The sequence below is a fragment of the Carya illinoinensis genome, chromosome 13 (assembly GCF_018687715.1).
Source record: "Carya illinoinensis cultivar Pawnee chromosome 13, C.illinoinensisPawnee_v1, whole genome shotgun sequence".
Lineage (NCBI taxonomy): Eukaryota > Viridiplantae > Streptophyta > Magnoliopsida > Fagales > Juglandaceae > Carya > Carya illinoinensis.
This window is the reverse complement of record NC_056764.1, coordinates 22,146,205-22,261,060: the sequence shown is the minus strand read 5'-3', so window position 1 is coordinate 22,261,060 and position 114,856 is coordinate 22,146,205. Positions and strand designations below refer to the sequence as shown.

General features: G+C 35.3%; 5 protein-coding genes across 8 annotated transcripts; 3 read left to right on the top strand and 2 right to left on the bottom strand.

The window, feature by feature from the left end:
- Nucleotides 1–14,252: 14,252 nt before the first annotated feature.
- On the top strand, nucleotides 14,253–19,777 carry LOC122291954 (succinate dehydrogenase subunit 6, mitochondrial). The gene is made up of 3 exons (XM_043100023.1): nucleotides 14,253–14,607; nucleotides 17,266–17,368; nucleotides 19,405–19,777. Exons 1-3 carry the CDS (start codon nucleotides 14,413–14,415, stop codon nucleotides 19,557–19,559), a joined length of 453 nt encoding a protein of 150 aa, XP_042955957.1. The 5' UTR covers nucleotides 14,253–14,412; the 3' UTR covers nucleotides 19,560–19,777.
- A 3,449-nt stretch (nucleotides 19,778–23,226) lies between these two features.
- On the top strand, nucleotides 23,227–48,983 carry LOC122291437 (E3 ubiquitin-protein ligase RHF2A). Of its 4 annotated transcripts, none has more exons than XM_043099152.1 (9): nucleotides 23,227–23,448; nucleotides 23,957–24,091; nucleotides 24,185–24,231; nucleotides 32,239–32,301; nucleotides 32,388–32,496; nucleotides 32,580–32,959; nucleotides 33,097–33,201; nucleotides 33,300–33,662; nucleotides 41,175–48,762. In XM_043099152.1, exons 1-8 carry the CDS (start codon nucleotides 23,443–23,445, stop codon nucleotides 33,610–33,612), a joined length of 1,158 nt encoding a protein of 385 aa, XP_042955086.1. In that variant the 5' UTR covers nucleotides 23,227–23,442; the 3' UTR covers nucleotides 33,613–33,662; nucleotides 41,175–48,762. The 4 variants fall into 4 exon arrangements, with proteins under 4 accessions (XP_042955086.1, XP_042955087.1, XP_042955085.1 ...); XM_043099153.1 differs by having other exon boundaries at nucleotides 41,129–48,762; XM_043099151.1 differs by having other exon boundaries at nucleotides 23,228–23,448; nucleotides 48,678–48,983.
- A 6,064-nt stretch (nucleotides 48,984–55,047) lies between these two features.
- LOC122292917 lies at nucleotides 55,048–55,930 on the bottom strand. The gene is made up of 2 exons (XM_043101479.1): nucleotides 55,818–55,930; nucleotides 55,048–55,697 (listed from the first exon to the last, which is right to left on the bottom strand). The coding sequence occupies exon 2, from the start codon at nucleotides 55,663–55,665 to the stop codon at nucleotides 55,192–55,194; it is 474 nt and encodes a 157-aa protein (XP_042957413.1). The 5' UTR covers nucleotides 55,666–55,697; nucleotides 55,818–55,930; the 3' UTR covers nucleotides 55,048–55,191.
- A 21,061-nt stretch (nucleotides 55,931–76,991) lies between these two features.
- LOC122292043 (outer envelope protein 61) lies at nucleotides 76,992–87,566 on the bottom strand. The gene is made up of 11 exons (XM_043100219.1): nucleotides 87,223–87,566; nucleotides 86,370–86,600; nucleotides 80,867–80,923; nucleotides 80,632–80,760; nucleotides 80,197–80,274; nucleotides 80,001–80,068; nucleotides 79,714–79,763; nucleotides 79,380–79,575; nucleotides 78,671–79,247; nucleotides 78,093–78,236; nucleotides 76,992–77,551 (listed from the first exon to the last, which is right to left on the bottom strand). The coding sequence occupies exons 1-11, from the start codon at nucleotides 87,316–87,318 to the stop codon at nucleotides 77,405–77,407; spliced, it is 1,773 nt and encodes a 590-aa protein (XP_042956153.1). The 5' UTR covers nucleotides 87,319–87,566; the 3' UTR covers nucleotides 76,992–77,404.
- A 17,815-nt stretch (nucleotides 87,567–105,381) lies between these two features.
- Nucleotides 105,382–106,974, top strand: LOC122291044 (protein FAR-RED ELONGATED HYPOCOTYL 3-like). The gene is made up of 3 exons (XM_043098694.1): nucleotides 105,382–106,587; nucleotides 106,712–106,801; nucleotides 106,888–106,974. The coding sequence occupies exons 1-3, from the start codon at nucleotides 105,382–105,384 to the stop codon at nucleotides 106,972–106,974; spliced, it is 1,383 nt and encodes a 460-aa protein (XP_042954628.1).
- The last annotated feature ends 7,882 nt before the right edge of the window (nucleotides 106,975–114,856 follow it).

The following is a 114,856-nucleotide window of genomic DNA, read 5'->3' as shown; positions in this document are numbered from 1 at the left end:
TAAACATTTCTTGATAAATTGGAATTACATCCTCATATTTTGGAAATATACTTCAATTGGTTAAGAGAAGTAAAAAGAAAAATATATATTTAAATTTGAGAAATAATGGATTTAAATTGAAGTAATAAGTAATAGAATTTGTAAAATATAATGCATTCTTATGTAAATAAAAATTTAAAAAATATTATATTTTCTTTTTATTTTTATGGAATGGCATTTGCTTATAAATACTGCCCCTTATATAGTAATAATTTCTAAAGGACAATATTAGGGTGCACACCAAATGTGCATCCTAAATATGCACACTAATGCAAGTAGTTTTTTTTTAAGCATTTTTTAAACATTCTTAACCATTAAGAAAAAATAAAAATAAATAAAAAGTCACTAATAGTCATTTCTTTAATCATTAAAAAAAATTAAAAAATTAAAAAGAAATTAAAATATATGAATGGGTACATTTAGAAGTCGTTTGGATTGAGAAACACTTTCAACCAATCTCATCTCATCATTATAATTTTTTCAAATTTTCACACAAAATATAATAAACAATTCAACTTTTTTAAATCTTAAAACAACGATAATATTAAAAAATAATATTCTAATAATATTTTATTCAACTTTCATCTAAAACCATATCATCTCATCTCATTATCCAAATAACCTCTTAGAAGTCATACTAGTATTTTTCATTTCTAAATTCTACTTCTTTGCTGAAAGTGCCTTTTTTAGTTTAGGATTTTAATGTTTTTATAATTTCTTTTTTTTTTTCATTATTTTTTTTTTTGGGTTTTAAGTTAATAAGTTTCATTTTTTTTGTTTTAATACATTTAAAGTTTTTTAAGGTTTTTTCTCTTAGCTAATTTTTTTGTTTGAATTTCAAATGTTTCTCAACGTTTCCGTGCTATCTTAAAATTTAATGTATCGGTGCACATTTGACCTATCAATTAATATGTATCAAACAATCATTGATTTTGATGAAAAATTAATAACTATTAGGTGATGGAAGACTCTTTTTTTTTTTTTTTTGAAATATAAATTCATTCATCGTAACGAAGTTACAAATGTGACTTATAAAACAGGAAATTCTAGACTATAAGCCAACCTACGCATCTGTACTAGAGCATCACCGCACACAAAATGACATACATTGTCTTAACTTCTAAACCTCTCCAAAGAGAGAGAGTACTCTGTATAAAACAGAATGACCAGACCCATTCGTCCTCTTAGGGAGTTGGAATAAGGGACATTACTGCTTTAGACATAAGTCCAAAAGCTTATTCCTAAACTATTACTAATAAACTACATAAAAATTACACAAACCAACGAACAAACAACATAAAACCAAGCATCGGCATGAGCCCGGCTGTAACAGCCCGCTAGAAATTCAATTGTGGAATTTCTATTGACTTTAGGAACCTCGTGAAGATTCTATAAGTTTTCATGAATCCATTAATCATATATGTTTTAGTCTAACCACATAGTTAGTGTTATTATTTACTATGGTATCCGAAGTGTGTTTTTGATTATTGGAGATAGTTAGAAGTGTCAAAATGTATTATGGTTTGTGCCATTAGACTCGGAGGGTTATTTAAGGTCTTATGGTGCAATAACATTTTTTTCATATTTTCGGACAAAACGTCTGTTCAAAACTGTAGATATTATTGGATAAAAATATCTTAAGCTAATTTTGTGGATATTATTGGATAAAAATATTTTAAACTAATTTCGTAGATATTATTGGGTAAAAATATCTTGAATTGATTTTTGTATATATTATTAGGTAAAAAAGTCCTACACTCCACTCTCACTTCGGGTAAGAGAGTCCTACACTTAACTCTCACTTCGGGTAAGAGAGTCCTACACTTAACTCTCACTCCAGCCTCATCTCTTCCATATCTCATCCATAAGTATCTCCAGCCACCCATTCGCACGAAATTATATTCATTTACACTTTCCATTGAAAGAATACCAAACACTCTCTCTTGGACAGCTTTTAGGAGTTCTTTTGCACGCCCATTTCAAAGTTTTTGTAAGTGTTTTAACATAAAGTCTCTTTCATATAAGTTGTTTTTTTTTAAGTCTAGTTTACGTGGATATCTTATTTGTCCCATTTAGAGATCATTTGGTCAGTCAAATATTATGTAAACTATAGAAAGGTCATTCTAGAAGATAAACTGGAGAATATATTATAGTTTGGAGTTTTTGACCAAGCTAATGGATAGATATTGGTCCGAAATTTTTATGGAGTATTGTTAACATGTATATATGACTATTGGTTGAGGATTTTTGCATGATTAAAGGTTTTGATGAAAGATTTTCTTAGATTTAGTAACTTAGAAACTGGAAGAGGAAAAACAGTTTCTGTTTTGAGAAAGTTTAACTCTTTGGTGGTCTAAACCTATTCCAATGACTTTGATAATTTTATTGGAGGATCATAAGCATCTTATATACATGTTATATTATTATTTTGAAGATATTTGATGTTAGTTTAAAAGATATGAAATTTTATGCAAAAAGATATTCAGATAAGCCAAAGTGTGAATGTTCTTTGCTAAATTTATGTTTTGGTTAATTTTTAACCATGTGATCTTGAATTAGAAGCTTATATATATATTTTAAGATATCTTTTTAAACTATGTGATGGTTTGGTTTGAAGATCACATCTTTATAAGTCATAGATCAAAAGGTTAATCAAAACAAGTTGGAAACAAAAATCAATAGAAATAGCATATGGAAATTTCGGCCCTATGGAGTTTTAATAGTTATGATTAGTTTTAAATTTTTCTAAATTGATATTTGAATTGAGGATAAAATTTACATGATGCATGTAAATTTTGGTGACTTTTGGAGTTAGTATGCAAAATCCTTGAGTTATGGGAAAAACGGTCATTTTCTTACATGCAGAGAGTAAAATGGAAATTTTACTCTTTAAGTTAGTATTTTCTATATTTCAATTTATTAGTGATTTAGTACTAACTTTTAGAATCACTAATTACAGTTCCTCGTGATCGCGCTTAAAGTTTTATAAGAAACGCGAAGATCTAGGTAAGTTAGCTTTTAACTTACTAGCAGTCTACTGTGTATGTGTGCTAAGTAAAGGAACTACAGTGTATGTATGTGTGTTATCATATATGTCATGCCATGCCAAGTTATCACGTAATTGTCTATTATACAGAATTTATTCTGTCATCAATTTTTATCTGTTACATAGTATATTCTGTCATGTATTACTGTACCTTACAAGTACGTCATGCTAAGTATACCATCTATTACATATATGTCAAGTCATGTAATATTTACTGTTGCAAGTATGTCATGTTAAATATGTTGTCTATTATATTTTATGCCATGTTACGAAATGTTTCTATCTCAAGTTGGTCATGTATTTCAAGTTATGTTCAAGTCACGTTATGTTACGTCAAGGCTTCAGTCATTTTGTATTCCAGTCACGTTTCATCTTGATTACTTATATATGGGGTCACAGTAATTGTGACGCATACATTACGTGAGACACAACAATTGTGATACGTAGAATACATGGGGCCACAACAACTGTGGAGTATGTATTTAAGCAGTTAAAGAATAAGTTTCCGTAGAATACATAGGGCCACAACAACTGTGGAGTATGTATTTACACGTAGAATACATGGGGCCACAACAACTGTGGAGTATGTATTTACACGTAGAATACATGGGGCCACAACAACTGTGGAATATGTATTTTTCATGTTAAGTCAAGTTTCCGTAGAATACATGGGGCCACAACAACTGTGGAGTATGTATTTACACGTAGAATACATGGGGCCACAACAACTGTGGAGTATGTATTTTTCATGTTAAGTCAAGTTTGTGTAGAATACATGGGGCCACAACAACTGTGGAGTATGTATTTACACGTAGAATACATGAGACCACAATAACTGTGGAGTATGTATTTTTTATGTTAAGTCAAGTTTCAGATCAAGTTCATGTCAAGTCAAATTCAGTTCATGTTTCAATTTAAGTTATGTCAATTATGCTATGTTGTACGCCAAGTTATGCTTTAATTATTTATGAATTTGATTATGCATTTATGTTTTTACTGTCATCCATGCATCATTAGCTTGTGTGGAAGTTTTTTGTTAACTTACTAAAATTTGTAATCAAATCTCACTTTGGTAGTCCCAACTACCATTCCCCTCGAATGGTAGATCTTGTTACAGGAACTGAAGGAGAATCAGGAGCTGATCAACTAGACACAGTTGACTAAGGGACGGTGCGACGTCAATGTTAATATAGTAGTTAACGTAAATTACTACTTGTACAATGGAGTTGCATCTCTAGTACTTTTTGGATCATAACCATTTTAGACTAGTGTTGTGATCTGTTCAATGGGTCTTTATGTATGAAGTATGTTTTAAGTATTTGGGATATTTTTAATTTGGTGCATAGTATTGCTAAAGAAAAAAGAATTATCCGCTGCGAATATTGCATAATGTTAGATGCATGTTAGGAACATTGCATCTTATATGTCATGAACGGGGGCAGGTAACCTTGTGTTACATGTCTCGACGTTTCAAATGTCCGTCGAATCCCAAACTGGAATTTGGGGGCGTCACACCGGCGGCACACCCACCCCAGCGTCGGCATCAGGAGTCCAAGAATAGTATGAGTACCCAGCTTGCATACGGACCACACTACCTCCACTGCAAAGGTCAGCCGTACGTCCACTGGTTATGACCTCGACCGCCATACTCCACTAGCACCAGCCCAAGGTTGTGTCCGAACAAAAGACCTCATCACCCCACTCGGTTTGAACAAGGAAACATAACAAAACCATAAAAAAGAAAAAAAAAAGTGAAAACCATTGGAAAAACACTGAAAAACAAGCGGACAAAACACAAAAAAGTGGTGCTTGCAAAGCAAAACCATTCTTAGGGGGGAGTCGACGGCCAGTTGAGGATCTCTCGGAGTCTGAGGTCCCAGAAAAGTCAAGTTTTGAGTCGGCATGTGGCTCCCCAGTGGCGTGTGACTGTCACGCTCTGGTGCAGTCCGAGACTCCATCCCCCGCGTGAGGACTACACTCTCCTCCATTTGGCGCTGCGTTCGGTGGTCTTGAAGATCGGCGATTGGCCAATGTCTTGGTGGGGCGTGTGTTGGCGATCAGTGGCTCGCCCCATCGGCACTCCCCTTTATTGGCATGAAAAACACAAAAACTAACGAAAAAAATAAAAACAAGAAATAGAGATTAAAGAGAAAAGGAGGGGGAAGGGAGGAGGCGGGGGAAGCCAAAGCTCCCACCCCCGTTGATCACTCTGAAAATTAGGGTTAGTCTTGAGAGAGAGAATAGAGAGTTTACAAGGAGAGGAGTGTGATGGAAGACTCATTGAAGGATGAATTGGAGTCTTTAATGCAGTATTTGAGCGTACTTTACATACCTACTCACAAGTACAAGAAGAAAATTGCTAAATGTAACCACCCCAGGTAATCGTTGTGCAACTGGCTCCACGTCACTAATTGAAACAACTGTGTTCCTTTAAATAGCAAATGGGATATAATGTTTCATTAAAACACACCGTTTTGATTTTCTCGTTCTTCTCCTTCTACATCTTTCTCATCCAATCTACTTCACTACATTTATCTTCGTGTTGAGATGAGATAATGGTTAGGTGTAACAAACTCGCTTATTTCTCTCTCTTATGATCATGAAACTCGTTATGCATGCCAAACCTTGATGGCGTGTTTTCAAAATATATTAAGTGATTTTTAAATTAAGCCAAGTGTTTTAAAGCATTCCAATATTTTTAATGTTTTAAAAATATTTATATGAGATATTTCTAGTGTCATTGGACTAAACTTGATTTTAAATAACAAAATTATAATATTTTTGAAGAGCTCTAAAAATATTATAATTGTGAAAATTTATTTAATTTAAATGATTTTAGTCGTTTATAAATATTATGAGATTTAAATTATGTTGAAAACTCTAAATTAATTAAATGGTTTTGTTCTCTTAAAAATAATTAGCAACACTTCATCATTTAATAAATGATGAAGATTATATTTTATAAACTAAAATTTAGTTTAAAATATTCTATCTTAATTCCTCTTATTGTTTTAAGTTAAATAAATGTTTACACATTTTCAAATCAGTGTTTAAAACTTACCGTTAAATCGTTTTGAAAATCCTAAAATGAAAGGTCTAGATTAAATATCCAAGCACTTAGCATTTTTCCCTCATTTCCTCTCTTTCCTTCTCTCTCCTCTCCCTCTCTCCCTGCCCAATGGAAGTACCCCCCTCCCATAGCCGAATCTCCTTCAGCTCAGACTGGTGTGGCTATGCGCCGCCCAGCCTCACCTTCAACACCGGTGTCAACCCCCTCACATCGGCGAACATCTTCTCCCACCGGTGAGCCCCACGCATCCCTCTCTCTCCTCCTACAATAGCCCAACCGAAATGGGTTTCACCCATTTCTCTTTCCCCTTTCGCCACCATACACGGCCAACTAGGCCACCGATCACCACCATTGGCTCCAGCACCTCACCGGCTCCACTCTCATGGCTTCCCAAGCCACGGCAATCCCTCCTTCCTCCCCCATCGCGCACACATAGCCCGTAGGCAACACACGGGTTCACCCCTTCAACCACGACGTCGCCTTCGTACACAGCCACCCACGACCTCTTGCTACTATCGATAGCTTTCCCTGGTCACCCTCTGCCTTCCTCAACTGTCCATGCCCCCGATCTGACCTCCTCACACCGCCACTACGAGGCCACCATGAGCCTCTCCATGGCCACCCCTACCAGATCCACTAACTAGCACTCCCAAACAGCCCCTAACCATCGTGGACAGCCACTGTACGTGGCCAACCTCCACTGCACGTGGTGTTAGCCACCACCCATGAATCCCTCGTCATGTTGGCACCCTCGCTTAGCCCGAATCTAGTAGCCAAAACCCTAGGTCCAATCCCTGAGGTAGCTCATTCTAAGGTAATGATCATGACAGCTACCACCCAAACTAGTGGCTTCCAACGCCATTGGTCGTGCCAAACAGCAAGCAATGCACGAGTTAACTCGACGATAGTATAACTTTCTCTCCCTCGTTATTTATGTTAGATTTTAGTTGGGTAATTGTGAAGTTCGCTGTTTGGTGAAATGTTGGGCGCAGATGTGTAGTGTGCCGTGAAGTGTTGGGCGTAGTTGTGAACTGTGCTACGAAATATGGGTGTGAAGTGGTGTGGCATAATATGAAGGGAGTACTAGTCTGCAACGATCAATGAAAGTGATAAGAAAGAATGCATCCATATTAAGAAAGAATGTATATATGCTAAGAGACTTTAAGAAATGAAAGTAGCGAGGCGTGGGGAATGGTTTTATAAGGAACGGTTTTATGAAAGAAAACCGTTTTTAAAGAAAAATTCCACCTCATAACGTTTTAAACGAATGAATGTCTATGTATGATATGTATGGAATGATAAATGCATGATTGAAAACCTATGTTGTTATCTTTTAACTGTATAAATGAATGATAAATGCATGACTAAAAATCTATGTTGTTATATTTTAACTATATAAAGTAATGTTTACAAGTCTTCGACTCATTTTAGTTTTTATGTGTGCTCTCCCAAGGACAAGATGAATGGCACATGTCAGGACAAACACGACTCAAGGGGAAGAGCACGGAAGCCTAGACACAATATTTTGTGCAAAAGACTTTCAATTATAAAATTTAATATTTACCGCTATAACTCTATTTAAATTAAGAATCATATTTTATTTTATTCAACATGGAGGCTTTTATTATCCTGGCATGGAAGGAAAAAGTTTGAACTAAACGTTAATTTCCGTTGACTTTCTTAGAATCATTTTCTAAAGGTCCCCACAATGATGGGCGTTACAATAGGCCCTCGGGCTCGATAAAGCACATATTTGCGAAGATTGTGCTCATTTGCGTGGAGCTATTTCTTCTTGTATAATAAAGGAGAAAGAGATGCATGTAAGAGAAAACGGTTTCTTCCTTCAAATCTTTACCCATTCTTCCCCCACCAACTTATAAGAGAGAGATGTAGAGGTTGGAAATTTTGTAATCATATCCTTAATAATGGATTTAACCTCTGAACATCATCTCTAGCTAGATAAATTCTCCAACCACGATTAATCTTTTTGCCGTATTTTGTAGTGTCTTCTCAAACCCACTTCCAGAAGGTACCATTAATCTATGAAGAATGATGGAGTAATTGTGATAAGATTTGAAGGGGTCAATGAAAGCCCGTTAGTTAGTGGGATTTGTATTAGGAATGCGCCAAAGGTGTCAGGTAATATTTCTTTTGCTCATCACGCCCCATGGAGACACCCACACGAAGACGACGATGAAGAGCTCTTCCAAGCTCGAAGACGACAGAGACAGAGGCAATCTCTTCTTTCTTCGAGACCCAAAATCGCTGAGTTTTTCTTCCCTCGACCCAAACGCAATCTAGCTTTCTGTGAATTTTCACTCCTTCCCATTTTCATTTTTTTTCCTCTTTTAATATATCAGCACCAAGTCAACCAGCCGATTCCCCCACGGTTTCACGCATCGGTTGCCTATAGGAGTATTGAATATAAGAAATCATTCAATATTTAATTTAAAAAATATTTAACTTAGGTGCAGTTTAAATAATAAGTTGAGATAAAAATTAAAAATTGAATAAAATATTATTTTTTAATAAAATTATTATTTTGAGATTTAAAAAAGTTGAATTATTTATTATATTTTATATGAAAATTTCTAAAAATTGTAATAATAAGATAAGATGAATTGAAATAGTTTCGCAATCTAAACGGAGTCTTTAGGTTCTATTTGATTCCAAGACTAAGCTGAGATCAACTAAGTTCAGTTTAATTTTATACTGAATCTAATATCTAAACACCCAACTCTCAAATTACTAAATTCATCTAAACTCAAAACCTCCTTATATGTATGACTCATAACTTTTTTCAACTCAACATATCTTTATACATGGGACCCACAACCTTTTTCAATTTTTCATAAATAATATTAAACTCATCAAACGGCCTCGTTTGTTTATCCAAACCTAAACTATCATATTTCATCTCATCATTACAACTTTTTTAAATCTTTATACAAAATATAATAAACAATTCAACTTTTTTAAATTCTAAAACAAAACTAATATTAAGAAGTTATATTATAACAATATTTTATTCAATTTTCAACAAAACATTTTATATCATCTTATCTTAACTGTGTAACCAAATTAGGTTTAAACTCATTTTAGATTGGCTCCATATAACTTATTTCACCTACTTAACTCATTACTATTTATAAAGAATCTAACTCAACTCAATATCTAAATACAACCTTAATAAGCAAGGGATAAACTTGAAAGAAAAAAGTATATTGGAGAAAAGGAAAATATTTCACTTATATTTCATTACATGTTCCGTACATGTATATATAGTACAAAAGCAAAGAAGCTATACAAGGAAAGTGTTAAGCTTTACAAGATAAGAAATAAACAGCATTAATCACTAATCAAAATGACTGTTACAAGATATATGCATGGCTTCAATTGAGGCTACAATCTAGTTGATCAAATATGTTTGATCACAATCTGATATGAGATCAGGTGACATGATCTTCTTCTTCCTTAATAGCCCCCCTCAAGCTAATGGGTGAATCCTGAATCATAAGCTTGTCTCGTAACACTGAAAAACTAGTTGTAGTAAGACCCTTTGTAAGGATATCAGCAACTTGCTCTATGGTGGAGATGTGCTTTGCTACAATATCCTTGTTTGAATCTTGTCTTAGATGAAATGATAATCAATTTTTATATGTTTAGTCTGAGCATGAAAAATAGAATTTGAAGCTAGAGCTAGTGCACCCAAATTGTCACACATAGCACTGATGTGGTAAGAAGTGGAACATGAAGATCCCTGAGAAGCATTCGAATCCAAAACAATTATGATGCAGCCAAAGCCATTGATCTGTACTCTGCCTTAGTGCTAGATCTAGAAACCACTATCTATTTCTTTGCACTCCAAGAAATCAGTGATGAGCCTAAATACACAGCAAACCCAGTGGTTGACCTTCTATCATCAATAGATCATACCCAATCTGAATTACAGTATGCATTGAGTTGGAGTGAACCTTGTGTGAACTGAAGTCCATAGGCTGGTGTAGCCTTCAAATATCTCAATACTCGTTTGAGTGATGTGAAATGCTCAGTTGTGGGGGAGTGCATGAACTGACAAAGTTGATTGACTGAGAATGCTACGTCAGGTCGTGTGATGGTACAATATTGTAATGCTCCCACCAGTTGCCTATACTCAGTACCATCTTTGAGTGGTTCACCACTATATCTTGACAATTTAGAACCTGAAGCTAATGGATTAGAGTAAGGTTTTTCTCCAATCATCTTAGCTCGATGTAGCAAATCAGATATATATTTGGATTGATTTAGATGAAGGCCTTTTGAATCTCTTTGAACTTGAATGCCCAAGAAGTAGTGTAGTGTGCCCAAATTTTTCATGGCAAAGTCTCGACTGAGTTGTGCAATGATTTTCTGAATAAGTGAATCACTAGAACCTGTAATTATCAAATCATCAACATAAACCATTACAGAAACATTTATTGAATCTGTGTGAAAAGTGAAAAGGGAGTAATCCAAAGCTGAGAAGGGCTTGGGATAGTCTTGTGAACCAAACTATAGGAACTTGTTTAAGCCCATAGATAGCTTTCTTTAGTCGACATACATGAGTGGGACATGATTTATCAATAAATCTAGCAGGCTATTCCATGAACACCTCCTCATTCAAGTAACTATGCAAAAATGCATTTGAGACATCCAATTGATGAAGTGGCCTGTTGTAAGAAACTGCTAAAGCAAGCATAGTTCTTATTGTTTTTGGTTTGACCATTGGACTAAAGGTCTCAATAAAATCAATGCCACTTCGTTGCTCAAATCCTTTTGCTACCAATTTGACCTTGTATCTATCTATGGTACCATTTGCTTTAATTTTCAGCTTGTAAATCCACTTGCAATGTATAGCATTTTTATGTGTAGGTCTTGGACACAATTCCCATGTTTGATTAGCCTATAAGGCTTCAAATTCTGATGCCATGGCAACTCTCCACTCAGTGGATTTAGAAGCTTGAGCAAAAGTAATGGGTTCAATAGGTAAAGTAGAGGTATTAAGTGATACATATAGTGCTTGGTACTATAAAAGAGTTGATAATCTGGGAATTGTTTTGGGCAAGAGGTACCATCTCGAGATCTGGTCGTCATGGGATGAGAAACAATTGATCTAATATGATTTTCCTGACTAGAGGCATGATTTTGTGGGGCAACAACAGTAAAAGGTATATGGATGTAATGTTGGTGCTTGAAGGGGCAGTAGGTGGTGTTGGATATGAAGGAGATGATATTTCTGGTGCTGGTAATATAACAGAAGAAGAATGATTAGTAGGAATTGAGGACTTTACCTAATCACGAGTTGGGAAAGTGCATTATCAAAAATAACATGATGAGAGATATACACCCTGCTGCTTTGTGGATCCAAACACCTATATCCTCTATGATTTTGACTATACCCAAGAAGATACATTTCTTGCTACGAAAGCTGAGTTTGTGAGAGTTGTAAGGCTTAAGTAAAGGATAGTAGCAACAACCAAACACTTTAAGTTGTTTATAATTTGGTGTTTTAATGAAAAGAGTAGTGTAGGGTGATTCAAGATTAAGGAGAGGGGTAGGCAACCTTTGTATGAGGAAAACAACTGTCAAGAATGCATCAACCCAATATTTTTGTGCGAGACTTAAATGTGACAAGAGGGCTAGACCAATTTCAATTATGTGTCTGTGTTTCCTTTCAACCATCCCATCTTGTTAAGGTGTATGAGGGCAAGATAGTCTATGAAGTATTCCATTTGTGTCTAAGAAGTTCTTGAACTGATGTGAGGTGAATTCACCACCTCCATCAGTTTGAAAGGCTTTGATTTTAGTGTTGAATTGATTTTCAACAAAGCACTTGAACTTGACAAAACATGAGAAAACTTCAGATTTTCGAGACACTGGAAACAACCAAGTATACTTGGAGAAGTCATCTATAAAAATAACATAGTAATTACAACCCCCAACAGATTGTATAGGAGATGACCAGACATCAGAGTGAATAACTTCTAAAGGACTGAAACTAACTCTTGAAGACTGACAAAAAGGCAACTACTTTATTTTTGTAAGCTGACAAGATTCACAAACAAATGAAGAGATATTTTGTTGGGAAACTGGAAGCTAAAAATGTTTGAGAACATGTTTAGTGATTGATTTGGCTGAGTGTCCAAGTCTGTGATGCCACAGTGACTTTGATGTTTTAACTCCCATCAAGCATGTAAATCTTGTATTATTGTTTTATGAATGCCCTTCTACAGGTGGATAGGGTACAACCCATCCTCACTGTGCCCATGATGAAGTAGCCTCTTGGTCTTGCAATCCTTTATAGAAAAATCAAATACAATGAGTTCAAAGAAATAATCATTATCATCACATAATTGTTGTATGCTTAAAAGACTAACAGAAGCTTTGAGACAATGGAAAACATTGGTTAATGAAAAAAAGGAAGTTGGAGTTGAGAGTATACTCGAACCAGAATTTTGAATGGATAGAGTGGTACCATTTCCAATTGCAACTGTTTGTCGACCTTGATATGGCTGTTGAGTCGAGAGATTATCCAAGTTGGTTGTAATATGAGTGTTTGCCCCACTTTCAACATACCATGCTTGATCTTCTAGATCTGAGTTGCTGTTGGCAACCATTGCAGCTAATTGCTTAGGAGGATGACGACCCTGGTAAGCATGGTCCATTCTATGAAAGCAATCCAAAGCTTGGTGATTTGTTTTTCCACATATTTGACATGGAACTTGTTTGGATGTGAATGAGGAATTGGTAGGCTTAAAGTTCACATGTGTATTGGAATGTTTTATGTGCTTGTATTGCTGATATTTGTGAGATGGGCCAGAGCTTTTTGATTTGGAATGGGGAGATTGATTGTTATGTTGTTGAGTGTAAAGAGCAAAACTCACAGCTTCAGCAGTAGGTGTCTGTGCAGCCAGTAGCAGTTCATGATTTAGCTACTCAGCTTGAAAATCTTCAAAGTTCATAGGGGTATTTCGAGTTGCAAAATTAAAAGCAGTCACAAAAGAGGTATCAGAGGGATTGAGGCCACTAGTGATGTATGAGATGAGATCCTCATCATCAATTGGTTTCCTCACTGCTGCTAACTGATCTGCCAATGCTTTGGCCAAGAAAAGAAACTCTTAACAAGATTTGGACACTTGACGAAGATTTTGCAATTGTCTTTTAAGATGAGCAACTCAAAAACGAGATTGAGAAGAGAAACTAGTTGCTAAAAACTGCCATACTTGCCTGGAAGTGTTCATGTCATAAACTGTTGACAGAACAGTTTCAGTAAGTGTAGCATTGATCCAGCTTAGGATATATTGATCCTTCTTATTCCAGATAGTATAATCTGGATTTAGAGTTTGGGAATCAGTTAGGAGTTGTGGAGGGCATAGCTTTGTGCCATCAACAATACCCATATAATCATGGCTCATTAAAACTGGAAGAAATTGTGACAGCCATAACAAGTAATTTGAGATGTCCAGTTTGACAGATACTAATTGAGTAATATTGGAAAGGGAAAACGGGGTTGTAGAATTAAAATTGGCCATAACAATAGGTGTGAACCTATGTGGCTCTAGATACCATGAAAGAAAAGAGTATATTGGAGATAAAAGGAAAATATTTCACTTATATTTCATTGCATGTTTTGTACATGTATATATAGTATAAAAGCAGAGAAGATATACAAGAAAAGTGTTAAGCTTTACAATGTAAGAAATAAACAACAATAATCACTAATCAAAATGACTCTTACAAGATATATGCCTGACTTCAATTGAGGCTACAATTTGGTTGCTCAAATCTGTTTGATAACTATTTGATATGAGATCAGGTGACATGATCTTCTTTCTTAACAGACTGTTCATTTTTTAATTAAAATATTGAAAAAATATTGTCAGCGGTAGCATGTGATTGGCAATCGGACATGGCGCTGCTGAGGTTATTGAGATAAAAGAGTTTTATTATTTATCATCTTTATTTATTATATATTTTTTTATATGATATGATAAGTAGAATAATTAATTAATTTAAAAAGAATAAATTTTAAAAAAATTAAATAAATAAAATAAATGTGAGTGTGTGTGGGATGAGAATTGAACTGTGATAAATTCCAGCCCTTCTCACCCATTAGTGCCAGAAAAGAGGAGTGAAATCCACGAGAGAGAGAGAGAGAGAGGGACAGAGTTGGATTAGATTGGATCGGTTAGGAAGATAAAGAGCAAAATTACAAGTTGGAGTGTTTGATTGAAGAATAATGGGGGAATCTTCAGAAGACTTGCAGCAATCGTTCTTGAAGAGGCACTGGGAGGGCTACAAGGAGTTCTGGGCAGAGAGGTTTTCCTTCTTGGACAACTATTCCAGGTTCATCAAGCGTGATAAGCCCCTCCCCTCGTGGTCCTCCCTCGATGTCCAAGAGTTCATTGCTTCTGACCCTGTTCACGGCCCCACTGTAGCGCTCTCTCTCTCTCTCTCTCTCTCTCTCTCTCTCTCTCTCTCTCTCTCGTTTTTGGAATTCTTCGGTTTCGGCTTGTCTTTGATTTGATGTTTTTTCTTCACTTTGTGGATCCGCTTTGTCTGGTACTCGTTATTCATCTCTTTCTTGTTGGAGATTGTTTTTGGCTTTTGCTCTAGGATGCCCGTCTGGGTATGGCTTATTCTGCTCCGCGTTTGATTTAGTTTTCACACCGTTAATTTGTTTTATTTTAGTTTCTCTCGATCTTTTTTTTTTCTTTTTTTTTTCCCGATGATCTCTGGTAAGAGTTTGGTTTTTGAGTAGGGAATATTCTTGTGGTTAGATCGTTTTTGGCCTTTCCTTTTTATTTTATGCCTTACTGTTTGTTTTCACCATTGATGGTTATACCTAGGTTTTTTATTTTATTTATGGTGATCTTGAAAAGTTCTTTTATTTTTTATTTATTTTTTGCGGTAGATGTTTATTTTGGTATTCTCTCTATCCTTACTCGTTTGTCAGCGATTTTTGTAATTTAACTGATTGCAGAAGAAGAAAAGTTCATACGAGTATAACTTATTTTCTGGCTTTCGTTCCATTCCACGTTTCTAAGTTGGCAATGGCCTTTGATGATGAATGACTAGTTCTGGTGTTGCTCATGGCATCTTAATGTTTTTTGACCCTTGCTATCTTGACTAGTTTGTAATTGGTTTTAAGTCGGGTTTGAGTATTAATAGTTGAGGGAGAAGTATGAAGAATTGTAGTTGGTAAAAAGGGGGGAGAGAGAGATGGGCACTAACCGACATTTCTTCCAATGTTGATACCGGCAGCAGCATGTTACTACTAAAATGAGTGCAATTTTTTCCGGGTGAGTCTATATCAATGTACAATCACTCATGCTCATGTAAGTTGATTTTCTTGGTACCTTTGAAACATTTTATTTGCTTATTTATTTATTTTTTGATATATGTGGGTGTTCGGCCCAGCTTGCACGCATCTCGACTAATCTCATGGGGCCCTAAAGTTAATGGCCAGGTAAACCTCCAGTGGCCCTAAGGGGACTCAAACTAGTGACCATTGAAAAGCAAACCCAAAGTCTGACCAACTGAGCTACCCCCAGGGTTTTATTTGCTTATTTAAACACAGACCTTTTAATTTTCCCGTTTCCTCTGCCATTCTCTTCCTCCTGTCTTCAGTTATTTCAGAGTCTCTTCAAAATCATCAGCAATGACAATAAGCGAGAGGACCCATTGATGGCTTACCGGGCATATAATTAGAAGCTAAAGCTACATATCAGAAAGAACTAAAAGTAAAACCTGGAATAGTAATTATCCCTAGCTTCAGTTTCCTGTATGTCTGTAATTGCTATCTATACTGACTTTTTTTTGTAAATAAAGTTCATCCTCCATCAGGAGTCGTAAAGGGGATAATGTTCTGAGTTTTCTGGTATTGTTCAAGACAGTGCTCGAGCTTTTATAATTTAAATTGTATCAAAGTGGAGAACTGGTGAACTTATTTCACTCTGTGATGCCACTGTACTGCACTGATTGCCTTCATTTTGCATTGGTTGAACGAAGAGAGTGAGGAAAGAGCAGGCAAAATTAGGATGCCTGCTCCTGTTTATTGTCTTTATAATTGGAGATATGATTTGTTCCTTCATGTAATCTGCCAGCCATTGTTTCCATGGCTAACATTTAGGACCTTCTCCCACCTCGTAACGTATTTCTATGACATTGATTTAAATTTTCAGTTTTTTGTTTGCTCTTATGATACTCAAATTACCAAGGAACCTTAGAATTCTTAATTGGGGAGGAGTAAGGGCTTGTTTGGATGCTTAAAAGTGTAATTTTTTAATATTATTTTTGTTTTGAAGTTTGTAGAAGTTGTACTGATTTTTGTGTCTTGTTTTGAAGTTTGTAAAGTTGTAGTATTTTTATGTTTTGTTTTGAAGTTAGAAAAAGTTGTATTGAGTTTTGTTTTTTCTTTATCGGTAGATTTTTGTGTTTGAGTGATGCTTGGGAATGAAGTTATGAGAAATTGAATGGTGTTTTGTTTTGAAGTTGAAAATTTTAAATTAAATAGTGTTTTGTGTTTGAATGATGTTTGGGAATGAAGTTATAAGAAATTTTAAGAATGTTTGAAATTATCATGTTTTCCAAACATGCCCTAAAGGTGCGTGCATATGGAAGACATATCTTATCTCTTCTTACAGATAAATAAGATCAATGACTCTCCAAAATTGTTATTGATTTTCCCCCATCTCAACAACAACATGAAATTACTTATATTGATGGCTTTTTGGAAGCCAACCACAATGAACTGCATAGCAGATGGAAAAAAAATTAAAATGATAACATAGCGCATGTGGACCCTTTTGGCATTTTGATCTTTCCTTTACATGACGAGTCATGAAGTTTCATGTTCCCCCCATCTTTGTTAATATTCACCGAGCTTGTGTCCATTTTTCCTGAACTTTGGTAATTTTTTAAAGTTTTATTGACTGTATAATACTTTTGTTGAGTCATTGGTTGTTAAATATTGGATCTTTAGAGGGAAGATATTTTCTAATAGGATCTTTGTTCGGTTCTGATGGTTTCATGGTGTTTGTACCGCAACATAGTTTGCTTCAAAAGGTTTGATTTACATCTTTTCCTTCAGCTGCAAACTGCTAGGGAAGCCGTGAACTTTGGCCTCACCGGAAGTGTTATTGGAGCTGTATCTACTGCAGGTGTTACCTGGAAATATTCGAGGAGCTTACATGGCAAGTCTGCCGCCTCTTTATAATATTGTTGAACCTATTTGTTCCAAAGTATTGCCTAAGGATGAGTTTGTTTCTTGCTGTGCCTTATTTCAGATCTATTTACTGAAATAAGTCATTGATTTTAGTTGTTTAAAGCTTTGTTTCTCTGGAAAAAGATTAATAATTACTTTGCAAAAAATACAAAAGCTTTTGTAGTTGATCTTTAACATGGCAATATTTATACTTCAAAAGCTATTTTTTGTTTTAAAGATGAACTACATAAGCTTTTGCATTTTTTGCAGGGTAAGAATTGACTTTTACATGGTCATGTTTCACCGAAACCTAGCTTTGTTGAGGAATCATAAGATTACACAAAAGATTGCTCTTTTTGCATGTACTGTTACAAAATTTAGCACATGAGGCGTTCCTTTTTACTCCTAGACTCAGGTCCACTTTTATGTGCAATGTTCATCTCATTTTTTTAAACTCTTCTGGATTCTTGGCCTGCCTAGGCAGAATCATAAGGAGGGGGTTGTTCAAGCAATCTACTGCTTTTGCAAAGGTCCTATTGAGCAGGAGATTAGAGATTCGGTGATGTTGATCTTGAGCACCTTCAGCACTTGTGATGTTTGCTACTATGCTTTTAGGCCATTTTACGGTTGACTTGTCCAAATTAGAAATGGCCTCTATTGGTGACCTGGCAAACATTAGGGTCTTGGCTTGCATTCTTGGATGTAGGGTGGCATCTTTGCTCATGAGGGTGCCATTTCAGGTTTACTTCTGAGGGTGCCAATCAAAGCAAAGTGAATATGGCAGGATGGAACCTGTTCAATTTGTCTAAGAAAAGCCAAATTACATTGATCAAGAGCACCCACTCTAACTTGCCTATATATTTTATTTCCCTTTTCCCCATTCGGCTTGGCCAAGCAGATTGAGAAGCTTCAGAGGGATTTCTCGTGGGGTGGTGTAGATGGATCTTTTGTCTTAATTGGGCATTATTGGACAAGTGGTTGTGACATCACATAATGGAGAGGGGCTTATATGGTGGATATTAAATATGGGAATACATGGAGCAGATGTTCTCCAATGCAGTAAATGGATCTCATGGTATAAGGGTTTGGAAGAACATTCATCTAGGATGGGCAGAATTTTTCAAGTTAAATATGATTTGGGAAATGGATCCAGAATTCATATATAGCATGATGCATGCTGCAGAATCCATTTCCGTCTTTTTTATATGGATGATAGCTCTATGGAAGATTTTGACTCTGGATAATGTAATGTCTTGTGGTGATGGACTGGTGTTCTGTGTGCAGCAAGAATATGGAAACATCCGGCCATTTGTTGCTTCATTGTGATGTGGCTACGGCCTTTTGGGGTCACTTTTTCACTTCCTTTGGATTGAGCGGGTGATGTCATAATGGAGTTAATGGCGGTGTGGAGAGGTACACCAGGAGGCAATTTGTGCCTAGATGCAAGGAGAATGGCTCCATTGTGATTAGTTTTGACTATTTGGAATGAACACAATGCCAGCTATTGTCAAGACTACCTGTGAAAATTTTTGGAGCTAAGAATTTTTTATGCAAATCATTTTAAAGGTGGCCATCCATTCACAGCAATACTAGTTCTTATTTCTTTGTAGATTTTCTGCGTTCATGTTCCCATCCCCCTTCCTGATTAGGTGTTCTACTATATATATCCCCCTATATACTTGGGTAGCATCCTTTGTGCTCTTTAATTAATGATGCTATTTATTAAAGAAAAAACTTGGTTTACAGGTCACTCTCCTCCTTTTTCCTTCTCTTACATTTTTACCTGTACCACAGTACGAGGTCAAAATGGTTTTTTGCCTACTTATTGTATTGATCATGAATCATTGGTTTACAAGCATGTAACAGTAGGTTCTTGATAGAAGAGTACGGAAAGAATGGAATAAATGATTCGTTTAAAATTTTATTTTATGGGTTAGAAATGAGAAGGTCTTTTTTTTTTTTTTTTTTTTTTTTTTTTTAAATCTATCTATGTTTAAAGCTTCTTACCTCATTTCTTTTTGACAGGTGCTGGGCTATCCTTTCTAGCCGGAGGTGTGTTTGGTTGGACATTTGGACACGAAATTGCAAACCACTGGCTGCAACTTTACAGGTTGGACACCATGGCTGCACAGGTTAAGTTTATGGAGTGGTGGGAAAAGAAGTGTGAGGGACGGTCTTAACTGAATTTTGCAAAGGAAGATGCGCAGCTTTGTTCCCTTTTCTACAATAAGAATCCTTTGGTACAAACGTAACTGTCGATTGAAGTACCTTCGCTTTTTCATAGAAGTGAGGTATTTCATCTTTTATCTTTCATAAAACAACAGTCCCAAGAAAGTGACTTTGTTGCAGCAGTATTTCTCTTTCAACATGTTGAAGTTGATGCTGCTTTTCTGCTACAGCCCTTTTGTTTTAATAGCTCTTTATCTATGTTTATATTTCTTTTCTTTTCTTTTAAAAAAAAAAATTATTACTATTTTTATATGCATTCCATTAGTAAAATTGCACAGGTGTTAAAACTCAAGGAGCTAAGCTAATTGCTAAAATTAGAAAATCGAGGAACTTTTAATCGTCTGAAAATCCAGTGACTTTTTGAAATTAACTATAAATTTTTAGTCCATTAATGTCGACAAAGTTGCGTGTTTTATTTTATATCATTATAACATTTCATCTTTGATCTATGTATAATAATGAAAGTGGTGACCTCGTTTTAACGTAACGGTAAAAAATTAGCGTATATTGAAATTTTTATAATATATAATAAATTCACTATTTACTTATCTTATCTTATTTTGTTTTAATAACTTTAAATTCCTTATATTATTTTGAATATTTACTAAGATTGGTAAGTCGCATTTATTATCTTTTATCCCTTACGGTGCGTTTCGTGTGTTTACATTCTTTAATTGCCTTCCATCACGTGAGTATCGGGGACGCTCCATTGCTTGGCTTTCCCTCGCTAGCTAATCTTTTCTCGCCGGCTGCCATACGTGTACCCAACAGTGAGCAAAGCTGATCCTTGATGCAGGGATGTGCTTGAATGATAAAGGGTTGAGTGGGGCAGAAAGGTGGTGAACCCGTTAGCTAGGTTATGGCCATAGGGGTAGTAGTAGTTGCGGTTTGCGTGGTGCACAAACATGGGCTCACATGAAGAAAAATGGAGGAGATGAGGGAGCATCCTGTGAACATGGGAGATGAAGATGGCTAATGGTGGTAAGCGGGAGACAATGGGAGTTGTTGGCTAGGCTAAGCGACGGTGTTGCTCGGTGATGTGAAGAAAAAAAGGGCCAGCTCAAGGGGTAGCCAACCAAGGGCAAAGGCCATCGCTTTACGCGCAACACCAACCCCCCATGTAGGCGGGGATAATAAGAAAAATATTATGATCCCCAAATAAGAAATTATAAATAAAAAAAAAGAAGGTTAGCATAAAGTTAGATTCTCTTTTAAATTGTTATATTGTTTATAGATATTATTATTAAACATAACAAGATTAATAATCGAAATTATTCTATTCTCAAGTCAGTGTGTAGAGTGTATTATTCACGTCACTTAAATTTGATTTGTAATATTCAAATTTTAACATTTATCTTTCAAATCAAATAATGTCATGTAGCATTTTACTTGATGTGCTCTACATATTAGCTTGAAAATATAATTTTTCTTGTTAGTTGTTTTGCATATAAAAAATTTTCAATAATATTGCCTTATTTTATATTTAACTATTATTATCATTTTTAAATTAAAGACCTTTGTACTGGCTTGCCTTGGGCCACAAAATATATTAAGCCGCCACTGCTTGCACGGAGGAGCTGAGCATGGCATTGTCGGCCGGTCTGAATGTGGGACTCACTGTTGCTCTGTTTTGGAGGTGATTGTTGCTTTGGACATAGGGTGCTAGTTGAGTTTCCGTGTATGGGCCACAGTGGTGGCTTGAACGTCCATGAGAGGTGGCTGTCATGTGCTTGTTGAGCAGATATGGCCCTTAGTTGGTTCCTGTTTACTGCAGCGTGCATGGTGGATGAAAGGGGGTGCGAGGCAGCAACCTGGTTGGCGTCATCATTCCTTCAACTGGGTGTGGCGGTATCGAGTTTCATGGTGGTGCAACTGGCTTTATTTGGGCTTGTGATTTCTCTCTCGTGGAGTGGATGGTGGCCTTTGTTGGTTCCCTTGCATAAATGGCTTCCAACAGTGCGTGAGAAGTTTGCTGCTACTTGGACTATAAGAGGTGGGCCGAGGATGTGGTGGTTGATGAAGGGGAGAGGCTGGGCAGCATTATGGTTGTGGCTGACTTGCTGAAGAGGTAGCAAGGAGCTGATGTAGTGATGACAGTCGTGCGCATATGGGGCTGCTGTGCGTGAACGTACATACAATGACGATGGATTTCATGTGTGGCAACCTTAAATATTTCACAGGAATGGTGTGCCTTAATGGGCTGAGCTTCTTGGGCCATTTAATGGGCTTTGAGCAACTTAACTTGGCAGTAAAGATGGGCTGGTCCATTTTATATGCTAAACCCAGGGGTCCTAGGATTTGCGCTTAGGTCTTTATTTGGGCTCTAACAAATGAGTTGGTCCATTTAATGGCTTAAATTATATTATAGGGCTTGCCTATAATTTTATGGGTTGATTAACAACTTTAATGAGCCGTTCTTAATTTCAAAATGAGTCTAATTCATCAAATAAAGATTTTTGAGCTTTTTAATAAACTCTCATGCTTATTACTCAATAAATATGGGCTCATTTGCTCTATAACTAATAAATGGGCTTTATCTCAATTATTGAGTCCAATGAAAATCTTTAATCCATCAGAACAAATTTTGGGTCATTGACTTATTCAAAATCTCTAGGTGAATCTCAATGGGCTTCACAACAATGCTAGCCCATTACTACCATTCACTAGACCTTAACAGGCCTTAAAATAAATTTTTAGGCCTATGGTTCTAATTAAAATTCATAACCAAACTTAATAAATAACAGCTTTCGAGCTTATTCAATATGGTTCATTTAATTTAATTTTTGGGCCGAGTTGCTATATTAATTTTGCCCATTCAGGTAACAACTTTTGATATTCTTAAATTTAATTAAATAATATATCCTCTTAATTCATGTATTACCATATTATATTTCTTATCCTCTCATAAAAGAGTCATGAAAATCATAATTTATAATAAACAAAAAAATTGAGATAAATAATATTAAACTTTAAAAAAAACAAGTTTCATATATTAATAATTTTTTAATTCTTTTACTATTTCTCTTTAATTTTACAATATATATTAGTTTTTCTTTTAAGTAAAATGATGTAATATATATACTGATCCAATATATATAAAAAGAATATTTTTATTCTTTATGGTATTTAATAGCTTTTTTTGTTAATAATTGTAATTATTCATAATCATTATTTAGACTAATAGTTTTTTCTACCGTTTTAATGGCATAATTAGTAAGAAATGATAATTTAGAAGAGAAATTAGATTGCATGTATATTTGATTCTTAGGAACATTAAGAATAATCCAGTCTTGTAAATTTCTTTCTATATTTATTATATTACAGTCTTCTTAGTTAATATTATCAAGTTCAGATTCTATAGTTATATTAGCAGTAGATTCTTCTTACTTAACTAAAGAATTTATTGAAATAGATTTTTAAAACAAAGATTTCTTATATTTAAAGAGAAATAAATAGATTAAAATTTTAAAAAAATACCACCGAGACAGAATAATTATAGAATACATGAATATCGTACAATGTTTAAGTTTTTTAAAAATTTAATATCTATGTTATCTCTAAAGAAAATATTAATAATATAATGTACCGGGGCGGGAGACCGACTGGATGGTCAAAGGTGAAAGATATTCCCTAAGAACGCCACGTGGTCGAACTGTAGTGAGCGGAAGACCAAGCTATGGTTCGCTTCCCTTCCCTGACTGGTTGCCTCACCAAAGTCTAGTCTTCGCAGCCTCACTCCCTTTCTCTATGTAATCTTTGGTTCTTCAAATTTGAGCTCGATCCTGTCTCTTTTTTCACGACGATCTGTTACTCGCAATCTGTCGCAACTGTTTTATGGAGGTAATTTCGCTGGGGTTTGATGGTTGTGTTTATTTTTAATTCAAAACTTTATCCTTGGATTGCTCAGAGAATCGTGGGACGTGAAGGAAATTCTAGAAATTTTATAAGTTTGTTTTTGAGGTTCCGATTTCTCATATTCCTGCATACAAGTTTCTTAGCAATAGAGTTTCTGGTCAAACTTTCGGTTCTCCGTGGGGTTTTGTTTCCAACATTTTTTCCTCTTTTAGTTATGCCCGTTCATTGTCTGGTTATCTTGCTATCTTAAGGGCTTAGTTTTGATTTGGCTGTTGTGAATATGATCCGATTTCGTGGATGGTTTATAGTTTTGCATGCCTTTAGTGTGTTTATCATCTGTATTTACACAAATCAACGCATTACAATAGGTCTTATTTTCTTTTACAATGATGGGTCTCAACCCAGAAAAGATATAGTAGTTTGATTGTTTGTTACTAGTTGTGACAATGTATGGATGATCATATTAAGTAATTTTAGGGATGTGATTTTTTAGGTTCAGGAGGAGACCAACACGTCTGAGGCCCATTTGACATCCGCTGCAGCTTTTGTGGAGGGTGGAATCCAGGAAGCCTGTGATGATGCTTGCAGCATTTGCCTTGAATCCTTCTGTGATAGTGATCCTTCAACGGTATTATATTCATATTGCATTTCTGTACCTATCTTCTCTTGAGTTAGTATTCATATGTTGATTTAATACACGTTATCTTTATTCTTTACACAGGTGACCAGTTGCAAGCACGAGTTTCATTTGCAATGTATTCTTGAATGGTACTGCCTATGACTGCAATTCAAAAGCATCAAATAATCTGCTTTTCGTACTATTGTAATCATTAGTAATAATCAAGGGTTGGATGGTCTGGGGCTGAGATGGGAGTGTTTACATAGAAGATAATAATTGGGCTTCGAAACTACATAAATAAGTGTGAAGCGATGGGCATGAAGATAAGATTTGGGATCCCTTGTTACGCCTTTGTAAGGTGTTTGGTGCTGGTCTCTCCTCTAGCTCCTTAGTCATGGCTTTGAAATTTTTTTTTTTGAAGTGATAGGTCTACAAAGACAATTATGAGAAGAAAACTTACAAAAAGATTTGGTTTGATGTGGTTCATCATATTTGCTTTACAATAAAGAGTTTTACAATGTCACGTACTACATCAAGATGCGTTAGTTTTTTTTTATTTTTTATTTTTTAAGTAATAAGAATTTTATTATCACTAATAGGCTTAGCCCAAGTACACAGGAAGTATACAAAGGAAACACCTACTATACTCTAGACAACAGGAAAACTAAAACAGAAACAGATTCATTACATTCTCATCATTCCTTACAAAGATTTTTTTTGTTTTTCTTATAAGTCATTCCTTAAAAAGATCTTAGCCCACAAACTCAAAGTATAAAAGAAAAAGTTTCAAAGATCTTCAAAAGAGCGCTCCTTGTCTTCAAAACATCAAGATACGTTAGTTTGCAAAAGGTTTTTTGCAATTCATTTTGTAGACTAAGCATTTCTCTATATTTTTTAGAAGAATTATGCTGCATATGAGCTTAGTTACCAGAGCATCAATTTATTTTCTATTTCCACTATTGTGATTGCTGGTAATGACCAAGGGTTTGGATGGTCTTGAGTTGAGATGGGAATGTTGACTCATGACTCCATAATGATAGTTGTACTGTGCCACTCTAATATAAATCAAGTGATTGCAATGAAGTCTACATGATGCATTTTTAAGGTTCTAGGTGCCATCATTGCCTCTTGTTCCTTAGATAGAGCTTTGAAAGGAATTTTTAAGTTTATTTATGATGTTTGAAGAATTAATCAGCCCACTTACCTTTCTTGTTACCTTTCTTGTTTGCTAAGTTCTACTATTTCTTTGTGCTCTTTGAGTATTGCTAAATTAATTCAACAAAATAACAATTATATTACAAGCATAGTATCTCACAGGCCCCTAATCTGTAACGATCCAAGGGAAGCACTAGTCATATATGCACTTATACCATCCCCAAGTGGTGAAGGCCTTGGTCTTGGGGTATTACTCCTTTTAAAGTTTAAGATTCAACACCTCATGGGTGCAAATAATTATTTGGGGCCATACCTCCTAGTGAAAAGTTAGCGTTTTAACCAGTTTCGAGTAAGAAAACTTCTGAGGGTGCGGTGTATGGGACCGGGGTTTACTCTGCATAGGTGGGTCTAAAGGGCCCTGCCTTGGAGAGGTTCCCCAACATAATATATATATATATATATATATAAGCACTAGTTCAAGTTTAAAAGTGGAGCTTATTAGAATCATTATAAAGCCTTATTGCACTTTGTAAGAACTTACTTGGGACTTGGAGACTTATATTCCTCTATCATCATTTGCTCACCCAATGTGAGACTAAATCATTTTAGGGCGTGACAATCATGCATACTCAATACCCTTATGTTCTTATCAAGGCTCTTGTCACTCTGGCAGTGTCCCAATGCCATAAGAAGTAACTAAAGGAGCTCTAATGTGCCTACCTAGTTAGGGCATTAGAGTTGTATTTCTGGCTTTGCCATTCTTTGATCAATATAATTTTTATCGGGGGGGAAAAAAAAGTAGCTCTAATACCAACTGTAATGACCAAAGGGAAGTGCTTGCCATATTTTTTCGTGTGCTCAAGAAAGCCTGGTTACAATTCGGTCTCCTAGGAATCATTATATAGCTCTATGACACCTGGTAAAGAACCAGTGTGGGACTTGGAAGTCATAACCCCATCATCATGCTCTCACTCAATATGGGACTAAATTATTCTGGTGCACATGCGCTTTGCTAATTATTTCACTACTTCTATCATCAAGACTCTTGAGACTTGATTTTACCTTCCATCCAGATTTAGAAACCTTATTAAGAGAGCTAAATCTTGTTCTTTCATTCCCAAATCAGTTTCTCTATTATCAAAGGACATCCTTATTTTCAGCAATGCCTTCTACAATTGGTGACCTAAAAATTTCTTTTGAAATGGCTGTGCAGATACCCTTTTAGGTTTTTCACATCTTTAAAATGTCGGTTAACTATAGTATTTTGTGCTTCAACTCATCAAGATCAGTCACTAGAATTCAATCCAAACCAAATTCACTTTTAGGTGCAAAACCACTCCACAACACTATCTACCTCAGTGTTTGTTGGCTATGCATCCACTTGTTGCCATATGTTATCATAGCTATGTCATTTATGTTACCCTAAAACCAACAAGAAAATGGACTCAATACAGATCATAATCAGTAATAGAGACTTTCCCTTGTCTGAATCCTTGCAAAAAGAACCTTCAAACTTTTGACTCTTCATCCCGACCTTTGTAAATCTAATATTTGTATGTGATTACTCTGAGAAACAACTGATGAAACTTATTAAATAAATCCAAAAGAAAAGAAAAGAAAGCCTAGGGTATTACCTCCTCTTTTATTTTTTTAATAGTTAATAAGAGTTTTATTACCATAAATAGGCATAGCCCAAGCACACAGGAAGTATACAAGAGGAAATACCTACATACATTGGCTAAGAAGAAAGAAAAAACTAGAAAAACTCCACACTTCATCACTATTCAATACAAAAGCCTTAGCCCAAAGACAGTGTTTTGAGGAAAAAATCCCTAATTTCTTCCATCGAACGTTCTGTCTTCAAAACATCTCCCGTTCCTTTTTAGCCATAGACACCACATCAAACACAAAGGAATCATTCTCCAAATGGTTGTGATAGGAAGACACCGCTCAGCATATTTCCAGCAAGCTAGTAAATTCACCACATGCTTTGGCATCATCCAAGAAATACCCATCCTTCCCAAAATAACATTAGACAAACTTTTAGCCACCTCGCGATGGAGAATCAAGTGATTAATTGATTTGCCATCTTTCTTACACAGAACACCAATCAACAATACAAAGACCTCGTTTTCTTAGATTTTCTACGGTCAAAATTTTGTCATGAGACACAAGCCAACAGAACAAAGCTACCTTATTTGGCACTTTAACTTTCCAAATACTTTTCCAGGGGTAATCACTTACACCTTGGCTGATTAAAGCATTATGATAGGAGTGAACTGAAAAACTGAAATTTTCTCTCAGGAATCCACAACAAACTGTCTACACTGCCTCGGACAAACTTCAACCCATATAATCTGCTGAGAAAATCTGAAATTACAGTGACTTCCCAATCATTTGCATTTCTCACGAAGTCAACAGTCCATTGAATACTTTTGTTCAAAAAAGAGAAAGAATCAGCCGCAGTTGCATCTTGCTGCCTTGCAATCTGAAAAAGGAAATTCATTCATTCTTGACAGTTAACTCTTCACACCGATAATCATGCCAAAAGCGAATTCTTGATCCATCCCCCACCTTAAATTTGACATGTTTAACAAAATCCCCCCATCCCATACGAATAAACTTCCATAATCCCATCCCATAAGCACCTTTTACTTCATTTGAACACCAACTACCCCACATACCCCCATATTTAACACCTATCACATTTTTCCATAAAGCATCTCTTTTTAAATGGTATCTCCATAACCATTTCCCACAAAGAGCTTTTGTTAAGCAGCCTCAAGTTATGCACACCCAAACTGCCATTTGAAATCGGTTGACATACCTTATCCCAACTCATCAAGTGAAATTTATTTTCCTCCCCTTTACCTCCCAACAAGAAATTCCTATAGATCTTTTCAATTTTCAAAGAAACCCCAGCTGGTTAAGGGAAGAGAGAAAGGAAATATGTTGGAAGATTGCACAACGTACTCTTGTTTAAAGTGATTCTACCCCCTTTAGACAAATTTTCCAGCTGGCTAATCTCCTCTCAATCTTTTCAATCACTCCTTCCCAAATCGAAACAGGTTTATGTGGGGCACCTAGTGGAAGACCAAGATATGACATTGGCAGCAATGATATTTTACACCCCAAACTAGTAGCCAGATCAGAAATATATGGTACTGAGCCCACTGGAACTGTTTCAGACTTGATTAAGTTAATTCTCAACCCCGACACGGCTTCAAAACAAAACAAAAGAGCTCTTAAAAACTGAAGTTGTTCTTGATTGGATTCACTGAAAATTAATGTGTTGTCAGCGAAAAGAAGATGAGAAACAATCACACTATTCCGAGAGTCACGGCCCACTTTAAAACCTGACAAAAAGCTACCTCCCACTGCTGCTTCAATCATTCTACTTAAAGCATCTATGATAAGAATAAAGAGAAATGGAGCTCCTTGCCTCAAACCACAAGAACTATTAAAGAAACCAACTGGGTTACCATTCACCAAAATGGAGAATCTTGGTGTAGAAATACAATGCTTTATCCACATGTGCCACCTCTCACCGAAACCATAACGGCCAATTAGATACAATAAAAACTCCCAACAAACATGATCAAAGCCTTTTCCATATCCAATTTAACCAAAACTCCAGCTTCTCCCATTTTAATTCTGTGATCCAAACATTCATTTGCCGTTAAAACAGAATCTAGAATTTGTCTTCCTCTCACAAAAGCATTTTTTGACTTCAACATAATTCTTCCCATGATAACACTCATCCGATTGGCCTGCACCTTAGAAATAATCTTGTAGACCCCATTAACTAAACTAATTGGCCTAAAATCCTGCATAGTTACTGCCCCCACCTTTGTAGGAATCAAGGCTATAAAAGTGGGATTGATACCTTTCTCAAACTTCATAAAAGCATGAAATTCCAGAAATACCTTCATAATGTCTTCCTTCACTATGTTCCAACATGGAAAAAAGCCATAGAAAACCCGTCCGGGCCCGGAGCCTTGTCTCTAGCCATTCCTTTGACAACATATAGTACTTAATCTTCTTCAAAAACTCTCTCCATCCAAGCTGCACTTCCAGGATCGATTGCATCAAAAGATAATCCGTCTAACTTAGGTATCCACAAATATTCTTCCTTGAACAACTTCTCATAAAAATTGACAGCATACCTTGATGGTCTTGATCCAAAAGCATGTATTCACCATCTTGAATAACTTCAATAGCATTGTTCCTTCTATGCGAATTCGCCATTTGATGAAAAAATTTTGTACACTTATCACCTTCCTTCAACCAACGAACCCTAGATTTCTACCTCCATGAAATTTCCTCCATTAAAGATATCTTTTCCAATTCAGCGACCATCCCTTATTTCTTCTCCAACTCTTCGCCTGAAATAACCCCCGACAACTCCTTTTCCTCCAAACATTGCAGCTGTTGTAACAAAAGCTTCCTATTCTTTTCAATGATCCCAAACTTCTCAACATTCCATTTTTTCAGATCTTGTTTTAGAGCCCTTAGTTTACCAGCCAAAAGAAAACTCAAAGTGCCTTCAAACAAATATGAAGACCACCACTGCCTCACCCTTTCCACAAAACTCTCATCCTCCAGCCACATGTTTTCAAATTTAAAGTACCTGCTGCCTCCACTAAGACCCCCACAATAAGTGGTCAGAGCACACTTATCAAAAAAAAAATAGTGGTCAGAGCATAATCTTGGTAGCCTTTTCTGATGCAAATCTGGAAAATAACTCTCCCATGAAGCCATAACCAGAAATCTATCCAACCTCGACCAAAACCTTCCGTTGGACCACATAAAATTTCCTCCTGCCATTGGTAAATCAATTAATTCTACCTCAAAAATCAGATCAGAGAAATCATTCATCGCATTAGTGAAATGAGAATCCCCCACTCTTTCACTAGGGAACCTCGTAACATTGAAATCCCCTCCAAAACACCAAGGAAGATCCCAACAACAGCAAACACCTGCCATTTCATCCCATAATGCTCTCCTATAAATTTCCAAATTAGGGCCATATACACCAGCAAAAGCCCATTCCACTCCATCATGCACATTCCTAAAATGACACGCCACCAAATAATCTCCCACAAAAGGATCTCTCAACTCCACAACCCTCCTATCCCACATAACAATGATTCCACCCGACGCCCCATCCGCTACTAAATCCATCCACCCCACACAATGACAGCTCCACAAACTACTACAATAGATTGATTAACTGATTTTACCCTGGTTTCCTGAAAACAAATCACACCACCCCTCCATTTACAGATCAAATTCTTCACGCGGAGACATTTTTTGAAATCGTTAAGAACCTGTACATTCCAAGAGATTATCTTTGGTTTCATTAATAACTGTTGAATCCTCTTAAAAACCTAGGTAGTTGAATCCTCTAAAGACTTATAACAAGTCCAGCAACTCCTGCTTGTGGGTGGCTAGTCCAGATTATGACGGCCATAAAGGCGTTTTCTTGAGGCTGGAACTTGGGGAAAAGACTGAATTTTATGGTGGGGAATTCTCCTTATAGATATCAAATGCTTCTTGAATTAGGTCCCTTCAAGGTGGGCAGCTTTGGCTTTTTAAGTCCCTTTGTTCTTCTCCTATTTCTGTCAAAATTTGATTTTTGGGAACCCTCCTTTTTCCTACTTCAATTAGGAAAATGAATAAGATAACTTTTTGTTGTAAGTTTTCTAATCTGAGTACTTTAATTGTAAGTGTTTGACTTGTTATAGTAGGTTTCCTAATCCGAGTACTTCACTTGTCTGAACACTTACCTTTTTTTTTTTTTTGAGAAAAGTAAGAAGATATATTCAAAAGAATAGGCAAAATGCCACGTTCAGTACTCTGAACACTTACCTAACTTGGACTACTCTCCTACTCCACACAGTTTTCTTATCTGGACCTACAAATCATTCCATTTTGTTCTACATGCTAAACCTATCAATTGATCATACATGGATATTGTTCTCAAGTCTTAGCGGGCATTACAAAGGGTATAAGTAAATGGTGGGGTCTTTAAAGTTCCACAGACCTAAAGCTGAAAGGGGCCAATTTGCCCTCTTGTGGCATGTTTTTTGGTGGTGGGGATAGGATGTTAATGCATTTATGATTTCTCAGATGGTATGGCTGTTTTAGTAGCTTCTTACTTGGAAGGATGCAGGAAAAATATTAATGGGACTCCTCCTCTTTAGGGTGCTAAATCTTTGAGAGTTAGGTTAATTGTGTATTTTTTAGAGTTTTTCTGGGGCTAGTGCCTGACAACTTGGGAGCATGTGCTTATTTCGAGTTTGCAATGGATTGAGATATTGGAGGTCAAGTATTTATTTCGTTCTGCAAATCATAGTGATGCTTTTCATTAGAAACATATTTGGTCTGTCCCCAAAGTCTCTTTTCTTTGTTTGGATGGCTGCCTGAGAAAGATATCTGAGGTTGTTCCTAGCAAATTGGTTTGATGTGTGGAAGGGAGGGGAAACTGTGACGATCTAGTTTTGGAATGCCACCATTTGATGTCCATCTCAAGCTGATGAACTTGCATTGTTGTCAAGCATGGTCTGGTATAAATCAGTTACGTGCTTGAGATTTTTATCATCTCTTGAAATTTGTTGCATTGCAAACTGATTTGACTCCAGTAATTATAGGGATATCTAAGTTTCTCTTTCAGTCATGTTGACTGCTACCATTTGTAAGAGACATAAACTTCTCATTGCAGGCCTAGTTGCTTAGTGAATCATATTTGGTCGGGTTTATCTATTTTTGCATTGTTGACATGGTCAGGATTTTTCCATGTCCATAGATATCTTGATTTTTGTACAAGCTCTTTTAGTTTCAACTGTCCCTGGAACCCTAACTTCCCTTTAGAAGATCTTGCTAGTTGACAGAGTCTCTGATCAAAATTATCATGTTAAGGCTTTCATGGTATATTGAAGCCTATTTGAAAGTTTAAGCCAAAATGCACTTGAGTTTCAAATTTTATTGCAATCTTGTAGGTGCCAGAGAAGCTCACAGTGTCCCATGTGTTGGCAACCTATCAGCCTGAAGGATCCCACCAGGTTTTCCCTGCTCATTCATTTATTCATTTTATTTTTTATGTGGGAAAGTTTTTATTTATTTGTTTGTTTGTTTATTTTTATTTCAGCCAGGAATTGCTCGAAGCAGTAGAACGAGAGAGGAGTTTTAGGTTCAATCCATCTAGAAATGCAACTATATTTCATCATCCAACTCTGGGGGATTTTGAGTTACAACATGTTCGTACTCTACTTATGCTGCTTTCCTTGTCTTGTCAATGCTAAATGGTTCATATAAAAATCATTGCTTTTGTGGTTTATAGCAGTTACCGGTGGGCACAAGTGATGCTGAACTTGAAGAGCGTATAATCCAGCACTTAGCTGCTGCTGCTGCAATGGGACGAGCACGCCACATTGCAAGAAGGGAAGGCCAAAGGAATAGGTCATCAGCTCAGGGTCGTCCTCAGTTCTTGGTATTCTCAACTCATCCTAATGCACCCCCTGCTGCTCCTGCTCCACCTCAGAGGGAGGAAGGTGAAAATGTTCCTGAATCCACTGTGGCTGCTCTTTCTTCACCTAATATGACTGTGGGAGAACAACCTTTGCAACTGACTTCACCTGTACCTTCTCCCCAAGCTGACCTGATTTCTGCCTCAGCATCAGGTTCAAGTAGTCTTGCTGCAAACCAACATGGGTCAGATAGGTACTTTTTTAATGCTACATCAATGCCATTCTTTAACCTCCTTCTCCGATACATTCCTCAATTAAAATATCTAATAAGTGCATACTCCTTTGACATTGAATTTTTTCCTGAGCACTTTATCAATTTCCATCCACTAGGACCCCCATTCAACCAATTCCAAGTAGTCAAGACAGAGCTGGACCTTCAGACCTCCAATCATTTTCAGAATCAATAAAGTCTCGACTAAATGCAGTGTCAATCAGGTACTAACGTATGTAAACATTCCATTTGTGCTAGGTCAATAAACTTGCTGAGTTTTTCTAAGGGCTGGTGTATATGTGCATTTCATTATTCATTTCAGATACAAAGAATCCATTTCGAAGAGCACGAAAGGGTGGAGGGAGAAATTATTCTCACGTAATACTTCTATGGCAGATCTTGGTTCTGAAGTTAAAAGAGAGGTAAATGCAGGGATTGCAACCGTATCACGCATGATGGAGCGTCTGGAAACTAGAGACAATAGTAAAACAAGTGTTGCTTCGGTGTCAAATAGTTCAGATAATAGTTCAGTTGCAGAATTAGACAACGAGTCTACATTAGAGACTCGTGGTGACAATTCTTTGAGGGATACAAATAAGCAAGTTTCAGATGCTGCTGGTTCCAGTTCAACATAAGCATTAGTAGTTCTGCAACTGTATCTACGTAAAGAATTCCTTTTATAAAGGTAAGCTGTGAAGTTCAACTTTTCTGCACTGAACTGCATTTATGCTTATAGTTTTTATCCAAATTTTATTAAACCACTTAGTTATTTTATATGCATGTGTTCATTGCATATTTTTCATCCTGCCCCATGGTTGATACTTTATCAGTTTTCCTTGCTTATTGCCTTTTTCTTTATGCTTGATTGTTTTTTAGTGGCATTGTGTGATACTGCTTGGAGTACAAATACTTTGTAGTACTATATTTTCAGCTATTTCTCTTTCAATATATTGCTAGATAATTATGGGATTTGATTGAGAAAATATACTAGAAAACATTTTTTAGAAGCTTGGAGTATGAGCATGATGCCAGGATCGCTTTCTAGATCACCATTTTTCAAATACCTATTGGTCAATGTACTCAAAGCTGAAAGCTCATCAAGGCATTAGGACCGTAAGAGACTTTGTGCCAAAAGGACACTTGGACTGATTTATATGAAATCAGTAGCATCTTAGGGTGAGTTTGACCAAAACAAAAATTCCAAACACAAAAAATTTAAAATTATTTTGAAAAAGGAACAACTTCCACACCCTGTATACTGAATATAAAGAAGTCACCAAAGGGGAGACATGTGATGCCATAAGCTGGCAAATCTGCTCCTGATGTAGCGAGTGGCAAATCCATTGATATTGAGCCAAGAGGGCATGTATTTGCCTCCACACAATGGGGGAAGATCTTCCACTTTGCACACAATGCAAGGGAGATTTGCTCCAACATTGTGCAGTGGCAGGAGATACAACACACCTCTGGTGGCTGAGTAGTGGTGGATGGGCTATCTTACCTTTTTGCCATTGAGGGAGTCGTTGTCATGGATGGCAGCCCTCCTCCTTGTGAGCGGTGGGTGAAGGTACCCTCCACCACAATGGTTGTAGGGATCCATCACCTTTTTTTAATTTTCAGTTTTTAATTTATTTCTAGGAAACCTCTAAGGGTTGGCTCAAGTGGTAAAGGCCTTAGTCTGGTTAGTATGCTCCCTCCAGGTCTAAGGTTCAAATCCTCTTGGGTGTAAACAATTTTTAGGCGAACTGGGGGAACTTCCCCTTGAATTTCCCAAGGTGCACTTGTAGGAAAACTCTTTGTTGAGAGCCTGTGCACTCTTGGGATTAGTCCAGACTTTGTTCTTGGACACCCGGAGCCAATAAAAAAAATCTTTCTAGGATTTCCTTGCTTAATAATATAGCATAACAACGGTATGTACCCCAATATGCAAAGGTAGGTTGGGAATTCAAAATTTGTTGGTTTTCAACGAGGCTTTATTGGGTAAAAGGTTAAAGAGATATCACAAAGAGAGATGAGCTTTGTGGAGGGTGATCATAGATTTAAAATATGGTGGATTGTGGGGAGGATGGTGCTCGAATGAGGTGAGCGGACGACATGGAATGGGGCTTAGGAAAAACATAAGAGACTGGACCAATCTTCATCGAACAACACAGTTTGTAGTTGGGGATGGCTCTAGAATTAAATTTTGGAATGACTTATGGTGTAGAGATCAAATCCTCAACAAAGCCTACCCAATACCATACAGCATTGCACAAAGAAGGGCAGCTACAATTATAATGTCTACCTAATTTAAAGAATTTTTCAATCTTGTGTACAATTATAGAGTGACTAGAGGAGCAGATAAGATGATGTGGTCACCATGCAAGAAGGGGAAATTTACTGTACAGTTGTACTATAAGTCTCTTATGACACACTACAAGAACATTCTCATGGAATAACACATGGAAGACTAAGGCTGCGTTTGGATGTTGATTTGAGTTGAGATGAAAGTTGAATAAAATATTGTGAGAATATTATTTTTTAATATTAACCCAGCCCACATAGTTACAATTCCATAAATTATGAATCACCGAATGGCTAACCGCTTTCAGTTTAGTTTCTTGAAAACAATAAATATCAGCCTTCCACTGCCTTAACATATTTTTCACCCGAAGACGCTTTCTAAAGTCGTTCAACCCCCGAACATTCCAAGAAATAATTTTAGGTTTCATAAAGAATATTAACAGCCCTCTCCTTACCTTTATCTCTAAAGGTACTCCCACCCTTGGAATTGTAATTAACCGTGCATTCCAACCTCTTGAGCTCCCTTTCCTTCTTAATTGCAGACCTTGCCAGGACAGGATGCCCAGCTTCAATAGCCGTGAGAAGAGCTCTGAATTGCTCTTCATAACCCTCGCAAGAAATACCAAGAAAACTACTAAGGTCTTCTGCCTTTCTTACAACCCAATCGGAAGGATTACTAGACCAATCAATACCAGGACCAAAAGAGCATAAAGGAGCTATTTCAAGGTCTTCATCGGAGTCTGATAATTTACCAACTTCACCTAAAGTAGAAACATCCCCACCTAATACCAATTGCAGTTCGGAATTAGAAAGTATGGAGCAAGGAATCCGTGTATATACAGACCCTATTTCTCCCTCGGTAACGGCATCAGTAGCTTCAACAGCATCCCCATCTGTTGAAACAAAAGTGGACTTGACAATCCCCACCTCCAGAGTAGATCTCGACTCCCCTGAGAAAATGCCAGCCTCTTCCTCTTCATTCGAATCTGCCTGTACCTCTAGCTGTTCCTCAGAGACAGCCTCCCAACTCGCTAGCGCCAAACAGGGATGGTCACCCGAACCTATCGGCAAGTTCTGTGAAGACAGAAGTGTAGCCGAGGCGTTATTTTCCACTTCGGGACCCTGCTGCTCGAATCGAGATTCAGGAACCCTACTAACTGTAGGGGTTTGGGACGCCGGAAAGTCTCCCGAGGGTTCGCCTGGAACCGCCGGCGACGTCTGTGTCAGAGAAGAGGCCGGAGCAGCCATCGGGTCACCTGGTGCCGGACTGAGGTTTGGAGAGGCCGAAATATCGGCCTGTCTGAGAGTCGGCTTGACAGGAGTAGCCCATACCAGAGGTACGGGGCTTGTAGATGGGCTCGCAGCCCGTGGATTTGGGGCCCGTTGGCCTGAGCTGGGTGTATGGTCGAGTGGGTTGGGCTCCCGTGGGCTTGAAGGCTGTTGGGGTAAGGGTTGGGGTCCCGTGGGTTTAGCATATAAGTTGGAAGTAAATGGACCCGGGTCCGGGCCCAGCCCACCCTCTGGCCCTTCCAAAACAACCGGATTTCTGCTCCCATTTAGAGATCCGCATCTTCCCACTTTGGGAAATGATTTTTCAGAGACATGCAGAGAGTTTGACGCCGAAAGAGTAGGTGCCGAAGTCTCCTTACCCAGTCCCATCACCATGTTCAGTCCCAAATCAACCTTTTGCACCAGTAAAGAAACTTCCTTCAGCACGCCAGAAAGCTGTGCTTTGACAGCCCAAAGTACACCCTCCACTTCCCCTACTGTTTTGCCCCTGACAAGAGACGTCCCCGTGTCCCCTGGGAAAGGACCAGCTGCTTTCCCCTTCCCTTCCATGGCTGATTTGAAAGCTGCCTCAGAACCAACCACCATGGCATAGGATTTCGAGGCCTGGACAGACTTTCCATCCCTCCGTGACACTGGTTGCGCCACCGTGTGTTCCATTGTTTTTTTTAAATTGTAGGCAAAACCTTCCCAGCCGTTGCCCTTTAAATCTTCTGGAATGATCACTGAGCCTCTTCTCCTTCCATTATTATACTCCTCCAACAGAAGGTAATGTCCTCTAGAATTTCTGAGAAGCTGTATAGTGAACATCCCGTTACCCACGTTCTGTTTTTTGAAGAAATCTCCACGCCATCTGGTTCTGATGGCTTCTCCCACCACATTCACCACCCAAGAGGCAGTCGAGCCATTTAAAAGAATGAAAAGAGACATCCTTCTACTTTTCTCTGTGATACGGAAGTTATAAGCCCCCTCTTTCGCAAAGATGAAAGTTTTCGATTCTACTGAAAAACGTCTAAGCTCTTCCATCAAGAAACGTCTAAGCTCTTCCCCTTCAAAAAGTTTGGTATCCCAGATGGACATAAATGTGACAATGATGGTACAAGTAAGCATGGATTCACAGAAATGAAAGATGTTACCACCCTTGCATGCATATCTGTATTGTTCACTTAACTGCTATGTAGACACGGGCTCTGATAACAAGAGGAAGGGATCTTTGAGGATCCATCAGTTCTCGTAACAACCTTCGAAGGAGAAATGGAAGATCCTGCATTCTCTGAAAAAGGCCATTGGTATGCCCTCCAAAAAGACGATTGTATGTTTGAACCTTTCCAAGAATCTCAGCGACCTCAGGTTTCGTTGAAGGAGGAAGGTTTCGTTGATAGAGTTAGAAGATGGTGGGCCTCCTATCACTTTATAGGTACACCCAGCTTTATCTTGGCAGGAAAATTAAAGGAACTCAAAAGAGATTTGAAGAAATGGAATGCTGAGTCTTTTGGCAATGTCAAGAACAACAGATTATGCCTGCTGGAACAGTTGTCTAATTTGGAGAAAAAGGAGTTGAGGGGTACAATTTCTAGTGATGAAAAGGAATTGAAGATAAGGGTGTCGGCGGATATTAACAAATTAATGCTTATGGAAGAAATCTCTTGGAGGCAAAAATCCAGGATTTTATGGCTCAAGGAAGGAGACAAATGCACGAAATTCTTTCATAGAATGGCTAATTCACATCGCAGAAATAATGCCATAGAAGTCCTCCAGGTTGACGATAATGTGATTTGTGATAAGGAAGAGATAAAAGAGCATATTGCGAATTTTTATGAGAAACTTTTTCGGGAAGATTACTCTTGGAGGCCCAAGTTAGAGGGGCTGGTTTTTGATTCCATAGATAATCAAACTGCTACTTGGCTGGAGAGGCCCTTTGAGGAAGACGAAGTGCTAGATGTGGTTAGGGGCATGTCAAAGGATAAAGCTCCGGGTCCTGATGGTTTCTCCATGGCTTTTTTCCAAGCTTGTTGGGATATTTTGAAGGATGATGTTATGAAAGTCTTTGAAGAATTTTACTCCTTCAGCAAATTCGAAAAGAGCTTTAATACTACTTTTTTAGCCCTTATCCCTAAGAAGGCAGGTGCTGTTGAAATAAGGGATTTTCGACCAATCAGCTTGGTCAACGGGGTTTATAAGATCCTCTCTAAGGTGTTAGCCAATCGCCTCAGCATGGTTATGGATAAAATTATCACAAAGCCTCAAAATGCGTTCGTGAAGGGAAGACAAATTCTTGATTCGGTTCTTATTGCTCATGAGTGTTTGGAAAACAGAATAAGGACAGGTCAATCTGGAATCTTAGTCAAATTAGACATGGAAAAAGCTTTTGACCATGTAAATTGGGATTTTCTTCTTTATTTGCTTAAAAAATTTGGTTTTGGGGAGAAATGGTGTTCTTGGATAACTCATTGTATTTCGACGACCAAGTTTTCTATTTTGGTGAATGGCTGTCCGGCTGGTTTTTTCAGTAGTTCTCGCGGCTTAAGGCAAGGAGATCCCTTGTCTCCTTTTCTCTTTGTCTTAGTCATTGACGCTTTGAGTCGTATGATTGAGTCGGCAATTGATGGAGGTCATATGGCGGGTTTTAAGGTGGGTGATGCTGCTAGGGGCTGCATTACTGTTTCTCATCTTCTCTTCGCAGATGACACTTTACTTTTCTGTGAAGCTAACCAGGATCATCTTCGGGCCTTGAGAGCTTTATTGCTATGTTTTGAAGCTGTTTCTGGACTTAGAGTAAACCTAAATAAATCTGAAATCGTTCCAGTGGGTTCAGTCAGCAATATATATGATTTGGCTAATATTATGGGCTGCAAAGTTACTTCTCTACCTATGAAATACCTTGGTTTACCTTTGGGGGCTCCCCATAATTCTGTCTCCATTTGGGATGGGGTGATAGAAAAGATTGAAAGGAGATTAGCTGGCTGGAAAAAGATCTATTTATCCAAAGGGGGCAGAGTTACATTAATTAAAAGCACCTTGTCTAATTTACCTACTTATTTCCTCTCTCTTTTTCCTATTCCAATGAGAGTGGTAAATCTTATTGAGAGGATCTTTAGAAATTTCTTATGGGATGGAAAAGGGGGGGAAAGAAAACTTCACTTGGTGAATTGGAAGACGGTTACTACTCCGGTGTCTTGTGGAGGTTTGGGTGTGCGGAATCTGAAAATTTTTAATAAAGCTCTTCTTGGGAAGTGGCTTTGGAGGTATAACAATGAGGATACTGCTTTGTGGAAACAGATTGTTGATGCTAAATATGGAAGGATTTGGGGGAATTGGTGTACTAATGAAATAAAAGGGGTTTTTGGGGTGGGTCTATGGAAGTCTATTCGTATGGGATGGGGGGACTTTGTCAGAAACACTAAACTCAAAGTGGGGACGGGATCCAACATCTCTTTTTGGCATGATGTATGGTGTGGTAATCTAGCTCTTAAATTAGCATTCCCTCGCCTATTCAGGATTGCTACATGTAAAGGGGCTGCTGTGGCGGATTCTTACTTGTTCACTAATAACATGCTAAACTGGAATGTGGATTTTTCTAGAGCCTTACAGGACTGGGAAGTGAGTGAAGCTGCCGATTTCTATGCTATCCTTTATGCTTCTAAAATTGATCAGACCAGGGATGATATGCTGCAGTGGACTCATGATTCTAAAAGCAGTTTTTCTGTGAAATCCTATTACAAGATCTTAACTAGCCTTGGCAATATAACTTTTCCCTGGAAATGTATTTGGAAAGCTAAAGTGCCCAGTAAAGTTGCGTTTTTTGGCTGGTTGGTGTCGCTTGAGAAAGTTTTAACTACCGACAATTTGAGGAAAAGGGGCTTTTATGTGTTGGACTGGTGCACCATGTGTAAAAATGATGGTGAATCTGTCAACCACTTGTTTCTTCATTGTGAAATGGCTACGGCTTTGTGGAATGAGTTATTCGTCAAACTAGGCATCGTTTGGGTCATGCCCTTTCAAGTGGTGGATTTTTTGGTTTGCTGGCAAGGAGCAGCTGGAAGTAGGCGAAGTGTAGAGGAGTGGAGAATGATCCCGCTGTGCTTATTCTGGTGTCTATGGCTTGAGAGAAATGGGAGGTGTTTTGAAGATCGAGAACGCACAAGGATGGAACTTAGGGACTTTTTCTTCAACACTTTAAACTTTTGGGCGAATAATCTTTTAAGGGATATCAACTTCTGTAATGTTTTTCTTTAGTTCTGTTTCTGCTTTAGATTGTACTTAGGTTTATTCTCTTGTATACTACCCGTGTACTTGGGCAATGCCTATTTACTATGAATAAAATCCATATTACCTATCAAAAAAAAAAAAAAAAAAAATATTATTATTATTTTGGGATTTGAAAAGTTGAATTGTTTATTATATTTTGTGTTAGAATTTGGAAAAGTTGTAATGATTAGATGAGATGAGTTGAGAATCCAGCCCCCTCCCCCCCCCCCCCGGGGGTGCCAAAAAAAAAATAGTTTCTTTTTTTGTATGGACACCTTAGATGATCTATGGAAATGCTGACTTTTTGTATTGGATTGGTGTTGCATGTGTAAGAAACGTGGCGAGTCTGTGGATCACATATTATTGCATTGTGATGTAGCTAGGAGCTTATGGAACGAGATTTTTGCAAGAGTGGGACTCTTTTGGGTAATGCCAAGAAGGGTTGTTGACTTTTTGGCCAGCTGGCAAGGCATCCAGGGTAACTCTCAAATTGCAGCTATGTGGAAGATGATACTGACCTGCCTATGGTGGTGCATATGGATGGAGAGGAACGGTTGGAGTTTTGAGGATTGTGAACGGACAATGGATGAGCTTAGAATTTTTTTTTTTCACACTTTATTCCATTGGTCAATTGTAATAGACTTTAATGGCATGAACGTACAGGATTTTCTTGTAGCTTTAGACAATCAGGCCTAGGTGTGGCTCTTGTATATGTCCCATGTACTTGGCTTCACTTATTTTTAGTAAAATTCTTATTTACCGATAAAAAAAAAATATAGCATAAACTACTTCCAAGCCATACAATAATTACAGAAATTCAACAATCCCACAACACACTTTTCAGGATGCTACTGGTGAAGTGAAAGCAAAAGATGCTTTTGTTTTTTATCAAGTAATGAAACTTTTATTAAAAGCACATGGGGAGCAGTCCAAGTACACCTAGAATATACATTAGGACACCTAACTAGCAACAAGAAGAAATAGAGGAAAATCATTGAAATCTAGAAAGCTAGTGAATTGAGAGCTATTGGGAGCAGCCATGGAAACATAGGAGTTGAGTGTTGTGGCTTTTAACCCTGTAATTTCCTTTCTAAATTTTCAAAAGTTTTTGCATTGGATTCTTCTTGTGAAATACACCACATTAAGTACAGGGAAACCATCCTCCAAACTTTTACATTTCTATGACTTTCGGAAGGATTCTACAAACATGCCAACAAATCCACCAGCTTGGACATAACCCACTCAATTCCAAAAGTGCTCAATATAGCAACCCATAAGTTCCTAGCCTGCTCACAATGTAGTAGAAGATCCTGCTTATCCCATTTAATTTGCTCAAACAACACCATTCGATTACCATATGTCTCTGTTCCAAGCTATCCATCTTTAAGATTACTCCTCAAGATTTCATGAAGATGGATGGCTTAGAACAGAGACTGAGTAGTAATGGAATGTGGAGGATAAAATGGGTATCTCTATGTTTCTAGCTTGTTCTTTTCAAAATGTGGAGGATATTTTAGGTGGGCTTTTGCTGGAATTTATGGCCCAATTGTGGGCAGTGGTAGAAACATTCTATGGGAGGAGTTAGTCGAGTTACACAGCTGGTGGGACCTACCTTTTTGTATAGGAGGGGACTTTAATGTTATAAGATTAATATTCCCAAGTGAAAGATCGGGAAATAGCAAGTTGTGGCCAGCAATGTTGAGTTTCTCAGACTGTATTTTTGACTTGAGGTTCGTGGACATTCCTCTCATGGGTGCTGCATTTACATGGTCCAATAACCAAATGTAGTCTAGATTTGACATATTCTTAGTTTTCTCAGAGTGAGAAACTCATTACCTGGAATAATGTCAGAAAAGACTACCTCGCCTATGTTTCGACCATTTTCCCATCTTGTTGGACTGTGATTCAAGGAGGATGGAGATACTTTAAGTTCAAGAATATGTCGCTAACAACTGAAGGCTTTCTGGAATGGGTCAGGCAATGGTAATCCTCCTATCAGATCCAAGGCACCCTTGGTTTTTTTTCTTGTAGGTAAATTGAAAGCTTTAAAGAAAGATCTAAATTTTTGGAATGTGGAGTCTTTTGGAGATATAGGCAATAACAAGAAGTCACTATTGGAGGAGCTTCAAGAGGTCGAGAGGGCACGGAAGGTACGAGCCCTTTCTTTGGAGGAACTCTCTCAAGAGTACATAACTAGTTTCAAAACTAGAGAAGGCTACCCTATTGGAGGAGATATCTTAGCGGCAAAAATCTCGAGCTTTGTGGTTGAAAGAAGGTGATCAAACTACGAAGTTTTTTCATAGGATGGCCAATTTCCATATGAGAATTAATGCCATTGAGATGATGAATATTGAAGGAGCTATTTGGATAGAGATACTGTGATTCAAGAACATGTTGCCTGTTATTTTGAACAGTTGCTTACCAAGCCAGAGGGGTGGAGGCCGAAGATTGATGGGCTAGCATTTGAGTCCATTGAGTAGTAGAATGCCTCTTGGTTGGAGAGGCCGTTTGAGGAGACTGAGGTTCATGAAGTGGTTGGGAAGATGGTCAAAGAAAAAGCACTTGGTCTAGACAGATTTTCTATGGGTTTCTTCCAATCTTGGTGGGAAGTGGTGAAGGAGGACTTAAAGAAGGTATTTCATGAATTTTTTCCAGTTGGAAAATTTGAGAAAAGTCTAAATGCCACTTTTATTGCACTTATTCTCAAGAAGACTGGGCATCAATGGTTAAGGAGTATCGGCACATTAGCCTTGTGAATGGGGTGTATAAAATCATTCCCAAGGTGCTTGCAAATTGTCTAGGAGAAGTTTTGGGGTGGATCATTACAAAAGCCCAAAAACACATTCGTACGGGGTAGACAAATATTGGACTCAGTACTCATCGCCAATGAATGCCTAAATAGTAGATTAAAATTTGGCAATCTGGGTCTTTATGCAAGTTAGATATGGAGAAGGCCTACAATCATGTTAGTTGGGATTTCTTGTTGTACTTGTGCTTGGGAGATGTGGTTTTGGGAAGAGGTCGTGCTCATGGATTAGGTGGTGTATATCGACAATGAGGTTCTCAGTTTTGGTGAACAGTAGTGTAGTTGGTTTTTTTAACAACTCCCGAGGGCTAAGGCAAGGAGATCCTTTGTCCTCACTCCTCTTTATCATGGTCATGGAGGTGTTGAGCAAAATGATTATAGCTATGGCAAACAATGGTTTCTTGGCTTGATTTTTGCTTGGTGATATAAACCAAGGTACTCTTAACATTTCTCACTTGTTTGCAGATGACACTTTAATTTTCTGCGAGGCAGATCAAAATTAGATTCAGGCACTAAGGGTACTTCTAATTTGCTTTGAGGCTGTATGAGGGTTGAAAGTGAATTTATCTAAGTCAAAGTTGGTCCCAATTGGCAACATTTGTGACATTCGGCTGTTGGCTAACACTCTTGGACGTAAAGTCTCCTATCTCCCTATGAAATACCTTGGTTTGGGGGCTGCCTCCAGGGCTAACCCATTTGGGATGCAGTCATTGAGAAGATTGAACATAGATTGACAAGTTGGAAGTGATTGTACTTGTCGAAAGGTGGTAGAATTACCCTAATCAAAAGCCCTCTATCAAATCTACCAATTTATTTTTTATCCTTGTTCCCAATTCCAGCAAGTGTGGCAACATGAATTGAGAAATCGCATCGCGATTTTCTGTGGAGCGGACTTGGGGATGAATTCAAATTTCATCTAGTCAAGTGGGACAAGATATGCTCTCCAATCTCTTCAGGTGGTTTGGGAATTAGAAATCTTAGGGAAATGGTTTTGGCGTTATAATATGGAACAAGAAGCTTTATGAAACTCGGTGATTGATTTCAAGTATCGAGGCTTGTGGGGGATGTTGCTCTAGGGACATATTTGGGGTTTATGGTGTGGGAATATAGAAGCACATTAGATGAGGGTGGGGCATGTTTGCTCGTCATACTAGAATTGTGATGGGAAACGGTTCAAGAACTAAATTCTGACGTGACATATGGTGAGGAGATAGCGCCCTCAAGGACTCTTTCCCTACAGTGTTTAGGCTTGCACGTGAGAAAGAAGCTTCAGTGGCGGACCTTTTGGAGATGGCTGGTGACTTAGTCCAATGTTATGTGAGCTTCACTAGGGGCGGCCCAAGATTGGGAAGTTAGCAGCTTTGCAGATTTTTGCTGACTCTTATACTCCATGAGACCGAGTACTCAAGGAGCTGATACTTTGTGGTGGGTACTTGCCAAAAAAGGTATATTTCAGTTTGTTCTTTCTATAAGGCCCTCATACAATCACAGAATAATCACTTTCCACGGATAAGGATTTAGAGAAATAAGGCACCTACTAGGGCGGCTTTTTTTGCTTGGACAGCATCTTTGGGAAAGATTTTGACAATGAATAATTTACGAAAACTCAAGGTTAAAGTAGTGGACTGGTGCTGTATGTGCAAACAAAGTGGTGAGACTGTGGACCATCTTCTACTACATTGTGAGGTCACTAGAGCATTATGGGACAATGTATTCAAACAGGTAGAGCTAGCCTGGATTATGCCTGCAACAGTGGTCGAACTCCTGGCATGTTGGATGAACCCGGGTGGTATTCCACAAATCTTAGTTGTATGGAAGATGATTCCTATATGTATTCTTTGGTGCATTTGGTAGGAACGGAATGACCAGACGATCGAAGACAGTGAGTGTTCATTGGAGGAGATTAGATTACTTTTTGTTAGAACTCTATTTTTTTGGGCCAAAGTTGTAGATTTCAATGGCCTCATTTTTCATGATTTTCTTGTTTCTATTATTTCTTCTTCCTAAATAGGTGCTGCATCTTGTATACCTTCTTGTGTACTTGAGCTATGCCTATTCGTTTACTTAATATAATCGTTTACTAAAAATAAAAATAAAAAAGATCGCTCCTCAAGGTTGTCATCCAAACAAAAAAAGTAACCCCTGAAGCACTTTGTCTATCCAAATACATTTTAAAGGAAGTGAAGAGGTAACTAGAGTGATGAACACATTGAAAAAGGATTTAACATCGAAGATGTGTCTTTTGGACGGGACCCGACACATTTTATCACCACCAACTCTTCTTTAGCAAAAAGAACATAACCTATGGAAGAATGAAGGGAACAACTCCATCTTCCCCTCATTCGTAAAAGTAAGCGTTAAATCCTAAATACCTGTTTAAATATTTTTAGAAGTTTGTACTTAGGTTGAAGATTTTTTAGAAGCTTTTTTAATTTTTAAATTCAATAAAATTCTTATTTACTGATCAAAAAAATATTTTTTAAATTGATACAAATTTAAATTGATACTAAAAATGATACAAATTTAAATTGAATATTTTAGATTTTCTAAAAATTATGAAATGAATTTTTGTATTTTTTTTTTTAATTTTTAATAGATGATGCACACTTGTCGATTATTTATTGGTGTTGACCTGGCACTTTTAACAATTGGGTAACAGAATAGTGATGGACGGAATAATTTAACCGAAGTTAAAGGTATAAATAAGGAGTAAAAGGTTCTAAATTAAAACTTTGCTACTAATCTGTCTTAGAGGCAAACCACATGGGATATTGTAGTATTTCACCATAAAAGATTTTTGGTCAAGTAATTTCACCCTAAAATTTACCATTCCATTGTGACCTATTGTTAGCATTTCACCCTAAAATAGACCTTGCGCAAGTTTTTTGGTGCAAGGTCTCCTTACAATCGAATGTAGTAAACAATTTTGGGAAAACTCTTTCCAAGGCCTGGTACTTGCACTACACATTGTACCAAAACTTGATTTGACCCACCTTCTCCCGCTTGATGTTTTTCCATTGTCTACACCCAGTGACCCAATACCCTTATTAAAAAACCATCCTCTCACATTTGACCGTACTTGAGTTCCATCACCAATCACGAGACACAGTTTCTATCTCCTTTGCATAACACCATAACCATTTATCCAACAAAGCTTTGTTAAACAAAAGTAAAATTCTAGCCCCCAAACCACGTAATTAAATTGGGGTAAAGATCTTGGATCATTTGACTAGGTGGAACTGGAAATTATTGCCAATTCCCCTCCACAAGATAATCCTTTGAAGCTTTGCAAAATGCTAGGCTATATCTACAGACTACAGGGATGGGAAAAAAAGATCAGAAATAAGTATGTAGATCAGAGAGAGTGGTCTTGATCAGAGTATGGTCCACCTTTGGATAAGTATAGCGGCTTCCACCCAGGTAAGTAATGTTCCATTATTTCAATAATGTCATCCCAACTGGAGTTTGCCTTAATCAGCGCCCCCAAGGGGAGACTGGGTACATTGGCAGGGATGACACCTTAGAGGCATGAATAAATGCAAAACCTTCAATATTATCTACCGCTCCAATCAACAGTCATTACAACTCGGCCAAGTTTATTTTATGCCCTGAATAATTTGAAAGCATAGAACTTGATAGGATCAAGAAGTATTTAAGCATCTTCTGGAATGGGACATAGGACATGGGAGGTGATAAGCTATTTATTATTTTTATCCTCCGAAGAGAAACTGGATGGGAGTCCGTTTACAACAGTTGATAGCGTCCTATTAAAAAATATGCGCTTTACTTCGCTCAGGATGCGCTTGCGCTTTGTGCCTAGGCTCTAGGTGGCTTAAGTGCGCCTAGCGCTTTTAACAATACTGGTGAGGTAACAGCCTTAACTGACGTGTTCAGACCTGTATAATCTTTGTATCTGAACGAGTAATGATACCCACACAACACTTTTCAAAACGCATTTCACAACTATATCTTAAAATAATGGTATTTTTGTAAAGTGATGTTACTTTTATGAGATATTTTACGAAAATTACACTCATTTTAAAAAATAGTTGTGTACAGTGTTGTGAAAAGTATTGTGTTTATCCTGCTGATTTGAGAAGAGGAAGTGGCATTTGAGTTTAGAGCTGATAAAAAAATACGGACGTTTTCCTTTTCTTGAGGAATGCAAATCTTGTAAATGTTCTTAACAATGAGGGTGCATTTGGATGTCCTGGTTTCACTCAGAATAATGAGGGGCCATTGTTTTGCTGGGGATTAATTAGGAATTCTGTATGAAAAGTTTATGGGTTGCTTCAAATCATGTTCGAAACCCACATTCACTTCTGTGCATACAACCACTACAATCATGTTGTCTTCTACAGACCTATTGAACTGGCTCTACCGTTCCATTCATTCTTTTTGGTTATCCCAAGGCTCATAGACTTCTTAAACAAAATTTTCAAGTTACTTGTTAGGGTGCAGCTTAGCGATCCATGGGTAGGCTTGGGATGAACTATAGACTCGGACATCTCAAGTTTGATTCCACAATAGGGTTTTCTGGATTACCTGATACAAGGTTAGTAATACTAGATACAATTCTAGTGTGTGCAAATCCTGCGCAGTCTATTTGAGAAAAATGGAATTTTTCATGTGAGTGAGTCCCAGGTGTGCCCTACTTTTTTTCAAAGTGACTGTGTGAGGCTTGCCCATCCTAGGATTATATATATGTAGATATATCATTTTCCTTGTGTTTATGAGGTTTACCCTCTAGGGTGGTTCGAAAGGACCTGCCTTGGTGATGTTCAACCTTGTAAATGAAAAAGAAATAATTTTTTCAAGCAGTACCCATGAAGATTCTGTATGTGTGGATTGAGCATGGATAGGATTAGCTGCCAATGAAAAATTCAATCTGTGGCAAGGATTGCCAAATACACGATACATGTTTCCAGAAACTTGAAGCCAACCACTATCATATAGGTCTAACCATTGTGAGAATCCTAGTTTTCACCGATTCTATCGTCACTGCTTATTATGACCTCACATTTGCAATTTCTGCATAGAATTGTAGCTCTGATGGAACATACTTTTTAATTTCAGGTGGAAATTCCCTTTCCCAGATATGAGATGCTGTGGTATGATGCCTGGCCTTCCTCTTCAGGCCATTTGATTATCCTGTATATGTGAAAAAGAGCCTAGGGCGATTGATACACTGTTTGGAATAAAGAAACTAGATCGACAGCTCCTGCAGTCAATCTGTTTGTAAATTGATATATATATTAAGAAAGACTTGACTTTAATCTTGGATATATCCTACAAAGCTGCACTGATTCTAGGGATGTTATTAGTGTTTTATGCCTACATGAGCACTTGGAACGTATTTGATATAATATATTCTCCATCGTATGCACTTGTGTTGGGGGAAGAAAGAAATTTTACTTCGATTTGGTATTTGATATTTGGATTGAACTGTCTTAGTGCAGGCAACAAAGGGGTGGATTTTTTTACACTAGTTGTCTGGGGTTGCTTATAGCATTGACCAATAAGAGTTAAAATGATCCTTGATTTATGCTCCCTTTTCTCGGTTTGATCATTTTAATGGCTTCTCTCGTGACTACCACACCCACACCCCGTTATATAAACCATCTACTTAAATTTCATCATTTTATTTGCAGCCCCATTAGCCATCTCACCACCCTGAAACTCCAAACCCTAGGCCATTCCTCGGTGTTTTTTCGTGGGTACATAAATTTCTCTTAGATATGAATTTATAAACAACCCTAATCCTACATAAACAACTAGAACACTGGAAACCATCCCAATTACCAAACGATATTGATCCCAGCTTCCGTCACTCAACGAAGGAAACGGTCGAAGTAGTGAATTGATAAATAATAGAAGTGCAACAAACAGAGCATTAGGAGAACAAAGAAGCAGATTTTAATGCACATCTCAATAGTACTGGTACCAAGTACAAATGACACTGAAGCCAAAGTGGGGGTGATTAAAATAAGTTGAATAACGTCAAAAAATGTTAAAAAACTCGATCATTGATTCAAAAGTCTTAAGATTGTCAGATATTAATTTGGTTAAACATTTAACTCTCAAGATCATAACATTTCACCACGCTTCTGAATCCGGCATCCATGGTGGCCCACTCTATTATCTACTTCACTCATCTATCAATATTTAATGACTTAACACTATGCCTATATAAAGTAACAAAACAATTTTAATCCAAACTATAGGTTACCCTTTCAAGACATGGTCCTTGCTCTAATATCAATTGTTAAAGACTGAACCGTTGATCCAAAAGTCCAGGCATGTTGGATGCTAATTTGATTAAACCTTTAACCCTCATAATCAATACAAAAAATAATAGAGGCTAGATCAACTATAGGTAGAGTTGTATAAACTGTAATACCCGATTAGGAGAAACTGTGTATCACCATACAAGGTTATCAGCCACCTTAAGCCTTATCAGTCTAACATGTTATTTCACTTGGGTACTCTCTCTCTCTCTCTCTCTCTCTCTCTCTCTCTCTACATAGCAGTCGTGAGAGGCCACAGCTACACCACCACAGAAACTTCACATCTGAACCACCCAAACCCAAGTTGCACCTCTTTACCCCTTTTGATTATTGCAATTGTAGACTTGTGAGGACAACTTGCACCTCTTTACCCCTTTTGATTATTGCAATTGTAGACTTGTGAGGACCTCAATCCAGAACCAAGTACGCCATTACCCTCTTCTGTGTCAGTTCTAGCCATTATTACATCCCACATGGTGATTTCATTGAGGAAAAGTGCCTTTGTTCTTGGGTACCGAAATAAGGGCCGAGTCAACAACCGAATAGAAACTTGGCCACATTCATCTTTCCAAATTCAGACTCAATTCTTTTTCTCTAGGTTATTCATCTCAATCTCTCTTTTTATTTATCTGAACACCATTTCCAAGACCTGAAAATAAAAATAAAATGGAAAAAGAAAAAAAGGAGAAGAGGAGAAGACGGGAGAGACTTTGATGGATACGTCTTTGTTTTTCTCGAGTTGTTCATGAATACATAATATATGTCTCTATTTATAGGTGAATGGGGCTAGAGAAAGAATGGAAATACAAGAAATCAATAATACGGATTGATTTACACAATAAATAAATATGGTAAAGAATAGGTCATATTACCATACATTATTAGAATATTATGAATATATTTTATAATAAGTATCATAATTTTCCAACATCCCCCACTCAAACTTAGGATGATGATAAAGACGTCATCTTGAGTTTGTAAATAAGATCACGTAGATTAGACTTGGGAATTTGATTGACAACTTGACAAATAGTGTCTTTCTAGTGCATGCCGTGAATGGATGGCACGCATAAATAAATCGATGTATGATATTGATGATGAAAATGAGGGCATTGATCCGTTAAGTGCATATGAAGCTTCTAAAGAATGTGTGGTGAACAAAAAATAACATCAACTAACATGTTGAATATAAGACTTATTAGGAACGGTGATCCATTAAGTGCACATGAAGCCTCTAGAGAACGTGATGTGAACAGAAGAGAACACCAAATAACATGTTAAATATGAGACTTATTACAAACAACAATATGCGAAGTGCATAGAAAGTCTCTAGAGGACATGTAATGAACAGAAAAGAAGATCAAATAACACGTTAAATACGAAACTTACCACGAACAGAAAAAGAAAAACAAAATGATGCAAGAGTCACTAGGATGCTTTGATTATGTCAAAAATATAAAAATAATGGAGCGGAAAGTATGAGAAAGCGACAATTGTGAAGTGTATTAGAACCAACACAGCAACCATGATGGACTGTGAAGAAAACAACAAGGTAACACCAATTGCTACTGCAAAAAGGTGATATAGGTAGAAGCGACTAGGGCCTAGTCACCAGGATGGTGTCCTCTATGATACCATGTAGAAATTAAAAAAAAAATAGAAAAGAAAAGAAAAGGAGAAGAGAAGAGAGAACAAGGGAGATAGACTTTGAGGGCTACATCTTTCCTATTTTTAAGTTGTTCATAAATACATAACATATGTCCCTATTTATAGGTGAATCAGACCAGAAAAAGAATGAAAATATAATAAATTAATGATACTAATTGATACCGTTTGATTTACAATAAACAAAATATGATAGAAAAAAAGTCATATTGCTATACATACTAGAATATTATGAATATATTATATAATAAATATCATAATATTCTAACACCGGTAAACATGCAACATGAGTCACATGTAAAAGATCCACTTTCAACATTAATGAAGTAAATAAATATATTAATTCATGACTAAAACTTAGATTTTGTTAGTTTGCTAATGCAGAGTTACAACTATAAAGAAATCAAAACTACAACTTATATATAAAGAAAATGAAATCACTATATTTAAAATATAGTTTGAACATTAATTAAGTAAAATATAAATTAATTCCAGACTAAAAGTTTGGCCCAATATAGAGTGGGCCGGTATAGTAAATAAATAAAATTGAAACTTTGGTTAAAAATTTTCCGAAGAGGGGTTATAATCAATATATGTAGAGTAATTATTTGAGATTAAATAGAGGTAGTACTTGGAACATTCATGTTCATACGTATTTATTGTGTGTTCCATGCCTTATTTTAATTTCAATGTCAATTTTGGTTCTTCATGTTAATTTCTTGGATTGTTTTGTGACTAAAACTCAAGTACTTCAAGTAGGAAAAAAAAAAAAAAAACATAATTGTGAATAACCTAAAGAAAAACCTTAAACTATGAGCATATTAAAAAAAAAAAATTACAGAATAAATAATACCTAAATTAGGATGGAAGAAGCAGACAACCCCACTTAGGAGGGTTTATTTAGAAAATAAGTTCAATTATAAGAAAAGAACTACAACATAAAGAAACGCATTTGTCAAGAGTCTAATGACCTGATGGCATAAGACCCGATTTTCCATTTGAAAAATTGGAATTCGAAACCCCCACCCCTATATTATTAAAAATAAATAAATAAATAAAAAATGCATTCAATTAGGGGGGACAAAGCATATACAACCCCACTTAGGAAGACTTGTATACAATTTAATTGCGAGAAAAAGACTATAACATAAAGAAAGACTATTATTGAGGAGGGAAAAAGCATACAACCCTACTTAGGAAAATTTCTAAGGAAAAAAAAAATATAATTTAGTTTTGAGGAAAAAAAAAACCACAACAAGAAAGACTACACTATCACTTAAAAAATTGAAAAAAAAAATCAAATAGAAGGAAAAAAACCACATCATTAACAATATTTAGAAATAAAATTGTCAAATTAGGAGACAAACAACCATAAACTCACTTAGGTCCAAAATCTCCATAACCTCACTTTGGCTTATTTGAATTTCTTGTACTGACTTACTGTCTCTATTACCATGCATGCTTTTTATAAGATATTCATATTTTCCTTGCATTTTCATCTTTACTATCTAAACTCAATCAGTCAACATATAATAACATTTTTGTGCATTTTACATAATAATCTTCATCTTCCATTTAATATTGAAATGATTATTTCATCACTGGAGAAAAGTTCATGCAAATACTAAGGTGAAGACCCTAAAATGTTGTATGATCTTATAGTCAAGCATAGGCAAGGGTGGAAAAGATGATTATTTTATAAAAAATTGCGCTATAGATCATGGAGGAAGTCATAAAATTTCAAATGTGAAGGGCATAATATCTTATAGGACATAAGATTGGACAAATGGCTTAATTAAACGAAGGTGACATGACATTTTGTTAGTTTAAATTATTGGAGGGTAGGTTGGTGACTATTACTTCTTTAGTTCAACTTTTTTAAATTAGTATTTTTGTGACATTGCATGAATAAAGGTACATTTTTAAGAGGGTTATCCAACGCATTAATTATATGTATTCAATAATTCTTCTATTATCTAGTGTGGATGGTTTGATATTGTATTGTCTATATTGCACATTGTTGAAGCTCTTGCTTTTCTCATCAATTTTTGCAAATTCTAGTGTCTCCTCTTTGTTCTCTAAGTATACAATAAAAGATCATGTTCAAGTCACTAACAGGTATACTTAGAGAACTAAATAGAGATGATGCCAAGAATTTTGTTGACACGGAGAGAAACAAAAGCATTGTTCTTTGTAGAAGATGAAAAATATGAATGATATAATATCGAATGGGATCATACCAACTACCTTTTATAAAGAAGATGGAGAACGTACATTATAATGATGTGATACCATGTAGAATTTGTTAAAATGGTTAGCATAGGTTATTGTCGAAATGGACAAAAGCTGTATACATATTGCAAATAAACTTGGCAAAGATTATAAGGAATATGCACGTGAACTTAATTAAGAATTTCATGATTTGGCCCTGGTAACTACTATTTGTCGTGAATACATAAGATCCATGTTGATTGTGTAAGAATCTTAGAACCCTTCCTTTTGTTACTGTAGAACATTATTATTTATTTGTGAATAATATGGATTTGGAATATACTTGATGAGATTTGCACTATGAACAAGAGTTGAATGATCTATAATTTCTTCAAATCAAGATGGACATGGGTTTGCAATAGCAGCTAAATGAGTAGAAAGAAATGATGCATCTGGAAGTGTAATTACAAATTCAAAGAGAAATAACAGTGTAGATAAAACATGTAATCTTACTACAGTATGACCACACCTCTTGAAATGATATTAATCTTTTATTTAATTCTCTAATTAGGTTTGAAAACAATTATTATTGTATTAATTTGTAAATTTATGATACAATTTGGAATATATAACCTATCTTTTCTATAACCTTTTTCATTAAAATAAAATATATCTAATTTTATGTTTAAATGTAAATTCCAATTATACTCGAATTAATCGTAAACATTTCATTCAAATATGCTAATTTTATATCCAAATAGTGTTTTACGTTTGAATGTGTCATTGAATATGTACAAATAGCTAAACATTCGAACGAATAGAACCGACATCCACATATGCTTGAATACAATCTTAAGTTACGTTCAAGCATAAATAACAGTAGCATTCTAATGTCAGCTGATCCAAAACATCCAAATGTTTACGTTTGGACATTGTTTTTATGTTGTTTGAACGTGATGGGGTTATTGTGACGATTATGTTTTTTCATCAAAGAATAATTTGTCGCATTATTTCCTTTTATGTGGCAATTTTATGCATCACAAAAACTATCATATGTTGTTGTAATGTTTCTATCTTTTTCTTACTCTACAACTTAGAACACAGTAATCAAAGAACTTCAAATAAACCCTAGTACCCTTTAGATGATTGTTAGTGTTCCCTTAGTTATGGGAATTTTTCTACTTTTGATATAATAATGAAAAGAAATTTCCAAGAAAAGCAAGGGGGAAAAAAAAAACAAGAAAACTGCTTTTACAATTGCTCAATCAGTCGCACAAAAGAAGGAAAACAAATTAATTAAGTTTAATATTTGGTGATTAGAGAAACAACGTACTTACGTACACATGTAATTTGTAATAATTGAAATGTAAAATTGGATCAACCTTGATCTTGAACTCTTAACCCAATTGTATGAAATTAATTAAATTTCATGCAAGAGGATGAGGCCTTTCTCTCTCAGAAGGGCTCCTCCAGAAGCCGCCTCGAGAAAACCTTTCCCACATCTCCTTCTCCAAGTTGACCACATCGCTATTATCCATCCCTATCCGACTCCCCCCCTTCATGACCTCCATCTCCAATGCCAACTCCAACTTTCCTTCCTCGTGATTACTTCCACTATTTGCCAATAGCCCTACTGTTTTCTTCTTCTTCAAATGCTGTAGTTTTTTCTTTCTCCAAGCTTTCCTACACAGCCCTGTCGGCACCTTGTACACCGCCAATATTAGTAGGTTCATCACGGTACACGGAAAACAACAGCATATCGCGGCACACTCAGCTGCCGTCCCTCCTGCCACCTCCCCTACTCGTCGTCTCTCTTTCCCCTCGTTTTCCTCATGATCTGCAAGCAATGGCTTTCGCCAATTTCGACCCGCATGAGATCGCCACAAAACCTCTCGATTCATTGTGAGTCGACCTCAGGCGAGCAAGTTAACACCTAGACATAAAAAGAAAATGGAAAACAATAAGTCTTTGTAAAAATCTCCAATTTACTTTGGATTAATTGAGGAAGGGTATGGCCGGAAACTAGAAGGGGAACTCCGACTGGAAGAACAACCGGATATTCCCGGAAGAAGACAGGGGCTGCTCATTTCTTTGAAAGTGCTATGAAAATTCTATTATCAGCATGGGATTCAAGAAGAGAGAAAGACAAACAGCATGGAGTGGGAATACCTTTAATTAGGAGATCATAAAATTACAATATGAGAGAGGGAGAGAGAGAGAGAGGAACAAACGAGATTTAAGGAAAGGGTAAGGTGGAGAACTTACAAAAAATGATTGTAAGCGATGTTAATTGTGGACCACTACAAGGGTGTAGAGGTGTCAAGATAGTAACTGATTTTTGACATTCTATTGCATGCAAAAACCTATGTACCTATCGTATAGAGATATTTTGTGAGGTGGCCACCGCACACCTGTTTGGTTCCAGGGAAAATGTTGTGGGTGCTTCCCAATCCGTTATAAAATTCCAGTTCTACTTTATATTATTTTTATATCATACCCTTATGTTTGGTTGGCAATAAGAGTTGGATCTCTTGTACTCTTGAGAAACAAAAACACACACACACACACACACACATATATATATACTAGGACAGGATAAACATGCAAAGTACGTTTGTCTAGTTGGGTGAAATGATTATTTAAAAAATAATAATATATATTGTAATGAAGAGAATAGTTTCCAAACGTAACTTTTGCATAATTTAATAATACCGTTTCAAAACAAATATTTTGTAACTCATTAATGCATTTTTACCACTTCTTATTATGTTAATGAAGGAAACAATTCTTCCAAATGTTGGATATTGTTCCACAAAAGTAAGACTAAATGAATAAATAACAACTATATAGCATCTTAAACGCTATAAATAATTCCATTGATTCTTATGTTGAACAATACATACAACCGAATTATTTATACTTCCAGTCAACAAGAAAATGAAGATAACAAAATAAGACATCAAATGAAAAAAAAACTATGAAAAGGGAATCTATAAAAAGTATAGATCAGTATCACATATCAAAAATCTTATATCTTATATAAAATATTTGTCAAAATTAATTTGTTTTTCAAAGCAAGTCCCCACTAAAAATTACAAGTAGGGACTAGCAAAAAAGAATATATTTATATATATAATATAAAACAAATGCATTTACAGATTTTGAAATGAATAGCTGAGTCTTTTATATGTTTAGGATAAGGAGAACAATTCTTGTTTAAACACAAAAAACAGTTTAAATTTTGATTGTATTGTATATACATACACAAATATATTTCTTATTGTACATATATATATATATATATATTCTATTATAACAAGAGTCTATCCCGCATATTCTTACTGTATATACAACATGATGACTTGCCATACAACATTATATTAATAAATATAATAATTTTAAAAATTAATGTTTATATTAATAGTTTTAATTGTATATATTTCATTCTTTAAAAAAAAAATTTATATTAATAAAACTATTATTACTAATTTTAAAAATTATAGTTAACTATATATGTCGAATATTTATCATCCCCAACCCAATCCGTTTATGCCTCTCTTTTTTTCCTTTTTCCCCTATCGTATGGCCAGCTCCAAGCCACGCATCTTCTTTTTTATTTTCCCATATGACATTAGCAAATTCAAATTTTTTTTGTAAATATTATTATTAAATTTGCAATAATTATTAGAGTATAAATTAAAACAAATAAAATTTTACAACAATGTAAATTTATTTTTTTTCATTTTTTAAATTCTTAATACAATTTTATTTACAATTCATATACTAAGTGAAAAATGTAAAATAAACCATGTGCTAGTAGCTAGGTCCACAAACACATAACAATGTGTTTTTTTCTCATTTGAAACCACCCAAAAAATAAACTCAACCCAATTTATCTAGGCCTAAAATCAACCATAAAGCTCAACCCGCCCACTAGCCCAAAAATGAAAATGGTATTGTTCTCAACACAAAAAGCCCAACCCTCTCTCTCTCTCTCTCTCTCTCTCTCTCTCCTAAGAAACACATTCCAGAGGCTTCTCCTCTCTTTCTTGATTTCTCCATTCTTTCTCTTCTTCTGCCTGTCTCACACCAACACCATCATGCCACATACAACGATTTACTCCTCCTCTCAACCACATCAAAGCTCCTTGTTTCACCTCCATGATTTTTTTGTCAAACAAACACAACAAAATCAGCATCCATTGGGTGTCGGTGTGTATGGATAAAAGTTTTTTTTTTCTTTATAAACTTCAACATATTTAGATGATTTTGTTTAGTTCTGAAAAGTTTTACTTTAGATCTGTCGATGTACTTGGGTAAATTTATTTATTTTTTGTCTATTGTTCGGATTTACAACTTTTACCTTTTGTTTTGGCAAAAAAAAAAAAAAAAGGTTTCATTTTGTGAAATTGCTCTTTAGCCGTTAAGAACACGGATGTGCCTCATGAGAAATCTCAAATTTTTCAGAAATTTCCTTCTTTAGATTTACATGTTTTATTGATTTTTTTTTTTAATCTTTACAAACTTCGACAAATCTAAACGTTTTAGTTCAGATCTAAGAAGTTTTTTTTTTTATTTATTAAAATTAATTTCTAGTTCTATCTAACTGTGAAGAACTCATATGCGATTTATTACCTAGAATTATTTTAATTTTTTCTTCTTTAGATGTTGTTTTAATAGTCTACTGCACACTTACAGTTGGCTATCTTTGTAACATTTCTTTCTTTATGTATAATCTTGTGGTTGGATTTAGTCTTGAAGACGATGTTTTGAATTTATTGACAAGTTGAAATTTTGTTGGCTTTTTCTTCTTTACATATTCTTTTAGTGAATTATTGCATACATGGTAATCACTATCCTTGTAAGATTTCTCGATTTCTATAAGATTACATTTAATATAAACTTCACTTTGTTCTTCGGTTTTGCTCTTATTTCTCAAATCCTCTGAAAAGCAACTTTCTTATGAACTGATATATTTAACAATCTACAACATACTTACAGTTGCATTGAGCAGGTGAGCATGAATTGTTTTCTTTATAAGTAAGATATTTGTAAAAAGACCTTGTATAAACGTTTGTGGTAAGATATTTGGTATGGTGTCCTGTCAATATCGAGTGTTGGCTAAATCTTCTGTGAGTTTTTTTTTTTTGTTTTCTTAGTTGTATACCCATCGGTATGGTGTGCTGGCTAAATCTTCTGTTGGTCTATCGGTTACTATCTCACACTCACACCACCACGACACACAATGATTTCTGCTTGTTGGTTTGTTTTGTGATCTTTTTAAATTTGTGGTCCTTTTTTGTTTTGAAACTTGTTGGTTTGTTTGTTTGTAGGAAATTTGCTTTTTTTGGGTACAATTCGGGAATTGTTAGCGTAGCAAATGCAAGCCCCAACGTCAATTCTTCATATGCACTGTCAAGGTAACTAAACATAGTAGAAGCCTTTTATGATGCTATTTCTAATTGGTAGAGAAATTTTAAATGCTTTACTGTTATTTGTTCCTATGTTCTTTTGTTGTGGAGTTCTACTTTAGAGATTCAAGAGTACACTTCGGAAATATATTTTTCTATGAACTAACATTTGTAATGCATAGATAAACTATATATACCATAAACACACGAAAGGCAGTTAGACTCACTTGTTTAATTTTCCTTCGAACTTTAGCACCTCCACACTTGAAACACAGTTGAATGCAAAAGGTACATTGGCCTGACCTCACTTGATTTGAGAGAGAGAAAGGAGGGAAGAAAGTGAAAGAAATAAAAACAATTTTCTAAACACAGTTGAATGCCTCTTCAGTTTCTTTTCAGTTGTCTCTTCATGTTTAAACTTTAAAATTCACTATTACACCGCTTGGTCATTCAATTGCCTTTTCGTGTTTTCGTATGCTTATTTCATAGTTTTTTGTATGAGATGCACCATTAATTGCATTGATTCGTACACTTATTACATAGTTTTTTGTTTTAGTTGCACGATTTTTCGTTTTAGTTGCACCACTAATTAATTGCATTCACCACTTGACACTTTGTAAAAAAAATATTATTTTTATATAATTAAATAGATTTCTTTTATTTTATTTCTAATTTTTTTAAATTTTTTTCCTTCAGTAATGAGTACTAAAAATTTAGGAAAAAGTTACATTTTTCTAAAAAAATTCATTAATATATTTTAGGAAAAAATTATACAATCTTGTATAATATATACACTTTTCTAATATTGTATATTATCTAATTTCTAATATACTTCCTCTTTCTTTCTGTAGCTTCTAATGCATAGCCAGTAATATTCAGATATTCTATTGCTGATACATGGATAGAAGGGAGAAAAAAAAAAAAAAAAAAAGGGGCCAGCATATGGCACTAAGCTTTTTGCAAATTATAACTTATTATAATGTTTGCAAAACCCAACATGTAAATAAAAAATAAAAAACCCAAAATTTATACCCAAAGGGCTAGACTGCAGCGAAGAATACCAAAGAGAGAGAGAGTACCAATGAAAGACTTTTGCATTGATAAAAGTAAAATAAATATATACAAAAAGACAATTGTATCCCTAAACTATAAGGATTCACAATACAAACAGACTTAACACGGGAAAATAAGAAAAGTTACTTTTCATTAATGTAGCAATTCAATAGACACTTATTATAATAGAATAGATATAGATATATATATATATATATATATATCAAGTGTATATTATAATATTTATTAATTATTTAATATTATTACAAAAAATTTACTCAATGCCATCACACTATTATTTTTTGGTCTGATCTATCTGATTTGGGAAAGAAGTAAAAAAAACATCTCCATCCATTAATGATTAATCATGATTTATCTTTTGTAATTTTATTGTATCAAACCAATCACATTAGAATTTATTGGTTTCGACTTCCAAACCAGGAAAGTCGTATAACTACTAACATTTATGAGTAGCGATACAACCATTGGTCTATAAGTGTTGTGCACTTCTTTTTAAAAAGAGTGAGATTTACTTTTAAAAAATTAATTTTTTTTATATGAATCTCATATTTGCTCAATTTTTTCAAAAGAAATACGCGATACTTGTACACTTAGCTGAAAATTTCATTTCTCTTTCCTAATTAAGCAATTTCCTACGTGCGATTGGGTAGATAGTTCAACAGTTGGTATGGGCTAGGCCCATGAATAGATACTTTTTAAGAAATTTTAAAAGCCCAATCAAAACAGGCCTGACTTTTACAGATTCACTGGGCTTGGGCTTCAAATTTTATAGGGTTAAACGCAAAGTTTATTTTTGACATTAAAAAAAAAAAATTGATAAGGAGAAAAAAAGAATTGACGTGCCAAACTGCCACGCCAGTTTTTTTTTTTTTTTTCAATTCTCCCCACTACCCAAACCCTCTCCTTGCTTTCCCTTTCCGCTTCCCAGACTTGTAAAAGACAAAGACTCTTCAAATTCCCCATTGCCCAAACCACGGTTGATAACACTCACCAAAAGCCATCGCCAAAAACCCTCTCCGATAGCTCTCTTTGACACCAAGTATCTCTCTTTCCACTAAAATCAATACCTTATGGTCGGCAAGTAGAGACCACTTCAGTGAGTTTTGGTGTTCGCACTAGTGGCTGGATTTGTCTCCCAGCAACAGTAACCTCCAGTAAATGCTCCTCGTTTGAAAGCTTTCTTTATCGCTCCTATTTCAATCTTTGTTTGTCCTCATAACTGGGAGTATCCTTCAATCTGAAGTAGGTAAATATTCAAATTCTTTCAACTAGTAGTATCTTTAGCTCAAAAGAAAACACAACCTCTACAACGTGGGAAAAATAGAAAGACAACTTTATGCTAGTGGGAGGTAACGGGGAAGTGGGAAAGAAAAAAAATAAAAACAGGGGACGATGATGAAAGTGGAAGTGGAAAACAGAGGGAAAAAAAAAAGTGATTTACCAGCCGATGGAATGCAACGACAAAGCTCAAATGACCGGAAGAGGAACTAAACGGACTGAGCTCAAGAAAGAATGGGACAGACTGGATCTGGGCTGGAGGATTGACACGGGAAAGGATGAAGCCCCCAAAAGGCAAAATGTGATCCAAAATTTTTTTTTTAAAAAAATGACGTGGTAGACTACCACATCAGTTTGTGTGGGAATCTCTTTGTGTCTATAAGGGGACTCTTAATAAAAAGCTACTTAAACCTTATATATTCTCAAGTCCAAACTTTGAAGCATGTCTATTTTAAGCGTTGTTTACATTTTTTTAGATGCCCAAAATCAATGTTTTGAACATTTGTTCTTTAATGTTAGTTTATATCAATTGGGATACATGAAATAATAAAGATGTTCTACTATCATAACAAAACCAACCAACAATTTTAGCTATATTAACTTTTACAGCTTTATTTTTCTAGTAACGGTTAGTAGTGGATACCCCATGACCCATGTTCTGTTCACATGAATTGAGAATTTACAAGTAGTTAATTAACTAACTCCCCACCACTAGCACTTGACATTAGGAATGTTAACTAACCACCCATTAGAAAACTCAATAAATGGGGTTCTCCTATCTCTCTACAATTTTCTAGAGTAACCATCTCAATCAACTCTTGATCTTGAAGCATGGAATTACTTAGGAGACTCTAGTAGCCTCCTAAGTGACGTAGATGTGTAATCACAACAAAGCGACGTGGGCTATAAGACGAGTAAAAATTTGAGCTTGTGGGAATCCCACTCCATGAGGTAATTCAACTAACTTGATTTAACATTTGCATTAGAGCCTATGCTTCTTGTTTTTGCCCATATAAATATGCCATGATTGTTTGAGTTTCAAATTTGTCATTAGAGGTTATGCTATGACATGTTTAAGATCAAATTATATACATGAAAACATTCCTTATAATGTCATAAATATGTCCCTTAAATTTGGTGAAGTTTTGTCGCATATAAAGAAAGAAAATCAAAACCCTAATTTTAAAGTTCAGGATTGGATCATAACTTTGAGCCAACTTTTAACCAACCATTGTTATTTTCTAGAACTAAATCTTATATGGTTAGAAAGTTGAGCTCAAAAGCTTTAATTTGACATATCATACACTTAATTCAGACTTAATATGAGTAAGTTATGGCCAATTGAATATGAGTGGTCGAAATCAGAAAAAATCAAAAATTTGGATTGAGGAAGAACATGATGAACAATATATTTTTTACTAGTCCCACTCTCGGCTATAGAGAGTGTGATCCACCCTTATCTTTCAGATGCACAATACACATTATGATGACAAAATTTTTTGTTTTGACATCAGAAATAGCGAAGGTGATATACACTCTCTGCCACGACAAGTGAAGTAGAGACAAGACAACCTCTTGAGCCAAAACGAATCCCACACAAACAAGAGGCGTGTGGGGGTGCATGAAGTAGCTTTTGGTGTTATTTTGTGGTCACGTGTAATCTTGGGCGAGTCTAAAATTCATACATATTTTTGTTATGGAGGTAGAGAGTTAAGAATATTTTTTAAAAATAAATTTTAATTAAAAAAATATCGATAATAATAAATGTTATTTTTGGGACATTAGGCATATTTCCTCAAGTCTAAATTTTCTGTTTTAAATTGTTATTTGTGGATGCTTGTATTGAATTGTTATTGTTAAATGCATGTCCATATTGAATATATGTCCCTAAATTGATGACCTATTAAACCCTTCTCATTAAAGCACTGACATTGGATTAGCCAAATGCCAGTATACCTCTTTATTTAGCTAATGAGTCTATAAATTGGACTACATTGGATTAGAACTCAATGCCATCCAACTTATTAGCTACAGTAAAGACATCTCAATCTTCATATATGAAGGGCTACTATAGCAAGGTCATATAATTTTATATTACTTTCTATTCATGCTTCACTTCGTTCAGCTAGTTTCTTTCCCATGACTTATTTCTTCTTTTTTCCCGCAAGGTAGCCTTTTTCTCCTTTTTTCTCTCCATCTCCTCTTCCGTCAAAGGCTCCTCCCCATTCGTCTCCAGCTCCTCCTCCATCGGCTGTAGTCTAAAGTTCCAAAAGAAGCCCTTTTTCAAACTGAAGCCTTGTAGAGATCTTCTCTGTCGCCAGCTCCTCTTCCTTGGCATCAGTAAGAATCAAACAACTCCATAGAAATCTTTACATATTATTTAAACCCATCATAACTTTTTATGCTCTGGTTTCACTTTTCTTCACTAAGACCTATCTCACACTTCACATTCCTAAAGACCCTTGCGCACCAAAACCCACAGTAATGCATCTTTTCCTCTTGTTTCAAAATATCATATTTTTTTCTTACCCACTAGGGGGAAAAAAGTCTAGCATCATCATTTTCTTTGCTCGTTATGCCTTTGGACTTGGTTCAACTGAAGACATCATTCTAATTTTCAAGGGTTTAGTCATCTTTGTTGGGACAAATGGAAGTTTTCAAATTTCACAGAGTTCATTGCATCATCAGTTCCTTTTGCTTATTTGACATCTCTCTCAGCTTATTGCATTGTAAAGTAATACTTTGTTTAAATGGTGAACTGAGAATGGGGATTGCAATTGTATCCCTTGCATGCTCACATATTAGAATCGCCAAAAACCCATCAAAATGTGTATACTTAGTGCGTCCCTCACACGATGGACTCAAAGTACGTTGCTTGTTCAATAGCTGTACAAGAGGTTGTTTGGTTGAGGAGATTTTTTCAACGCCTAAAGGTTACAACTTTTGCAAATGAAGTCAATAAAATATATAGTGATAGTATGACAACTTTGGCATATGCTAAGGATCTCAAATCTCATGGCAAAACCAAACACATAGATATTCTTTTTCATTACATCTACAATGTTGTTACATGAGGCGAGATGATCCTACAACATATCTTTACTAGTGAAATGGTAATTGATCCTCTTAGTAAGGCTACGAATATAAGTGCTTTTACGTATGTTGTATTAAGGATAACCTAGATTTATTGTAAATTTGATACTATTAGTATGTATTACGTCAGTGACAATATTGTGTTTATCTCATATTATAATATCACTAAACAAATATCAATCCTCTCACATAGATGATCACCTTGGCACTGGAATAACAAGTAAGATGAGACAAATTAATTACTATAGCACTTGAAAAGCGAGCAAGTAAACATCTTGATTTTTGGGAGCATTCAAAATAAATTTAAAGAATGTAGCCTTAGTTTGGCTAAGATGTGACTTACAAGAATCATATATGAAGTATTTGCACAAATTCATGAAACTTGATTAAAGTGGAATGTGAGATCTTAGGCAAGCACTAGATGAGTGATTGTGCTAAGAAACTCAAGTTCGAGCGCCTTTTATGTCTACTAGACTAAGATTCCTACGGATTTTGAATGTGACAAGCCCAATTGAGTAGGAGTTCTCCCATAACATACATTTTATACTATATGTGCTATAGATGACCATATGAGGAGTGACTGGATGGGTCCCTGCTCCATGATTATGTGAGTCCTAATAGATCAATAGATGATGTATCCCTATGCCCTTGAACCTAGAACTATGTCATGAGATGAAAACTTGATGTCGCAACTTTAACATGTTTTCTTATGGCCACAAATGGTATAGTCACATGGAGCATGTCTAGGAAAACAATCAAATCTAATTGAATTAACATGAGTATAAAGGAAAAATTGTTTGGATTCTTACTTATTATTTTATGTCTCATAACCCAAGCGATTATGTCATTTTGATGACTTGACCTAGTAAGATCAAATAGTCTGGGGCATAGATGAGATGTTATAAGTGATGTACTATGTTAGTAAGGTGGTGACTTAGGCTCGGTTTGGTTAGCCAGTTTAGATGAATTATCTCATCACAACTATACGGATGAATTTATCTAGCTAATCAAGTGGTCATAACGCAAAACTCATCTCATTTATGAGTTTTTAACTTTGCAACCAATACCTCTGACATATCAATTATAAATAATGAAAGCATGAAAAGCTAGAGTGATGTCAACCTCCTTTTTATTTTTCAATCCCATTTCTCATTATTGCTCCTGAAACATCTGTCAATCTTGAAACCAACCCCATCCCCACTGCAATACAAAAAATTCTGAATTTCTTATATATAAAAAAAATAAGTCACAATTAAAAATTAGAATAATATTCTAATTTTGAATGAAAATAAAAAATTTCGAATTTCCTATATATAAAAATAAATAAATAGGTCATAATTAGAATAATATTCTAATTTATAATTAGAATAAAAAATTTCAAATTTCCTATATATAGAAAAATAAATAAGTCATAATTAGAATAAAATATTTTAAAAGAAAAATTTTATTTATTGGGATATAGAGTAAATTCGGTCAACAACTTCAAAATATATTATTTTTTATTAATATATTCATAACTATTACTCAATAATTATTAAATGATTTTCAATCATTGGTGGGACCCACCTCTTTATCAAATCTCAAAAAGTCAAAACTATCACATCTCATCTCACTCTCTAAACATACACTTTTTTACAAATTATCTCATCTCATCTGAATTCAAAAATCTCATTACTTTTCCCATCTCTCTACAATTTCCTAGAGCAACTATCTTAATCAATTCTTAATCTTGAAGCATGAAATTATTTAGGAGATTGTAGTCGCCTCCTAAGCAACATGGAGGTGCAATCCCAACAAAGCGACGTGAGTTGTAAGATGACCAAAGATCCGAATTTGTGGGAATTCTGCTCTTTGAGAAAATTCAAATTAACCTTATTTAACAGTAACAAAATAAGATTTTATTATTATTTAAAGAAAAGTAATCGAGCCAAAAATAATGTACTTGTTAGCGACAGAGCATGGCTAAAATGGGATATGTTGCATAATTAAACTAAGTATTGATGAAATGGCAATATAAAGTAGTAGATTAGTGCACAAAATCATCACATGGCTTAAAAAGTCAATGAGCAAAGCTTGCAACATTAATGAAGTGACGGACATTTTCATCCATCCCAATACTAAGAAATTCTATTTTTGTATAGAGAATATATATGTAAATAGTACACACTCAGCATCCCATGTAGTCTCAGAAAAGTTAATGAAAGCTTATGTTGCCTATGGTCAAAGTATCCAAAAGCATTTTACTTCTTTTTGGATTACTTTTGTTTTCTTTTCCCTAATACAAAGTTTTAGCATTATATAATTACATAGACAAATCACGTAAAAGAAAGAAAAACTCTATCCAACCAAACATAACTAAATAAATATAAGTTTCCATTTTCAAAACATAACTCATATCAAAATAATTAACCAACAAGCAAATCGAACACCAAATATTGAACCTTAAAAGCTACTAAAAAATTCCAAAATTCACAAAATACCAAGTCACCACATGCAATTACATTTTTTAAACAGAATAACAAAAATCAACATAGACATGAGAAATGTGTGAAAGGAACAACCACAACCAAAACATAAAAGGCTGAAAGTCCTAAACATCAATCATCACCAAACACCATGGGACTATGAGCAACAACACCACCCAGCAAGCACCTAAGCTCAAGTAGAAAAGTGAAAAACACACCTGTCGGAAATATGAAATTAGTATCTGCATTATGTGTTGTGTAGTGAACATGAAAAATAGCACTAAATGGGTTGAGTCATGCTCATGTTCGTGTTTGTGTTGTATCAAGTTATGAACATTCGAGTATATAGATCAACCCGAACCTAGCCCAAATTTCCAAACCCTAACTTAATCTATTTAAATAACGAATTGTGTCGTGTCTCCCGTTTTGACCCGTTTAATAATTAATTAAAAATAAGTTAACATGACATGACTCATTTAAACTCATTTGTTTCATGTAAATGGGTTAAACTAAAACGCATAACTCATTTGACTCGATTAACATAATTTCACATAAAAGTTAAAACCTATATTTATTAATAAACACAATATCTAAAAAATATATATCAATATTTTTTAAATTTTAACATATAATAAAACTAATATTACAAACCATACAATAACAAATATGAGTACAAGTCTAAAATTATAATTTCAATAATAAAAATAATAAAAACATAAGCATACTGAAAATACCAATATTACAACTTAACAATAATAAAATTTTAATTTTGATATAAATTCTAAATATGACAAAACGGGTTGATTTCGTGTTAAGTAAGTTGACCCAATTATAAATCGTGTCTTAATGGGTCAACCAATTTTGACCCAAACCATTAACATCAAATTCAAACTCACTAATTTCGTGTCGTCTTCTTGTTGGATTCACAAGTTATGTTACATATTGCAACCCTACTTGAAACGGATCAAAGATTGAACTTTTCTTAAAGATTTTAATCGACACGGACTAGTCTAACCCAAAGATTGGATCGAACTGACCAAAAATAGCCGGTTTGTTCGGTTTTCTCTATGTACTTGAAATTTTTTACACCCTTAAGATTCCCTTCCCTCAATAGAAAATTCACAATTAGAATCTAGCGCTTCAATTTATGATAAAACTTCAAATTTCTAAGATTGGCAAGCATGCTTGGGTTCTATTCTTTGGCATGATTCGGTATTATTTGTAGAGTAGTACTAGATACAGTTTTAGGGTGTGTAAGCTTTACAAACTCCCTTTAAAAAAAAAATGTAGGATTCACTATTAAAAAAGAATTTTTTTCATATGGGTCCCAGATTTACCCATTTTTTCAAAAGGAGTGCTCAGGATTTGTACGCCCTAAGACTACAAATATCATTTATCTTATTTTTAGTTTCTAAATTTTTGATGTTTATGGTTGATACCCACCTCTTGTAAATTATTCCAATTTAAAGTAGATTGCCTTGAAAAAAAAATTTCCTCTCAACAAGTAGACTTCATTAGAAACTTTAGCAACATTAAAACAACTGTATTTAGTGCAGTAAATAAAGGATACAATTCAAAAGGAAGAAACAGCTTAGATAAGTGGATCTTTTTCGCTATGGAATTCCAATAGACATTGAGGGTTCCTGTTCAGGGGTATGCTACCTAACATGTTGTTGGTTGCTACTCATTGCACAATGGAATGTGCACATCGATTTTGAGAATGATGGGATTTTGTTACAGTAACTCCTCAAAGTTTCACAGTAGGAATTGTGTGTCACAGATGATACCCTCAATTATCTAGTCTGTGTTATGTTGTGGCTATTGCAAGGCTGTTATGACTTTTTGTAAATCTTCCTCTATGATAATCTTGTTTAGTCGTCTTGAGTGTGCCTCTTGGATGCCTATAAATGCTGCCATAGCTTCTCCTTCATTTGGATTACAACTAGTTGATAATTCTATTATTACAAACTGGACTGCTCCGTTGTGTACTCTGCAAACTACTACTGAGGTGCTACCACTTGATCTTACTGCTACGTCAAATTTGATTGAGAAATGCTCTTGTGATGGGAGAGACCTTTCAAGGAAATTGATTGTGACGCCCCCAAATTCCGTTTGGGATCAGATGGACATTTGAAGCGTCGAGACATGCAACACAAGGTTACCTGCCCCCGTTCATGACATATATGATGCAATGTTCCTAACATGCATCTAACATTATGCAATATTCGCAGCGGATAAATTTTTTTCTTTAGCAATACTATGCACCAAATTGAAAATATCCCAAATGCTTAAAATATTCTTCATATATAAAGACCCATTGAACAACTAAGATCATAACACTAGTCCAAAATGCTTATGATCCAAAAAGTACTGGAGATGCAACTCCATAGTACAAGTAGTAATTTACGTTAACTACTACATTAACATTGACGTCACATTGTCGCTCAGTCAACTGTGTCTAGTTGGTCAGCTTCTGATTCTCCTTCAGGTCCTGTAACAAGATCTACCATTCGGGAGGAATGGTAGTTGGGACTACCACAGTGAGATTTGATTACAAATCTTAGCAAGTTAACAAAAAACTTCCACACAAGCTAATGATGCATGGATAACAGTAAAAGCATAATTACATAATCAAATTCATAAGTAATTAAAGTATAACTTGGCGTACAACATAACATAATTGACATAACTTAAATTGAAACATGAACTGAACTTGAATTGACATGAACTTGATCTGAAACTTGACTTAGCATGAACTTGCTCTGAAACTTGACTTAACATGAACATGATATGAAACTTGACTTATCATGAACTTGTTCTGAAACTTGACTTAACATGAACGTGATATGAAACTTGACTTATCATGAACTTGTTCTGAAACTTGACTTAACATGAAAAATACATACTTCACAGTTGTTGTGGCCCCATGTATTCTACGTGTAAATACATACTCCACAGTTGTTGTGGCCCCATGTATTCTACACAAAATTGACTTAACATGAAAAATACATACTCCACAGTTGTTATGGCCTCATGTATTCTACGTATAAATACATACTCCACAGTTATTGTGGCCTCATGTATTCTACACAAAATTGACTTAACATGAAAAATACATACTCCACAGTTGTTGTGGCCCCATGTATTCTACGTGTAAATACATACTCCACAGTTATTGTGGCCCCATGTATTCTACACAAACTTGACTTAACATGAAAAATACATACTTCACAGTTGTTGTGGCCCCATGTATTCTACGTGTAAATACATACTCCACAGTTGTTGTGGCCCCATGTATTCTACACACTCAATATGAAACGTGACTGGAATACGAAAGGACTGAAACCCTGACGTAACATAACGTGACTTGAACATAACTTGAAATACATGACCAACTTGAGATAGAAACATTTCATAACATAGCATAACATATAATAGACAACATATTTAACATGACATACTTGCAACAGTGAATATTACATGACTTGACATACATGTAACAGATGGCATACTTAGCATGACGTACTTGTAATGTACAGTAATACATAACAAAATATATTATGTAACAGATAAAAATTGATGACAGAATAAATTCTATATAATAGAAAATTAGGCGATAACTTGGCATGGCATGACATATATAATAACACACATACATACACTGTAGTTCCTTTAATTAGCACATATACATAGTAGACTGCTAGTAAGTTAAAAGCTAACTTACCTCGATCTCCGCGTTTCTTATAAAACCTTAAGCGCGATTACGAGAAACTGTAATTAGTGATTCTAAAAGTTAGCACTAAATCACTAATAAATTGAAATATGAAAAATATGTAGGAAAATGACCGTTTTACCCATAACTTAAGGATTTTGCATACTAACTCCAAAAGTCACCAAAATTTACATGCCTCATGTAAATTTTATCCTCAATTCAAATATCAATTTAGAAAAATTTAAAACTAATCACAACTATTAAAACTCCATAGGGTCGAAATTCTCATTTGCTATTTCTATTGATTTTTGTTTCCAACTTGTTTTTATCAACCTTTTGATCTATGACTTATAAATATGTGATCTTCAAACCAAACCATCACATGGTTTAAAAAGATATCCTAAAACATATATAAGCTTCTAATTCAAGATCACATGGTTAAAAATTAACCAAAACATAAATTTAACCAAGAACATCCACACTTTGGCTTATTTGAATATCTTTTTGCATAAAATTTCATATCTTTGAAACTAATATCAAATATCTTCAAAATAATAATATAACATGTATATAAGATGCTTAGGATCCTCCAATAAAATTATCAAAGTCATTGGAATAGGTTTAGACCACCAAAGAGTTAAACTTTCTTAAAACAGAAACTGTTTTTCCTCTTCTAGTTTCTAAGTTTCTAAATCTAAGAAAATCTTTCATCAAAATCTTTAATCATGAAAACATCCTCAACCAATAATCATATACACATGTTAACAATACTCCATAAAAATTTCAGACCAATATCTATCCATTAGCTTGGTCAAAAACTCCAAACTATAACATATTCTCCAGTTTATCTCCTATAATGACCTTTCTATAGTTTACATAATATTTAACTGACCAAATAATCTTGAAATGGGACAAATAAGATATCCACATAAACTAGACTCAAAAAGGAACAACTTATATGAAGGAGACTTTATGATAAAACACTTACAGAAGCTTCGAAATGGGCGTGCAAAAGAACACCTAAAAGCTGTCCGAGAGAGAGTGTTTGATATTCTTTTAATGGAAAGTGTAAATGAAGATAATTTCATGGGGAGGGGTGGCTGGAGATACTTATGGATGAGATATGGAAGAGATGAGGCTGGAGTGAGAGTTAAGTGTATGACTCTCTTACCCGAAGTGAGAATTAAGTGTAGGACTCTCTTACCCGGAGTAAGAGTGGAGTGTAGAACTCTCTTACCTAATAATATCTACAAAAATTAACTCAAGATATCTTTATCCAAAATATCCACAAAATTTAGTTCAAGATATTTTTATCCAATAATATCTACAGTTTTGAATAGATGTTTCGTCCGAAAATATGAAAAAGTGTTATTAGGCCATAAGACCTTAAATGACCCTCCGAGTCTAATGGCACAAACCATAATACATTTTGACACTTCTAACTATCTCCAATAATCAAAAACACACTTCTGATATCATAATGAGTAATAACACTAATTATGTAATTAGACTAAAACCTATATGATTAATGGATTCGTGAAAACTTATAGAATCTTCACGAGGTTCCTAAAGTCAATAAAAATTCCACAATTGAATTTCTAGCGAGCTGTTACATTGATCAATGTTTTCCACTCTCATGCCTTGCTATGATCTTTATAAGTGTGTAAGATTTGTGCCCCAAAATAGTCGATGGGAGTGTTTTTGGACTCATTGATGCTCCTATTTCTATAATACCACAAAGTGTCTATTACAATGGTTGCATATAGTTGAAATTTATGAGAATCTTCTTGTGTGATATGCAATATGTTTATAGGGTCAATAATTAACAATATCTAGTTTGATATGTCATCTCTAGCTGGTATGGAAATGTCTAAGGGTGACGTTGACTTTCTCCATAGGATTATAGAATAAGGACACTAGAGGAAGAGATGAGAAGTGGTTTTTTCATCTATGTTCTAGAGGGAGCAAAGCATTTGGTCTTCATCAAGTGTGATGCAGGTCTTGAGTAAAGATCTAGAAGGTGAGTTATTGCTAAAGATTGTCTTGAAATTACTAGATGGGGGGAATGAGAAGAATATATAGTCGACCTCCTAGGCCTTACAAATTAAATAGCCTCGTCTACTCTAGTATCATCGTAATCTCCCAAAAAAAAAAACATTTCTTGACGGTGGTTTTATTTACCTTACCTGTGGGGAAGCCAGGTAATTGTTTTACATTGTATTGATAATATTTGCTATCCGTGCATATCATGGTTCTTTATAATGTTCACAATCAGGATTATGTCAAGAACCACGTTTCACATTAATAAAATAATTAGATTTTATAGAAAGTCCTTAAATAAGTTTGAATCATGTTCTTAAAAATAGAGGAATGAAGATTATTTTATTCTTGACCCAATAAATAGAGTTTTTGAGGTAAAACAAAATAATGAATCTTAAAGAGTACTTTTAGGAGAAATAAAATTATTTAGATAAATGAATTTGCAAAACTAATTTTTATTTTCGGGACTTTAGGGTAGGTTTGAATAGAGAGTCGAGAAATTTTTGTTTCGGATGAAAGTTTAAAATATTATTTTTTAATATTATTATTGTTTTAAAATTTGAAAATGTTGAATTGTTTATTATATTTTGTGTGAAGATCTGAAAAAATTGTAATGATGAGATTAGATGAGATGAAAATTTTGTGTCTCTTCCCACTTGCCAAACCTATACAAAACTGATGAGGTTCAACTCAAAAAATATAGGTTTGGTTAAGTAATCTTAAAAATACTTCATTTAAATGATTTTAGACTTCTAAAATTATTCCAAAATTTTTAAAGTACATGACTCAATTTTTTTTTTTTATAGGTAAAAGCTGAGTTTGAATCATACGCTAAATTGTAGAATGAAGTTCGAGGTTTGAGACTTAAGAATCACTTGCATGCCTGTTTGAATGCAAGAAGTATTTCATCTCATCATTATAATTTTTTTAAATTTTTATACAAAATATAATAAATAATTCAACTTTTTCAAATTTTAAAACAATAATAATACTAAAAAAATATTATTCTAATAATATTTTATTCAATTTTCATCTCAACTCACAATCCAAACCGCAATTCAAGAAAATTAGAGCAGTTCGTCACAGATTGAGTCCCGCGTGCCAGTATCAGTGGTAGCCTGCAACCCATTTTCACACTCATTGCCTTCACTTTTCTTTCATTTCTAGCTTGTGCATTCATTCTTATGCTTTGTTTGGGTTTTCTTTTCAAAAATGATAATATGACTCTCAAATGTGCTCACTCGTATATTTTAATTTTTTTAATTTTTTTCTTAATTGTTAAGAAAGTGACTATTAATGAATTTATAATTTTTTTAATTTTTTAATGGTTAAGAATGTTTAAAAATATTTAAAAGAAACAAAATTCATTTATACTGGTGTGCATATTTGGTGTGCAGACACTGCTACACCCATTGAAAGTGGGTCTTGAGAAAAGCCACTCATAAGTGTAAATTTTTTTTCAAACAGTTTTTTAAATTCCTTAAAACATTTTTTAAAAAATCACAAACTCATTAAAAAACATTTTCTTAACAATTAAATAAAAATTAAAAACCTTAGAGTTCAACATGGTGTGGCGGCTTATTCTAACCATATTCCTTTGTGGTTAGATATTGATGGGTATTTAATTAGGAGAAAGGGTAAAAAGTTGTTCAGGTTTGAAGCTATGTGGGTGGGGGAGAAGAAGTGTTCTTCTATAATTGAGAATGTATGGAGGAGAGTAGAGGCCTCATCTCCTTTAAGAAGTATTATGGGATGTATTTCTGATTGTGCTGAGGAGTTGGGACAGTGGAATAAAATGTCTTTTGGTCATGTTCAACATGAATTAAAAACTGCTAAGTTGAAGCTCAACAGTTTAGAAGAAAGAAATGCAGGTTTTTGTCTGAATGAGTTTAATCAAGCTCAGGGAAAATGTTCAGAAATGGCTTGAAATGGATGAATTAATGTGGAAACAGTGGTCTCAAGTAATGTGGCTTCGGGAAGGGGATTGTAATTCTAAGTATTTCCATTCAAAGACTTCTTCTCGAAGAAGGAAAAATACTATTGTTTAGTTGCAAGATAATGATGGATGTTGGGAAAATGGAGATCAGATGGATGAGTTAATCACTGCTTATTTCCAGAAATTGTTTTCAGCTACTAACCAAGTGGAAATGGAGGAGGTTTTAGTGGGTATTGACAGAAAAGTAACTACTGAGATGAACGTAGAGCTTTTAAAACCTTATGTGGCCAAGGAAGTGGAAAATGCCTTTAAACAAATGCATCCTTCAAAAGCTCCCAGACCTGATAATATTCGCAGGCTTATATATGGATTTCAGGAAGCCAGAATTGAGCATGTTAATCGTGTGGGTAATGGTGCTGCCCATTGTTTGGCTAGATATGCTAGAGAGGTTGATGATATTGTAATGTGGTGGAATTCATGTCTTTCTTTTGTAAGCCAATCTATTTGGCTTGATAAAACTTTTATGTATAAGGACTCCTTTTGATATAAATGAAAGTATGTCTGTTATAAAAAAAAATTAAAAAATTAAAAATTAAAAAACCACAATCGATGGCTTTTCTCTAGGCATACTCTCGGTGGGAATATCATTTCCCTTCATGTGTACCTACCATCGTCCTTTTTAATTTTTGAATTGTTTAGAGCTTGGATAAGTGTCATTCAAACCCCCCACAGCACTCCACACACACCATCCCCAAGAGGTTCTTGATGTTTTGCTCCACCTTCAAACACGGTGGTGATCAACACGCACCATTAATGTAGACGCACGTGGCAACTTTTTGGCACCATGTCAGGAAATATGGAGCGACTTTTTGTAGCTATTTCCTACTTTGTTTTTCTTTTCTTTTTGCTTTGTATAGCTTGTTGGCCGGCCTTGTTTGGTTAGTGAAAATTAAAAATTTCATCTCATCTCATCTCATCTCATCTCAATTTATTATTACATCTTTTTCAAATCTTAATATAAAATATAATAAGTAATCTAACTTTTTCAAATCTCGATACAAAATTAATATTCAAAAATTATATTATAACAATATTTTATTTATTACTATTTAAAACATCTTATCTCATCTGTATAACCAAGCGAGGTTACTATTCTCATCGTTCGTACTACCTTTTATTTTCTTTTCTTTTAATATAATGTTTATTTTGCTTAAACAAACGACATAATGTAATATTTTTGTGTTCTGATTTGATTTTATGTGAAATTGATAAATGAGTTCAGTTTATATTAACATGACAGAGGTTCAGGACATTATCTTGATTCTTGACCAAAGAAATAGATGAGAAAGAACAAAGAGATTTCGTTTAGATCTTGGGCTACAATCTTGTGTATCTCATTGTTTTATAAAGCAATGGGAAGGCTGAGGTGTCAGCCTCCCATTGGGTGTTGAAATGCCCCCCTTTTAACACTTGAGCCAGCCAGTTTAGTTACCAAACTCTCCTCAACTCATTTCATCTCATCATTACAACTTTTTCAGATCTCTATACATTTTTTCAAATTTATATATAAAATATAATAAAAAAATTCAACCTTTTCAAATCCTAACACACTCATAATATTTAAAATTAATATTCTAATAGTATTTTATTCAATTCAATTCAACTCAACCCAACATCCAAACATAACCACCTCATTTGAATGTTGAGCTGCATTAAAATGAGTTACATTCTTTATGAATAGTAATGAGTTAATATGGTAGAATGAGTTTTGAAATATTCACCTAAAATGAGTTTAAATGTTAAAATGAATTTAAATATATTTATATAAAGTTAAAAAAGATTGTCGGTCCCGCATGTAAAGAAATGTCAAGTTGAAAGTCATAAATCTCACATGTAAAAAAATTTTAAATAAAAATAAATTTAAAAATTTGAGAATTAAGTATTTAAATATTAAAATCAACTTAAAATTAGTCTAAACTGAAGTCTAAGTTTCTAACAGGGCCTAAAGGCATTTGAAGTCAGAATTGTTTGTTTGCTTATTGTTTTTGGGTAAATAAATGTAGAGTTGTTTTTTTTTTTTTAATGTACGGAATCTCATTTCATCCTTTGCACGCACTTTTGCAAGTGTATAAGGCTTATCTGTTCTATTTCACATGGCACAATGCCACCAGTTTTATCATCAAAGCATACCATTTAAGAAGAATAAAAAAGTAATCAATAAAATTTGAACTTCCAAATGCTTAAATATGTTACCATAAATAATATCCTACTTTTACACAGAGTAGAGATAATCAGTTCCCTAATTGGGGTCTCCTTTGGATTCCCTACCACCACTGTAATTATACTCTAGTATGAAGATCAATGCAAGTTTCTAAAAACCAAAGAATTCCCTTAAAACATACAAGAATTTTTTTTTGGTTTCAGTTTTGGAAGAAAAAAAAAAAATCTTTATTGCTAAAATGAGAAAGTAGTACATGGAGTGGCACCAAATTGTGTTGCATTATGTTTATCCACTAATACACTGCTCCCGCCCCGGTTTCATCGTCTCTATCTTTGTCTCAACTAAACCCTGCATTACTTCTCCCTTTTCTCATCGTGCTCGTCAATCATCTACACAAATATCAGCTCATTCTAGCCACCAATGTATCCCAACCGATGAAGGATCATTGCTAAAATGAGCATGCATATAGCCAAAATCAATCCAGGCCTTCCCAGCAGCCAATTCTTTGTCTTCTTTGCACATTCCACCCCCCTTTGAATCCTATCAGCCCAATGCATCTGCAACCACAATTCAACACAAATTGATTTTTTCGTATTAGCCACCAATTATGGTACATTGTGCACATTTTGGGCAAGGTGACCTAGGTGAATTTTTTCAAAACCACTCTTTTCATATCTTCTAATTTCAAGGGACCACAATTCCAACTATTGGTTTTTGAGTAAACCTGCATAAACCTCTCAAGAAATCATATCAATTTTCAATTTGATAATTGGGGGGGAGGGGAGTTGGATTTTTCTTGAGATCCAGTCTGAACGGTCTTAAAGACTTATTCTCTTATGGCCATCAGTGTGGCTGAGCTTCTCAGGACTCTCTGTGGTTAGGCCAAGAAGAGGTATTAAGTTGATCAAAATATATATATATATAGGGGGCAGAGTGCCCGGCGGAGGCCTATGCTGAAGAATGAGAAGCCAGCAGCCAAGCATATCTACAAATAAGCTAATGGCAACCGCTAGGATGTTTCATGAACAAACAACATTCACTAGACATTAAAAAAATATTGGCCATTTTCAATGATAAAGCATGAGTAAAAGAAGGTACCATTCTATCCAAGTCCTCTGGTGATAATGATGACATGGCTGCTTGAGCTTTTGCTGCATCTTCACGAGAAAGCTTCAAACCGAATTGTTCGCTCATGTTTGCCATCATATCGGGGCTCATGTTCTTAATCATTGATGTAAACATCTGTAAAGTATATAAAACAAAATATTAAGGTCTACATAGAGACCATACAAGATCATGGAGATCTCATTTTATGAACTTCTTAGCCACAGTTCAACAGTGCATTTCAAACAAACAAAGGCACAAACTTATCTTTAGGAACTTGAAATTTGTTGAGAAACAATAAGCAGCCACTGACAAGAGCGAGCCAAAAATTGACAACACAAGTTTATAAACTTAAGAACATATGTAATACTAATTGTAAATAGCAGGAAAATTTTTACAAATAAAGTTTTAAAAACATTTCAGTTAAAGTCTACCATAACTACGGAATTCCATCAACCTATGACATCCATACATGTTATCTGTTACCTTATAAAAATTCTTTTTACCGAGCAGTAAAAAACCTGTACTTTATAAATAAAAAAATAAAAATAAAATAAAAAAGAACAACAAACCTGCTGCATTGCTGGATCTTTCATTTGGTTTCTCATCTGCTCTTGCAAATCAGAAGTTGAGGTTGGGAAACTTGACCGAGAAGTATTTATTGAGTCTGAAAATACACCACGAGCTGAACTAGATTCACCCACAGCACTGCTCCTATTTTCTAGAGGATTTTTCTGGCCTCCCAAAGATTTTGGCCCGCTAGATGAACCATTTACAGCTGTTGCCATTGGAGCTGAGTCTTTCCCTCTGAAAGAGGATGCCATTTCAAACATATTCTGCAGGTCCCCTGGTGACATTTTGCTCATCATATCACTTGCTGTTTTAAGCATATCCGGTGTCACATCAGGAGGAACTGACCCAGGTTTAAAGTTGTTAAAATCCATTTCAGATGAACCTCGAACAAAATTTGGGGTCTCCCCCTGAAATGATGAAGCCAAGTCAAGCATTTTCTGAAGTTCTTCTGGTGACATCTTGCCAATCATATTTGAAGCAGTCTTAATCATTTCGGGAGGTATCTCCCCAGATTTTCCAGGATTCAAAGCAGCCAGTGTGTCTGGATCGGTATTTGAAATGAAATTCTGGAACGATCTATAAAGCAAATACACAAGCACACAAATGTTAACCTATTTTGAATTTAAAAAGTGTTATGAGGATACACCACTTCAACATAAAATTGTTCGTAGAAAGCCGTTAATAACTCTTTTATGGATGCAAGCTAACCTTATAGCTTCCGAGTCATCTTTCAAAGCATGCAAAGCCTCAGAATTTGTCGTGATACCCCTATTGTTAACTGCACTTTGATTCTTAGAACAGTTATTTAGCTCTGATTGCACCGTCAAATTTTCTGTGCTTGACCTTTTATCATTCCCAGGAATTGCAGCATCAACATCTTCAGTTATTTCTTCAATTACTAATCCTATTAAACAATAAAAATTGAACAAATTAAAATACTGAAAATTAAGTATATATATGCTATAGGTCTTATTTTTTCGAGGTTAATAAGTACCAAAAATAATGAGAATGAAAAAACGAGTCAACCAAGAAATAAACACACCTCTCGGCAAATGCCCACCACCTTCTTCGGACAATCTTTCCTTGGCATCCCTGTAACAACATTTCAATGCCATTTAGCATGACAAATTTGCCAGCTCAGATTCATTATGTTGCAACTGACATTTTCAATACTTAAGAGGGAAGATGAACTCTAAATCAGCAACGTAGATTTTCATACTGACTTAAGTATGAAGCAAAGGCTTAAATACTTATGTGTGAATGCCACATCAAATTACAAATAACAGCAAGATTCTTTCATTGTGAGAGAGTTTGAGAGAGGTGCCGCACCTTAAAACATCTGAAATGGTTTCATCGGGGGAAACTTCAAGTGCCTTGCTCAAATCAGATATGGCATCCTAACATATTAAAAAATGACTTCAGATATCACAATCAGATCAGAATCCATTGACATAAAAATAAGCATCCCCTAGAAGAACAATATGGAAATCACAGCTAAAAATTCATGTATATGCATGAAACTCACTTCTAATTGACCAAGTTCTTTGTATGCTTGACCTCTTCGGTATAGAGCTTTGACATTCTTTGTATCATATGCCAAAACCTGAAGCAGTAGGAAAAATAAATAACTGAAATTAAAGAAGGTAAAGATAGTGGGAATGAAAGAAACTAACCAATTAAGATATATTAGTGTCCATTTATATAGGCAGTGGTAAAAGAAGTCAAGAAGAAGTTTTGGTTTATGCTGTCTATTGATCTTCCTACATATGTTATAACATGTTCCCTTCCTGTTTATATTTCCAGAATGTCATAATGCCTCCCTAATAAATTTGTTTCTGTTGCTGACATATTTTTCTCAACAGATGCATCACTTTTGAATGTTTGGATACGGACATCATAAATGGATGACCAATACCATATTACATGATTAGATCAGGAGAGAAAATTGAATTCTTCATACCTCCGAGCCTTCTCTTATGCACTCACCATACTGCCTTGTTTTCAAGTAACACGACATCAAGTTGAGTGAGCATGCCAATAATAGTGTTCTGCCTTTGGAGGATGGAATGCCTTGCAGATTTTTCTTTGCCTAAATTTTGTTAGAAAGAAGATGCAAAATAATATTCAGTCAATAAGGAAAAGTCTACAGCCAGCAAAATAAATAAAAGGTTCAGAAGAACATAGAGTGCCCTTACAAGTAAATATTTCTGCAAGGCATCGTCAAACCTTCCCAGTCCGTGAAGCTCATTACCCTACAAAATTGATAATAAATCCATAAATACATGGTAGACAACAATACAGTGCATAAAAGTATACGGAAGCAGAAGTAGATTTTGCTAAACTCAGTCAGTCTTGATGCATTAATGTACCTAGATGCCCAGACCTATTCCATGGCAGAGTTACGTAGGACCTAGAAAGTATTCCAAGTAGTTAGAGCCTGTATCTTCTCCATTTTTTTTTTTTTTCTCAATAAAATTACAGGAATATTTATTTTGTGGAAGCATTATTTCAAGATAGCGTTTTGCCAAGTTAATTTCCTTTTTTTTGGAGACATGTAGGGGTCTCTTACGGATAAAAAATGTGCCATACAGTGTTGCATCAAACCTAGGATTATCATTACAGTATTCATTTCTATTTCACATATTTCTTTTCTCTGTTCAGATAAATAATCATATCATCAAAGATGCCAAAAATCGGAGTTCAACACAAGCATGTGGATAATGCTTTACGGATTTAATAAGCCTACCTTACATTGGAAAACAGGAATCAAGTTCCCATGTAAAAATACATCTTATTGGGAAAAAAAGGGGTATCGAATACAACATCTATTTCAGCCTCACAGATCAAGATCAAGCAAAAATCCATACTATTAGATAAGATAATTTTGAGGATACATTTGGATGCTCCATGAAAATAAGACAACTCCATTTTTCAGTATCATTTCAAGTTTTAAAATCCATCAGTAAAAGAGAGTCATCAACATAATCAAACAAAAACACTATAGGAACTTTAATTTTTTGATGATGTGGAACTTCACCAAGTTAGGGCCTTTCTGGCCCACCCCTGGGCAGTATACCAACATACACGATCTCACCCACCAAAATAATGTATCAGGTAATCCAAGGGAATTGCAGGATCAAACCTTAGATGTTTGAGTCTATAGCTCATCCCAAACTTTCCCTTTGACCAATAGATTGTGTGTGTATTTTAATGATGCGGAACCTCACTGAAGTAGGGCCTTTCAGACCATCCCTGGGGAGCAATCCCCAGATACACAACCAGACCTAACAAAACCATGTACCGGGTAATTCCAAGGAAATCCTAGCGTATTTTTTTTTAACTAACTCCTAAAATGGTATTAAACTCAATATGTATGACTCACAAGTAGGCATTTTGACTACTAAGCTGCACAGTGACAGGTAGTACAGTAAATATATTAGAAAATAAATTCTGGCTGTTGTCACTAAAATAATGCATTATAGTTGCAGACATCTAATGTAACACCCAGGCCCTAATTTCTTTTCTTTGATACTTAATAAGAGTTTTATTACAATAAATAGGCATAGTCCAAGTACACAGGAAGTATACAAGAGGAAATACCTACATACAGCGGCTAAGAAGAAAGAAAAAACTATAAAAACTCCAACATTTCATCACTATTCAATAAAAGCCTTAGCCCAAAGACATAGTGTTTTGAGGAAAATATTATACCCAGGCCCTAATTCCTTACAATTATATGAGAATATATTTACTGAGTCTATAGATCCATGAATTTCTGCAAGCCTCTATGATTGCAATGGACAAGTGAGCCAACTCTTGGATTAAAGGCCACGGCCCACATCTTAAAGCGATAACTCCACCAGGCCCACCAACTCCCTACTCAGTAAGGCCTCTATGTTTTTCTTGCTTTAGACTTCTCTCTCCGACTGCAGCTAAACCTCTACAATCATTCTTCCATGAGAACTCTTCTCTTCCAACAGCTTCATAAAAAGATGAAGACCACTTCTCCTTTATAAAAATCACTCACACACAGACCCTTCTCTCTATCATCCACACATCCTCTCTAGTTCCTTCTCTTACCAAAACACCAACTTCTCTCTCGCACTAAAGCTCTCACCGCCAAAGGTCAACCTCACGCCAACAAAAACAGGACAACCAAAAACAAGCTTAGCTCACGGCCATCTCTCAGCTCAAGCCCACGCCCATCGCTGCATAGTTGAAGACCATTACCAAAGACCAAACACCCACACCATCTGTGACTCACTGACTCACAGTTCCCTCTCACCTCAGCCACTTGAGATGTCCAGCCGAAACCCATCTATGCCTAGCCACCAGTCGTACCACACACAAGACTTGTTGCATACATGATCGCCACACAGCCCCCCTTTATTGCAGTTTGTTGTTGTTGCCAATTGAACAACAGGTCTTCCTTTCGGTGCCAAGTCAAGACTGCCAAGGGGATAAATTGGCTCAGTTTTGGCACTTTCAGCTTTCAGCATATATCTCTCTTGGTTCATCAGTCTACCATCTCTCTCAGTAAACTCTTTCTCGGTGCAACACTTTCTCTCTCCCATCGGATTTCAGTGTGTAATTCCCATATGCTATTATGGGTTTGATGATAATGATGAGATGATAAATTTTATTGACAAGTAAGAAATTTATTAAAAACCACATAATTAGGTATAAAGAAGATAAATTATTTTGAAGCTTATGGTATCTCTTGTGGTTTTTTCAAGTCTTCACAGGGGTTGAGACAAGGGGATCCGTTATCTCCTTCCTTTTTGTCATTGTTATGGAGGCTTTGAGTAGAATGGTGGAGGCAGCTGTGGGAGGGGGCTTTCCTGGTGGTTTCTCAGTGGGAAACAATAGTAATTGTGTTATTTCTATTTCTCACTTACTTTTTGCGGATGATACTCTTTTATTTGTGATGTTGATGCCTGTCATATTCAAGCTTTAAGAGTCGTCCTGCTGTGTTTTGAAACTGTCTTGGGCCTTAAGGTGAACTTGGGGAAGTCAAAATTGGTGCCAGTGGGTGAGGTGAGGAATGATAACTTTTTGGAGGATTTGTTGGGTAGTAAGGTTGCATCTCTCCCAATGAAATATCTTGGACTTTCCTTGGGGGCGTCTTTTAAAGCTAGCAGGATTTGGGATGGGGTTATAGAAAAGGTTGAGAAAAGATTGTCGGGATGGAAGCGGCTTTACTTATCAAAAGGGGGGAGGTTAACTCTTATCAAAAGCACTCTTTCCAACCTTCCCACATATTATCTTTCTTTATTTCCATTACCAGTAGGAGTGGCTAATCGGATTGAAAAATTGTTTAGAGCCTTTTTATGGGGCAGTTTGGGGGAGGAGAATAAATTTCATTTAGTGAATTGGCAAAGGGTGATTTTTCCGATTGTGAATGGTGGTTTGGGGGTGAGAGATTTGAACTTTTTTAATAAGGCATTATTGGGGAAGTGGTTGTGGAGCTATCAAAAGGAAGGAGATTCTTTTTGGAGAGAGGTGATTGATCAGAAGTGAGTGGGGGAGATGGTGTTCTAAGGAGCGTAGGAGCTCTTAGGGTGTTTGCCTCTGGAAATATTAAGAAAGGGGTGGAATATTTTTGAAAAACATATCAAGTTTGAGGTTGGAGTTGGTGATAGAATCCGGTTTTGGTTTGATGAGTGGTGTTGTGAGAAACCTCTTTATGCTGTTTTCCCGGTAGTTTTCAGATTGGTTGGTAATCAGCAGGCTGCTGTTTCAGAGGTGCTGTCTCGTGTTGATGGGGCTGTACATTGGGAATATTATTTTTACTAGAAATGCCCGGGATTGGGAACTTGATGAGATTGCAGGCTTTTTGAGTTTTCTGTATTCTGTAAAGATAGGTGCATTTGGGAGAAATCGTTTGCTGTGGAAACATTCAGGGAGCAATAATTTTTCTGTCAAGTCATTTTATAAGGTGTTGTCTGCCCATCAGCATGTTTCTTTTCAGTGGAAGAGTATTCGGAAGGTTTGTGTGCCGTCTAAAGTTGCCTTTTTTACCTGGACTGCGGCTCTAGGGAAGATTTTGATGATACATAATCTGAGAAAGCGTGGTATGATTATTATGGAGTGGTGCTTTATGTGTAAGAAGGATGGTGAATCGATTGATCATCTTTTTCTTCATTGTGAGGTGGCTAGTGAGTTATGAGTAGGTATCCTTTGTAGATCTGAGCTGAGTTGGGTTATGCCTAAGAGGGTGGTGGAGTTTTTAGCCTAATGGAACAGAAATCACATTAACTCTCAACTGGATGTGGCATGGAGGATGATACCATTGTGCTTATTGTGGTGTTTATGGACAGAAAGGAATGACAGATGCTTCAACAACAGGAAAAAAGCAGTGGGAGATATTTGGAATTTCTTTGTATCTTCTCTTTTTCAGTGGTTTTCTGCTATTGTATTGAAGGGAGAGAGTGTTCATGAGTTTTTGTTTTCTCTTTTCAGCTTTCTAGAATGTAATTAGGTGTCTCATCTTGTATACTTCCTATGTATATGGGCTCCGGCTAGTTTCATTGCTTTTAATAGTCTATTACTTATCAAAAAAAAAAATTATTTTGAAGCTTGTTGTATCTCTGTTGGGATGTTTAAGCTGTGGGAGGTATTTTTTCAAACAGGTTGGATGCATTGCAAGTGTTTTGATGTTAAGAAAAATCTCCTCCATGTATTCAGCTTTATTATCACTTCCATGTAGGTAAACTTTTGAGGATGCGGTGCACAGGACCAGGGTTTACTCTGCAGGGATGGGTCCAAAGGGCCCTGCCTTGGAGAGTATGCACTTGATTAGAAATTGAAGCGGTATTACATTTAATTATTATTATATGAAATTCCTATTCCTTGATCATGCCATTGATTTAACTCTTACTATTAAAGCATGTGACTATAAATGGAATTAATCGTATGCTTCCAGAATTAATTGGCATGCTTCTGCTATGCTACAATATTATTACTATTACTACTACTGCTACTATTATTATTTATATTATAATCAAATAAATGAAAGGAAGAAAAGGAAAAATGAATGAAAAGGAAACAAGAAAGGAAAGTGACCAAATGATTGCATGATAACTGATGACTTATAACAGATAACTGATGATGAATGATGGGGAGTATGGCAATGCCGGAATCACTCACTAGATGTGTGCCTGTTGATGTGCATCTCCTTTTTTACGGTATTTCACAAGGGCTGTCACACAAAAAACTGTGTTTTTTACGTGTTAACCATCCAAGTGACGAACAACATGGGCACAAAGCTTCAGGACATGACATTGCTTAGGGAGAAGAAGAGACGTAGGCCTTGACCTTGCTAAAATTTATTTTATGTTTTTATGAGTAAGGGATTTTTGTGAATTAGCACAAGACTTGAACAATTTTTAATAAGTACTACTAATTAATATCTTTTATCTAATAAAGTTTGCGTGTTTTTGTTTTCTGAAACCACTTATACCTTATGTGAATTGCTTTTTACAATGTTAGCATCTATGTTAGGAGCCCTCACAAGCCATTTATCATTACAGCTCTAAAGCCCACAATGATGTCTATCATTCGCCTCAGCATTCTATCCTTTATCCTACTCGAAATCAGTTTCAAGCATAGTTTCTTGACCAGTGTAAAGAAAAGTTCAGCTATTCATGTGTCTTGTAGAAAATATGAATGTTCTAACTTGAGATGCTTGCTACTTGCCTTTTGCTTTAGCATCTCAGCGGCATTCAATTCATAGGTGATCTGGGCATCAGCACGGGCACGCATAGCTGCCATCTCTTCAGGTGATGCATTGGCCATCTTCTGACCAATCTCAGCCATCTCCTCCGGACGGGTATGCTTCAACTGTTCTGCAGCTATTTTAAAATCTTCAGGTCTCATGTCCTTCATGCTTTCAGAGGCCATCCTCATCAAGTCCGGATTGGCCATCATCTGCAATGCAAATGATCAGAGATGGCTATCAAAATATAGGAGACTCTCACCTTTTATCAAAACTACACAGATAAACAGAATGAGCTTGTTAAATGCCATCAAGTTATTGAGAGCGTAATCAGAACTTGATTTTTTTTTCTCGGGGAACAATACAGGCAAAAGTTCAAAACGAACTCCATGCGCATGTAAAAATGAAGCGCCACACCCACAGAATATATTCGAAAGAATAATACATAGAAACTGCAATAACAAGGATAAAATTGAAAATTAGAGATTGATTGAATAAACCTGATCAGAAAAAAGAAAAAAATTAGAAAATAAAATAATTCTCCAATTCCAAACGAACAACGACCACTATACAAAGGAACAAAAAGTCCCCATACAAATGAAAGGAAAAAAATAGATAATAAAGCTACAATTCCCAGTCCCAACTCAAAATGAGCAATCAAATCGAAGAAACGCATAGATTCTCGTCAGCCACCGGAAAGGAAATATGTTTCCCCGCACGATACCACAAAATTAGACTGAATTACAAAGTTATGACACCAGGAGAGAAAAAGAGAAAAAGAAAAGGAAAGAGATCAACAGAGAAAGAAGACAAATAAAAGAAAGGGAAGCGGACCTGCTGTTGGATCCGAGCAAGCTCGGCGGGTGACATCCGACTCATCTGCTCCTGAGCCAGCCTTATCATCTCCGGATCCATCATTCCGTTAAACATTTCGTCTCTTCCTCTAAAAAATTTTCAAAATCAAACGGATCAGACAAAACTCAACCGCCAAAACCGAACGAGTTTCTTCCTCTTCAAATGCTTTCTACAGAGAAATGGGAAACGTTGGAGGACCGAAGAATTACTTGGGAACAGAAAGAACCACAAAATAAGAAGGAAAGAAAGAAATTATTGTTGTACGTATTCGGAAAACTGGGAGGGGAGTCGGTATTATTATGATGGGGGGCTTTTTTTTTGGGGGGGGGGGGGGGGGGGGGGGGGGGGGGGGGGTGTAGCGCCCACCAAACCTGAACGAAGAAGGTACGGATGGGTGAATGCTCTTGAAGAGGGTGTAAAATCGGAGACCTGCCCAAGACTCGTATATGCTTTGCATAGCAACCTAAACTCAATTACCTTATTTACCCTTCTTATTTCATCTAATTCCCAAAATTATCCCTGCCCCTAAATCGCTCCAAAGATATCATCTATCCGAATCACCCTGCACTGTCCTTTCTGTCGTGCTTTTTTCGTGAACCACGTCACCCCGCACCGTCATTTTGGTGCGTACTGGTCACCAACGGTGGTCCACGCCGTTTCTAATAAAATTAAAGAATGTATCGCTACAATTTTATAAAAACAAAATGTATCTCATCTTTTTAATATTAGTTATAAGTTTTAAATAGATAAATTTTATATAAATTTTATTAATAAAAAATAATTTTTTTATGAAAGATTTATTTTTTTACAAAGATTTATATATGAATTATCTATTTAAATCATTTCTCATTTTATATAAGCAATCTTACACCCATCGTGGGTGTAGCAGGAGACAGGTCCAATAAGAACAAAAAAATTAAAAAAAGAGTTTCATTCATATTTTTGTAGTCTTAAACATTGTTTTTAGAAAAACTCACAGTATATTATTAAAAAATATTTTCTTAATCACTAAATTAAAATAAAAAAGAAAAAAAAATTATTGAGACCCATCTGTCATAGTATTTTTATTTTTATATAGTGTATTAAATTTATTTTATAATAAAAATAATATTATAATTTAACGTATCATAACCCAACATGTCTTTTGTAAATTTTACTTTTATCAAATTTATTTTATAATAACAATGACAAGTCATTTTGTATAAAGTTAGCATTTCATTTTACATTAAAGTCAAATTAAATGTAATTTTTAATTAAATTTCCTGAATTTTTTATTTTAAAAAATTACTCTTGATGATATGAAAACAGAAATGCTAAACCCACTGAAGTTGGGTTCCGATGCAATTTTGTTATACTTTTGTTTTTATTTAGTGATTAAGGAAATATTTTTAAATGATGTTGTAAATTTTTTTTTAAAAAAAATTAAAAATATTAAAGAAAATGCTTGTAAAAAAAGCAAAAAAAATAAAAGAGATGAAATACACTTGTCGGGACCCAAATTTGGGTCCCAACTCGGTGGCTATTGTGACGCCCCCAAATTCCGTTTGGGATCGGACGGACATTTGAAGCGTCGAGACATGCAACACAAGGTTACCTGCCCTCGTTCATGACATATAAGATGCAATAATCCTAACATGCATCTAACATTATGCAATATTCGCAGCGGATAATTTTTTTCTTTAGCAATACTATGCACCAAACTGAAAATATCCCAATACTTGAAACATACTTCATACATAAAGATCCATTGAATAACTAAGATCACAGCACTATTCCGAAATAGTTATGATCCAATAGTACTGGAGATGCAACTCCATTGTACAAGTAGTAATTTAACTACTATATTAACATTAACGATGTACCGTCGTTCAGTCGACTGTGTCTAGTTGGTCAGCTCTTGATCCTCCTTCAGGTCCTGTAACAAGATCTACCATTCGGGGGGAATGGTAGTTGAGACTACCACAGTGAGATTTGATTACAAATCTCAGCAAGTTAACAAAAAACTTCCATACAGACTAATGATGCATGTATGACAGTAAAAGCATAAATGCATAATCAAATTCATAAGTAATTAAAGCATAACTTAGCATACAACATAGCATAATTGACATAGCTTAAATTGAATCATGAACTGAACTTGACTTAGCATGAACTTGTTCTGAAACTTGAATTAACATGAAAAATACATACTCCACAGTTGTTGTGGCCCCATGTATTCTACGTGTAAATACATACTCCACAGTTGTTGTGGCCCCATGTATTCTACACAAACTTGACTTAACATTAAAAATACATACTCCACAGTTGTTGTGGCCCCATGTATTCTACAAAAACTTGACTTAACATGAAAAATACATATTCCACAGTTGTTGTGGCCCCATGTATTTTACGCATCACAATTGTAGTTAAATACATACTCCACAGTTGTTGTGGCCCCATGTATTCTACACATCATAATGTACTCAAGATAAAATGTGACTGGAATACAAAAGGACTGAAGTCCTGACGTAACATAACATGACTTGAACATAACTTAGAATACATGACCAACTTGAGATAGAAACATTTCGTAACATGGCATAACATATAATAGACAACATATTTAACATGACATACTTGCAACAGTGAATATTACATGACTTGACTTACATGTAATAGATGACATACTTCGCATGACGTACTTGTAATGTACAGTAATACATAACAGAATATATTATGTAACAGATAAAAATTGATGACAGAATAAATTCTATATAATAGACAATTACATGATAACTTGACATGGCATGACACATATGATAACATACATACATACACTGTAGTTCTTTTACTTAGCACACATACACAGTAGACTGCTAGTAAGTTAAAAGCTAACTTACCTCGATTTCCGCATTTTTTATAAAACTTCAAGTGCGATCACGAGGAACTGTAATTAGTGATTCTAAAAGTTAGAACTAAATCACTAAAAATTTGAAATATGAAAAATACTAACTTAAAGAGTAAAATTTTTATTTTACTCTCTACATGTGGGAAAATGACCGTTTTACCCATAGCTTAAGGATTTTGCATGCTAACTCCAAAAGTTTCCAAAATTTACATTTCTCATGTAAATTTTGTCCTAAATTTAAATATCAACTCAGAAAAATTTAAAACAAAACACAACTATGAAGAACACACTATGGTCGAAACATCCATAGGCCATTTCCCTTTATTTTTTGTTGCAATTCCTTCCAACTTCAAAACTCATGCTTAAACCAAAATTTTGCAACAAACATTTTCCAATCCTAAGTTCAAAACCATACTTAAAACATCCATTTAGAAAAAGCTAATAATCAACACCAAACTTTTTTGTAAAAAAAGATCCAAGCACTTGAATCACAAGTTTTGACCTTAAATCAAAACATCTCCAAGAATTTCAAAAATCAAATCTTACTTCTAACATATTCATAATATCATCCTAACATCAACCATGCTTTTAAATCATCAAACTAAAGTCACCAAAATCACAAAATAATATTTGGAGTTTTTGGTTTTACACTTAGTCCAAAAACAGAAACTTTTTCCTCAACTAGTTTTGATAAATCTCTTGATCTATGACTTATAAATATATGATCTTCAAACCAAACCATTACATGGTTTAAATAGATGTCCTAAAACATATACAAGCTTCTAATTCAAGATCACATGGTTAGAAATTAACCAAAACATAAATTTAGCCAAGAATATCCACACTTTGGCTTATCTGAATATCTCTTTGCATAAAATTTCATATATTTAAAACTAACATCAAATATCTTCAAAATAATAATATAACATGTATATAAGATGTTTAGGATCCTCCAATAAAATTATCAAAGTCATTAGAATAGGTTTAGACCACCAAAGAGTTAAACTTTCTCAAAACAGAAACTGTTTTTCCTCTTCCAGTTTCTAAGTTTCTAAATCTAAGAAAATCTTTAATCAAAACCTTTAATCATGCAAAAATCCTCAACCAATAGTCATATATACATGTTAACAATACTCCATAAAAATTTCGGACCAATATCTATCCATTAGCTTGGTCAAAAACTCCAAACTATAACATATTCTCCAGTTTATCTCTCAGAATGACCTTTCTATAGTTTACACAATATTTGACTGACCAAATGATCTTCAAATGGGGCAAATAAGATATCCATGTAAACTAGACTCAAAAAGGAACAACTTATATGAAGGAGACTTTATGATAAAACACTTACAAAAGCTTCGAAATGGGTGTACAAAAGACTTCCTAAAAGCTATCCGAGAGAGAGTGTTTGATATTCTTTTAATGGAAAGTGTAAATGAAGATAATTTCGTGAGGAGAGGTGGCTGGAGATACTTATGGATGAGATATGGAAGAGATGAGGCTGGACTTGAGAGTTGAGTGTAGTTTTCTCCTACCCAAAAAAAATCTATAAATGATTATCTTATAATATTCTATCCAATAATATCTAAAAAAAACATCAACTTAAGATATTTTTATCTAATAATATCTATCAACTCAAAATATTTTTACCCAATAATATTCACGAAATTTACCTCAAGATATTTCTTTTTATCCAATAATATCTACAGTTTTGAACAGACGTTTTGTCCGAAAATATGAAAAAATGTTATTGCGCCATAAGACTTTAAATAATCCTCCGAGTCTAATGGCACAAACCATAATACATTTTGACACTTCTAACTATCTCCAATAATCAAAAATACACTTATGATACCATAGTAAATAATAACACTAACTATATAGTTAGACAAAAACCTATACGATTAATGGATTCGTGAAAACTTATGAGGTTTTCACGAGGTTCCTAAAGTTAATAGAAATTTCACAATTGAATTTCTAGCGGGCTGTTACAGCTATAAAGCCACTCATATGAAAAACACATATTAGACATGCAAGCAATGTATCTTGGAACCTTCGCATACTTTCTTTGTACACAAAATAACCCCTTATTAGTGTGAGAAAATCTCTTCTTCAGTCGGTCTGCCAAACCCCACACCCTACGTGGCAACCAGGTTCACTAACAAGTGAATCGATTTTGCATTGTCCCCCTCCTGCATTGTCCCTTCTTCCTCTTATTTCTTATTTCCCCCCTAACTTCTTCTCTTCTCTATGATTTCTTCCAAAATGGCTACTTCCCGTGCTTCACAGCATAGTCCCCCTCTGCTCCTTGTGCTCTCTTCTTCCTCTTCTTTGTGATTTTCCCCCTCCCTAAATACTCTCTGTAACAGCCCGCTAGAAATTCAATTGTGAAATTTCTATTAACTTTAGGAATCTCGTGAAAACCCCATAAGTTTTCATGAATCCATTAATCGTATAGGTTTTTGTCTAACTACATAGTTAGTGTTATTATTTACTATGGTATCAGAAGTGTGTTTTTGATTATTGGAGATAGTTAGAAGTGTCAAAATGTATTATGGTTTGTGCCATTAGACTCGGAGGGTTATTTAAAGTCTTATGGCGCAATAACATTTTTCATATTTTCGGTCAAAACGTCTGTTCAAAACTGTAAATATTATTGGATAAAAAGAAATATCTTGAGGTAATTTTCATAAATATTATTGGGTAAAAATATTTTGAGTTGATTTTTATAGATATTATTAGATAAAAATATCTTAAGTTGATTTTTTGTAGATACTATTGGATAGAATATTATGAGATAATCTTTTATAGATATTTTGGATAGGAGAAAACTACACTCAACTCTCAACTCCAGCCTCATCTCTTTCATATCTCATCCATAAGTATCTCCAGCCACCTCTCCCCACGAAATTATCTTCATTTACACTTTTCATTGAAAGATTATCAAACACTTTCTCTCGGACAGCTTTTAGGAGGTATTTTGCACACCAATTTCGAAACTGTTGTAAGTATTTTATCATAAAGTCTCCTTCATATAAGTTGTTCCTTTTTTAGTCTAGTTTACATGGATATCTTATTTGCCCCATTTGAAGATTATTTGGTCAGTCAAATATTGTATAAACTATAGAAAGGTCATTCTGGGAGGTAAACTGGAGAATATGTTATAGTTTGGAGTTTTTGACCAAGCTAATGGATAGATATTGGTCTGAAATTTTTATGGAGAATTTTTAACATGTATATATGACTATTGGTTGAGGATTTTTGCATGATTAAAGGTTTTGATGAAAGATTTTCTTAGATTTAGAAACTTAGAAACTGGAAGAGGAAAAACAGTTTCTGTTTTGAGAAAGTTTAACTCTTTGGTGGTCTAAACCTATTCTAATGACTTTGATAATTTTATTGGAGAATCCTAAACATCTTATATACATGTTATATTATTATTTTGAAGATATTTGATGTTAGTTTCAAAGATATGAAATTTTATGCAAAGAGATATTCAGATAAGCCAAAGTGTGGATATTCTTGGCTAAATTTATGTTTTGGTTAATTTCTAACCATGTGATCTTGAATTAGAAGCTTATATATGTTTTAGGACATCTTTTTAAACCATGTAATGGTTTGGTTTGAAGATCATATATTTATAAGTCATAGATCAAGAGATTTATCAAAACTAGTTGAGGAAAAAGTTTCTGTTTTTGGACTAAGTGTAAAACCAAAAACTCCAAATGTTATTTTGTGATTTTGGTGACTTTAGTTTGATGATTTAAAGCATGGTCGATGTTAGGATGATATTATGAATATGTTAGAAGTAAGATTTGATTTTTGAAATTCTTGGAGATGTTTTGATTTAAGGTCAAAACTTGTGATTCAAGTGCTTGGATCTTTTTACAAAAAGGTTTGGTGTTGATTATTTGCTTTTTCTAAATGGATGTTTTAAGTATGGTTTTGAACTTAGGATTAGAAGATGTTTGTTGCAAAATTTTGGTTTAAGCATGAGTTTTGACGTTGAAAGGAATTGCAACAAAAATCAAGGGAAATGGCCTATGGATGTTTCGACCATAGTGTGTTCTTCATAGTTGTGTTTTGTTTTAAATTTTTCTGAGTTGATATTTAAGTTTAGGACAAAATTTACATAAGGAATGTAAATTTTAGAAACTTTTGGAATTAGTATGCAAAATCCTTAAGTTATGGGTAAAACGGTCATTTTCCCACATGTAGAGAGTAAAATGAAAATTTTACTCTTTAAGTCAGTATTTTCCATATTTCAAATATTTAGTGATTTAGTTCTAACTTTTAGAATCACTAATTACAGTTCCTCGTGGTCGCACTTGAAGTTTTATAAGAAACGCGGAGATCGAGGTAAGTTAGCTTTTAACTTACTAGCAGTCTACTGTATATGTGTGCTAAGTAAAGGAACTACAGTGTATGTATGTATGTTATCATATATGTCATGTCATGTCAAGTTATCACGTAATTATCTATTATACAGAATTTATTCTGTCATCAATTTTTATCTATTACATAATATATTCTATCATGTATTACTATACATTACAAGTATGTCATGTTAAATATGTTGTCTATTATATGTTATGCCATGTTATGAAATGTTTCTATCTCAAGTTGGTCATGTATTTCAAGTTATGTTCAAATCACGTTATGTTACGTCAGGGCTCCAGTCCTTTCGTTTTCCAGTCACGTTTCATCTTGAGTACATTCAGTTTGTGTAGAATACATGGGGACACAACACTGTGGAGTATGTATTTAAGCAGTTAAAGAATAAGTTTCTGTAGAATACATGGGGCCACAACAACTGTGGAGTATGTATTTACACGTAGAATACATGGGGCCACAACAACTGTGGAGTATGTATTTACACGTAGAATACATGAGGCCACAACAACTGTGGAGTATGTATTTTTCATGTTAAGTCAAGTTTCAGATCAAGTTCATATCAAGTCAAGTTCAATTCATGTTTCAATTTAAATTATGTCAATTATACTATATTGTACGCCAAGTTATGCTTTAATTACTTATGAATTTGATTATGCATTTATGCTTTTACTGTCATGCATGCATCATTAGCTTGTGTGGAAGTTTTTTTGTTAACTTACTGAGATTTGTAATCAAATCTCACTTTGGTAGTCCCAACTACCATTCTTCCCGAATGGTAGATCTTGTTATAGGACCTGAAGGAGAATTAGGAGCTGATCAACTAGACACAGTTGACTAAGCTACGGTGCGACGTCAATGTTAATATAGTAGTTAACGTAAATTACTACTTGTACAATGGAGTTGCATCTTTAGTATTTTTTGGATCATAACCATTTTGGACTAGTGTTGTGATCTACTCAATGGGTCTTTATGTATGAAGTATGTTTTAAGCATTTGGGATATTTTCAATTTGGTGCATAGTATTGCTAAAGAAAAAAATTATCCGTTGCGAATATTGCATAATGTTAGATGCATGTTAGGAACATTGCATCTTATATGTCATGAACGGGGGCAGGTAACCTTGTGTTACATGTCTCGACACTTCAAATGACCGTCCAATCCCAAACGGAATTTGGGGGCGTCACACTCTCCGTACATGACAATGAGTAGAGGGATGCCCATAACCAAAGTATTTGGCATGGTCGAAAGCAAGAAGATCATTATCATCCACTCGAGGCTACAATTCTTGGTGAAGTTAGTCCAAACGGCAAGGACAACGAGCATTATGAACTTATGGAGGGTGTCCGCTGCAATGAATTGGAAGTTCATTGCATAAGAGAAAAAGCTAGAGGAGGAGAAGAAAAAAGAAGAGAAACAATCCGAGAAGCTGGTAGAAGAAAAGAAAGAGTAAAAGAAAGCAGAGGAAGGAAAGGATGGGAAGGAAGTGAAAGACCAATCTGAAACCCAAGTTTCTCAAGAAATTGTGCTCAGAGTCTACATGCATTGTGAAGGTTGTGCCTGCAAGGTCCGATGTTACCTCAAAGGCTTCGAAGGTTGTGGTTGTGGTGGTCTTTGTTTATTTTTTTTATCCATTCAGAGAAAGTTTTGTTCCTTGTTTTTTGAATTCCAAGTCTTTAGTTGAGTGAAATGTTTGTGATACTGTTCTTGTTCATGTGTGTGTTTGGGTTTTTGTTAAAGGTGGAGGAAGTTATAATAGACTGCAAGATTTCGAAGGTGGTAGTGTAAGGTGAAAAGGTTGATCCTCTGAGTGGACTAAGGAAAAATGAGCATTTTAGCAATAAGGTACACCAAAAAAAAAAAAAAAAAAAAAAAAAAGAAACATGCCGGGTGGTGAACAGTAACTAATCTATAGCAAAACTCTATTAGTGCAGGTGTTGTTAGAACCAACATGGATTTTTCTTTTTATTTTTTATTTTAGAATACTTTGGGTCTTGAGTTGTGTAAAACTAATGTAATCACATGTTGTTACCCAAGTATCCTATATGTTTCAAAATATGTCGGATTATACAAGATTATTACTAAAAACTTAAAACGGGAAGTTTAAACCCAAAAACTATTTGTGATAATTAATTTTTAGATTACCTTTAATTACTATTCCAACCATCTCAGTTACCATCCAAGAAACTGCTAGAATTAGTCAATATCAAATTTGGACCCCATTTTGCCATATCAATATGCTGTTATTTTGGTTGGATCTTCCATTATCGGTCTAGAACAAATCCAATTGGTTTAAATTGGCGGGTATGGTTGGTTCTAAAGTTGGTATCCAAATTTGGTGCCACACTAGTTTCGAAGTGGCGTAGGCCTCTGCGCCACCTTGAAAGCAGAAGCTCCAGCAATTTCGACGCTTCCTTAATGTCGAATTTGTCACCTACCACTAGATAGCATCATTTGATGCCTCTATGGTGTTGGATCCGGCACATTCCACTCCTCACCAGCACTAGAGGTGGTTATCAACTGCCAACCACAATACTTTCTCTTTGTGGTTTTTCTTTAATTTTAATTTGAAAATTTATAATTTGGTGTGGATATTGTCACTTGAATGAGGAGCTAATGTATCAACTCTTCATTTAAGGGGTTTAAAATATCTGTCAATACCAATTCTTAGGTCTCATTTGATTAAAATAAAATAAAAATTAAAAGTTGAATAAACTATTATTATAATATAATTTTTTGTTATTTTTATTTTAAAATTTGAAAAAAATTAAATTATTTTTATATTTTATTAAAAAATTTAAAAATTTTGTAATAATTAAATGATACAAGATAATTTACAAAAACAAACCAAGCGTAAAGTTGGGTTTTTCCTTTTCTTTTGCTTTGCGCAAAAATCTCAAAAATTCACGTTAGATTCTTCGCAACCACTAATCTAAAAAGCATGAAATATTCGAGACTTGACAACGGACCAAGATCCTAGAGTTTGTCTGAACCCTAAACAAGCCCTTAAACTTCATTATTTCTACATTTTATTTTCTATTATATTTTTTCATCGTTTATGTTTCCTCCTTCTTTTTTATTGTTTTCTCCTTTTATCGTTCACCTATTGTTTTTGTTTTGCTTTGATTTTCTTGATTTCTGAGGTTTTTTGTCTTTTTGTTTCTAATCTTTTCGGTCTATTTATTTATTTATTTTGATTTAGGTTTATCTTTCTTTAATTATTATGAGCACAAGGTATGTCGCACGCCTCCATAATTAGGCAAATTGAAAAAAAGTAATGATATATCTTACTCTTATTTTATTTTTATCCTGCTATATAAAATGTGGTATATTTATTATTATTAAATTATCTTTTATTTTTTAAAAAATAAATATAAAAATTGATAGATAATAAGCCTGCAACCTGATAAAAAAAAAACAGGGTGTACACCTGACCCAACCCTAACATCCATACTCAAGGCGCCAACCCGACCCGACCCCGTCAACAACAAAATCGGGGTCGAACCCGCATGATCCGACCAAAATAAGAAAAAAGCTCTCTTTCTTCTTTATTGGCCAACCTCTACAGTTTACCTATCATACAGATCTCTACAAGAATGCTAAGATTAAAAGAAAAAAAAATACTATGAACAACACAAAAAAATACTGATCGCTTCCTAACTCTTATACATTTTCTTGGAAACCAAACAACAAGTAAAACAAGAGGCAGCAAAGGCATTTTTGCTAGACAATAAAAGACACGAAACAACACCCCCCATCACCACCCAATACTCCCCCGAGGAAAATCATTGAAATCCAATTTTATTCCACAAATGCCAAATCTCATTCATCCCATGGAACAAATCTCATACAGATCTCGCTGCCACCAACTATCCTAGGTTTCCTGCCCCTTTTACATTTTCTTGGAAACCAAACAAGTAAAACAATGGGCGGCAGAGGCATTTCTACTAGGCAACAGAGGCGAACGGCTGGAACCACGAACGGTGAAGTGTGTGAGAGTTGAGAGTTGGCATATCTGGACCTCATGGAGAAGCAATAGAGGCAAACGGTGACTGTAAACGGCAACTACAAATGGCATGTTGGCTAGGGTTTGAGGAGAGAACTCGATTCAAAGCTAAACTTTGTGATCGGTTTTGTCGGTTTCGACCGATATAATACGTAGTCAACCCGTTGTTCCACTTGACTCGATGAACCCGACTTTTCTCGGGTGGGCCAATAGCGGGTCTTGTGGACGGATCGGCCAATGTCCTTTTATGCACAAGCCTAATGGATAATATCACCTAATTATAGTGAGATGATAGTGTAGTATATATAATTTTTCATTAAAAATGATATCTATAATTATTTTACAACTATTTTATAACTCTATATGAAATGAAGAGTAATATTATAAAATTATAGTTTATTTTTTAATTAAGTAGGATGATTGCATTAGTTTGGTTTATTGTAAAATGAATTATAAAAGAGTACGTTGTAGCTACATCCTTATTCATAAGAGTTTTGCTATCAAGAAGCAAGTGTGTTAGAACATCAGTTATAGTGAGACCCATTATAATTTTTAAAAATTAAAATACTAATAATTTTTTAGCACCGAAAAGTTTCCACATCAACAGTGTAATAAGTGTGTTAAAAAAAATTATTTTCAATCAATATGAAAACTCATAAACTTTAGATTACGACTTTTACTATTTAAAAGCTTATTGATTATGACTTTCACAATTCTTCTAATCTAATAATTACAACTTTATTAAATTTTCAAACAAAATAATATTAAAAATATATATTCTAACAATATTTTATTCAACTTTTAACTTTTATCTCATCTAAACTCATCGCCGAAAACAAACAAGATATAAATGCGAAACACTCATTTAACTTTGTTCAATAGAGTTCTAATTTTAGGAAATTATTTTTAAGATTACAATATAATTAACACATTGCATCCTACATTCGTTAGATTTCTTAGCAGGAGATAAGATAAATGAGATTAACAGACACCAACACATGTAGGGCTGCACACCAATAGGTTTAGCTTTGGTTTCAATACTAAATTGAGACCCCACTGATGTCTACTATGAAAGCTTAGAATTAGCCGTAATTGGTCGATTGGGGAGAGAAAACCAATTATATCGATCTCGACGTGCGTCGGTGTGATTTTCAATTTACCGTTGACATCTTTTGTGAAAGAGGAGAGGAGCGGCATGGTCAACCATGAGAAAGTAGAAGTTGGTTGCAAATGAGGAAACATCGTACTGAGGAAGAAGAAAACGTGAAGAAGAAGAGAGTTTTATTAATCTATTTTAAAATAGTATCGTTTTATATACATATATTTAAATATATATATATATATAGGGTCGGTGGGTTTAACAGTTTTCCAAGAGTTCAAATTGGTACCAAACTAGCTACTATTGATTTTTATTAGTTCCTGTCGCCGCCGACCAATTCCTTGCCCGTTTCGACTAGTTCCTTATTCCAACCGTCTGTCTAATTGGTTCCTGGCCAGTTTAAGTGGTTCATGTACACTCCTAAATACATGATCATTTTATATCACTTCAATGGCTCAGCAACCTCCATGAAAATTCTCAAAAACAAAACTAATTTAAAAAATAAAGATCAAAATAGTCCAAGGGGATTACCCCTCCATAGGAGTTTGCGAGATGGTCACGTACTACGTAGGCAGAAAGTTGGCTTGCGTGGATCTCATGATGGGATCAGGTGAGTCACCTTAGGTGACCTCATCGGTGGCTTCGACCATGAAAGAAGCGGTAATGAGCCACCCAACGAGGATGTCACACCCGCCCTTTAGAGTTAAAAGAATAAAGTTAATTTTATAGTACAAAGGGACCGGCAGACTTTTCAGTCTTTTTCTTTCAGTTTTCACCTTTAAAAATTGTCTTCTTCGTGAAGTATAATGGGGTATAAAATATTCAATTCTGCAGTCGCACGGGCATGTGTCATCAAACCATTAGCCTCCCCATGTGTTGGAAGACAGCTAGCTCCTGTTGGATTGCTGCCACATGGCAGCCTCTGGTTTGCACTGGATACCGAGTCAGTAGGAGCCTATCTTCCTACACATGGAAAGGCTTGGTGGCATATCCTCATTCGACTAAAATGAAAGTCAAAATAATACTATTGGAAAATACTATTCCCGCGTAAAGTTTCTACCAAATTGTATTTTATTTTTTATTTAATAATTAAGAACTTTTTTATAAATGTATTTATAATTTTTTTAAAATATATTTAAATACTTTAAAAAAATGTTAAAAAAAAAAAGAATTAAAAAACACACACACAAAAGCTTTATTGATGAGATTCTCGGTGAGAATCATACGTGAACATAGCATTGTCCATTGTCCAATACCATTTTTGTATTCATTTTTACGCACCATTCATTCCCTTTATTATTTTATTTTTTTGGATAAAGTCAGGAGCCGCCGAACATATGCATTCTTAACACTCTTTATTGATTTTTTTAAACATTTTTTTTTTTTAGCATTATTGTCTAATAAAGAAAAAATTGTAACTTTATTAATAGTCGGTTTCTTAATAATTAAGTAAAAAAAATTAAAATAACTAAACAATAACTTTTAACAATAATTGTGAAGCGACTAAGGATTGGTTTGGATATCTAAATTTAAATTATATCATCTCATCTAATATAATTATTATAATTTTTTTAAATTTTTATATAAAATATAATAAATAATTCAATTTTTTTAAAATATAAAATAAAATTAATATTAAAAAATTATATTATAATAATATTTTATTCAAATTTTAATAAAACATTTCATCTCATCTAAATTATGTAACCCTAATTTAAGTTTGATTACAGAATTTAAATGAGATGAGATATTTTGTTAAAAGTTGAATAAAATATTATTATATAATTTTTTAATATTAATTTTGTTTTAAAATCTAAAAAATTAAATTATTTATTATATTTTAAATGAAAATTAAAAAAAATTATAATAATAAAATAAAATTAAATTATTTAATTTTATATAATCAAACCAGCTGTAATTAACATTTTTTCATTTCATTTGTTATTTGTCATTCTTATATTCTTTATTATTAATTTTTCCTAGTTGTGACAGCGGTTGAACGTTTGACCACCAGTGGCTTAGAAAAGGGTTGCCACGATACGTTCACTGTCACTGTGTGTAGCCCTTATCATGAATAATGTGTTGGTGGTTCAAGTTGGCTTCGACAACCCACACGGTGACCCAGACTTCGATCACCACCACATGATAGAATTGAGTAGTTCTACATGCAGGCCACTTGCGGACGGATTCGCGCACTAATGATGATGTGGCAGACGAAAAATTAAAAAAAATAAAATAAAATAAAATAAAATTCGGACGATCGCACGAAAGCTTCTTCCGCACGCTAGTTCAGGCATTTTCCCTCCCAGGTCGTCTTGAAGCTGCTCCGAGCGACCCTGACTTGAGCTCCCCGAGCGAGCAGCCTCATCTCCTCCACGCGACGATCTCATCTGCACCACCTCCTTCGCGCGAGCACCTCCTCCGCGCGACCACCTTTTTCGCGACACCACCTACACTGCAGAACCACCTCCTTCGCACGACCATCTCCACTGCAGAACCACCTCCTTCGCGCGACCACCTCCACCGCACAACCAGCTCCGTGCGACCACCTCCACTGCAGAACCAGCTCTTCTGCATGACCAACTCTGCACGAGCACCTCCAGTGCACAACCACCTCTTTTGCGCGACGACGTAAACTGCACAACGAGCTCCTCTGCGCGACCACTTCCTGGAAAGGTATAAACTCTTTTATTTAACTGCATTTAGATCCTGGTTGTTGTAATAACGAAGGATTTGGCTTTACCTTTTGAAAACAGAGTTACATGGAGTATCAAAACAGAGTTATATGGAGTACAAATGGACATGGTGAAACAAACTTTTATTATTATTATTTTTTTGAAATAAGGCAAATATTGTTTAGACGTTAGCTTATGGTAAGATATTATACAAAAAAAAACCATCGCTTTTTTAATTTATTATCTTCCCAAGTGCATGCATGTCAATAGTCGGTTGTAGCTAAAGCTGAATTCTTAACCATGAACTATTCCCACCGGTCAAAAGAATTATCCCGAGAAAAGATCTAGCCTCACGAACCCCATAATGCTTTGTTTTATGGAATGGTTTACTATATGTTTGGTTTAATGTTATGGAAAACTCTTGTTATTGTTAAGAGAATGGGAACAAAATACTTTGAATATTATATAAATGCTTAAATGAGAACTTAAGTATATTCTCCATCAAAGGAATGTGAGTAGGGTGTGAATGGAAAGAAATCTGACTTTGGGGGCAATGGCTAACAATGTGGGCAACTCTTATGTCTTAAATCCAAATCATGTGCTTGCACCATCCAATAGGAACAATTTAGTCATAAATGACTGCTAGTTGTTGCTAACTAAGTTAAAATCTATTTATGAGATCGATGGTGGATTAATTTTTTGTATTCTTAACTAAAATTATAACTTCTATTACTTCAATTTAGCTAATACTTTCATAATTTATATGTATTAGCTATAATGCTAGCAAGCCATATATGAACCTTAGTGCTGATCATATATATGACGTGGCATCACTACGTGGGGTCATGTGGTTTATTAATGTTTTTATAAATATAATTTGATGAGGACATCTAAATTTGAAATTTTCTCTGAATATAAATTTTTTTTTGACACATTTATGTTTTGAAGTATTTTGGTTTTTTTTATGCTCATGATTTTTTAATAATAAATCATGTAGCACTACGTATGTGGTAGTGGCATGCCACAATGGTCATTTAAGTAGTTAGCTTAAGAAGGTCCGTTAGCATGAGTTGTATATATGTGTATATATAAACCTATAAGAGTTTGAATGGAAAAATTTAATTGGCATTTGTAATAAATTATCTATGACATTTTAATCATATCACAAATGCAAGGACGACCCGGTGTCTATCCAAAAGCATCAGAAGGCGTGTTCGAACAAGCCATTCCGTAGTAATAGAGATGCTTCAAGTCCATGATGCTTAGTTGATGGGCATTTGGGGGAAATGTAGTTTTTCAGGTTTAATGTGTATTTGCAAATATATTTAGTTGAATGTTGGTGTAATATATTGTGTATTTGAAAAAAAAATATTAATATATTGTCTGCAACTCTTAATATTATATTATTATTTTGCTACATATACGAAGTGCATGCTTGAGGTACTAATTCTTTTTATGGGTATATAGGCATGTCTTTTTTTTAATCTTCTAATGCTTTGTTTAGATGGAGAAAGGGAATGATCATGCATGTCCTATAACACGTTCTACAGCAGATTCAACAACAAATCCATCCACAAATCCTCCCTCCCAGGTACTCATTAAGCATGTTTAAAATTCATGAAAGTGACTTCATCATGACTGGTTTTGTTCCACAGATGATAGCAATACCATGTTACCCACTGGGATCGACGTCTCCAACTAGAAATCCATCAACCAATCGACCAACCCGGGTGAAATCTCTATTAAACCAAGAGAAGATGAATTTATGTACTAATTCATAAATTGAGAATCAAATCTGATGAGGCTATATTAATACATATTTTTTTCATAATCCCTAGGTGATACCAATACCATGTTACCCGGATTTTTCAAACTATATGCATGGTTGCCATCCACTAATGCCAAATGCATGGTTACCCCCATTTTTCGAGCGTCCTGAAGCCAGTGTATCTTCACAAACTAGTCAGGTGATAAATTCATTCGAGCAGATTTTGCACTTATATTTAACCATGTATGAAATTGATTTAATTCATTTCGTGGGTGTAAACTGCAGGGAATTCCGCCGCCCCCATTTATCTCGAATCTTAACCCTTCGATCAGTTTACACTCTGCAAGTTCAAGCCATGTTGATGAAACCCAAGATCCCACACCTGAGTCTACTGGAAAAAGTATGGATACTGTTGATGGGGGGAGTGATGATCAGTCTGGGGCACATGATATGCTGCCCCAGACTGAGGGGGCCCATATTGTTGAGGAGCCAAAATTGGGGATGGTGTTTAAATCTGAAGAGGACTTACTGTCTTATTATAAAAGATATGGGCAACAATGCGGTTTTGGGATAATGACTCTGAGGAGCCATAGGTTTGAGGATGGGAGCTTTAGATATGTCACATTGGGTTGTGCTCGGGGTGGGAAGGCACGTAACCATACGTCAAATGTTGCCAGACCACGTCCGACATCAAAGACAGACTGTAAGGTAAGAATAAATGTGACGTTAGAAAGAGGTGTGTTCAAGGTGAACAGTGTAGATAATTCCCATAATCACGGATTAAGTCCAAAAAAGTCAAGATTTTTTCGCTGCAATAGAGAAGTGACTGAGTCCGTTAAGAGAGTGTTAGACATAAATGATCAAGCTGGGATAAGAATGAACAAGAGTTTTGCCTCTCTTGTGCAAGAAGCAGGTGGGTTTGAGAACTTGCCATTCAATGAAAAGGACTGTTGGAATTATATTGACAAGGCACACCACCTTTGACTTGGGAAAGGTGGTGCTGGAGCCCTCCGTGAGTATTTTGCCCGGATGCAATACAAAAATGACGGATTCTTTTCACTAATGGATATGAATGATGACGGACGGTTGAGGAATGTATTCTGAGTGGATGCACGAAGTAGGGCAGCCTACAAATATTTTGGTGATGTTGTGACATTTGACACCACCTATTTGACAAACAGATATGGGATGTCGTTTGCACCGTTTGTTGGTGTAAACCACCATGGCCAGTCGATTTTGTTGGGCGCAAGATTAATTTCTAGTGAGGATACAGAAACGTTTACATGGTTATTTCAGACTTGGTGTAATTGTATGGACGGTGAAGCTCCCAAGGCTATTATCACGGACCAAGATAGAGCCATGAAAAATGCAATAAGCCTTGTCTTTCCAAATAGTCGACACAGATTCTGCCTATGGCACATTTTGAAAAAGTTGCCTGAGAAGCTAGGTTCACATGGTGCATTCAAAACTGGATTGAAAACTGGGTTGTTAAATTGTGTGTATGACTCTCACATAGTTGAGGAGTTTGAGGGGTCTTGGGAAGTGTTAATTCAGAAGTACAAATTGCAGGATAATGCTTGGTTGAAGAGTTTATACGCTGAGCGTACGTATTGGGCACCGGTATTCATGAAAGATGTTTTCTGGGCGGGAATGAGTACAACCCAACGAAGCGAGAGTATGAATGCTTTTTTCGACTGGTATGTTCATGCTAAGACAAACTTAAAAGAGTTTGTCGATCAGTTTGATAATGCATTGAGGAAGAAGATTGAGAATGAAAGTGCGGCGGACTTCCAGTCATTCAATGTTACAATTCCCGTCGTCTCTCCCTCTCCGCTTGAGAAGACTTTTCAAGACATATACACTTGCAATAAATTTAGAGAAGTTCAGAAAGAAGTAATAGGGATGCTTGCAACTCTTCCAACTCTGCACCGGAAGGATGGTGTAATTGCAACATACAATGTAGAAGATGAAGTGAATGTTAATGATTTCATCAAGGAGGTTACCCACACGGTCTACTTTAATGAGGCTGAATGTGAGGTGAAGTATTCATGTGCCTTGTTTGAGATGAGAGGGATATTGTGTAGGCATGTATTGGGCATTATGAGACTTAACAAAGTTCGATCGGTGCCAGAAAAGTACATACTAGATCGATGGCGGAAAGACATAAAGAGAACTTACACTCTTATACGAAATAGTTATGATGGGGTTGATGAGAGACCTGAAGTTAGCAGATATTCACGTATCATAAAGAAATGCAACGAAGTAACCACAAATGCATCTTCATGTGATGAGCACACAGAGGACATGCTAGCTAAGTTAGATGCAATGAACTTAGGCTACCGCACGAACAAGCCGCCATCAAAGGTGAATGTTACAACTGCCGTGGAAACTACAACTGCCACTTCTAAATATGTACTGAGTCCCCATGTAGTGAGAGGAAAAGGCAGATTGCCATCTCTCAGGAAAAAATCCATGATTGAACATTTGAAACCCACGACAAAACTCAGAAAGGAAAACGTAAACAGGTTAACTCAATTAACCATTCTCAATTTCCACTAACAAATGTTGAATATTATGTGTGTTTTACTTTTAAGCATTCTTTATGATTTAATACAAATTGGTTTATTTTTCTCCTTTGTAGCCGCATGGAATAAAAGGCGAAATTGTGGGAACTAGAAGGAATTTATTTGGTTCCACAGATGTTGGGACACAACAAAGTGTCACATTTCAGGTTACACTTGGGTTTTTAATGCTAGGAAAAATTTCAAGCAGATTAAACTTTAGTTCTTACTAATATTTTGCATTTTGTATTATTAGCCTCCTCAGAATGCTACCGAAGTGTTGAACTTTAGTGCCACCGAGTTAGACTTTGCGGTGAATGAGACTCAAGAAAGTGTAAGATGATTTAGATGTTTTGTTGTCATCTCAAACTAAATGTTACATCCTGTGTAAATAAGTAAACTTTTTCTAGAGGATGTTCGTTTGAATATTAACTGTTATATTATAAGTGTGACAGATGCAACTTTGATTGGATGGAACCTAGCCGGATAGCTTGCCTGGGACACAACCGTAGCAATAGGTCACTTTACGTGGTTTGTATCTCGAATGCTTAAGCACATTATTTAAGTGGGATTGGGGAAAAATAATTAACATTGACTTATGGCAATTTTGCATTTACTTTTGCACATTGAATGTTTAATCATGATGCTCAAGATACCTACTTGTGGAAAAAATACACTTTCTGGTTTGGTGGAGTATGAATTGGTTTATATATATATGCCTTAGCATGTGAAGGAAGTGTTATTCATATGGATGTTCAGCTAGCTTGTTGGAAAAAAGAATTTGAACTTATACTGTCTTATTTTGCACATACAAATTTTAATACACACACACACACACACACATATATATATATATATATATATGTTTTCTGGGCACATGATACTTTGATGTCATATTCAGCTAAGTTAGAACCTAATTTATGATATTGATTGAGCACATTCAATGATTGGGTGCTTTGCTTTCCAGTTTGAGAATGTTGATGATTTCAGTTTATTTTGTACAAAGCCATGAAGATTAAGGGGAAGAATGATGGGGAGTCGACCAGCTCAACTTAAACCACCAATATGCACTATGGTATTCAACAGATTACCATGGAGATAGGCTGAGGCAAATCCAACTTTTGAGTAAATATTTTTTGATGGGTGGATATATTATTTTTGTAATCATTGACATTGAATATTTTTGGACTTTAGTTTTTGCAATTAGGCATTTGATGGGTGGAGAAGTTGTAATTATTTTTGGTGTATTGAAGCTGTTGTATTTATTTTTGGTGTAAAGAAGCTGTTGTAATTATTTATCATAGGGTGGACTCTTGTTGTAAATTATGGTTTGATATATATCTAGCTTACTAGAGGAAGAGGTTCATGTAATTGATGGATACTGTGAATTCTATCCCATGTGAATGACAAATATTTTTTTGCATGGTACCCGGATTTACTGCATTTTGTTGGGGTCCTGAAGCCATTCACAGGTTGTTGCTATCACTTGAGCAGTTTTGGTCAATTCAGGTGCAGCAACCAATTTCCAAAAGATCACCCATATGTTATACGGCTTCTATAGGTTTTGTTAGTAAATTGAAAGATGTCTCTAAGTGGGATTCACATCACACCCAAAATACTGGAGCCGAGATGGACATGTTTGTGTATTGACTTGTGAACTTGTAACATTAATTTCTTTCTCGGGTGTAAGGAAAGTAATAGAATTTCCATTTTTTTGTCACATTCAGTATATGCTATTTCTGGGCTGGGTTTTGGACGGTTCATTCACTCAATTTCCAGATTTAGCATATCCAGCAACATAGCACAATTTCCAGATTTATGTCTACCAACACAGCACATTCAGATGTTTTCAGACCTGTCCATCATTATACACATACTCAAAATTTCCAGATTTGGTTTAAACTAGCCATACCTGTCCAGATTTATTCATGATCAATTTCTATATACAAATTGCAACACTTTTACAAAAGTGTTGTCCCAAAAATTTCAAAATAGTCAACATATATCTACATTTATACAACATACAGTTCAAGCACAAATAAGGCAAAGTCCCAAAGTACTCTAAACCAAATCTGAACTACTGTTCAGACTTATACAAAAAATTTCCAGATTGCTACATTCATAGCCAGACCTGTCCAGAACCCTAAACTTCAATTTCCACATACAAATTACAACACTTATTCAAAAGTGTTGTACCAAAAGTTCCAAAATACTGAACCTCTTCCATAGATTTATACAAAACACAGTTTATGCACAGATGTCACAACGTCCCAAAGTACTCTAAACCAAATCTGAACAAGGAAGTCCAGATTTGGTTTATTGAGTTTCCAGATAAGTTAGGCTACTCAATGCGATCGTATCAAGTACAAATAAAGTAAAATAGAAACTGCCCAATATTTACGAATATGTGTGCGTTGACGCCGGACTTCCACCTCCCTCTTGACAATTTTGCCATCTCTTAGGTGAACCTCTTCCATCCAACGTCGAACCTCTTCCATCATTTTTTGAACCTCTTCCTCTCTTGTTTGAACCTCTTCCTCTCTTCTTCGAAACAGTTGCAATAATTTCCGAACCTCTTCATGTGTTTTCTGGAGCTCTTCCTTCATTAAAATCTCAATTTCTACTTTCATAGGGTCATTCTCTATTTCCTTACCACTATCTGCCCATATGAAAAAGTTGCAATGTGGTAATCCCTGTATAAACAAACAAACAAACAAACAATTGAGAATGTTATCAAAACATGTAGTCAATCTGAAATTGGTACTGGAAAAGTATACAATAACTGATTTTTGTACCTTCTTATTGTACTTTGAACACCCAAAGAAGGATCGGCCCGGATTTCTTGGCGTGTTCGATGTTTTAAGTGAAGCAGTTGACCCACAATTGCAAATTGGGTTGTTTCTCAAAGTATGATATGAAATAGAAGATGAAGAAACTGACGATGATACCTTATCTCCCTCAGATAACATGTTCCCAATCAACGATACAGTATGCTGTTACTAAAAAAAAATAGTGTTTTTCATTCATTGTTTTCTGTTGGGGTTTAGAAGTTTTTTTTTTCTTTTAGAAGAGAGTTTACTCAAAAAAAGGTGAGATGGTTTAATCCTTAAAAAGGTTAGCTGAGTTTAATCCAGCCGAAGGGGAGCTGAGTTTAATCCTTAAAAATCAAGTGCAAAAGGAGTTAGTCTATGTGTGCCCCAAGTTGAAGTGAAGTGTAAAGGTGTGTTCAATGCTTTAGCAAAAGTTGGTTCATCTACTATGATGGTATCCACATCCAAGTGCACACATACTTTGCAAAAGTATCTTGTAAAAATGAAAACTTCACTTCACTTCACATACTGCTATATGCAGAAAGTATGGAACTCTGAACATAAATAAACTAGTTCATCTACTATGATGGTGTACACATCCCAGCGCGCACATACTTTACAAAAGTAACTTGTAAAGTCGAGATTTGTTTCTATAATTCTAAACAAATCAAGAAATAATGCTATATATGTTTAGGAAGTGCAAATCTCTAACATCAAAGACATTATAAAAGTAAACTTGATTATAAAAAAGTTACAAAAAAATCACTATTGTTTTAAAGGAATGTATGAGACATACACATTCTAAAACTACACAGATTATTTCTAAAAATTCAAGAAGTGGCAGTCTAAGCTACAATATTTTCAAACAGAAAATGTAATTGATATGAAGAACGCAGATATTGGTGGGCGTATAGATTATTGATGAGGGAACATATTAAAAAGATTGAAGGGCCAAACTCATGGGACCATCTATCATTGAACTTTATAACATAACCATATGGCCTCAAGCCTTGGATACAAATCTTTATCCCATATTCCCAATCCCACTCATCCACCTGACAATGATTTTAAAGCTTAGTTTATAGTGATTGATTCTCATCATATTGTTCTTATTACAATATGATCTATCTATTTATATATTATTTATATACACAAACACATTCATTTTACAAGATATGTATATGTATATGTATATGTATATATATTTCATAATAGTACAAGATATTTTATATGTAAAAAGATAAAACAACCACAAATGGAAAATACCCAAATGGATTCAGAAAAAACAAAGCAACTCGAGCTAGATATTGGAAATCAGACTTACTTTTTGTTGCCTTCAATTCACAGGACTAAAAACAAATCCAAACAAATCCTAACAAATCCAAACAAATCCAAATCCATGGGTATCCTTAAAACTCGATTAGGGGCTTCTAACAATTCCTCAAATCCAAAAAAAAATAAAAATAAGTTGCCTATTACAATCCAACACCATGTACAGATCGATATTATCTACTAAAAATGATGTTAGTTTTCTCACAGCAAATCTAAAACACATATTGGAACAGATTAGGGGCTTCTAACAAGGAATACATAGCAAACCCAAAAAGAAAAAAACCGTAGGTCGAGTACAACAGCATGTACAGATCGAGAAAATTTACAACTAATCATCTTAATTTTCTCACAGCAAACCTAAATAAGATCTTCTAACAGATTAGGGGCTTCTAACAAGGAAAAAACAGAAAACCCAAAAAAATAAAACCCTAGGCCAAGTCCAACAGCATGTACAGATCAATAAAATGTATACAAATCATGTTAATTTTCTCACAGCATTCCTAAATAACATCTTCGAACAGATTAGGGGCTTCTAACAACGAAAACACAAAAAACCCCAAAAAAATAAAACCCTAGGCCAAGTCCAACAGAAAACCCTAGGCCAAATGCAGATCGATTAAGCAAAACATCAATATATAACCAATGTTAACGATCGAATAACCAAAAGCAGGAGAGAGAGAGAGAGAGAGAGAGAGAGAGAGAGAGAGAGAGAGAGACCTATTATGATTTAGGGTTTCCCGAACTGCATAGATCTACCGTAGGGAAATCCGGCTTACCGCAGCGACATCTGAAAACCTTCAGAGATGAAAGGGGTTTTGAGATGGGGAGGATTTTCTCCCTTTGCTCACACGGGGATGAGAGGTGAGAGGTGAGAGGAGAAGTTTGTCAAACCGGGGATGAGAGGTGAGAGGTGAGAGGTGAGAGGTGCAGAACAGGGATGAGAGCTGAGAGGTGAGAGGAGAAGTGAAAAACGAAAAAGGTGGAAAAAGTGAATAACGAAAGGAGTGCAGCTGGTTTGTCAAATTCATCTTTCCGCTTAGAATAAAACTCACCGTTTCATTAATGTCCACTTCAGCCTGGTGTGCGAATCCGTCCGCAAGTGGCCTGCAACAAGAGTTTTCCGATAGAATTATGCCATCATATGATGGCCTGGGTCTAGGGGCCTCCATGGGGTAGCTTGATTAGCCCCTAAGTGATAGCTTGCCGCCGGCCCGCCCCGCTGCCTATCTTTTTTATTTTTTATTTACATTTTCTCTTAGGTTTTTAAATTTTAGTAGATAAATATTATAAGAAAATCTTTCATTACATACTTATACTTAATCAATATGTGATTTATCATTTTTTTTTATATTTAAACACACATAAAATATTAAAATAAAAATATAAAAATAATAAATCACATATTAATTAAATGAAAATAAATGATATAAAGCTTCCTTTGTAGCATTTCTCTTTTAAGCAGATAAAATGATTTTCCACGCGACAATGTATTTTGTGTTAAAAGAAATTCTACATGGAAGCTTTAATACTTTACACCACATGTCTTGTAACCATCCCGTCTAATAAATATAAGAACGATTTTATTGGGCCTAAAATACAATTGATGGGCTATATTAAAAAACTCAATTGCAATTTATTGGATAATTATGGATCTAAAATTTATTTTGGTCAATCAATAATTTTATTGAGCTTAATAATTATTTTATAAGTCTAAAATTATTATATGATGAGTTGGATTCAATTTCGATGTTAATATTGGGCTACTAAACTTAGTAAGTGACTTAGCCCATTAAATGGGCCTAGTCGATATTTATATGCGTAAAGATCTAGACTCTAAGGCTATAGAAAAAAATCCCCAGCCGATTACCCAACATCCAGACTCGTATTTGAGCCCATGCACATCTTCTCTACCTCCATTGGGATTTCTACAGAGAATGTATATATATTTATTTTTTTTACTGTGATTTTATTCGCTAGTCTTCCGCCCTTTCTAAACCGCCTTCAGCCTATTTCTTGTTTTGAAATATTTTGTTATATTTTATATAAAAATTTAGAAAAGTTATAATAATGAGATGAGAATTTTAAGTTGAGATATGTCTTCCAAACCTGCCTTGCTTAAATGCTGAAACCTTTGTGTATTTATTTTCTCTTCCACCAGCCCTTCATGTCGGTCATTACACAACAGCTATGCCATAAGAAAATCAAGAGCCTTGCTGTAACACCCCACCTAAAAAGCTATTTAGGCCTTGATCTTAGTAGTCTTAATCCTAGTTAATTAGGAGTTTGGCTATTTGAGAATAAGATAATTTTTAGATTTTTGAGTTGGCAAGAAAACTGTATACTTTGGGTTTAGTTAGAATTATTAAGATTCTAGTGCAAAATTTATTTTGAGGAAAATGAAATTTATAGATTTTGACCGGTTTAGTAGTATTATTTTAGAAAAATTTTAATGCTTAATTAATTTTGAAAAAAGGTGCCAAGAGGCCAATGTTAGAAAGACAATTGGCATATTGGATATTTTGCCACCTTATTAGACTAAGTAATTTGGGTTAAATTTTGATGGATTCAGGAAGGCTCAAGAGATTGGTTTATTAAGGGCCCAAGCTCTTAGGGTATAAAGGTTTAGGAGAGACACTAAGGCCTTAGGCCCAACTTGATGGACATAAGACTTTAGGGCTCTAATTCAATAAGGATGTGATGGGCTAAAGATAAAATATTAAAACACCTTAGGCCCAACTTGGGAGATATGAAGTTTTAAACTTTTCTTGGAGGATACTAGAAAATAGGCCCATTGTAAAGGACATAAAGCCATTGTGCCTAACTTAGTAAGAGTGAAGGCTTTAGGCCCAACTTGGAAGGCATAAGACTTTAGGCCTCACTTATTGAACACAAGACTATGGGCCTAACTTATTAGACCTAAGATAATAGGCTCAACTTAGTAAGCATAAGGCTATTGGGCCTAACTTATTAAGATTCAAAACGTTGGCCCAATTGAGAAAATACCCAATGTTTAGGACCCAACTTAGTAGGCCTTTGAGGCCATAGATAGGCCCCACAAATATGGAACAAAGGCCTCCCATCAATTCAATACCCAAAGCCCATGAACCATCAATTCACACTCATGGGCTTTTTAAGCCCAACAAAGCCTAAAGCTTTTTTTTGCTTCTTATCACTCTTCAAATTGAAGCCCAATACACCAGACCCTGGGTTTCCTCGAGCCCATAGTACACCCTAAGTGATTCCTTGAACACAAATTAGTTTTGAAATTTGGCTAGAACCATTAATCAACTTACTCATGATTAGTGATCTTTAAACCTTATTTTGAGTTTAATTTTCTTTCTTAATCTTTTTAGCCATTTTTATCTAAAATTTTCTTGTTTTATTATTCATTTATATCATTCTTAGATCATATTAGGCCCTAGATAATCCTCCATGCATGTCATTAAGAGATATGACATATCAAACCCCAAACTACACCAATTGGCACACATGTGTGCCCTTTGTGTGCAATGGACTGTTTTGCCCTTAAGTCTAATCTTTTTGTGCCTTTTTCTCAATGGCAATATGGTCTTTAAATACCTCATGAGACCCCTTTAAACCCAGACCAAGCCTTGGGCGAATTTGGTTTCAAGAACCAAACCAAAACACCAAAACCAATTTCACCTTGGGCACTAATTGGATGAGAACCAAGATGGTTGAATTTCAACCTCACTTCTGCCCATGGCTGAGCCATCAACCCACGCCACAACTCATGCCATTTTACCCACCTAAGAAAGGCACTCAATGATGGTAATTATGCCCACAAACCGGACCAAGAGGATGGGACAAAGGAGGGATCAAAGTCTGGATAGCTTTGAAGAAAACCCAAAACCTTCGACTATGGCTTGCTTGTCTTGTGGATTTTTATTTCAAAAATCTGAATCAAACAACTCCTGCACCCATGGATGTCTTCTAGCTATTTCCCATGATGAAATGGTGACACTTTAGGTCACTATTTAGCTGACCAAACCATGAAAAATATGGAAAATGCAATCAACACTCTACCTCCCACCTCCACCACTCACATTCATTGCCTTGCTGCCC

Coding starts and splice junctions, on each gene's coding strand:
- LOC122291954 (XM_043100023.1), top strand. CDS start 14,413: ATGGGGGAATCTTCAGAAGACTTGCAGCAATCGTTCTTGAAGAGGCAC. Junction 14,608..17,265: donor ACCCTGTTCACGGCCCCACT/GTAGCGCTCTCT, acceptor CTTTTCCTTCAG/CTGCAAACTGCTAGGGAAGC. Junction 17,369..19,404: donor ATATTCGAGGAGCTTACATG/GCAAGTCTGCCG, acceptor TCTTTTTGACAG/GTGCTGGGCTATCCTTTCTA.
- LOC122291437 (XM_043099151.1), top strand. Junction 32,497..32,579: donor GGGATTTTGAGTTACAACAT/GTTCGTACTCTA, acceptor TGTGGTTTATAG/CAGTTACCGGTGGGCACAAG. Junction 33,202..33,299: donor CTAAATGCAGTGTCAATCAG/GTACTAACGTAT, acceptor TATTCATTTCAG/ATACAAAGAATCCATTTCGA.
- LOC122292917 (XM_043101479.1), bottom strand. CDS start 55,665: ATGAATCGAGAGGTTTTGTGGCGATCTCATGCGGGTCGAAATTGGCGA.
- LOC122292043 (XM_043100219.1), bottom strand. CDS start 87,318: ATGTTTAACGGAATGATGGATCCGGAGATGATAAGGCTGGCTCAGGAG. Junction 86,601..87,222: donor TTGCTCGGATCCAACAGCAG/GTCCGCTTCCCT, acceptor TTTGCATTGCAG/ATGATGGCCAATCCGGACTT. Junction 79,576..79,713: donor TGGTGGGCATTTGCCGAGAG/GTGTGTTTATTT, acceptor ATTGTTTAATAG/GATTAGTAATTGAAGAAATA.
- LOC122291044 (XM_043098694.1), top strand. CDS start 105,382: ATGGACGGTGAAGCTCCCAAGGCTATTATCACGGACCAAGATAGAGCC. Junction 106,588..106,711: donor CAAAACTCAGAAAGGAAAAC/GTAAACAGGTTA, acceptor TCTCCTTTGTAG/CCGCATGGAATAAAAGGCGA. Junction 106,802..106,887: donor AACAAAGTGTCACATTTCAG/GTTACACTTGGG, acceptor TTGTATTATTAG/CCTCCTCAGAATGCTACCGA.